At 32.1% G+C, this 144179-nt stretch overlaps 6 protein-coding genes across 9 annotated transcripts in view; 4 read left to right on the top strand and 2 right to left on the bottom strand.

Moving 5' to 3' along the window:
- LOC134708655 (uncharacterized) overlaps positions 1–275 on the top strand; it is a 4994-nt gene extending 4719 nt beyond the window's left edge. The window contains exon 2 of the mRNA XM_063569302.1: positions 1–275. This exon is cut by the window's left edge and continues 769 nt beyond it. Within this exon, the coding sequence (XP_063425372.1) occupies positions 1–275 (275 nt within the window).
- A 6968-nt stretch (positions 276–7243) lies between these two features.
- LOC134706273 (uncharacterized) lies at positions 7244–13011 on the top strand. Its single transcript, XM_063565047.1, has 5 exons — positions 7244–7333; positions 8244–8408; positions 9126–9204; positions 9828–10055; positions 12728–13011. The coding sequence occupies exons 2-5, from the start codon at positions 8286–8288 to the stop codon at positions 12994–12996; spliced, it is 699 nt and encodes a 232-aa protein (XP_063421117.1). The 5' UTR covers positions 7244–7333; positions 8244–8285; the 3' UTR covers positions 12997–13011.
- A 15454-nt stretch (positions 13012–28465) lies between these two features.
- LOC134708654 (uncharacterized) lies at positions 28466–53043 on the top strand. The gene is made up of 11 exons (XM_063569300.1): positions 28466–28623; positions 30223–30293; positions 32484–35308; positions 35932–36005; positions 37246–38787; positions 40610–40733; positions 41108–41231; positions 42490–42608; positions 47706–47901; positions 49906–50070; positions 50596–53043. Exons 1-11 carry the CDS (start codon positions 28466–28468, stop codon positions 50838–50840), a joined length of 5643 nt encoding a protein of 1880 aa, XP_063425370.1. The 3' UTR covers positions 50841–53043.
- A 5109-nt stretch (positions 53044–58152) lies between these two features.
- Positions 58153–63298, bottom strand: LOC134706272 (synaptosomal-associated protein 47-like). Of its 2 annotated transcripts, none has more exons than XM_063565046.1 (3): positions 63238–63261; positions 61073–62078; positions 58153–59672 (listed from the first exon to the last, which is right to left on the bottom strand). In XM_063565046.1, the coding sequence occupies exons 2-3, from the start codon at positions 62070–62072 to the stop codon at positions 59371–59373; spliced, it is 1302 nt and encodes a 433-aa protein (XP_063421116.1). In that variant the 5' UTR covers positions 62073–62078; positions 63238–63261; the 3' UTR covers positions 58153–59370. The 2 variants fall into 2 exon arrangements, with proteins under 2 accessions (XP_063421116.1, XP_063421115.1); XM_063565045.1 differs by having other exon boundaries at positions 58154–59672; positions 63194–63298.
- A 37-nt stretch (positions 63299–63335) lies between these two features.
- Positions 63336–115410, top strand: LOC134706271 (tubulin monoglutamylase TTLL4-like). Of its 2 annotated transcripts, none has more exons than XM_063565044.1 (17): positions 63336–63429; positions 70669–72118; positions 95173–95276; positions 98520–98777; positions 99485–99595; positions 100160–100431; positions 101310–101392; positions 102023–102151; positions 103258–103380; positions 104279–104377; positions 105175–105309; positions 105794–105934; positions 106755–106866; positions 107314–107524; positions 107999–108072; positions 108595–108698; positions 109694–115410. In XM_063565044.1, the coding sequence occupies exons 2-17, from the start codon at positions 70734–70736 to the stop codon at positions 109869–109871; spliced, it is 3519 nt and encodes a 1172-aa protein (XP_063421114.1). In that variant the 5' UTR covers positions 63336–63429; positions 70669–70733; the 3' UTR covers positions 109872–115410. The 2 variants fall into 2 exon arrangements, with proteins under 2 accessions (XP_063421114.1, XP_063421113.1); XM_063565043.1 differs by lacking the exon at positions 63336–63429 and adding an exon at positions 69805–69824.
- A 5642-nt stretch (positions 115411–121052) lies between these two features.
- On the bottom strand, positions 121053–136181 carry LOC134706269 (coiled-coil domain-containing protein 148-like). 2 transcript variants are annotated; one of them, XM_063565041.1, is made up of 13 exons: positions 136141–136181; positions 134229–134323; positions 133197–133584; positions 132395–132573; positions 130518–130713; positions 130100–130247; positions 128650–128856; positions 127607–127747; positions 127300–127418; positions 125274–125391; positions 124197–124247; positions 123617–123703; positions 121053–121887 (listed from the first exon to the last, which is right to left on the bottom strand). In XM_063565041.1, exons 2-13 carry the CDS (start codon positions 134281–134283, stop codon positions 121726–121728), a joined length of 1851 nt encoding a protein of 616 aa, XP_063421111.1. In that variant the 5' UTR covers positions 134284–134323; positions 136141–136181; the 3' UTR covers positions 121053–121725. The 2 variants fall into 2 exon arrangements, with proteins under 2 accessions (XP_063421111.1, XP_063421112.1); XM_063565042.1 differs by having other exon boundaries at positions 136080–136176.
- Positions 136182–144179: the final 7998 nt, after the last annotated feature.

The following is a 144179-nucleotide window of genomic DNA, read 5'->3' as shown; positions in this document are numbered from 1 at the left end:
TTTTGAATAATATGTATTGCCTCGACGATGGAGTTATCAGTTCTCAAAGAATTGTAAGCGAAGCATTACGTGGTTCATTGCCTTGTGACCATAAAAATAAAGAGACTCTAACCAAATGTAGGACACAAAAAGTTATGAAAATGCCAACGCTGGTATGTCCGTCATACAGTCACGGAGGAGTGTACCAATCTACTGAAAACAAGAACGGTAACTCTGCCAGTAGTTTATCAAGCTCTGTTACTGTCCTGATCTTGACAATCTGTGTTTTACTTTAACATTACATAATCATCTGCGACATACAGTGCATTACCTACCTAATCATTTGCGCCATACAGTACAATCTGGAATTCTTTTCTCACTCATGGTTTTGTATAATGAATATACGTCATTATTGATTTTCGTTACTAGTTTATTTAACCCTTTCCTCCATTGAAATTTTTTATTTGCATACTTGATTCACATAGGATTTTTTTTAGTAAAATGCTGAAAATATGCTTTAAAGTATTAATGCATTGCGAAAAACAAATAGTTCATCAAATAAATTAAAGTCAGACATTCCTATGATATTCCTTTTCATATTGGATACAAATTTGATTGAGTCTACTACAGACACTTCGTAGTCGAAGCGTTTCAACTGAGTTACTACCTAGGCCTCAAAAGGCGTCATTATGGAGTAAAGGGGGTGGCGTCAAAAAGCGTCATTATGGAGGAAATTTAGTAAGTATAAGTTATCTTAACGTATATGCACGGACATTTCGTTAAGCGGGTACTCGATGAACCGAATCTAAAAAGTATTATATACATGTAAACAGATAAAAAACAAAAGATTTAGTGACGAACTTTTGGGGAAATTACAACCTGAGTCCTCTGAGATTGTAATTTTATTTCAGATTCCAATTATATTTCCAGAAAGCGAGAATTGTTTTGGTGCTTATAATAACAAATAATGATACAAGCATATACCAACGGAGCAAACATTCTGTAATATTAGACTCAATAGTGAATCAGTATTTTTTCATCCCCTATGTACCAAATGCTTTTCGCAAAAAAAACTACTAGTGAACCATTAAAACGGGAAATCCAACGGTCTAATCTATAATACTAAAATTACGAGGTCCAATTTGTCAGCCGTCATCACGTAAAAACGACGAATCAAAGAATTCAACTATATATATAACTAATATAGTACAAAAGTGTAGATTAAAAATTACACCACTCCAGGCCCTTTTGTTTTCCACGTAATTAATATTGCCAATAATTAAGAAGTTCTGGGTCGAGTCCGATACCGATACCAATAGTATATTCACCTGTTACCTATTACCTTATATGTACGTTCCGCATCTGACAGGCGCACCACCAAACGGTGTATTCAGGATTAATATGCTATATACACGGGTCATAATCACAGGGTTGACACTACTAAATTGTCAAATTGTAACCTATTGTAGTATTTTAATCAGTAAGACTTTCTAAGATAACAATACGAATACTAAAAATCTGGACTAAAAATAAGCAGTATACTGGGTGCAGTTTTCAATTTGTTAGCGGGCATGATGTAAAACAGAGAATCAAAGAATTCAACTTTATCTATAACCAATATAGGACAATGCTTTTGATTAAAAACTATACTCTATTCCAGGACCTTTTGTTTTCCAAATAATTAATATTTTTAATTTACCAATAATTGATAAGTTCCAGTTCGACGGGTTCAAACAGAAAGATTTGAAAGCAGAGAAAACTGTGTATCTTATAACTTTATCAGATGACGCTACTAATAATAAAATAAGGCTTGCACATAGTTATATACTTTAATTCAATCACGGGTGTGTTCTAGTATGTATATATAGATTTGAGTTGTTTGGCGTTTGTAACGTCACATTTACCATAGATTATGAATCTGCCATAGATTTGGAACCCGCCATAGATTTGAGTCCTACATATATAAAAAACGTTTGATTTTCGTTTGTTGTTTAATCGGCTAGTAGTTAGATATAGGAAGATGTGGTGTGAGTGCCAATGAGACAACTCTCCATTCAAATAACAATTTAAAAAAGTAAACCATTATAGGTCAATGTACGGCCTTCAACACGGAGCCTTGGTAATAGTAAAATTGTTCTCGTTTGGATTACTTTGGACACGTTGTGGCTCACACAGTTCTTTTATACGTTATGGGATTTACTCCTTTTGAAGGTCGTTATACGATGACATATAGCTGCTTACATCCACGTTCTGTGGTCTCATGGTTGGTAATTGTGTCATTAGAAATTACACCACGTCTGCTTTTTTCTAATAGCCTTAACAGATTTCCTCAATGATGTCATTAGCTGTGGATGTGCGATGTGGCGCTTCCATTGGAATCCCTTATTATTTTTCACTTACAATGGATTCTTTTGATTGAATTTCACAATTTTCTATAAGACAATCAGACAGACTCTATCCGACATAAAAATACATATACATTACATAGATAAAACTTTTCAGGAGAACTTATATTTGAATAAAAAGCCTATCATGATGTGACAGGTTTGTTTCCATGACAACAGGGTTATATAACCAATGGGTATCCGCCTTCATAAAGCAATTATTTTCGACACACACGATTGAAAGGGATCTTAAAAATAAGGAGATGTGTTATGATTAACTGGAATCCGCTTGTATAACGCTACACTCAAGCAAAGTGTAGTAGTCAGTCGAGAACCAGCTTAGTAATATGATTGACATTGAGGCAATTATGGTCCGTGTAACACTTATCAAATCAAAGTTTTAAAAAGTTTTGAAATTTTAGATTTTTGGAATTTTGATCCAAGTTTTAAAATATCAAAATTTCAAATTGTGTTAAAGTTTTGAAATTTTGAAATTTTAACCAAATTATTAAAATATCAAAATTCTAAATATCGTTTATAAATTTGATAGTTAAGAAACTTGATCAAACTTTTAAAATACTAAACATAACGTGCAATTTTGATAATTTCACTTTTTGAAAGTTTGATTTTTTAAATGTTTGCTTAAAATATCAAAAATATAAAGGGGCGACAAGAGGGGTACCTGTAAACACTGATGTAAACACGGCTCTGATAAGAACTATTCTTAGTTATAAATAAATAGCATGAAATATATCAAAACATTCTTAATAACAAAATAAATAATGAAAAGATGAAGTCGTTTTTTTCTTTTATGAAACATATTAGACATCACATGGGATAACAGTATCCTGAAATTTTAAGGTTGTGCATCTATCAAAAAAAAATATAATTAAACCTATTTAATCCGGAATCAACTACGTTGATTTAAATCTCTTATACATGTATAAGGTTAGTGTTTGAGATAAATAATTCAAAGCTATCTTGTGTTCCCAGTGCCCAACATTTAGAAGTACCAGTGAAAAATTACCAACTCGCATGCAGTTAACCAAATAGCATTATTCGCCTTTTTGACGTTCCTGATGAAGGTAGATTCAGAAAAAGCGCTTCGGTCGCATATACAACTTAAAACGTTTTCCTTCATGTTTATCGATTGCCTGATGAACATATATTGCCTTTTAAGATTTATTTCAGTTCCCAGAAATGATACGGAAGGAATACTTAATATTAAGCGTCGCAATGAAAGTTGTGCTATGCGTGTTTCAGCTGGCCCCTAGACAAAAAGTGTACTGGTTCAGTGATTATAGACGTAATACTAAACTCCGAAATATAACAATGAACTAAAATCAAAATCATACAAGACTTAGAAGGACAGAGGCTCCTGGATTGGGACAGGCGCACAAATGCAGCGGGGTTTAATATGTTTCGTGAGGTCACAACCCTCCCCCTATACCTCTAGCCAATAAAGAATGAAAAACACACAGTAATACGAACAGTAAAACGCACTTTAATGTGTCAGAATATGAAACAAAAGAAACTAATCAATATGACAATGATAATAAACTAACAAAGGACTTCTATATATAAGTCTAGCAGTTACTGTCATACGCCAGCTCGATACCTCAATTAAACTACTAGTAGATATGTTTTAACTTCACTTTGGTCAAAAACCTCTTTAATTGTTTCGTTCTTATTTTTCTTGAATTTCAAATTTCAGTTTCAGCGTTCCGTAGGTGAATTCTTTACTTAAAATTCAGCGTTTTACATTGGACTGGTTTTTCGAGAGCAACATTGGTGTACGGCCAAAAATGGAAAAAAAATCATCATGCAGCTGACAGTGCGGCTTCTCTTTGCACACTCCATTATGACTGGGTGTACATGTGAACTTTTAGTTTGCTCAAAGTCGATTGTCGTACGATAACTTAAAAATACCCAAATAACAAAATTCAAATACGGGACAACAATATCCTTTAATACAAAAAAATCTATTGCTTTTGTTTACTATTATAAAACAGTGGTTGATTTAGAACCTATAATGGAGCTACGTGTGTGATAACCAGTCCAAACGTTGTCTTTAAGGGAGCAACCATTTAAATTTAAAAGTGGGGTGAGGTTGTTTTGTCGAAGCGCTAACTTTTTTTTAAGTTTTTCATCGCTATTAATCAACTTATCTGGTTCATATCTAACATTAAAGGCATGGAGAATTTTTCTTATGTCCTCTGCTGGCACAGAATATTATATCATCAAATTGAGGATCATAATAATTTTAATGTACCATTATCGAAGCCCCTAGTGGTAGTATCAAGTAAAAAAATAGTGACTATCTAAATATTGGTTTCCCAGAAGATTACTATTTATCGCTGATAAAAACTTTTGAAAACAATTTTCAACTTTCAAAATGCCAACACCTACAACTGGATAGATGGGTGCTTAATGTAGTACAGCGGCAAATATTACATAAACATGAATGAAAGTTGGGTGCTAAATGTAGTACAGCGGTAACTATTACATAAATATAAATGCTCGTGAAAATAATGTTTATGGTATACATTTATATATGATATGAAAGGTTTCAACTTTTACAAACCAGAGCTATACGTTGGATTTAAAAGTTTACTTTATTTGGCCTTTTCAATTTCATTTGACTTTATTTGCCTTTTTAACTTAATTTGGTTCGAGTGTCAATGATAAGTCTTTTGTAGACGAAACGCGCGTCTGGCGCAAAAAGCGGCAAAATTTATAACCTGGTATCAATCTATGATGAGTTGTTGTAGATACCTTGTAACAATATCTTGGCTCCAATTTTGTGATATTGGATCTTAGTACCGTCTTAATTTCAGCGTAAATAAGATTATATTAAAAACCTCCCACGTTGTGGACTAGCACAACCTTAATTAGGACACCGTGCATTCAGTATCATGAAGCGCTTTTCTTGACCAACCTTCTTACGGAACGCTTAAAGCTGAATATTTAGGGCAAACAACTTACAAAGAATAGATAAAAACGTTTAAGATGATCGTTCATTCTGTACATGAAATAACATATTCTTTAGCCAACATGATTGCAGAAAGTAAGAAGTCGTAAAGCAAAACAGAAAAAAAAATGAAATCAAAAGAAGTAATACATCGTGTATTGGGCTTTTTTATTGCTTAAGAGTTTAGTAGAAAATGTATATATACATGCTCAACATAACCATACTATATGAACTACTGCGAGTTGTTCAGTTTTTACTGTTACTCCTGTTTCTCCAAAAATATGGGTGCTAGAAAAACCAGCAGGTAAAATGGTCAATATCAGAGCCGTACGTCTGGTATCTTCTTTGAAGAAATATTAATTTTGTCATTATTTTTCACCGCTTACAACTGTCCGTTTTATTTCATACATAAACTTTTAAGTATCAGTATGTTTTTAATTCATATTGTTTCTTATCGTTCCGCTTTTATTTCCTTTCGCGTTTTACAGGTATCCCTCTTATTGCCCCTTTTCTATTTTGATATTTTAAGCAAACATTTGAAAAATCAAACTTTCAAAAAGTGAAATAATTAAAACTGCGCGTTAGATTTAGTATTTTAGAAGTTTGATCAAATTTCTAAACTATCAAATTTATAAACGATATTAAGAATTTTGATATTTTAATAATTTGGTTAAAATTTCAAAATTTCAAAACTTTAACACAATTTGAAATTTTGATATTTTAAAACTTGGATCAAAATTCCAAAAATCTAAAATTTCAAAACTTTTTAAAACTTTGATTTGATAAGTGTTACACGGACCAATTATCCAACAGAGTTCAAATGAAGTAAATTTGTGAAATAATTCAGACGGGAATACAAACGAATTGATGCATTGTAAAATTTTTACACGATGATGACTGCTGTATCTATTTTTGACTTTTTTTTTATTGTGTCTGTTTAGTCAACACATCATTGTAAATATAACGGATTTGACGAGGCTGTCATCAAAGTGAGAGGGTTATCGCTATAAAACCAGGTTTAACCCACAATTTTCTACATTTGAAAATGCCTGTACCAAGTCAGGAATATGACAGTTCTTGTCCCTTCGTTTTTGATGTGTTTTGTTATTTGATTTTGCCATGTGATTATGGACTTTCCAAATTGATTTTCCCCTTAGTTAAGAATTTTTGTGATTATACTTTTTTGTAAAACAATAAACGAAGAAACGAGTATAACAGACAGCAACGAACGACAACCACGGATTGGTGGGTTTACATGTCTGCGATAGCCCTAGTCGCTGCACTAACTTTGGACAGTGATATAACAAAAAACCTTCAGAAAAAAATTTGAAAAGCAGTTGACATTTGTTTTAGGTGAACAAACAGATCTGCTCAAAGCACAAAACACAACTATTATAATAATAAAAGACACACACAAACTTTCGACCTTTCAATACTCGCAGATACTGAGGGCTATACCTCAAATCTAATAACAACTAATGAATAAGTCATGTTCCCTCAGACATCAAACATCAAACATCAAACAATACTCATTAATAATGCACCGTCTCGTACAACCTTATCGTGTCTCAGTGGCGGATCTAGAAATTTTCATAAGTGGGGGCCCACTGACTGACCTAAGAGGGGGCCCGCTCCAGTCACGCTTCAGTGATTCCCTATATAAGCAACCAAATTTTTTCCCAAAAAAGGGGCCCCCCCCCTAAATCCGCCTTTGTGTCTGCATTAGAACTATGGCATTCTGTTTTTGTTCTTTTGATAGATAAAGCAGTTTGTTTGTGTATCGACTTCTGACTTACTATGGGACATTCACTTTATTTATTTTAAATCTTCGTCTCAAAAAAAGCTTATTTTAAACGGTCACTTCCGAGGAGACTCGATATGATTTGTATAGAGCTAAAGTCACAACGTCACAATCTTTATTGTAATACGTTGTAAGTACTCCATGGTTACTAGCAAGATCTAACAATGCAGGAATCATCAAGTGTAAGACTGTCTTGTGGTAAGTACAGCTATTTTCGCTAAACAACTTATTTGAATAAATAACGCCAACACAGTTTTGAGATTGTTTATCGTCAAACATTGTTGAAAGACAACCTCGCATAAAAAGAAAATAGTCAAAATCCAGCATTCACCAACTGACAAATATGTGACTCGTTCTTGCCCAAAATTTTTGTCGACTGGAACAAACGTAAAACAGCTGAGTGATAGAAAATTAAGGAAATGTTTATCCTACCTCTGTACTAAGAAAATTTATCGTTTGGTTTAAGCAATGTGAAAAATTTAGCCTTCGATTATATTGAAATTTAAGGAGCCTTGATCAGCTGGACACGGTTTGTACTCGGAAATTATGAATACATTTCATTACATACAAATTATGACTGCATTATACCAGTTCAGGATGTAAGCTTCAGCAAAGCTGCATAAACATGTCTTATCCATATAATCTTACTACAAGAAAAGTCAGTCCATACATTTACTTATAATATCCTAATAGTAAGAGCAAGATTACATGATATAAGTTGAAATGGTCAGAAAATGTAATGAACATTTTTAAAAAGAAATTTGCCTTATTTTAGGTTTGAAGTCCGTGATTATTAACAAAGACGACACAGTGACTGACAATTTAACCTATAAAACAATTGAAAAAGATAAATGAAAAGGTTTCGTGCAAAGGACACTTTAATATTCTGTCAAAATAACTGAAAACGAATAGAATGTAATAAAAAAACTTATCAAGTCCAATGTAAACATATAGCAATCTTTAGTTCAATGTTAACATATAGCCATCTCTAGTTCAATGTTAACATATAGCAATCTTTAGTCCAATGTTACCATATAGCAATCTTTGTCCAATGATAACATATAGCAATCTTTAGCATCTAAAGCGTCTTCGTTGTATCTTTTCACAGATGTTACCAGTTTGAATACGTAAAGATTTTCATCCATGTGATATGTACACGCTAGCATGTTTTATATACTGGTTCCTGGCTGGTTTTCTGTATATTGTGATTGGCATACCGTATGCCATCCTGAAGCTGTCAATTTACTGTCTACAAATAGGATTCAGTAACGAGGTTTGTCAGTTATTCAATAATTTTGAATATGTCCCTATTATAAAAATGCGAACAATTCACTGTTTACTGCATCATGCAGTGCAGTCCATATGAGCACACAATTTCAAGTTTTAACCGATATATAAGTGAAAATATTCATCTGTTTGTACGAAAATAACTTAAATTCTGTACACTTACCCAAACAACATCAAATATGCTTTATATTGAAAAATATAAAATACATTTCTATCATTTTTCGATATTGGTATGGTATGCAGTCCTGTTTTTTTTCTTAAATTTCACTACATGCAAAATTGCGATTTTGTAAAATTACATCCGAGATCTGTACAGTGTTGTCCCCAACCCACAAACATGTAATTGATAGATAAATGACTGTTCCTTTGGGAAATAGTATTGTTTTTTGACACATGGCTGTTCATTGCTTCATATTCATTTCATAAACACAGACATATACATGTCATCTACTTAAAAAATTTAGAATTACAGGCACTTTTTTGTTCATAGATATAGGAAGATGTGGTGTGAGTGCCAATGAGACAACTCTCCATCCAAACAACAATTTAAAAATTAAACCATTATAGGTTAAAGTACGGCCTTCAACACGGAGCCTTGGCTCACACCGAACAACAAGCTATAAAGGGCCCCAAAATTACTAGTGTAAAACCATTCAAACGGGAAAACCAACGGTCTAATGTATATTTTGTTTATTTTATGCAGTGCAGTGTATGGTGTCGACTAGTATCCTTCATATTGATTGAACTTTCCATTAATTTGTCGCTAGAACTGGTGAAAGCAGGTAAATAAATTGAGGCATACCGGTATATTATACATTTCTATCGTTATTTTTGCCAACATTTTATTTATCCCCTTGTGACTACACCCTACCCTAAAAAATCAGATTGCAGGGTTTTTGTCGCATAAGGTAACTACCATTTGATTTGTATGACGGGGTGGGGTGGGGCCTAGGATGAAAATTGAAAAAACTAGACAGGCCAGAAGTTTTGAGTATACAAAAAAGGCAGGGTGAGCAATTTGGCAAAAAAAAGACAGTATGTAAATTTATGTAAAAAAAAGCCAGAACAGAATTAAGTGAAAAATAAAAATTCAGGACAATATTTTTAATCCTAGTCCCCCCTCCCCCTCAAATTACAAAACCAAATGGTAGCTCCTTAATAAATATACTGTTGAACCTTAATTCTTCAGTTTACACTTTTTGAGTTAACCATCCAGGATAAAATGTAAGGTTATTTTTGGTATATCGAATAATAATTTTGACTGATTTTTCTACTTCAACCCTATTTCTCTGGTGGAAAGTTGTGTTCAAGTTGCAAATCAAGTGTGTCAGCATCATTTTAACTGGGGACAGGTGTTAAATGTCAGAAAATTATATGAATTGATATATTAGTAAATTGCTTTCAGTGTTAAGGGCATGTGAAGAAGGCCACAAGATAACCAAAGGTCATACGTTTGAAGAAGAACAGAACAGACTAATGGAAAACAGCAAAATAAGTCAGACATCGTCAGAATGGAAACTGAAATATGAGTTGGAAGATAAAGAGTACGGCGATTTGAAAAAGCAGTTGAAGGTCATTTTTACACGCCAACAAAAGAGACGACATGATATAATATCAAAATTCAAAAGAAAACGTAAGAAATCCTTTTCTAGGGCCATTGTAAGCTATATGGATCGTTTGGCGTCCGTCGTCCGTCCACATGCATTTTATATTTTAGTTTTCTCTTTTGACCGGCAAAATGCTTACGAAATCCATTTTTTTAAAAGGATAACATTTTAACGACTACCAGAGCGATTGATTTTAATCCATCAAATTTTGCCAATTCTCATCAGAACTCTCGATTACAAACATTCTTCATTCCCGTACTAATCTGGCGACAAATACGACGGTATGTGGAGTGGTTGTATCCGCTACATGACAACGGTAAAGCCACATACTAGGTTTTAATTGACGTAGTTTACCCATAAAGACATTTTGTAGAAACTGCTAGTGTATACTGGACTTGGTGCGATTGGGTGGTGTTAAATCGTACTAAGTCTAACCGAATTATGTTTTGCAAAGAATTCCTCTTCAACCAGTGCTACGGGCCATTTCAATTTTGCATTGATGTTTTTTTTTTTTGTGCTCCGTATTGAAGGTCACGCTGTGACTTTGAGATGCAATTTAGAAAAGCAATAAAAGCTGTTCCTTTTTTCTTCTTTTTTTTTTTGTGTTTTACTTTGCATGTACTTTTTATGGAATCATGGAAAGATACCTCTTATCCTCTTTTTTTTATTGGTAGAAATAATGCCATTTAAAAAAAATATATATTCCATTCAGAAGGGGAAAAAAAGATACTATTGCAATAGTTAGAGATTATTTTGACGAAGTTGAATGACTACTAAATTATATAGATTTTGGGAGTGATCATTGTTGGCATAGCGCACAGATAAACGTGAATGGACTGGATCAGTTTTAAAAAGTCTCTAACTGTTTTGTCTGTCAAAAGATGTCCAGACAACAAACTTTCTTTACTGTTAGACTTAGATACTCACGTTTCGGTTGTATTCGCAAATATCATTTAAGGAGCAAATTTTCAACGGTTGAAGCATTAAAATTACAGAGGCCCCCAACACGAGTTTCAAACTTTATCATTATGTAGACTAAGAGAACATTTTTACATCAACTTCAATTATGGCTGTATTGTCTGCCGACAAGTTATGTCAAAAAATTGGAAACAAAGCATTTATGAAAATAACTGTATATTATTTTGCTGACCTTAAATTTAACATTTAACTCAATAAAGACTTTTCGCCCGATAAGGCATTTTTCATTAAGATAGAACATGTTCACAATGGCGGATTCAGGGGGAGGTTTCCGGGGGTTGGAACCTCCAATGATTTTGAACGATCAATGCATTTGAATGGCAATGACATATGGTTAGACACCCATTTTTTTATCCTGGGTTGGGACCTTTCAAACTGGCTGGATCCGCCCCTGGATCATATTTATAGCTCAATAGATATCGGTTGGACAGATGGTAGGAAACAATAACACCAAAATACAAAATGTTGGCCCAATTTAAGTTATCAACTGCTGAAACAATTACCTTTTAAGTTTTAACGTAAAAATCAAAAGAGGTGATTGTCACCTCATGGATCTTTACAAATCAAATGTTGGTAAAATTCTGAACATATGTTCAAAAGGCATGTAAAGGAGTAGGTCCGGTAAGACCCTTTTTTGGCCCCAAAATATGGCAGTTTTACAAAATTGTTAAAATGTAAACTTTAAGTTATTTATTGAATAGTAAAATGGTTCTGCTACATAAATATGGGCTGTTTTTGACAATACAATGCACATATATTGGGTACTAGCACCATAAAGTCATGCTAAATTACCGAAATCTTAATAATTCCGGCATTTAACTTAAATTTTAGACGGTTTCCGTGTAAAACGAAAGTGGCCGCATTCGTGTTCATCCAAAATATTGAAATGGAAGTTGTATTTGATGATAATACATAACATATATAAAGGTTGAGAATGAACACGGATGCGGCCAATTTCGTTTTTGACAAAAACCATCTGAAAAGTGACATTTTTTCGCATATTTGGTAGATTTTTCATATTTGAGCTTGAATTGGATCGTTTTTAATGACGAAATAAGTTAAAAACTTTCACATAAATTAATCGAAACATATAAAATAGACACTTAAGTGTTTAAAAAGTGGTCAAAATCTATCGTCAGATGAAACTGAAATTTGAGGCCAAAATCGGTCCTTACCGGACCTACTCCTTTGCCCAAATGGTTGAATAATTCTATCAAAAGCTAAAGTGAACAGGAGTTTTGACCATTTTCCTCAATAAAAGTTTCGAGTAAAAGTATTTCCCATCAGGTTGGGAATTATTGAAAAAAGTCTGGTAACAGTTGGACATGTGGTTCAAAAGTTAGCATCCCAAAACCAATTGTAAAAATTTCAATCGATCTAAGATCATCTAACCTTTAATAATCGAATGACCTTAAAAGAAGTGGGGTCCTTTATAATCAAACCTACTTTTGTAAATATATTTTAATTGTCCTTAAAGATTTTGTCTAGAAATAGAAATGCTGACGTCCTGACTATCAGGACGACATTCATCATAGTGTTCGTCGAAACTCCGCTATTGGATAGAGTCTATTATAGACTTCTTGCTGCATTGAAGACCCATTGGTGGCCTTCGGCGGTTATCTGCCCTTTGGTCGAGTTGTTCTCCTATTCCCCATATTCTATGCTCAATTTTATTGTTCAATTGCCATTAAAATGCCTTTTGGTTATCAATGTTTTGCAGGTGATAGTTTGAAAACTGAACTGGAAAACAAAACCAAACTGTTCTCTGGTGTTAAATGTAAAACAACAGCCTTGGCTCTGGACACAGAAAATATGATTTTACAGATACGTATTGGTCATGCCAAACTACAACGATTAAAAGAAGAAAACACAAAACGTATGGAGCGATATGCTGAACTAGCAGAGAAAATACAATGGGATTATCGACAATCGAGTCTTGCAGATCAAGAAAGACCTTTCTTTGAATTTTCTAATGACACTTACGATTAAACTCAAAGTTACTTATTTCTTAGTGATCATTTGCCTTCTGTCAAAAATCCTTCCCTATATGAATTCACCATAAAAAAAAGCCCATGATTTCAAGATGTCAATGCCTCATATAGAGAGAGTGTCCGCTTTATGTACGTCAAGAACCGTTGCAACAAATCTTTGAGGGGTCCGTACATATTAGGGGAGGCATATAGGTGACAGGTCCGTTGCAATGCCAAATTTCTGTCCCTACTTATCCAATGTAACCTCGTTTTCAGTGGCAGTCGAAATTCACCGACTTTACCCCATAGTCCTCAATATCAAACATAATACTGTATTCTTTGTTAATTTGTTCTCGTCCTGAAAATGCATGAAATATTAGCCACTGGATTTAAACAATCAATTAATATAACACTTCTGTAAAGAGATTGTTTGAAACCTATCTTGTACTAAACACGTATTTTTTTCCTGTTCCAAGTCAGGATCCTCTGGCATTTATTAGTTTTGTATGTTTTTAATTTAATCAGTTCATGTATATGTTTTGTAGTTTTGAGAGTGATGTCCATTCCTTGACTAGTGCACATTTTGTTTGGGGCAAGCTGAATACCACCACCGGGTGCAGGATTTTCTCACACGCTTTGTTGAAGACACATTGATGACCTTCGGCTGTTTTTTGCTCTTTGATCGGTTTGTTGTCTCTTTGACACATTTTCAATTTTATGTAATGCACTTTGGTAGATATCATAGTAGTTCTAGGTTATTGGCAAGATTATCATATCAAATCTCCGGTGACATCCCATTAGTCCGACAGCCCATTACTCCGACAGCCCACTATTCCGACAGCCCACTATTCCGACAGCCCATTACTCCGACAGCCCATTATTCCGACAGCCCATTATTCCGACAATGCATTTTTCTTATGTATATTGGTAAATTTTCTTTAAAAAGACCAACTCCGTTCTTTATGATATGTGTGTTTGTCCGTCTTGATTACAATTACTTTTTCCATGCGGGATATTTGTCTCAGTATATTGGAGTTAATACACATGCTAATGGCAACTGCTCAGTCTTTACCCACGTCCCATATTCGTTTGAAGTGTAAAGGTACTTTATATACTTAATATTGTTGTTTGTGTGTCCACTATCAGTCTGTGCTGTTCTAGTTCGCTATTTTTTCGCATGTGTGTCTCGATCTACCTTCTTTATAAAAAAGAAGATGAGGTATGATTGCAAATAACACAACCATCCACAAGAGACCAACATGACACAGACATTAACAACTATAGGTCACCGTACGCCTTCAAAAATGAGCAAAGCCCATACCGCATAGTCCACTAAAAAAGGCCCCGATATGACAATGTAAAACAATTCAAACGAGAAAACTAAAGGCCTTATTTGTATAAAAAAATGAACGAAAAACAAATATGTAACACATAAACAAACGACAACCACTGAATAACAGGCTCCTGACTTGGGACAGGCAGATACATAAATAATGTGGCGGTATTAAACATGATAGCGGGATCCCAACCCTCCCCTAACCTGGGACAGTGGTATAACAGTTCAACAAAAGAACGAACTATAAAAATCAGTTGAAAAGGCTTAACTCATCAGATGGACAATAAAACAAGTGAATGTGGCTGGGAACATGTACATCCCGACAACAAAAAGACACTAGGAACATATCTGAGAGTATTCGGAGTTATCTGAAAGCACTGTAGTTCATAGCCACTAACAACTAATAAAAAAAATCATGCATCTAAGACTTTTAAACTAGATCTTCGGCTCCCCCTTTTCGCGTATCAGGGGAGTGATGTTTTCCCCACTATAAACTGCATATAAAATAAATATATCGGAGTTTGATGACACTACCCGCCGTTTTTGTTCGCAACACTTTCTCTCCTTGTATCACTCATCTGAGTTTTATTTAAATTAATTTTGTTGCAGAAATATACAGTCAACGCATTTTAATGCTCAAATAGAATGAGTGCAGTATGAAAGTCAATAACAAACTAGTAAAAAATCTAAGACAATGTGTGACATTCTTGTCCTGCTTGTGTCTTTTTCAAATTGTCTACTTTTAAAAACTTAGTACATTATGTGTTTTGTTGGAAACTTGACATTTGTTTTTCATTTAAAGCATTTTTCAAGAAGAAAGGTAGGTCATATGTTAATTCACAATCGGTGCTCTTCCATTACATTAAGAATTGGAAATGCTCGATACTAAAAAAATCGTTTTGTACAGCTGATAAAGTTGAGGATGGGAGTTATTTTTCAATCGAATGCTCACTTCATAATAATTTGAGGGTGGAACTCTTTCACCATATTTCTAGCACATGTAAGAACTTTAAAAAGTAAGATAAATAAGATAAATTTTGTTAACACAAGAAAACTTTACTATTATGGGGGAAATGATGATTACATTCAATTTGTTAGTTCTTTTGAATTATGGATTACATGTCTTGATACTGACTGTTATTTGATATCCATGTGTTAGTTGTTTTTTTTTCTATTTTGTCTTGGCTCCGATTGTGACCGAGGCTTATAGGGCTATAAAGATAATTATATCATATTAGTATTGTAATGTTTTAATGTCATGAATGTTGACCCAATCATTAGACCGCCGCTTCGAAAAAGTGGGGGGTAGACTGTTTTACCTCTGTCTGTCGTATCGTCTAACCGTTTTTAGGAGAAGGGTGTTATGGGGTTATTTGTATGTAGAACATGGAGTTGTGGGGTTTATCTGTATAGTGAGGTTAACCCCACAATATATCGTCTGAAATTCATTTTTTAATCCTTCTAAGGTTATTGTCCATAAATTTTATTTTGACCCCACAATGTGTTGTCCAATGATAGACGTCCACGTATAAGTATTGTAATGGACTAAACACAGTAAGTGGAGTTGTCTTTACCGCGCGAAGTTAATTAGCAGTTCAGTTTCTTGTATATTCCTCCATTAAATGTGGAGCACTACCCAGAGGGTATAGTTTGAGCAACTATTTACACCTTAAAACATAGGGAAACAATAAATTAAATTATATACAGATGACTGAATTAGGTTATAATGATCACTAAATAATAGATATCATAATTAATTCATAGGATTGTCATCATAAAGTTTTTAAAAAATATATAATAATTTATATGTGCTAGGGTGTAGGAAAGTGTTAAAAGAAACAACAACTGCATATACATGTATTTACAAGAAACACGCATGCGCGTAAAACTGGTTCCCTTAAATCTGCTCTGTTCAGACGAAATATAAAGGAACCAGTTCAAATATAAAATGGCCGGATACATGAGTCTGAGAGAAGTCGTCATCATCATCATGGCATGGTAACAGATAAAAGACAAGACGAAAGGTGAGATCCATTTAAAATTCTTTTGTTTATGTTTCGTTAGGCCTGTAGATAATATATTAGATAACAACTTGAGATTTTGTAGACTTTGCCTTTGGCAGTTTCTTTTTGCGAATTACCACTTTTTGCCGGGTTTCCTTAATATCATGGATCCAAGAAGATAATTTACAATACAATACAATGCAATATACTTAAATTAAATCCCTGCACTCGCTAACCTTTTATCTTGGTCACTGCGCGCTACGTTCCCGTTACGTGTGTTTCACTAAGGCATCGTAAAGGACTACCATTAGTACCAAGTTGATCGCAAGTTACGAATAGTATCATCTTAAGGTTCATCTTTACACTTTGTCAAAAATGGCTGTGTTAACATCATAAAATTACCTCTGAGTACAGAGAAAACTGTCCATTTTAAAAAGTTTTAAAGCCTGGCAGCACCTAGATATATATTTCATACATCCATTTTGTGATTTAAAATGTTTAAAACTTTTATGAATTTTGCTGAACATTTTCTTTCCTTGCCACAGAAGATGGAAAAATAAAAAATCACCTGAGATTTAAATGATACAGTCCACTAACTTTGTTGGGGTCCTACTAAAAAGCGCCCGGGGAAAAGAAAAAGCGTCAGGGGAAGAAAAATAAGCGCCTGGGGAAGAAAAAATACCGCCCACAGTAAAGAAAAGGGGCACAGGGAAATATATATAGATATTGTATTGGCATGAGGCCCGGGGGGGCCACTTCAAATTTATTTTGGATGGGGTGAGCAGCTGAGACATCAAGTACCCCACCCTTTTCATATATTTTGTTAATCAAAAATATATACCTTTTCATATATTAATTAACAAAAAACAGACCTATAGATATATTTCAATATTTTTCCCGCTCATCATCACGTTCTTTTTACGAAGCAAAATAGTCGCAATAATATCACCTTCTTTTCCAATAAATTCCTCAATTTAAACACTTTTCTTACTGCCTTATCTTTCATTATGAAGATATTTCGATTCCAAAATACAATTTTCATTTAAAAGATGTTTGGTCAGATCAAAGATGGTATTACATCTTATGGTCAGATAAATGTAATATCACCCCAGAGTGTAACACCTTCACTAATTTTAACATATTTGAAAATTAATTAAAAACTGATAAAAAGTTTCATTGCCGTTCCCTCTTAAAGGACGCTGTCACAATGGAATTTCTTTAAATAATTGTTATCATGTTTTATGTGTACAAACCCTTGAATGTTAATTAGGTGCAAATGTCAAAATAGTTGGATTTATTGCATCTATCACTGGCATCAGTGGAAATACCACATCAGAATAAATAGAGTTTAATTGGTTTGACAAATAACTGCTGCATTTACGACTGTGGTTTAACAGCATCAAGAATAAATACAGATACTTATGATATAATCAAGCAAGTGATATATTTAATCTGAATTTCTCACCCTTTTCATATATCATAGAGCATGAAAAAGTGACCTATTCCAGCGGCTCATCCCTACCACTAATTATATAGCAAGTGGCCCCCCCCCCCCCCCCCCCCCATGAGGCAACTTTGTGTCAATGAAATAAGTTATGCACATTTCTTCATTTTTAATTTATACAAGTATTTTGCAAATTCAGATAATAGACACTTGTAATAAAGCACAAAAACAAGTATGAATGTTTTAATTTTAACAATAATTTATGAATACTATTTCGAAAGACAGATAATAATTTAAAACAGTTTATGGCAGATTTTACAGTATTGTGTTCTGTCTCCTACTTTCATGTTGCTAACGTGACGGAGACAAAAATAAGTAACGTTAGCGACATTTGGACATGTAACATGAGCAACAACATCTTTAAAAGTTCAAATGTATGCACACAGTGATGTTTAATATATGCCTGAAGTAATAAAATTGTACAGTCTGGTTTAGAATTTCTAAATATACAGAATGTCATTTGCAGGTGTACTTTATATCAAATGAATACACATGAAACCAATTCGTAATAGTAACATTAGCAACATCTACTATCATGACATTACGTTTTGTTGCGAACGTCTTTTTGATGGACGGAATACATTTAAGGTCCTCTTGTAACGATATTACATACAACTAACCTTCTTTGCTACCCCATCATGTGAAGGAACTGACTCCGAATCTAATCCTGCAAAGGGCGATATCGTAACTCCTATACAGGAGAGTTACAGATCTAAATATATGTTGCTCACGTGACACTGATTTGGACGGAAACCTCAAGTAGTAACGTTCGCAAAAAATAAAACAGCCAATGATATTGATTCCTCAAGTCCTTTGACCCCCTTACGTCATCCAAATTTAATATGATTGCTATTTTCAATTATTTATAAAACCGGGATAAAAATAACTACAATTGCCTGTCTGAGAACCAACAAGAAAATTGCGATCGTGACATACCACAATGGACGGAAAAGACGTGACGTTAGCAACAATATTATTAAATTACCTTTTTTAGCCTTTACCAATAAAAATCTGCCTTAAAGTTATGATTAAAACACAAAAGAAGACTTTTTATTAAAATATAAGTCCATGTGATAAGGCTCAACTTATAAATAATACTTCAAAATTCCACTCCAAATAAGCTGGATGTCAGTAAAGTAGGTCATGATGTCTATTCCATGTCCAATATTTTGAAATTGAAAACCCTCTAATTCTAACAAAAAACACAAGCACAGAGTAATTTTAATTTTTATTTACTCAGAAAGACACATTTTATTCAATAACATAATGCATTACTCCATTACACAGTCTGTTTCACAGTTTCAGCAATTGCTTTTTTGATGGATACAAAAAAACAATAATTCCTTCTTATTGTAAAATCTGCCTTATGCTAAAGATTTATAAAATGTTCGACATCAAAAGACATATATATGTTTTTTAAAAACGATATCAAAATGAAAAATGCAAAAACAACTTTAATTTCACAGATAATGATTAATTTAAAAAAGATAAAAAGAGTTACACATGATTTAAGAACGATAAAAGTTACACACACATGTATATCAGCATCAGCATTTTTTTTTTTTTTTTTTTAATAAAAACGAAAATAATACGTTTTAATCGGGGACCATATCGTTCATGATTCATGATTCTTCTATATACTCTTATTTATATTTACTTATATATATATAATCATTTACAATTTTGAAACCTAAAATGTAAAATTGCATCAACATATCTACACACTTTAGATGTAGAATCGTACATATCCCCATTTATATTAAGGACAAAATAAGCAATATTTTTTTTTTTTTATTATTCAGGAAAACATTTACTGTTATAAAATAATATTATTTTCTTTTCCCGGGCGCTTTTTCTGTTTCCCAGGCTCTTTTAGTAGGACCGTTTTACCAATGTACAATCGTTACCTGAGGAGACAATCTCAAAGTTTTAACATTAAATTGTAATCATTTAGGATACCTGTGGTAAGGAAAGAAAATGTTTAGCAAAATCCACAATAGTTTCAGTTTTTCTAAAACAAAAAATTAATGTAACTTTTGTATATCTAGGTGCTGCCAGGCTTTAAAACTTTAAATTATACAGTTTTGTCTGTACTCAGATGTAATTTCATGGTGAAAACACAGCCATTTTTGACAAAGTGTAAAGATGAACCTTAAAACAAACAGAGTGCTTTCGAAGCGACCAGTCTTTAAAAAAATGAGGGAGCGCAGAGATTTGATTTTTTATGTTTATGAACTTCAACTTGGACCCTTGAAGACAAGTGTGTGTGGGGGGTGGGGGGTTGGTCTCAACGTGGGATTTTGGGTGGTAACGGGTTTGTTCGCTCTAGTAACATGTTGGCCCTAGGTCCGTTCGCGGTGGGTTCGTTCGCCCATGGCTTCTGTTGGCCCTAGGTTCGTTTGCATTTTGGAATACTGATTAGGTATATTTTTAATGTCTTTGATCTCAGTGATTGCCAGCTGGTGATTGCTTTTGATGGATTATTAATAAAAATAAAATAAAAGAAGTCGGCTTGATATGAGTTTAAACAATGAATGTAAGATTGTAAAACAATAAAGGGAACTGTATTTTCACAGCTTGGCTGCTTTTATCTCAGGCTGAGAAAAAAAATCTGTGTTTCAGGTAACCAGACCGACCCTGTTTTTTAGCCCATACCCTAATTTTTTTATTGGATTTTCAAAAAAAAAAAAATTGGTATCAACCGACCCTGTTTTTTCTAGGTGACCATTTTTACTTTCTGCAGTCAAGATTCCATTTCTTTTGTTTGATTTCAACTGGGTGTCTGACTGTATAATATCAATAGGCCACTTGCCAATCAGCACAGAATTCCCAATTTTGACTTTGAATTTTACACTTCATGCAAAGGGGAGCAACTCTAGCCCTGGACGAATTCTGCAATTTCTAACGTTAACTAACCAAATGTAAAAATCATTTTCTCTTGACCTGTACGGTTTCAAAACTTCATCTTTGGTGTAACTTGTTGAAATGATAGGGACATTTTATCTGTAAATTTGTTTTGTTTAAAATATATAATTAGATTTCAACAAAGATGCCGTTTTTATAAAGGTTTGTTCAGTAAATCAGGCATCATGTCCGGTGCCGCGTGATCTACTTTTTGATTGAATTACTTCCCTTAAAGTTGAAATTTGAAAGAACGGAATCGAAGTCAGTAATTGGCAAATAGACTATTCATTATAAGGTTAGTTGTCTTTCCTTGTGAAACAGGCAATGTGCTCTTGTCAATCATTAAATGGAGGCATGGAAAAATTTCAAGTGTTTCATATGAAGTACATTTGTACCTAAAATGTATCTTATAATCTTCTCCTCACAAGTATCTAAATTTGACTTCAAATTTACTATGTCATACATTCTTTATAATGACATACCTTGTAAGTTGCATTTAGGACGAGGTTTCATGGAGGAATTTGGGTTTGAAGTAAAAAATAATTGTGTGCTTGATGACATCATCAAGTTCTGTGATTTTCATGGGATTCCTGTGACCATTTACGCTTGCTTATGAATATGTAAGTATTATATTTATATCAACAGTGTCTCATTGGTGTATTTGTAAGTAAAATGGTCAATACCGAGGATGAAAAACAAAATGAAAGTAAAAATTCTTTTTTAAGCTATTACAAATAATGTACTTCCTGAGAAATTGTAGTTTTTTTAAATATATTTCATTTATATTTACATCAGAATGTTGTTATGTAATTGGATACCTAAGTGCACATGCTTTTCCATACAATATAAGGGAACGTCATGGTACCCAAATCGCCCAGTGTACCCAGATCGCCCACCCCATTTTATTTTGTCATTGTAAATGCTGATGAAATTTTTTCTTGTGCAAATGAGAGAATCATTTTGAAGCTTTAAAGTCATATGAAACGAGTTGTAGAAAAAAAAGTTGAACATGTTTTTTTTTCACTAAATTGTAAGTTTATAGTATAAAACTTTTATTCATATACTTGTTTTTGTGAAAACTCTTATGTTTCAATGTAAAACTTCATGAAATGTACAGCTTCTGAATTATTTACTTCCAGTGAGTAATTGTTCCGAGATTCACTGAATGCTTTTCCGTATGCATGATTTCTCTCCTAAACAATGTGAAAGCCGTAGCTGCGCAAGTAAAATTGAAAGTGAAAGTAGATAAATCAACACAGCTCAATTGTCACACTAATAAAGCATGTGATTTTTGAGCACGCTTTTGTCAATTGTTTGTCAATATTAACGTGTCTGAGAACATCGGAAGGTTTTCTCGGACTTTAATAAGCAAAGATGGTTTCCATATAAAATCAACGAACGCATTATTTTGTTTGTAAATTACACGTTACCGGTTCAATATAAAAAGTTAAAATATGTTACAAATGTCTTAGTTTAGTGCATGTTCATGTATTGGACAAATAATTTAGTGAACATAATTTTGTGCACTGATGTCTCGTTGGGACTTTTCACTAACTAGGAAATTTGGGTTCCCCTCCAAAATCACATGAAGTCTTCTTGTTAGAACATAAAAATCAACTATGTTGTTGCAACAGTTTCTCAGCAAATGTCAGAAACCACCCTCAGAACAGTGCGATTGGGTACCCCGACATTAAACTCGCTGAACGACCATCCTCATGAATTATAGATAATAATATCTTGGGGTGCAAATTAGATACATCTTCTCGGGCTAATGCCCTTGTGGTGTACACTACATTGTACATTGTACAGGAGCGTTACTTCTCAAGATTTTTATGTTCGTGGACAGTATAAAAGTCCTGATATTATGGGGTTAAAAGGTGACTAATTCGCTAAGAGGTTCTCAACCATGTGGTCAGTTGGCAGACCTCACTTTGACCTGCAGACAAAAAATGGATGTTTTACATCTACTTCTCTTTTTGATATGTATCCTTTTGTGTATTATATTACTTATATTGTTGCATATAGGTATCATAGCAGCTGTGTTTATAAGAAGGACCAGCAATTTGATGACAAGATGGGATGGCTATTTTCATTAAATGTACATGATGTTTATTTGTTTCTAAAATATGATGATAGTCCTTGCTTTGATACTAATTTATACCTGTTGTATAAATTTGCTCTTTCGTCACTTATTTTCATCAGTAGATAGATACCTTCAAGTATATATAGTGGAAATAGGACAAAAGCCTTTCATTTGCCCTTCGCATCACAATTTTGAAAATTACTCTTCCACCAAAGACCAAAGGACATAGAAGGTTAGCAACTATAGGTCTCTGTAGTACTACCTTCAACAATGAACAAAACCCATCCCACATACATGTCATGTAGCAAGCAGCAAGTTATGTAGGGAGTGTCAAATTAAAACATTTAAAATGAGAAAATTAATTTTCTTTAACAATTAAGATATACCGTTTGATTTCTCACAGAACTCTATACAATTTTTTATGATAAAAAGTTTCCAGGATAAGATTTGGAATTAGGTCTCCAGGATAAGATTTTGTAATTAGATATTAACCTCACAATCTTAGACAAGTAACCCCAGAAATATAGGTTATTATTTAATATGATGAATTAGATATAAACCTCACAATCATAGACAAGTAACCCCAGAAATAATTAGATTGTTATTTAATATGACGAATTAGATATAAACTTCACAATCATAGACAAGAAACCCTAGAAATATAGATTATTATTTAGTATGATGAATTAGATATAAACCTCACAATCACTGTGAGACAAATAACCCCAAAAATATAGATTATTATTTAATATGATGAATTAGATATAAACCTCACAATCATAGACAAGTAACCCCAGAAATAATTAGATTGTTATTTAATACATGTATGATGAATTAGATATTAACTTCACAATCATAGACAAGTAACCCCAGAAATATAGATTGTTATTTAATATGATGAATTAGATATAAACCTCACAATCATAGACAAGTAACCCCAGAAATAATTAGATTGTTATTTAATACATGTATGATGAATAAGATATAAACCTCACAATCACAGACAAGTAACCCCAGAAATATAGATTGTTATTTAATATGACACAGTGTTCTCCCCAGGATTTTTGGATATCACCATGGTAGCGTGTGACAAGTTGGATAAACGTGTGGACTTTTGTGACGCGCTGCGTCGATTTTTTATGGTGTTTTTTTTATACTATGGTTATACCCATATTAAAGGTTTGTTTTTGCATCCTTTTTATTGTTTTCTTTTTAGGCTGTGTCTGTTTTTTTATAACAAACAAACAAAATAACACAAGAGTCTGCTTAAGTTCTGGACTGATTAACAGTGACTTTAGATCAATACTGTCATATCTAAGTGAAAGAGCAAACATGACAAACAGGAAATTTAGCAATGTACAAACTTGATATGACTCTATTCTGAGAAATGGCCTTGGTATTTCAAACATTTCCCATTTATACTGAAGCCTTTGAGAAGAGACATGTTTTGATCTGAGATGTGTCATGTTGTGTTAAAACCTATGTATAATCAATAATTCCCTGTATCAAATCAATAATGCTTTAAGCATGAATTATCTCCCATTTGCAGAGTTATCTTCCTATAATTGGAATACTTTATGTAAACTTTTTGGCAATATATTAATATTTTGTTCTGCATACTCGTCTACCTTTGTAAATTGTGTTTTATTTAGATTAAGGAATGTTATTGTTATTCTTGATAATCCAGTCTAATTTTGTAATCATTGATGTTCAATTTTTATTTATTAAATTTTTTATAAGATAATTATTGTTAACTTAATTACTATATATATAGTAATTTAATTAGCTTTTAATTGCTGCAATGCTGGTCATACATAACCAATTATGGGATCTAACGGCCATTACACACAACCGCCTAAGCGTAAAATGTGTACATGTTTAATTTTATAGATCTATATTTAACCGAGCGAGTACTGGAGTATGACTTGGTAAAACCAACGAGTTCTCGAGTATTAATTCTTCACCGAATTGACATCCTAAAATGTCAAATGACAGATTTTTTTATGCATTTTTCTTAGGAATCTTGCTGTTTGAAAGTCAGGGTGTATAACAAGTAACCGATGGTTGTTGAAATTAGTAACAACCATGTGTCCTTCATTATTAAAGCATACACCTCTTTGAGAATCAAGGTGCTTCCATAGAGATGGAAGGGGAGACATGTTATAGTGTGCTAAATCAATTCTTATTAATTCAATTTTGAAATTGAGCCTATTGAAATGTTTCTCTGCAATGGAGGCTCTGTCTTGTTTTATAACGGAGTCTAAATTAAATATTGTTGGTTTACTCTTTCCAAAATCCCAATAAATCTCGACCAATCATCTAGTGAGAACTCAATATTCTCTAGAGTCTAGAAATATTTTTTTCGTCAAGAGGTGTGAAATTTTAGCAATAATTTGAGACACTTGAGATTGTCAATATTTAGGCTTTTAGCTGTAAAAAGTTTTGCACAGAAATGTAGCTGATTAGAGTATCCATGTTTTATGGGGTTGGGTGTCCATCAATTGTGAGCTTTCATGTTCATACTTAAGACATCTTTATTAATTTATTCCAGGATAGCTACTTTGGAAAATTTGGGTCAGAGGAGGTTAGGAAAAAATATAACTTTTCAAGAAAGTATTTTTTTAAAGCTAAAATTCAGATCTTTAAAGGTTTTTGTCCTAAGTTTGTGGGGTTATTTTGCCATGACGACCATGTAGCCTCTTTTTGGAATTAACATACATGTGGAATACAGTGCTTTCCTTTTAATTTTGCTTCTGAAATGGACAGCTTTATTCATGAAGAAAATTTGCCATTTGGAATTATAATTTTTTTTGATGACTATGAATATTCTCAAGCAATAAGTTTTTGCTCTGATTTTGACATTGATGTCCATGAGATGTATAATTTTTTGGGGTTTCCTATATTAATTTTCTACACAAGTGAAGAGTTGAGAGTTTGTTTATTCTTTTGTCGCTTATATGGATTACAATTTGAATGCCTCAGAAGAATTTAAGGTACAGTTGTTGCAGTGGAAGGAAAAGAATTCTTACATAAGCCAGAACCCAGTAAAAATTTATGCCCCATAAAGTTTGGACAAAGACCACATGTATTTTATCCAGTGTCCCATATTTCAACAGTCAAAATGGAGAAAGGATTCTTAATCAGATGAAAATGGCACAGCTTTGCTGGGAATTTCCTTCTGGAATTTTAGTTTTAATTTTTGATGATGAATTTTTCAAATTGTACAATTATTGTGTCTCATGTGGATTTGACTTTTATAACATGTACTGTCAAGGCAAATATTTCATGATTTTTGGAAGTGAAATGCAACTTTGTGCTGCTAGAAGGATTTGTTCAGATTTGGGCATTCTTGCCTACTACTATCATCTAACCTTAAGTAACATTTAAGAAAGGAAGGTAATTAAATGACTATCAGTTCTATCTAGGTATACATACTTGTTCGTAATGCATATTCCAGATGCTTGTTTTGTTAATTTTATTAATAGCTCATTTGTTGTCATTGTCATGGGCAGAGACAAAATGTATGGTGAATGTTAGTGTAGGGGAGGGGAACACCATATTGTTTGCTTTTAAATTTCTCTTCTTCATAGAAGCACTTTTTTATAAAATGCTTCAGTAAAAAACACTTAATAATTGAGCGGGCTGGTGGCAAAAATGGGTACATAGTTTGTGTAATCAACTCCTCTTAAAGTTTTCAGCCCGGATCCCTGAAACTTTTGACCCATCTGACATCATAATATTTAAACCCAAAATGGCAAAAGTTTGAAAATTTTAACAAAGTTGTACAAATTCCTTACACTGAACGATGTCCATTCCAATTGTTTTTGCACATAAAACCGCATTTTATTATTTTTAGGTTTTTCTCAAAAATTTATTTTGCTATTTCTTTGTATATAGTCTACAAATAGATTCACTTTATCGGTCGTCCCACTCACTGTCTATATCACTTAATATTATTCCGTATCATGTCTTTGTGACGTCAAATACGTTGACCCGGACATATCAGCGACGTCATAATATTTTAACCGACGTTAATAACTTTGACCCGAACTTATCAAGTCATCTTTTGTGTGCTGGTGAAACAAAGAAAACACTTCTGAAACGCACAAATATAGCCCGATAAATCGATTATCAGATTATCTGCATATTGATATTGTAAAATATCAGCTGCTTGACATTATATGAAGGCTTTTTGATCTCGTTCGCTACGCTCACTCGACAAAAAGCTTCATATTATGTCTCGCAGCTGATATTTTACGATATCAACATGCAGATAACCTGATAATCGGTACAAGTATTGCACAACAGAACGAAATCTGCAATTGAAAATAAATTCAAATTATTTAACCAATTTCACGTTCTTTGACTACATTTATTCTGTGACAGAAACCTATAATGTGTCAAATATTTAATTAAAATCCAAATTCAGACCTGTATCAAGCTTGAATGTTGTGTCCATTTTTGCCCAAACTGTTCAGGATTGGACCTCTGCGGTCATATCATGCTGCGCTCTGTGAAGCACATTTTCTCTAACAGTTAAAATATAATGCCATTTGATTTCTCACAGAACCCATTACAATTTTTTTATGATAAAAAGTCTCCAGGATAAGATTTTGAAATTAGATACATGTATTAACCTCACAATCTTAGACAAGTGTCCCAAGAAATATAGATTATTATTTAATATGATGAATTAGATATAAACCTCACAATCACAGACAAGTAACCCCAGAAATATAGATTATTATTTAATATGATGAATTAGATATAAACCTCACAATCACAGACAAGTAACCCCAGAAATATAGATTATTATTTAATATGATGAATTAGATATAAACCTCACAATCACAGACAAGTAACCCCAGAAATATAGATTGTTGTTTAATATGATGAATTAGATATAAACCTCACAATCACAGACAAGTAACCCCAGAAATATAGATTATTATTTAATATGATGAATTAGATATAAACCTCACAATCACAGACAAGTAACCCCAGAAATATAGATTGTTGTTTAATATGATGAATTAGATATAAACCTCACAATCACAGACAAGTAACCCCAGAAATATAGATTATTATTTAATATGATGAATTAGATAAAAACCTCACAATCACAGACAAGTAACCCCAGAAATATAGATTGTTGTTTAATATGATGAATTAGATATAAACCTCACAATCACAGACAAGTAACCCCAGAAATATAGATTATTATTTAATATGATGAATTAGATAAAAACCTCACAATCACAGACAAGTAACCCCAGAATTATAAATTGTTTTTTATACGACCTCAAAAATTTTAATTTTTTGGTCGTATATTGGTATCACGTTCAAGGGAATATTTTTTTTTTACCTATTTTTGTATGCAACCAGATGTGATGACATGTACTATGATTTGTTGGTATGACACCTAAAAACTGTCAAAACTTGGAACATTGTCTGTCTTTGAAAACTGTTGTCAGAAGTCTTCCTATCTGAATCAACTGAATGCAAAAGGTGCAAAGAAGGCCACAATAATACTTAGCTACATGTACATATATATATATATGCTATATCTTTAAATATATGGTATGGATTATTCGGTTCAACAACAAAAAAATGTCTGACTCTCCTTTATTTCTTATGTATTAACAGATTAAAACCAAAATGGGAAGAAAGAAAAAGAATAAGAAGGACATCTTCATGCCTGGTTGCCTTGTCTGGACATCATTGGCAGGAATACCTAAGAAAATGAAGTGGCCCGGCGAGATTATTAGATCTAGCGACGGGAAAGTGGAGGTGTTTTGTCACTCAGACAATTCATGGTAAGCACCAATATCATGAATATGGTACAACATCTTTGTTAAAACATCCACTATGCCAGTCTGCACCAAAAACTTTTTCAACTACTAGTCTGAAGACCAATATTCTGACATTTTTCTTATTGGTCCTAACAAAGTTTTGCAAAAACTTACTAGTCAGAATAAAATTTTACTAGTCGGGGGCATTGGACTAGTGGCTAACTGTGCAGACTGCTAGGTGTGTTATTCAAGTTAGTCACCTGCTAAAACAAAAATCTTGTTGATCAATGGTACAGTCACTGGTGAAATGAGGTATTTTAAATGACAACAATAGCATGAATAGACATGATAGATGATCAGGATGTAAAAGGCATGGTGCTGTTGTTATCAATGGCAGACCCTCATGGATTTCATTTTAATATTTAAATCTTTTTAAAAAATATGTTGATCCAATGTAATCATCAGTTATAAAAATTTAAGCAGATTTTTTGGTCTAAAGGATGTACTAGCATGAAATTAAAAAAAAATCTATAATTCTAAATTGATATAAGTAAAAAGAGCATTTATAAAGGAACAAAACAAGTTAAAATATTGATTGGTTATGGAAGTCCTTTATGAAGTATTTGATTTAAAAAAAAAAAAAAACAGAACAGGCTGACTCAGACTTTTACCTTATATTTGCATTGGTATTATTTAGGTCTCAAATCATAAGAAAAGAAATCTAGATTCTGCTTAAATATTGGAAATGATCTGTTACAGAGCAAAATATTTTACACTGTATCGTAGGGGTAAAAAACAAGGAGTCCGAACATTTGACTAGCAGTATATATATAGACTATTTTAGTTTTCTCACCTTAAGTTGTGCTCCTTGGAAAAAGAAAATATACAGGATACTAATTAGTGATCTCTTGCCTATATTTCATGTAAGACTAAGATATTTATAAGAAGTTTAAAACAAAAAGAACCCAAAATGAAATTTAGTTTCTAGTCTTTGCACTTTTATATGCTGGGAATATTGGAACTCTGTTCTTTCATTTCATTAATATTAATACAATCATTATAGTGAAATTCATCTTGAAATGTTCAATTGACCAGTCATGGAGTATTGAGGGCCCAACCTTGATTGAGAGGAATATTCATAAAACTCTTGGTTTTAAGTGCCATACATATTTTAAGAATTGAATGCCTCTTTTTGTAAGTTCATTGGGGTATAAAAGCGTTGACCAAAGTACATTTTGTATGAAGCGTGAAAGCGCTTCATTCTAAAAATGTGTGCACGATCAAAGCTTTTACACCCCAATGAAGTTAGGATCATGAAAACATGATTGCATGGAATAATGGAATAGGACCTCGGTTCTATTTGCTGGTTTTTGGAGCTGGAGGTAATGATTAAGAGGGACAATTTTTATTTAATTTACCTATGCACTTAATTGTGGGACCTCATGTTATAATGAATGATGAATTTTATTGTGTAATGAAGGTGATTAAGAAATAACGCGAGATTGCAGTTTGCCAATCAGAATAACGTATTATAATAAAACATACATCTAATGGAATTATATATATATAGTGAGAGATTTTAAATTTATATACAAATTTGACAGAATATATTCATATTTACAGTTTTATAGTAAACTTAGAGGATGTCTGTCCATTCCCTGGGGACATGAGTCAGTGGAAAAACACAGGAATTAGTAATTATTATTGTTCAAAAGAAGTTGATATTTTGTTTCTATTGAATTTGCATGTTACAGGGATAGAAATAAGACTTGCAATTATTGTAAAAACACTAAAGCAAAATTGTGGAAAACATTTCCAAAACAATATCATAATATTTGGAACATTCAAAAGAATTCCAGGAAAAAAATTCAAATATTTGTCAATGGCCTCCATAGCCTCAGTGCTTATAAGTGCTTATTTCTGTCCTTGTGTGATAATTTTTGTCTTACTTTACAAGACATAAGAATCTTATCCAGTTGTACAGTGTTAACTTTTTGTATTATGCATTATATTTTAGAAGGAAGAAGACTTAGTAGTGGATATTAGATATTTTGATACAGATGCTGGTTTCCTTCTTGCATGGCACATTTTTCTGTTGTCCTTAACCTCAAATGTTCAATGAAAATTATATATATGTTTTCAATTAAGACTTCTTTATAAGAAAAAATTATTATGAAGCGAACCCTTTTAAAAATTTTGTCCATCAATAAATTAAAAAAAAAAATTAAATTCTTGATATACTTGGAAATACTAAATCTCACCACTCACCAAGTATTTAGAAATTAAATTTTGGATATTACTTTAGACCGTAATAGGTAAAAGTCATATTTCAAAATTTTCAGTTCTTTGACAATATTCATTCTGTGTCAGAAACCGATTCTGTGTCAAATATTTAATCACAATCCAAATTCAGAGCTGTATCAAGTTTAAAAGTAGTTTTCACACTTGCCTCAACTAATAAGGTAGCAATAAACAGTTAGCACAGTTAGTTTCGCATTATGGCCACGGTGGATTTTTTTTATAAAATAAAATACTGGGGTAAAAGAACTTAAAAATTAAGAAGGCTGTTATATATTGCTATGAAAGTGGTTTTAATGGAAAGGTATGGTTCCAGGGAAGAGATTGAGCCATATTTTGTTCAGTAGAAGTGTAAATTTCGGGTTCATATTCATGTACACACATGTCTAGTCCAGCAATGACTGAAATTATATCCGCATTTGTTGACAGTTTTTGAGGGGTGAGAATTTGACACGAACTTGAAAGTTCAATTGCGGGAAAAAGAGGTGATTGACCCCCAATTTTTATTTCATTTTCTTAAAGGTCTAAACTTTTTGCTTGAAAACATGTATGTCTGAGGTTCATTGAAATTCTAGTATATATATTTTTTTACGCCCAAACGAGTTGTTGTGACAGCAAATTTTGAAGAAGAAAAAACAAAACAAACACCAAATGTTTCCAAGGGTACTGAACTTATGTAATTTATTTTTAACCTTTTATTGCATGATTTGAAATCTGTTGGGAAATAGCATTCTGAATATATATACATGTTGGGGCATTGATGTAAGATTGCATATATCCATTTCAAAATACATGTACATGGTTCAGCACTTAGAGGCTCAATTTTATCATCAAGTGCTAACTGTTTATTGCTACCTAAGGGTTCAACACCCCAGTGTTGTATCAAGCTGTGTCCAGCTGAGCATTTTATTTGTTAAAAATGATTATAATACAGCAACTGTTTCCATACTTTGCTTACAAGGATCGAACGGGCGAAAAATGTTTTTCGAAATATAACTAAAGCCCCAATTAGAGAATGTTTAATTATTCAATATAAACTGGGACTATAGTACCAAATATAAATCAAACAACAAGGTTTATTCCTGTACTAGTTTTCGAATTATAATCAACTATTTGATTTAGGCGTTAAAACCTTTGGCGACCCCCAGTTAAAAGTCTACAACGTGATAAGTGGGCGTTACAGACAACCGCTCACCTAATCTGACCAAGTCAATTGATGAAATGGGCGTGCCAAGATATGGCCTAGTCCAAGCTGTTTTGAATTTGATTCTATTATGAACACAAGAACAGCGACACATTTCAGTGTCTCCACTCTTGTAAAAGAGAGTATACAAAATAGTTTCAATACTATAATACTTATTATTGTGAAAAAATTTCATGGGAAGAGTAGATATTTTCAATGTTTTTCAGGTTTGAATTGTTAAAACTAGTCATTTAGGGGCTGTTTGGTTTGAGCCTAGACTCCGTATTGAAGGCTGTACTTTAACCTATAATTGTTAACTTTTCATACATAGAGTTTTCTCATTGGCACTCATACCACAACTTCGTATTTATAAACATGTCATATACATTGCTTTCTTTTGCAGGTGCATTGAAAAAAAGACCAAAAAGCACTTTTGATTTTATCACAGATATAAATTGGGCCTGCAATAAAAAGCATGAAATTAGCACTGAGCTTCCTATAACAGTTGGAGAAGATACACATGTTAGGGATATTCAAGAACAGAGATCTGTACACAACACTGAGCTTCCTATAACAAGTGGAGAAGATACACATGTTAGGGATATTCAAGAACAGAGATCTGTACACAACACTGAGCTTCCTATAACAGTTGGAGAAGATACACATGTTAGGGATATTCAAGAACAGAGATCTGTACACAACACTGAGCTTCCTATAACAAGTGGAGAAGATACACATGTTAGGGATATTCAAGAACAGAGATCTGTACACAACACTGAGCTTCCTATAACAGTTGGAGAAGATACACATGTTAGGGATATTCAAGAACAGAGATCTGTACACAACACTGAGCTTCCTATAACAAGTGGAGAAGATACACATGTTAGGGATATTCAAGAACAGAGATCTGTACACAACACTGAGCTTCCTATAACAGTTGGAGAAGATACACATGTTAGGGATATTCAAGAACAGAGATCTGTACACAACACTGAGCTTCCTATAACAAGTGGAGAAGATACAAGGGATATTCAAGAACAGAGATCTGTACACAACACTGAGCTTCCTATAACAGTTGGAGAAGATACACATGTTAGGGATATTCAAGAACAGAGATCTGTACACAACACTGAGCTTCCTATAACAAGTGGAGAAGATACACATGTTAGGGATATTCAAGAACAGAGATCTGTACACAACACTGAGCTTCCTATAACAAGTGGAGAAGATACACATGTTAGGGATATTCAAGAACAGAGATCTGTACACAACACTGAGCTTCCTATAACAAGTGGAGAAGATACACATGTTAGGGATATTCAAGAACAGAGATCTGTACACAACACTGAGCTTCCTATAACAGTTGGAGAAGATACACATGTTAGGGATATTCAAGAACAGAGATCTGTACACAACACTGTGCTTCCTATAACAAGTGGAGAAGATACACATGTTAGGGATATTCAAGAACAGAGATCTGTACACAACACTGAGCTTCCTATAACAAGTGGAGAAGATACACATGTTAGGGATATTCAAGAACAGAGATCTGTACACAACACTGAGCTTCCTATAACAGTTGGAGAAGATACACATGTTAGGGATATTCAAGAACAGAGATCTGTACACAACACTGAGCTTCCTATAACAAGTGGAGAAGATACACATGTTAGGGATATTCAAGAACAGAGATCTGTACACAACACTGAGCTTCCTATAACAGTTGGAGAAGATACACATGTTAGGGATATTCAAGAACAGAGATCTGTACACAACACTGAGCTTCCTATAACAAGTGGAGAAGATACACATGTTAGGGATATTCAAGAACAGAGATCTGTACACAACACTGAGCTTCCTATAACAGTTGGAGAAGATACACATGTTAGGGATATTCAAGAACAGAGATCTGTACACAACACTGAGCTTCCTATAACAAGTGGAGAAGATACACATGTTAGGGATATTCAAGAACAGAGATCTGTACACAACACTGAGCTTCCTATAACAAGTGGAGAAGATACACATGTTAGGGATATTCAAGAACAGAGATCTGTACACAACACTGAGCTTCCTATAACAAGTGGAGAAGATACACATGTTAGGGATATTCAAGAACAGATATCTGTACACAACACTGAGCTTCCTATAACAAGTGGAGAAGATACACATGTTAGGGATATTCAAGAACAGAGATCTGTACACAACACTGAGCTTCCTATAACAAGTGGAGAAGATACAAGGGATATTCAAGAACAGAGATCTGTACACAACACTGAGCTTCCTATAACAGTTGGAGAAGATACACATGTTAGGGATATTCAAGAACAGAGATCTGTACACAACACTGAGCTTCCTATAACAGTTGGAGAAGATACACATGTTAGGGATATTCAAGAACAGAGATCTGTACACAACACTGAGCTTCCTATAACAGTTGGAGAAGATACACATGTTAGGGATATTCAAGAACAGAGATCTGTACACAACACTGAGCTTCCTATAACAGTTGGAGAAGATACACATGTTAGGGATATTCAAGAACAGAGATCTGTACACAACACTGAGCTTCCTATAACAGTTGGAGAAGATACACATGTTAGGGATATTCAAGAACAGAGATCTGTACACAACACTGAGCTTCCTATAACAAGTGGAGAAGATACACATGTTAGGGATATTCAAGAACAGAGATCTGTACACAACACTGAGCTTCCTATAACAAGTGGAGAAGATACACATGTTAGGGATATTCAAGAACAGATATCTGTACACAACACTGAGCTTCCTATAACAGTTGGAGAAGATACACATGTTAGGGATATTCAAGAACAGAGATCTGTACACAACACTGTGCTTCCTATAACAGTTGGAGAAGATACACATGTTAGGGATATTCAAGAACAGAGATCTGAACACAACACTGAGCTTCCTAAAGGGGGAAATGTATATACCTTTTCTCTTGGAGAAATGCAAAATTTAGCCCAGCAGTGGACAAAGCAGACAGAAGATGAAGAATCTGATACTCCTTCTTCTACTGTTGTTTTTATTGAGGAACAAGAACATGGTATTTTTAAGTTTACAGAAATCAAACAAATATCAATGTTTAAAGGTGAAACCAAAGGACCAACAGATGATAATCATGAAGTGGTTTATGAGGCAGAAGCTGTGATAGAAACAGAAACTTTGGCAGATGATACTTTGAATTTTCCAAAGGATGAGATACAGGTAAAATATAAGATCAAAAATGTTTATGCAGTTATGGTTCCTCTAATGAAACTTAATGACTACAAGTATGAAATTAAACAAACTTGAGTTATAAGCCATACAGTAAACTTCCCCATCATTAGTTTTCCATCTTTATCCTTATATTTCAAAAATATTGTACATATATTGGAATTGTGCACCTGTCATTATCATGCTTTTGGAACTATAACAGGATCCCTCCCCTCCTTTTTTCAAGACTGTAAACATAGACATTCAAGATTTTGTGTAAACTAAGTTTTTTCAACTTAAATCCCTTAAAATTTATACAAAATTATACACATATTGTAATGGTGCTCCCTTCTATTACCATCGTGTATTGACGTGATTGACTTGTTTGTGGACTTTTCTCATTCATCCAGACATAGAAACTTCGTCATTCTTTCAAATTTTGATATTTCCTAGAACTTGCAGGAAAGCACAAGTTTTAATCTGTAATGTCTTTGATTAAAATTTCAAGTCGGTTTAATATGAACTTTTTGTGATAGATCAATGATGTTTTCTATCAAGTTGCATTACTATCAGTACATATCAGTTTGATGACTATTTTTTTTTGGACATATTATTTACAGACTCTGCTTTTGTAGGAAATCATTGGACATGATGTCATGGATGTAGATGATGGGAAAAAATGTAAAAAGAGAAGATGGAAGAGAATTAGGTACATTATGCATAAATATATACACATGTGTGAACGAATTTAAATGTCAAACGATTTTTTTTGTGGATCTAAACAACAAGGCAGTGAAACACTTTAAATTATCTTTATTTTTCGAATCAGTTAACCCCTTTAGCGATCTGGAAACTAAGGCATTGAAAAATTACCACAATGTTTTTAGGCCTTTTTGTGAATTATTTCTAATTCAGATCAATGCAAAGAAATCTAAAAGATAAATGGTGTAAATAAGAATTTGATTCTAAACTTTATTTTATCATAAATTATTAATTTTTACGCAAAAAATCTACTTTTTTCATATAAATAAGAAGATGTGGTATGAGTGCCAATGAGACAACTTTCCATCCAAGTAACAGTATATTTTAAGTTAACAATTATAGGTCAAAGTACAACCTTCAACATGGATCCTTGGCTCGCACCGAAGAGCAAGCTATGAAGGCTCCCAAAATGACCAGTGTAAAACAATTCAAACAGGAAAACCAATGGTCTCATCTATATAAAAAAAGAGAAATGAAAAAACATGTATGAACCACCTCCAACAAGCTTAAATTAAAATATAATAATTTTGTTGTTTGGAGTACAGATTTAGAGGTGAAAATGTATTGTCTATATATCTGTGGAAGTCATATAATGATTTTGTTGTTCAGAGTAAGATGGCGGAAGTGAAAATTTATCGCAATACTAAATACTTATCAAAAGTGGTACACATTAAAAGTTTTTAGTTAGTTTTCTACAGGTACAACCAAATTTACTAATCAAATTTTTGTATCTATGACAGAATTTAGTAAAAGTTTTAGTAATTTATGGTATAAACGAAATCCCTGACTTGATAATATTTGTATATATCTCAATATAATCAAATTTACTATTACAGTTTAAAAAAAAGCATTTACCGCATGAAAGAATTGTACATTCATTAACTGGTGACAGATCACGCGACGAAACTTAACATTGATATTTTTCTGATTACGACATTTTACACCATAAGCCTGGAAATTTCACATATATATATATATGACCATGATGGCACACAGGATAGATAAGGGATTTAAACATGTTTGATTTGAGTAAATTATTATTAAAAGGCCATTCAACCAGTCATATGAAAAATTCTTGCGAAATAGTATATTCCAGTCTGTATTTTGAGTGACAAAATTTTAAAAGTCCAGTATTGTATGAAATTTATATTCACATTTTTTTTTATAACACTTAATTTGTTTTGAAGGTACACAGATTCTGATATGGAAGTTGATCCTCCAGCTGAAGGTACATGTAGTATCAAAAGAACGAAAGTCAGTAATGAGACATGTGAGTTGGTTTATGATATTGATAACAACAGTGATAACAACAGTGATAACAACAGTGATAACAACAGTGATAACAACAGTGATAACAACAGTGATAACAACAGTGATAACAACAGTGAGACAAGTGAACAATATCCTGTACTCCCAAAGCTGCAGTGCTCAGTTGGCAAAATTGAGTTGAGTTCTGAGGATTCTGAAGATGACGACTTAATAGATGAAGATATCATTATAAGAGATGTTAAACACAAGGAACTATACATTACGGGTGTGAAAAAAAATGAATTTACTAAAACGGGTAAAATGAAGAAAACAGAGAGGGTATATAATTCCCACCACCCCTGTCCATTTTGTGGCATAATGCAGACTAATTTTTCCCACCATATATTGTCTACTAAACATATGGAAGAACAAGAAGTTAAAGAAATTATAAAACTAGATCTTTCAAACAGTAGTTCTGAGGAAAAAAAGAAAATTATGAAAGATAGAAAAAGAATGATTGATCTGTTAAGATTAAAAGGATGTCATCAACATAACATGAAAGTCAATCAAAGTAAAACCGGAGAAATCATATTGGCCCGTAGAATTTTAACGTCCGGATCTTTTGACATTGAAAAGTATGGAGCGTGTCCATCATGTCTTGGGTGGTTTTTAATATCAAATTTTCAAAGGCATCAATCAAATTGTCCTGGTAATTATAGTAGAACGAAACAAAGTAAGGCTAGTTTGATAACCCAGTCTCAGATAATATCTAGAAGAATTTCAGATGAGGCTAGTCCTGCTTTAGTCAGAGAGGTTTTTAGTATAATGACCATAGATGAAGTCTCAAAGGTTGCAAAAAATGACAAACTAATTATATCATTAGGAAATCAATGGATGCTGTCTAACATGGGCAATCGTATAATGAGGAAATACTATACATCTTCTGTGATGAGATTGGCAGCCAAGCTTCTGACTTCTTTAAGAAGCATCACAGGTTTGAAGGAACATTCAATGGAGCAGTTCATAGAAGCAAAATATTATGAATATTTTGCCAAAGCTGCATTGATTTGTAGTAAACAAGTTGTAAATGATGAAGAAGATTTGAATAGCCCAAGCAATGCAATAAAACTTGGATATGACATAAAACGTATGGCTTCTGCAAAACTTGGTGAAGCTTTAGTGGAAGGTGATGATCTAAAGAAATCCCAAGCAGAAAACTTTTTAACACTAGTGAATATGAGTTGGAGCTTGAAAGTGACAAAACTAGCAAGAATGGTTCTAGCAGAAAGAAATTTTAATATTATTAAGCAACTTCCTCTACCTGAAGACATTCAAAAAATGGTTTCTTTTATGGTGGAAGAGCTTAATAAATTGGACTTGCAGGATGTTGCATACAAGATATTTAGAAAGGCTGCTGTTCTTGCTTTAGCTAGGATTACATTGTATAATAGAAGAAGATGTCATGAAGTTCAAGCTTTAAAGTGAGTATATAATATAGTTCAGACTATTCCAAAATTGGTTGTAAAATGGGAAGGGGTCTGTTCAAAGGCTTTTCTTATAAAATTTGATCAGTCCAATTATTTTAGAAAGATAGCCTGGTAAAATAGGAATAGGACAGTTATAGGAAATAATGAAATAAAAATTTAATGCATTACAGGGTTAAATAATAAAAAGTGCCATCTAGCTCCCTCCTCTCCGTAAAATCTATCACTTGAACAGCTGTAACCATAGAAATAAATAAGATAAGGAGATGTGGTTTATTGCCAATGTGAGACGACTATCCAATAAAGACCAAATGGCATATGGATGAAAACAACAGATTATATTTATAACCATATGACCTTCAACAATGAGTTAAACTAACCTATGCACATGTACCTTGTAGTCTGCCAAAAATCCATATGAAAACAAAATGTTGATCCATTCTAAAAAGAAAATGGCCTGATTTATTTAAAAAAAAAAGTTATTAAAGTAAAACTATTCAACAGACAGTTACCTATGACACATGTATGACAAGCACTTTAAACATCAGAAATAATACAACAAAACCTAGGGTGCTCCTAGAAGGTAGGCATAACTTTTTTGATTAGACAATCTAAATAGAAATAATTCATCATTTTTGTCTTGCCCCCGACGCAGTATGCAAGACAGGTATAACTATCCAGTGGTGTCATAAACTACATGTATTTATATAAAGCATATTACAGAAGGTAGAAGACCTGGATGCTTCATATCTTGTCTGCAGATACCTTATGTTACAAAGTTTTGGCCTGTAATATTTACAAAGTCCTTGACCTCATTTTCATGGTTCAGCAACTGCTTGAACAAAATTTTTTTTTGTAATGGGAATTTCTCACTTTTTATGAGTAATATTTGGTGTATGAGTTCTTTGCAACGCCTCCACCTAATTTCATGGATCAGTGATCAAGGTTAAAGTTACATAATTAGGTCCATTTCTCAAATACTATAAACAGTAGGATAACTTATTCTATATGCGGTGTTTGGAATGACTGTAATCTAATAACATGTCTGTTGGGCAGGTTTCATCAGACCTTGACCTCATTTTCATGGTTCATTGGCTAATGTTAAGTTTTTGTATTTTGATCTGTTTTTCAGCAGTAGGTCAACTATATTTGGCATATGGAATGATTGTAAGGTATACATGTCTGTCTGGCAGGTATTATCTGACCTTGACCTCATTTTCATTGTACATTGGTCAACATGGTCAATGTTAAGTTTTTGTGTTTCGTTCAGTTTTTTCAAGTACTATAAGTTAAAGGTCAACTATATTTAGTTAATGATAATGTTATGTTTATGTGATACTTATTGTAAAACCTTCATGTTACAGACTTTCAATATAAATTCAATGATAAGTTAAAAAGGCGAGACATTTTAGCCTGTGCATTCCTGTTCTATTGTAAATGTATGGATTTTCTTAATACTCTACCATTGTCTACTGGGACTTCATTTAGTAAAATTATTTTATGATTTCATTATCAAATTTCTGTCACTACCATTCAGAGTAGAAAAAATAGCTGGAGTTTAAATGTTTCAATCCCTGATGTTTGGGCTTGTCCCCTTAATTTTTGGTAGATACATGTAGGTAGAACTGATATAAATATTTTAAGGTTTTCATAGCCTGGACTATCTATGAAATATATAACTTTCTTCCAAATATTTCCTGCTTACAACATGTACAATGTAATAGCCTAATATAATATAGGTCTTAAAACTTACAAATGCCTAGTTGGTAACTTTATACAACTGAATATCCAGCTAATAGAAATTGTTCTTAAATTTCAGTTTATCGGATTACAGGAGGAGAAAAAGTACCCCAGATGAAGTGGCTTTGCAAATGAGCCATGAGCTCACAGAGTTTGAAAAGGAGCTTCTTAACACGCAGGAGGTGGTAATGATTCGAGGGAAGGTATGCTGTTAAAACAAAATTAATCATATATAAAAATAAGAAGATACATTGGTATGATTGCTAATGAGACACTATACAGCAAAGTAAGCTATGAACAAAATCACAAATGTAAAATAATTTAAAAAAACTAATATTTTACTAACAACTTGATTTATGTACAAAACAATAAACGAAAAACAAATATGTTATACAGCAACAAATAACAACCACTGAGTTACAGACTCCCAACTTGGGACAGTGGTGTAACAGTAAGATATCAGAACAAACTATTAAAATCAGTTGAAAAGGGCTTAACTCATCAGATCAATTCCATTTGATTAAATAGGAAAAAAAAATATTATTTTGTGGTGAAGTCTTGTCTTCTTATTTTAAAGGGTGGCAAGGCGGTTCCGGTTATTATCCCAAAGGATGCTGTAAATGTGTTGGAATACCTGTCAAATGACTCTATTAGACTCAAAGTTGGAATACCTCCTTCGAAATATTTGTTTGCTAATTCCAGTAAGTATACTATTTATGTTGCACCAAGTAGCATATTTTGTTTATTTCATAATAAACAATACCTGCTTAATAATTGTTTGTTTCTAATTTGTGTATATACATATGTACAGTCCTGTCAAGCAAATTTACGCAAAGTAGTGTAATGAAATGGACAATCCCGAGGATGGCATAACAACTGAGCAATAATGTTTGGGACTTATATTAAACATTATGGAAATATTTTTAGTAAGCCGAAATGTATATTTATTTTTCATGTCTTGTAAGATATTTTTTTTCTTTACTGTTTTTCAACATTTGCGTCTGGAAAGGAGAAAGGATTAACTGAATGGTTAAATTTAAATCCATTATGAAAAGTCTTTAAATTAAATCGATAAAGGAAATTATTGCCTAGTTACAAACACTACCAGGGATAATCCACAATGTGCATCTGTATTACTCCTGTTGTTATTGCTATTCAAATTTGGGCAAAGTCTGATTGATAAGGGGCGGTCTATCATTTATCATGTACTATCAAATACACAAAAGTCATCCTAGAAGCCAATGAGCATGTGATTCGGTCATAATTGTGATGTTAACATAATTGAAAATCATTTTTCACCCATAAAATCATCAATGTTACTAGTAACTAATTATTTATAATGAAAATAGTTCAACTGACAGATTTTATAAATATCAACATAATTCATAAAATTCTGAGTGGGTACACAGAGGTGTTAAAGTTAACAATTATCAAGCCATTAAACCTTGTTATACAATGTACCAACAATTGGACATTATACTGCCCAAATGAATACATGTACACAAACAGATCATGTACATGTATATTAAAAATACATGTATGTTGCTATTAAATACCTGAAAATGTCAAGTTGAGGTCACAGTAAACCATTAAAAAAAGAATTTCACAGTTGTAAGAAATATTCACATTATTGAAAAAATAATATTTTATTGCATTATCAATATCAAAACCATCCTTTCAAAATATGTATAGATTAACGAAATTGAAAAATTGTTGTCTATTCCACCCACAATATAATATCTTGAAATTTTTTTAATAAAAAAAAGTTTTTGGTATTTTGTCCTGTTTTTTAGACTCTTCCAGCAAAATTTGGACAACTCCTAAACTGAATAGCTTGAAGCAATTCAGGGATCTCCATGGATGATAATTTAAACCATTTTGGTTGATATTGAATAATGAAACAAAAATTGTTACCATTAATATTGGAATTATTTGCTATTGAATACAGCTTTTTTGCAGATGCAGGTGTTTTTAGGGGCTATGATGCCATTGGTGCTGTAAAAAAGGAAGCAGGATTAAAGTTGCCAAACCTTGTTAAAACGTCTAACATGAGGAAGTATATGGCAACAATGATGCAGGTATTAAAACATGATTATAAAAAAATTGATTATTTAGTTTCTTTTTGTCGAGCCTTCGACTTTAGTCGAAAAAGCGAGACTAAGCGATCCTACATTCCGTCGGCGTCGGCGGCGGCGTCAACAAATATTCACTCTGTGGTTAAAGTTTTTGAAAATTTAATAACTTTCTTAAACAATACTGGATTTCTACCAAACTTGGACAGAAGCTTGTTTGTGATCATAAGATAGTATCCAGAAGTAAATTTTGTAAAAATAAAATTCCATTTTTTCTGCATTTTATTTATAAATGGACTTAGTTTTTCTGCGGGGAAACATTACATTCACTCTGTGGTTAAAGTTTTTAAAATATGAATATGTTTCTTTAAACTATACTGGATTTCTACCAAACTTGGACAGAAGCTTGTTTATGATCATAAGATAGTATCCAGAAGTAAATTTTGTAAAAATAAAATTCCATTTTTTCTGTTTTTTATTTATAAATGGACTTCGTTTGTCTGCGGGGAAACATTACATTCACTCTGTGGTTAAAGTTTTTAAAATTTGAATATCTTTCTTAAACTATACTGGATTTCTACCAAACTTGGACAGAAGCTTGTTTATGATCATAAGATAGTATCCAGAAGTAAAGATCGCAAAAAATAAAATTCCATTTTTTCTGTTTTTTACTTATAAATGGACTTAGTTTTTCTGCGGGGAAACATTACATTCACTCTGTGGTTAAAGTTTTTAAAATTTTAATAACTTTCTTTAACTATCCTGGGTTTGTACCAAACTTGGACAGAAGCTTGTTTATGATCATAAAATAGTATCCAGTAGTAAATTTTTTTTTTTCCGTATTATACTTTTAAATGAACTTAGTTTTTCTGCCAGGAAACAACACATTCACTCTGTGGTTAAATTTTAAAAAAATTTAATGACTTTCTTATACTATTTTAAATTTGTACCAAATTTGAACAGAAGCTTGTTTATGATCAAAAGCTAGTATCTAGAAAGGAAATTTTGTTAACAGTTGGTACCTGTGTATCTGTATTTTACTTATAAATGGACTTAGTTTTTCTTCCAGTTAACATTACATACAGTCTGCATTTTTTAAAACATTTATTCGATTCATAAACTATCCTGAAATTTTTACCAAACTTGGACAGAAGCTTCTTACAATCAAAAGATACTATCAAGAGGAATATTTTTATTGATTGTTTTCCTCATTTTTTTTAGCCTGGGAGTTACAGCAAATGTAGGCGAGACACTGGGTTCCGCGGAACCCTTACGAATTTTTTAAAATTTAATCCTATCAATCTGACAAATGTGCTTCGGGCAGTTGTAACCCATTTATAGATTTTTTTTATTTTGAATTAAGTATAGACCCAAACAATAGGACAATCCCTTTCTTAGAACACGAATAACATTCATGCTTCACAACTCAAATCAAATCCTACCATTTCATTGGGCGAGTGTGCTTTGCTATATTCTAAGGTGACAAGTGACACCATTTTACCACACAATTTCATTATAGAATACAACAGCTTATTTATTAGTCAATTGTTGCTGATAGCTAAATAATGAGGTGTTTTGCTTTTGCGCCAATTGACATTTCATTTGCGCCAAAATAAAATCTCTCATTTGCACCAATTTTACAGGTAAATAGTAATATATTAAATATATGAAACATAGACTAAGTAGAATCGAATAAGATTTGTATTGCATTAATTCATCACAATTCAGTTTCATTAATATTTTTAAACGTATTTGCAAAATATTAAAACATCTTCATAAAAAGCAAGGCAATAAACACTGGTTTAAATTATGATAAAAGGGGTTTGCAAAATGTTAAATATTATTCATATTAATCAAAGCACTATAAAAAATGGTCCGTTCCTTTAAAGCTTAAAACCACAATAAAAACTCAATTTTCAAAGTAAAAATAACAGGTCTGATCTAGCTCAAAATTTATAGGCTTGCAACTGTCCTTATATAATCTAGACGGGGAAAATTCGCATCCAAGGTACATTCCATATTTTTCTAAAAGATAGCATTTTATTTCTTTCTCCAATCTCCAAACGACAGCTATGTGTGGTCATCAAATATAATAGTAACTATTTTTTTCCTCTATTCCTTTTCGACTGTATGATATCCATTTTTCAAATAAAACATATGAACATCCCACAAATATTTAACAAACTGACTTAGTTTTGTATAAGAATGAAAATACACTCACATAATAATTAACCAGGGGATATTATTTTTAAAAAAAATATACCAGCCTCACATTCAAAATTCAATTTATATTTCAATTTTCATTTTATAATTTACCTGTCATGCCTGTAATTTTAACTTTTCAAATAATTTCCCTGTAAATTGGCGCAAAAGAAATATTTATATTTTGGCGCAAATGAAATACAACATTGTGGCGCAAATGAAATACTACGAATCTTAAGAATTGGCGCAAAAGCAATACGCCCAAATAATGCTATCAGCTAATTATTGATTTTCTGTCAGAATCATAACATGTGACTAGATCAAGATAAAATCTGAGCTGTCTGATCAGGGACAAAGGAAACTTTAAAAAAAATAATAAACAAGGCCACACTTAAAAATATTTTGGTTTGCCCAAACCCTACCCAAAGGTTGAGACAGTGGGTAGGTAGGTAGGCATTTTCTTTTTTCTTTTTCAAAAAAAGAAATTGAAGTATCAGATGTTTATTAGTCTTCATGCCTATTTGATTAAAAAAAAACTTATTCAAATCAGGACAATAAAAGAGTTTGAGTAGGCAGCTTTTTTCTGGGTAGGTAGCGTTTGGGCAAACAAACCTATTATTTATTATGGCCCAAGATGGTAGTAGTCAAACTCATATGTTTCCATCCACACAATTAAGCTTTTTTCCAAATTGGGACAGCCAATTAAAACCCTGGATGAATGCAGGGTTTGGTTTGACATTAAGGGCTGTCCAATTGCTCGGGACTAGCAAATATCATCATCTGGCGAGTAAAAGCTTCAGTGTACTTGTCTGATGGGCATGAAAAAATAAAAGTTAAAATATAAAGATCTGATTTCAGTAAATTCTCTTTTTATAAATAAATCATGTCAATCAGCCCTGACATTATTAACAAATTTACACACTTTAAGTATTTTCCCTTTCTAACTATAGACATTTAAAAAATATTTGCCAATCAGATTATTTATTCAGTTGAATCAGTCGGATACGACCTTAGTAGCAGTTGTAAGAAAACTATCCAGGACACAATATATATTTTAGTTTACCTTAATCTCATCAATTTTAAAACATTGAACAAAAATGAAATTAGGGAAAATAAAAAATACAGTATGTGGTCAAAAGTATTCGTCACTTTTCTTTTTTGCTATATATTTCATATATATATAAACGCATTTTTTCAAAAAAATATTTTGAAGGCATTCATTGTTAGATTTTAATGAACTTGGCACAAAAAGTTATTTGGTAATGATATTGCTGTTAATTGCATTTCTTTTCTCTTGATATGAACATGTGTTATATTTTTTAATAATTTTATTTAGGTAATATATAGCAAGTTTGTTAACAAAATTATAACTAAATAAACAAATATGCATGTGCAGTTCCGCTTCTTTTGGTGCCAAGTTTATTAAATTCCAACCGCAAATGACCCAACAATATTTTTTTGAAAAATTGTAGTTTTGTATGAATATATAGTGCAAAATAACAAGTGACGAAACTTTTGGCCACATACTGTAACTGTATAAATAAACTTTAAACCTAATATATTTATTTATCATCCTTTTCCATGTTTTTTTAAGTTTTTGTGGGTAAAAAAATAAAAGAGCACAGTCCATGGAGCAACACTTTCAGAAATCAGCTACATTTCATTATATTTGGAATTGTATTTGAATGATTGTATGTTTAAGGGCCCTCTTTGGCCATAAATAAAAAGTTTATTATTCTAAAATGGAAAGTTTTTCATTTTGATGGATATATCGATGCAAAACTGAACTAGTTTGATTTTTTCCCCCGGTTTTTCTTACTGATTTGAAAATAACAAATTTTAAAATTTGCATGTTTTTCTTGGAATTTGATGGAAACTTCAGAAATAGGGGTCATAGTGTGACCTTTTCGACCATGCTCCTTTCTTAAGCAAGAACAAATTTTTGACATGTGGTTTTAAGTTTCGGACAAGTAGTATATCATGGTTACTTGCCTAGTTTCATAAAATTTGCACACATCATAAAAATTTTAACAATGATCACCAATTTGACTAAAATTCTCATATTTGATTTATAACATGCTAGAAATATATCCAAATTACGTAAAGTCCAAAAAGAAAAAATAGCAATGCATGACTGCCAACAATCTTACGACCTGATATAAATGTAAATACAAATAAACAGACAAGCACATACTAATGTGTAATACCGATTTTCTAGGTGTGATAGATTAAAAGTTGTAAATCAATGTTTTACATGTATACAAATACATTTTTATGGGTCAAATCAGTTGATGAAATGGTTTTTAATGGCAGCACCCTTGTTTCACTTTTTAAATGTTGACAATTCTTTTTTTTTTAATAACTGAACACGTTAAGCACATGTGTAAACAGGGGTTAATTTTAAGGTTGCACAAATATGATTTAAATGAGTTGAATTAGCAACTTGCCAACTAATAATACATTTTAAGCTTATATTGACAAAACCATGAAAACAGAACAAAATCTTATTTTAAAAATTTTCTTTAAAATGTTTGAATCCTATTTTAATTTAAGTTGTAATCTTAGCTTATTTATGATAATATTTTGGATACCTTTTATACTATATTTGGCCAATTCTTTGAAAGATTAAAGTTTAAGTTTCAATTCTCTCCATCAATACCTAATCAAAAACAAAATGTAAATGTGGCAAAATACTGCCACAAGATCTTAAATGTATAAAGAAAACTTGCTAAGTGGAAAAATTGTGCTTGGACACTAATAATGCAAACAATATTAGTTTAAAATAGACAATATTAAGTTGAGGGCCACTGGCAAATTTCGGCCAAATTCTGATGTCTGCATTGTCATGATTGTAGAGAAATGTAAAGGTGTGTGTTAAAATATATTTCTGTTTTGTTTCAGTCATTGGACATAACAGAAAACCAACGTCAATGGATCCTAGATCACCTAGGACATACTATGGATGTCCATAGGGTCCATTATAGGCAAACAAGTGATTTAATAGAAAGGGTTCATGTATCAAAACTTTTGTTAATCCAAGACTTTGGTATGGTGAAAGATTTTGTTGGCAAAAAATTGGAGGATATTCAACTAGAAGGTAATTTTCAGATAAACTCTATGCAATTTTAGTAGACCAAAGGGAGTAAGTTCCCTCACTACTGTCAAAATGACTGTCAATATATCTGTATTTAGTAAATTTCCATAAGAATATCAACATTCATGTATCGCTGTAAATCATTTGAAATAAAATAATGAAAAGTCTGACACAAGGCCTTTTTAATGCATCAAAGAAACCCATCTCCTGATTCTTACTATAATTAGATACAAGTGCTAGAAATTAAGATTGTATATGTAGACACTTGGTTTTGTCTGGTCTTTAAGATTAAAGATGGACGTTATATGTATATGGGCAAGATTTCAGTAATGCAGCAAATAGTGTGACGTTGAAATTGATAACTTTTATTCATTTTAAGAATGAGAGTGAACCAACTTTATTCATTTTGTAAAATAGAGGGCAAAAGACACCAATGGGTCATTCAAAACTCACAAGTTGAATAAAAACTGACCTAGCAATTGCAAAAAATGTAAAACAACGAAAAGGCCAAAAGTTCCACAAAACACTGATAAAAAAATAAAGATTGAGGAACAGAAATCTCACCCAGAAACAGGGGTTATCCGTTAATCTTGGGTGCTCCTGTAAAATAAGTTTCTAAATTTAGCCGTCTATTTTGATATTCTAAACAAGAGTTAGTGTTAAAGAAAATTAAGATAATATTATTTTGATTATTCACCTCTCATTTACTGTATTTGTACTTATTTTCACGGTGTATTTATTTTCACAGATTTTGCGGTAGGTATATTTTCCCGAAAATAGATACATGGGAACATGAATTTATACAGTTACCAAGTTTGTGATAATAAGTACACAATTTATACAGTTACCATATAAATCACTTTTGGAAATTCTGTGAAATAAAGTAATCGCAAATTCATCAGCAATACCAAGTTTGTGATAATAAGTACACACGAAAAAAAGTACATGTACGGTTATTACAAAGGTTTCAAATTTTGCAGTGGCTTGAAGTGATATTTAGAAGTATATTCTAAAAACTATGTTTGAAAAAGTAATAATGTTTTGTTGCTGAAATTTTTTAAATATATCATCTCCTCTAATTCTTACTTGATTTATATCGATCCTGGCCTGTTGATTATTTTTATTTAATCAACGTGTGCTTCGTTTGATCTCAGTTCTTCATTGGTTAAATTTGTTTTATGACGTCAAATTTTCTTGCTTTTCTCTGAAATTCCTATTGTGACGTTATGAAAAAAGGTGACCATGCCTCATGACTTCACGTAGAAAGAAAACATCTGTTTGCAAGTCGTTCGAAAAGAAGAATTAAGATTGTCTGCAAAAATCATTAGAGAAACAGATTCCACCACCAAATCTCGTGTAATATAATATTTATCCACTCTCGACAGAAAATTTAAATGTCTTGAATGGATAAATATCAAATCAGTGGTAGAATCTATATGTATATGGTCTGATCTTTTAAGATTGAAAAGTGCCAATCTAAAAAAACTTATGACATTTATGATCTCAGTTCTTCATTGGTTAAATTTGTTTATGACGTCAAATTTTCTTGCTTTTCTCTAAAATTCTTATTGTGACGTTATGAAAAAAGGTGACCATGCCTCATGACTTCATGTAGAAAGAAAACATCTTTTTGCAAGTCGTTCGAAAAGAAGAATTAAGATTGTCTGCAAAAATCATTAGAGAAACAGATTCCACCACCAAATCTCGTGTAATATAATATTTATCCACTCTCGACAGAAAATTTAAATGTCTTGAATGGATAAATATCGAATCAGTGGTAGAATCTATATGTATATGGTCTGATCTTTTAAGATTGAAAAGTGCCAATCTCAAAAAACTTGTGACATTTATGTAATAGGTAAAATGGTCAGTACATCAATTCTGTCAAAATGTGAGCAAGTATGTGTTCATTACACCCAATATTTTGGCCATCAATTTTGAAAAGCTGTAATGTCATATCAATGCTGTACCAATGGAAATGATAATAATGAAACTTTTTTTCTGCAGATATTGTACCGCAAAAAAAAGACATATCAGCAGTAAGTGAAGATGATGCAGATATAGATACACCAAACACAGGAATTGATAATATAGCAGAGGACTTTATTCCAGAATTGCATGACGATGAAGTTGATGCTGATTTCAGCATTCCAATTCAAGAACATAGACCTGGTATGAATGTAAAAGTTTTCATATGAACTGATTGATAATTTTATGTAAAACCCTTATTTGTTATCTGATTTCAAAGGATGTTATTCATTGTGTTTGTCAGAAAATTCTGTATTATACGCTTTATGGTTAAACCTATAGTTTAATAATTTTGTGTAACTGTTTTAGAAAGGTGAATTGAGTAGATCTTCTTTCCCTTGAATGTATCAATATTGAAAAACAAATGGCCTTTTTGGGGGGTTAGAAAATTAAGCAATCAAAAGCTCACAATATGTTTAAACCAAAAGTTAAATTATATAATAACTCTCCAAATTAAAATTTCCTATTAACTTAATAAGCCTATTGATTTTTGTTTGTCTTTTCAAATATAAGGAAAATTTTGTAGCCCAGTTTTTATAGATGCTTATATAACTTGTGAACGTATTTGGTTCTCTTAACCGTATCATGCTCTACATAGAAAACAAATCAGGTGATAGTCAATTGAATGTTAAAGTAATACTTTTATGGAATTCATATTCATACTTTCAGATAAAAAGAAATCTAGAAAAGACAAAGTTCAACGCCAAAAATGGTCAGAGGATGATGTCCAGGAACTAGAGGACCTGTTTTCAGTTAATCTTAAAAAACTGAAATGTCCAAAACAAGCCAAAATTGAAAAAAAAATTTCAATTAGCAAAAAAAATGGTGGTCTTATCCACAAAAGAAAGCGTGATAACATCAAGAAGAAAGTCAGCAATATGATTCAAAAACTCAAAACCGTTGATAATGGTTAATATTGAAAATTATTTTACAGGACAAATATAAATAAAAATAAATATTGGCTCACCTGAGGTTAATAAACTTGTCTTTTTTATCGCTGACATAGGGTAGGTAAGGCTGTTTTTTTTTATTATTTGTTGGTTGCATATTTTAATATGAAATTTTGTAATTTTGTCTGAGAAGGAAATAAAATTCCTAAGATATAATTATGAATACATTTACTGTTTATTTAAACAATATTGTAAACCTGGAAGCAACAAGAAAATCTCTTTGAATAAAGCTTCATATTTTAGAAGGTTTTTCGAGCTGGATAATCCATATTTGGTACATGTGAACTTGACCTCATTTTCATGGTTTAATGACAATTTAAAAATTCTGAGTTAAAATTGGTAATAGGACAGCTATTTGGTAATAAATTAATTGCTTAATATATGTGTCTGTCAGACTAGGTTAACCTGACCTTTACCACATTTCAGGAATCAGTGATTAAGTGAGTTAATATGACTAGAGAGGAATAAAACTTAGCAGGGGCCCAGTCGCCCATGGCCCTAGATTTTGTGCTGGGCTACTTAAATTTTGATAAAATTTGGTTAAAAATACAAACGTCAATTAGGAACAATTTTGTCTGTGCTACCAGCTTGAATTTCCCAAGTTTTATCCCTGCTAGATCCATTTCTCATGTATTTTAAGCAATAGGTCAACTGTAGTAGGTGTATAGAATGATTGTTAAGAATACATCTCTTATCTGACAGGGTTGATCTTGACATTAACCTTATTTTCATGGATAATTGATAATATTAAATTTTCTGTTTTACTTGAAGCAAAACTTTATATATATAATTCAGTTAAAGATCTTCGCTACACTTGTTTTGACTTTTTGTCTGATATTTGAATCCTCTAGTTTTATCCATATAGTGCCACTTCTTGATTTATTTTATTACATTTGGTTTTAAAAGCCATTTTTGAAAATCTTATACAATCCTTGTTATTTTTTATTTGTTTTTAAGAAAAGGTTCACAATGTTAAATGCATGAAAAATCTTAAATTTCCCTACAAATGTCCTTTTGGTTATTTCTCTAAACAAGGACAAAGACATTTCATTTTTTATGCTTTTCAAGATCCGTTATTTATATTCTATCAGTTTATAGTCTTTTAATAAAATCTTGTTATTTTGAGACATAGGAGCTAATTCTGATCATCCTTAAATCAGTTTAGCAGACCAAACATTTCAGCATGTGCACTCTTAGTTATTTTTGTGTTTATGTATAGATTTATTTTTATTTGATGATGGGCTTTCTGGGATTAAATTTGTACAGGCATTTTTTTTTGTGAGACTTGGCAACAGTTAAAATTATTGTTTATTTTACTACTCTGAGAAAAAACTCAAAAGAATTTGTCATAAAGTGAAGATTTATTATACATGTATTTTTTTTGTCTTGTCTACTGAGATTGACATTATATGTATATTTTGTTTTATAATATCTGCTACACGTAATTGCTGAAGACAGGGCATTAGTGTGTACAGTTATGGTAGTAGAAATGTTTTTCAAACTTGTTTATGTGTGAAATTTATTCATCCATTTGGGACAGATGCCACATGATGTAAAATTACTGCATCTTTTATCAAGGACCTTATGCCAAAGTAACTTTATGGAAACTACTGTTACTAATTTGAGAAACTAATATTTGCAATTTGGACATTCATGGTACCGACATATTTTTGATTTTTTTTAATTGAAAAACAAAACTATAGAATGGATATGTGTACTCATTTTCAATATTACCCTGTAAACAAGAAAGTATTCAATTATGAAAAATAATGGTTCCCTTTGAACAACTGGGCCTAGTGTGAGAAGTTACCACAATTAATTTTCAGATCCATAGATCAAATAGACAGGAGGTACAGTTATTGTTTTTGGTAAACTTGTCAAAATTAGATTTATACCACAACTAAAAAAAATCTTTGAAAATTTGACTGAAATAATTGAGGTTATTTGAAATTCTAAGGTGACTTGTTCAAGCTTATAATGTTACAAATAAGTTACTCCTGTTGTCCTAATGGTGTTAAATGTCTAAAATACTGTATGGGATTATTTTTATTTCCCAGTTTACTTGTCTCAAACTATAATATCTGAGTATTTTGGTATGAAAATAATAAATATGTTTGCCTGTAATATGTTTATTCACTGTGACATTGCCAATTTTCATCACAGTAACAATCCCACATAATATCTTGTCTCAAAATAAAAAATGATCTAATGATTTCTATAGCAAGTAGGGACCAGTTGTTTAAAATTTGCACTAATTATTTCTGTGTAATTTGTTTTCATTGCAACACCAAATTATAGAATGCACTGTCATTAATTGTTTAAAGAAATTGTGTACACATTTTCAGTCTTGTTCTGTGTACAAGACAGTATTTAATTTAAAAAAAATAGATCACTTTGAACAACTGGTCCCAGTGTGAGAAGTTTTACTTAAACACAATATATGTTCAGATCCATAAGAAGTTTATGCAGTTGGTACAGTGAACTTAGAAAATATTGCATTTTTGTATTGTTATTAAAAGTTAAAATTCATTGAAAATTTGATAGAATGAATATTGTGTTTTTAGCTCACCTTTCCTAAAAGGAAATGTGAGCTTTTGCCATCACTTGGCGTCCGTCGTCGTCGTAAACTATTTCAAAGATCTTCTCTGAAACTACTGAACCAATTCCAACCAAACTTTAGCTGAATGATCCTTAGGGTATCTAGATTAAAGTTTGTGTTTTATTTTCCATTTCGTCAAAAAACATGGCCGCCATGGCTAAAAATAGAACATAGGGGTAAAATGCAGGTTTTGGCTTATATCTCAAAAACTAAAGCATTTAGAGCAAATCTGACAAGGGGTAAAATTGTTCATTAGGTCAAGATCTATCAGCCTGAAAATTTTCAGATAAATCGAACAACCCATTGTTGGGTTGCTGCCACTTAATTTGTAATTTTAAGGAAATTTTGCAGTTTTTGGTCATTATCTTGAATATGATTATAGATAAAGATAAACTGTAAACAGCAAAAATGATCAGCAAAGTAAGATCTACAAATAAGTTAATATGACCAAAATTGTCAATTGACCCCTTAAGGAGTTATTGTCCTTTAATGACAAATTTACACAATTTGTTCATCATATTTGCTAACTTTAAAAAATCTTCTCCTCTGAAACTACTGAACCAAATTCAATCAAACTTACACTTAATGATCATTAAGGTGTCTAGAATAAAGTTTGTGTTTTATTTTTTATTTGGTAAAAAAACATGGCTGTCATGGCTAAAAATAGAACACAGGGTAAAATGCAGTTTTTGGCTTGTATCTCAAAAACACCAGCATTTAGAGCAAATCAGACAAGAAGTTAAAGTTATAATTAGGTCAAGGTCTACATGCCCTGAAATTTTCAGCCGAATGGGGTAACTGGTTTTTCAGTTATTGCCCCTGATTTGATGATTTTAATGAAATTTTGCAGTTTTTGGTTATTATCTTGAATATTTTTATAAATAACGATAAACTGTAGACAGCAAAGTAAGATCTACAAATAAGTCCAATTGAACAAAATTGTCAATTGACCCCTGAAGGAGTTATTGCCCTTTAAAGACATTTTTCACAATTTATTAATCATGGTGGCTTACTTCAAAAATCTTCTCCTTTGAAACTGCTTAATCCATTTCAGCCAAACTTAGGCATAATGAGTTTCAGAGTACATATCTAGCATACATTTTATATTTTATTTCCTTGTATGACAAGAAACATGGCCCCTATGGCTAAAATAGAGCATAGGGGAAAATGCATTTTTTTTTGTTAAAGAAGATATGACAGATTCGAAGAACATTTATTTAAATTTTAACGCCAAATAATCATTGATGAAAGATTTAAGTAAAAAATTTAAGGTGAGCGATTCAGGCTCTTGAGAGCCTCTTGTTCTTAAATTCCAAGGTTATTACATCTAATCTTATTAGGTTACAGGTTAGGTTCCCCTATTGTCTTTATTGGTATAAGTATTTAGATTTTGTTTCCATCAGAAATTCAAAATGGTTGCAAGTTAACATAGAAGCTCTTAAGGAAAATGATTTGAAATGTTAATTTTTGATAAATTAGTGATGAAGGCAGGGTGAGCAATTTCGGGCTCCTAGGAGACTCTTGTTTGTGTATTGTATAATGTGTATCATGTGATAATGTCTGTTGTTAATAAAGTTGAGAAAGTTTATGCATGATTTATTAAGTAATTTCTGCAATTTTTTCTTATATGCATACTTAATGGGTATACATACATGTCTAAATACTGTCCCTGTACTGGCCCAATAGGGGAACAAAGAAACCTGACCATATCAGAAAGAAGACCTTTGAATTAGGTTCAAAATACATAACATTAGGTATAACAACAAATGATTAAAATGAGGGTGACCTGACAAGACAGATTTTCGGTTAATAAAGTTGTCCTATTCACAAATTTGATGGAATAAAAAGCTGTAGAGCCAGACAAATTTCAGTGAACATTTTAATTTGATATTTTCAGCCAATTTCAGACCTAAAGGGTTCTTATTGTCCTAGTAGAAACATAGTGTTTCTTTTCTTTCGTAATCAACAATTTTTCTGCTAAGCTCAATTTAACAGGAACCATGTATGTATGATAAGTCATAGATATTTGGTATGCAGTTGCATTACGATTACATGGATGTCATTTACATTGTAGCTCCTTCCACTCAGTCGTGGTTCATTGATATGTGGTATATAATCGCATTAACACCAGTTTGTTTTATTTCTATGGAGATTGAATTATCCCACAGATCATTTTGCATCTTTGTTCCTGATGAGGTTAATTTTTATGGAACAATACAATAGTCAATGATATTAGATGGGCAGATGCCATAGCAATAGTTTTGAAGGTCTTGAATTGATTTTTTTTGTTATTTTTTTTCAGTTTTGCAGATATTAGTAACATGAATTTATTATTAATCTTTCTTGGATTTTTATAAATTTTGCCATTACATAGTGAGACAGTTATTTTGTCTTGCATGGAACAAAATTGTGGAAGGGAAACAATGCTTTTTATACTTTCAACATAAATTATATTATCAACACTAGAACAGGCGAGACATTTCAGTGTGTCCACTCTTGTTTTTTGTTTGAATCGTCTTGCATTGCTCATGTTGAGGCCTTTTATAGCTTATATGGTATTGGTTTTTCTCATTGTTGAAGGTCGTACAGTGACCACTAATTTCTAATATGCATCTCATTTCAACTGATGGATATTTGTTTCATTGGCAATCATACCTCTTCTTTATTATCAAATTAAATTATGATTTCAGGAAATGGTGAATTGAAATTTTAACATGCGAGTCACAAAAATAAAACAATTGCTATAATGTTTGCTCTTATAGTACTTGACATGCCAAAGTTTTCGATTACACCAGCTTAAGTGGGACAACTTATCTGACGACTATAATAATAATATATAAAATACTGTATTTAAAGAGGGTAGAATCATTTTGTACAATAGAAATCTTTCCGGATGCCCTCTGATACTCAAACGTTATTTGGCTTGCAGTTGTATAGACATGATTCTTTTCTATGGAGCTAAGTTGGTTCTGTCTGTACTTTGTTTATTGAAACTTAATTAGTTCTCGATTAGATCAATTGAGGGAGAACCACTTTAGTAACTAAATATTTGGTATGCAGTTGTGTTAGCATAACATCAATATCTTTCATGATAGTTATTTGGCCAATCTTCTTCCATTGGATATCTATCTTATTTGCAGGGTCACAATATTAAAAATATATGCGCTTATTTTGAAAATTATTTACCTTGTTAATAAGTGTTAATAAAATAAAGGTAAAAATCGGTTATTGTCCATTGATTTAGAACGGTTTACACATTAAAAGCTTTGCCATTATCAGTCAACACCAAACCCCATATGGTTGCATGGCAACAACCCCATATGGTTGCCTGGCAACAACCCCATATGGTATGGCAACAACCCCATAATGACCTTTCATAAGAAAAAATATGCAAACCCCAGTATGTCTGATTTTTCATTCCATAACCCCACAACTTATTTTTTTGCACACTGTAGCTGTCCTCTGTATAACCGTCCATCCGTCAGTTTGTCCATCCGTCCCATAAATATTTTCGTTCTATCTTTTTTCATGAACTACATTACAAGGATTTCTGAAAGGTTAATTGAAGTCGGCTGTGGCGTGTGATACTTTTTCAAATTCATTACGCATAACATGTGACAGCCAAGTTGAAAACTGTCGTCACATTTTACTCAGGAACTACAAGAAATTATTTCTGAAATTTGATTACAATATTTATATAAGTCAGTTATACTGTGTGATGCTTTTTCAGATTCACAACTCAAACACTTCCTGTCTACCGAAATGTTTGGGCGGGGTTGTCATCCTCGGGTTGTCTTCAGTAGCTCGTATCACCAATGGTTGTTCTTGATTTATAAATGTATGCTCTTTAAGATCCTTTAATTTGGAAAATGACATATTCTTTTCTGTTTTATTCTATATATATACAGATTTCGAATTGAGTATATATAGAAAGTATTCGAACTACCTTAGACTCATGTTATAGACAATATAATATTTTATTCGCACAAACACATTTACATTAAATGGTTATGGCATACAAAATTAAGACAATAAACTTACAATAGTTAAATTGATTACAATTATATTAGAGTGACAGTGGTATTCACAGCAAAGAAGAAAAAAGGCTATAAATATCAACAGTTAACACATATATACGGGATTATTTCTTAAAATATGTTATTACATATCTAAACGTAATAATACAGACAGACCCATTTTATTTCCCCCTGATACCATCAGTGTCGGACTTATGGGTTGTCGGAGTTTTGGGCTGTCGGAGCAATGGGTTGTCGGACTAATGGGTTGTCGGACCACTTGGGCTGTCGGACTAATGAGCTGTCGGAATAATGGCGTGTAACCAAATCTCCTATTTTTTATATGTCATGGTGATCTTTATATTTCATTCATACGATTACCTAGATTAACTTCAATATTATCAAACACGACTAAGGAAAGACAGGAAGCTCAACCTGTTTATGATATTGTTAGGTTTAACATATTTCGACAATAATGCAGTGCAAAATATTTGGAAATGATATAAAACTACCATCTTGAATAGGTTTCTTAAGATATGAACTTAAATGAAGGGTTCAACAAAGAAACTTACTATATCCTAGTAAAAACGTATAGATTTTTATTATATATGCTTTATACACATTTCTGGAATTGTGCAGCATAAAATATAAGTCATGATAACCAAAAATTACACTGATATGCATTAAAGAAAATAATCACAAAAACTTTAACATTGACCAATAAACCGTGAGAATGATGCCATTGTCAGCTGAATCCTATCTGACAGATGTGTATATCTAAATTCTTGCAAAAATTTTAAAGCAATTATAAATGTCCTATTATGATGTTACTCATAATATATGTACAAATATGATGACCAATGAGAACTCTCCACTAGTGACTAGAGACAAAGTGAGACAAATGTATTGTTAGCAACTTTTAAAAGTTATCAACTACGTTTTTTACAATAATTATCTACCATCATTGTCAAGACAATAAAGTGAGATATTCAACATCAGTCCTAACCTTCCTTCAATTATAACTGCAAAGTTAATTTCAGATTTGACACAGAACACTCAACAGGATATATATGTTGTGGTTAAAAGAGATGAATTCAGCTTCCTAATTGTAATTTATCCATTTCCACAAAAAAATGTATATGTAGCAACATTCCAGCAGTGCCTGCATACAGAATATCTCAGTTAAAACGTTATTCTGGGGCTTGTTTTACCTATAATTATGCCATCACATGTTGATTGACCATTATGGTATACCCATTTCACAGATGATGGTGGATATGTTCCAAATGTTGTAACTTCAATACAACCCCCCTTTCCCTTTTCCCCAAGTATGATCATGATCTACAAATAAGACTTAATTTACCAGGTTTGTACTAAAATGAACAACAAGAAGGGTGCCACATGTGGAGCAGGATCTGCTGACCCTTCAAGAGCACCTGACTTAACCCCAGTTTTTGCTGGTCTTTTTGTGTTGCTCAGTCTATGGTTTTCTCTGTTGTGTTTTGTTTGGTGTTCTTAATTGTTTTTTAACCCTGGCTTCATCAGGGTTTTTACTTACGAGTTTGAATGTCCCTTTAGTATATTTTGCCTCCAGAGAATTGTATAGCTGATCAAGATCGTTAAAAACTTCCATTTATTCCAGAGAGTTTATTTTTGCTTTTCTTAATATTATTTATGTCAATTCGGATTCAGTTTTCAGTTTTAATTGAAGAAGATCAGTTTAAATTAAGGTTGTCGTTAAAAGAACCATCCTTTCAATAGTTTAAAAGATACCCAGTAAATTGTCATTTCATGTAAGTTTATTGATATGTCTAACAGTTTCCTTTACTCTTTGGTTAGCTTTGTCTACATTATCTGATAACTTCTCAATGTTGTCATTTCATGTAAGTTTATTGATATGTCTAACAGTTTCCTTTACTCTTTGGTTAGCTTTGTCAACATTATCTGATAACTTCTCAATGTTGTCCATTTGGATGTCTAATTCTTGTTGTGTAGACAAAGCCACTGATTTAATATTCTGTAGAGTCTGACTTATTTCTGCTACTTCTTCATCTGTAACAATCTGTTTCTGACAGAGAACTTCAGCACCTTCCTGGTAAACAGATGATGGTTGAGCTAGGTATGCAGGGACTGTGTTATAACAAATTGTTTTCTCATCGTCTACTTTAGAAAACAATTCACCTATGAAAAAAAAATTATAGGTTAAGCAACTCATTCAGCAGATTGTGTTTTGATGATGGTGATGTGTTTGTAGATCTTACTTTACTGAACATTCTTGCTACTTACAATTTTTTCTATCATAATAAAGTTGGCCCTTCAGTTACACAGAGGAAAATATTTTGTAAAAATTTACCAAATAAATGAAAATTGTTAAAAATTGTCTATAAAGGGCAATAACTCCTTGAGGGGTCAACTGACCATTTTGGTCATGTTGACTTATTTGTAGTTCTTATTTTGCTGAACATTATTGCTGTTTACAATTTATCTCTTATTCTCTTTCTTTAACAGTATTCAAGATAATAACCAAAAACGGAAATAATTCTTTAAAACTACCAATTCATGGGCAGCAACCCAACAATCTGATTTATCTAAAAAATTTCAGGGCAGATACATCATTATCTCATAAACAATTCTACACCACGTCAGATTTGCTCTAAATGCTTTGGTTTTTGAGTTATAAGCCAAAATCTACATTTTACCCCTATGTTCTATTTTTAGCCATGGTGGCCATTTTGGTTGGTTGGCCGGGTCACCGTACAGATTTTATAAACTAGATACTCCAATGATGATTGTGGCCAAGTTTGGTTAAATTTGGCCTGGTAGTTTCAGAGGAGAAGATTTTGGTAAAGTTAACAACGACGCCAAGAAATCTAAGAAATCCCCTGATGGTGTTGGTTTTTTATATGTAAAAGTGTGAGTTGCTCTTTTGTGACTAATGGAAAAGTATACAGCTATTTTTTTTTCATTTAGTATACTACTGTACATTGTACATGTATGTCTACTGGCTATTTTTAAGATCATTCTTGACGAAAGTTAGTTTTTATTTAACAAAATTTGAGCAGGAGCAACTTCCCCTTTTTTCATGTCAGAAGTGTGCGAATTCATTCATAATCCTGACAAAGTCAACTTGTTATACTGACTGCTAGACTTTATAAAGAGGGTTTTCTGAATATTTTTTTAATTCTTTTCGCTTTACTTAATTTATCACTACCACGAAGAAAGGATCTCTTATCAGATTAAAGTCACTTGTATGCATTGCATATTGGTAGAATGAATACAAGTAGAAATGTATCCATCATTTTATCCCTCAAACATGGACACCAAGGGAAATAACTCAATCAAGCTTAAATTACATGTACTTCATTTGAAACCTATCTATACGTGTATAGGTTGTCATATTTATTTCCAAAATTTCCTAATTTTTCTTTAATTATTCAAATATGATTTTTTTCTCTTTGATGTAACGGAAGTTGAAATGTTTAATTCTAGTCATTAAAGCTGATAATTAGTCTTAGATTCTCAAATTATAAAATTTATAATGTATTACACCAATCAAGTTAGATAACCCAAAATTGTTTCACCTTTTGCCATGTCTGTAGAATCAATAAGTGGCTTCTGTTTTCTCATTTTCTTCATTTTTTCTTCTTTGAAGACATCTTCCATAAACTCTACTTTACTTTTCAGTTTTGCATCAAGAAGTCTAAGCACAGGTAGAAAATTTGTACACACAAAGTCATAAGTCAAATCTTGTTGACCTATCCGATATTGTGTTACTGTGATTTCACAAAGTGACAAAACTTTCACCAAAGATATAGCTCTCCAATCAAAATTATGCACAACCTTCTGTTTTTCAGTCATAATGAACAGACCTTGGATACAGACTCTTAAAATTCCCAAGTGTTGATAATTCATCTTTCCCATTTCAAGTTTTGTATATAAAATCTCATAGTCTAACTCAGTAGGCAAATCTTTGCTTTGAATTATTTCTAAGCTTTCTCTTTTGTACTGTTGTGGTATTTTCCACTTCCCTAGCCAGCTATCTAGACCAGAAACTATACTGTCTGCAATGTCAAGATCATTGTTAATATCATGCATGGTTGCAAAAGATGATTCAATTTGTGTGCCTTGTTCATGCAATACAGTAACAGCATTATTTAATACCTTCTCTGAATCATGCACACTATGCAGAAGTTTCCTACCCATTTCTGTTTGGACAAATGATTTTTGAGTGTCAGTTTGTGATTTTTTCTTTGCTTCTGAGAAGAGATTTTGATGTTGGAAATACTGGAGAACATTATAAAGAGATGTTTGATCTGCTAATGAAGAGACCCAGTATTTTGTTTTGTCTACCAAAGTTATCACTAAGGCTCTATAGACCAATCCTGTGAGAGACTTCTTTATGTCTGTAACAGCATAGTGATGTAGTAATTTGATGTATGGGTGTGCTGTTTCTGTCACCTCTTCCAGGAACTCTATATACTCCGGGGTCAGTTTCAGCACACCATACTTCCATTTTCTACTCTCATTGTCATAGAAAGAAACAGACCATGATCTGATTGTAACTTCACCAGGATTAAACATTTTTACCTAAAAAAAATAAACAATATTTACATCAAGGATTTGTAAAGTCTAACTATACAAATCCTTGTTTACATGAAACAAGACATAAATTCAATGAAATGAAATGAGGAATATTCAGACCTAAGACCTGTATACCTTATAAATCTTTTTATATCACAGATAATAGAAACAAGGGGGTATATAGTGATGGAGGATTACGTCTGTATGTTTGTTCATTCTTATGCATGTACACCACTTTTATATCTGCAACTGCTTCTAAAAGATATGGTCTAGACAAAAATGAAAAATAACATAGCACTATTGCTGGCAATTGCATTTATACCTGCAGGTCTTTAGAAGGATAAGCACGTTTTTGGTAGATAAAATGAGCTTTATGTGAATCAATGATAGTGAGTCCCTTAAATTGCACAACTATTTGTTTAAATATCAGTTTTATATCCCATCCTTATAATATTTCCTGTTGCCAAGGAAACTAGAATTTGTTTTGGTTAGGTGTATAGTCCTATAATATAAGACTCTGAAGGTTCATATCATTTACATTCAACGTTTTTTGGATAGTTGAACAACATTGGTAGTAAAAAAAAAATATCTGATAAAAAACGTTGAATGTAAATGATATGAACTTTCAGAGTTTTATATTATAGGACTAGTTAAGTGTATTGCTAACTTTTATTTCATTGTTTACAAATAAAGTGAGACTGAAAACATTTTTTTTTTGTGTTGATTAAATTTTAGTCATGTTTTGGTTAGTGCATTGCTATGATTTTTTGTTTCATTGTTTCAGATCAAAGGGGCCAAGCTGTTAATTTTTTTTGTGTTTTTCTTTTAAAATCTTCAATGTTTTAACTCATACCAAGCTAAATACATGCAGTATTTACATCAAATCAATTAAAAACACCTATCTTGATGTTCTAATTATTCAACTGGAATTTTATTTATTAAATTTGGGTACGAACGTGTATTGGGCGCGAACGGACCTGATACCACAGATACAGAATTTAATGATTTTTTATCTAGGAGTTTGACATTTATATGAACAATGAAATAAAAGTAAACTTATTTAAAACTATATCATTAGACGGTTTTATCGAACTTTTCTATTTCTAATAAAGTGGAGTTGCCTTCGAAAATGTTATCACTGCTGGTACAATCTGAAAATCAACACATTTCGTCAATCTGTCCCTTGTTTACATTCTACTTTCATTTTCAAAAATAGAGTTGCTTCCCTTGCCGGAAACGATTTTTCGTTCTTAGCCTGTTAATGATTGGTTGAAATTACCATTAACGAAGGAAATTGATTGGACACTTACAGCGGCATGTTGCCTAGTATCATCAAGCGGTAACACGTTTGTGATGGGTATGTTTTCATCAATGTTTACATTTTCATTAATGAAACTTGTTTATCTTTAATAATTAGCATATTCTTAGGACACTTAGACAAATCCTGATGTATTCAGTTTCAACGTATAATTTTCGATATAAAAATATTTTTCTTCTTATTTTCACTTCAATCTTGCATTCTTGGGGAAAGTTAATTGTTTTTATTTCAGTACGTTTGTACCCGTTTGAATGGATGAAGTTTGGATATAATTACTTCTGTGCAATAATTTTAATACCAAATCTTATTCTGTTTCCACCTTATTTAAATATTTGCAGGGTCAAATATGCATACGTATATAAATTTTATTTTTAGATAGAAACTATCTTGTTAAAGTTTAATCAAGTTTGAACTCTTCACTTAGACAAAAACTATGAAATCTTTGAATAAATATTTCAATACAGAATGGCATGTCCTATTTTGTTTATTGTCTCTTGTAAAACCATTGGGTAAAATGATGGCCTTGTTACAAGACATAGCCACAGAATGTACTGGCTGTACATTTCACTATAAACTATGGCAAAATTAATTAACATTTTGCACCTGCTCCATATATTCTTCTCTATAAATTCATGCAGTACCTATTTTAATGTCTTTATAAGTTAATATAAAGTAAGATCATTAGGATGATATATCAAAATATGTGAAAATTAAATTAATTAATCTATTCTAATTATTTTTTATTATTATTACTAGACTTTGCTACATATGATCATGACTTTATGGTAATTATTTTCAACTGACCCCTTATCTCCAGATGTGTGCATGTTTTGTTCAATCTGTTTTTATCTTGTTAATATAAAAAAATAGGATCCTGGTCTGTCCGTGATGTCTAAATTGTTTGATAAACATTCAAGTTTTAAGGGAAATGGGAGCACTTGCCTATAATGGATTTAATAAGCATGTCTGTTTGTTACTGTCAAGTTCAAATGTAAGACAAGTTTGACATCCATGGGAATGAATATATGGACAAACATTTACAATCATTGAATGTAGACCCTTTGGTGGCTTTCAGCTGTTTTCTGCTCTTTGGTCGGGTTGTTGTCTCTTTGACTCATTCACCATTTATTTCTCAATTTTATGTACATGTACATGTAGTGATGACAAAAATATCAATTGAACAGAATGAATTGATATTTGATAAAATAGCGTTGTAGTGTCAGATGTGTTGTAATGTGTGAGGACTTTGTCACTCTGACATCAACTTTCTGTTTACAAATTCTTTGAATTTTTCAGTACATGTATGTTGATTGCAATTACATGTAGTACTGAACAGAATGATTTATTATGATGATTGGTCAGTAGCAGTGATATCTATGAGTTGTAATGTGTGAAGAGTGCTTTATGGATCTTTTTGATAGAAACATTGCTTTTCAAGTGACACAAGATAAGGATACTAATGTACATTTAGCATGATAGTTGGTGCTTTCTTGTCTCTGGGATTGTGCTTGGATGATCAATTGTAGCTGAAAGCAATTTTATAATCTTACCTGGGTCTTATGAATGCATTTCACTAATTTACTTTTTTTATATGCTGATTCTGAAAACATGTACAATGGGATCCCACTTACATGTTTAACCCCACCACATTTATGTGCCTGTCCCAAGTCAGGAGCCTGTAATTCAGTGTTTGTCGTTTGTTTATGTGTTACATACCGGTATTTGTTTTTCATTCATTTTTGTCGAGCCTTCGACTTTAGTCGAAAAAGCGAGACTAAGCGATCCTATATTCCGTCGGCGGCGGCGGCGTCCACAAATATTCACTCTGTGGTTTAAGTTTTTGAAATTTTAATAACTTTCTTAAACTATTTGACTATACTGGATTTCTGCCAAACCTGGACAGAAGCTTGTTTATGATCATAAGATAGTATCCAGAAGTAAATTTTGTAAAAATAAAATTCCATTTTTTTCCGTATTTTACTTATAAATGAACTTAGTTTTTCTGTGGGGAAACATAACATTCACTCTGTGGTTAAAGTTTTTAGTATTTTAATAACTTTCTTAAACTATCCAGAAGTAAATTTTGTAAAAAAATTAATTGATTTTTTCCGTATTTTACTTTTAAATGGACTTAGTTTTTCTGCTGGGAAACATTACATTCACTCTGTGGTTAAAGCTTTTAAAATTTTAATAACTTTCTTAAACTATCCTGGGTTTGCACCAAACTTGGACAGAAGCTTATTTATGATCATAAGATAGTATACAGAAGTAAATTTTGTAAAAAGATAACTCCATTTTTTCTGTATTTTACTTTTAAATGGACTTAGATTTTCTTCCAGTTAACATTACATACAGGGCCTAAAATAAAATATTGTTTGTTTCCCCAATCGCGACCGACCCGGAAAAATCGCCGCGACCGGAATAATTTTATTGCCGATTTTGGGTAGAATTTTTTTTTATCGAAATTCATGTGGTGGTGCGGTGCTCCTATGAAATGGAAAAATCAAAACATAAGACATAAGAAGGAGACGCTGTTTTTCAAAGCGCCTTTGAAATCGGCATTGTTGAAAACGCCTTGATGACGCGACTTGGCTTTCTTCTTCCACGTGGTCTCGGGTCTTTACGATATTCAGAACAATATTCTCTAGACTGTTCATATATTTACATGGACGCCGTTCTGTCAGTTTTTGTTGCCGTTTATTCGTCTGGAAACTTTAAGAAAGACTTGGTAACAAATGTATTACGAAAATGTTCGAAGACATATGCGAGGACGTGATAGCCGATTTAAAATTGACTGAAGAGGAGGAGAATGCTCGTGACAAAAAACACATCCGTGTATCTAAAAAAGTGGTTCTACAGAAATATTTAGTCCACACTACGATGATGACATGAAACAGGCACTAGACTTTAATAAAGACTTTTTGTTTATGTAATTTATACATGTTTCTCGTTTCTCGTTTTTTTATATAGATTAGACCGTTGGTTTTCCCCTTTGAATAGTTTTACACTTGTAATTTTGGGGCCCTTTATTCAACAATTCAACATTCGTTTGATGTGTTTGGACTTTTGATTTTGCCGTTATTTTTGGATTTTCCTTTATGAATTTTCCTCGGAGTTCAGTATTTTTGTGTTTTTACTTTTTATACAAGCCTTTATATATATAGCTTGCTAGGTGTGAACCAAGGCTCCGTGTTGAAGACCGTACCTCGACCTATAATTGTTTACCTTTATAAATTGTTATTTGGATAGAGAGTTGCCTCATTGGCACTCATACCACATCTTCCTATACATATTTAAGTTTTTGAAATTTTGCATTGACATTAATATTGATGGGACCTCTAAAGAAAAAGAAGCCTCGATCCTCCTCAAATGTTGTCAACACCTTTGGCAAAATGATGGGAGCCAGTCAAGCTCAGTGTCAACAAACTTTCTAAGGGAAAAGAAGAAGCTATTAACAAGTTAACAGGTATGCATAATAAGTGACCGTCCCTACATCTATTTCTTGCAAGCAAAGGTAGACTTTTTTAGGATAAGGAGAGTCTCCCCACCTTTGTTTGCATTCTTTTTCTTGCAAATTTTCAAACCCTTTACCTAAATTCCCTAATGATTTCCTTATGCCCTTACTAATTTAACCTGAGGCCTGAAAGCAATTGATTTAAATTCATCATTTGGTCCCTAATAAAAGCAGCTCACTCCACACTAGTCTTGTTAAAGCAGACAGCCCATGCATACTTCTCTAACTAGAAGGCTGCCACAATGGTAACTGTTCGAGAATCCAGAGCATTTGACAGACTGCTAACCAAGTATGACTACTGTTGTTGATATGTTATCACACCTGAAGGAATGCTTTTATAGTATTCCCAAAAGATTTTCTTATCATTTTTAATATATAATAACATGGTCTTGCATAGCATGATTTTGTTACCCAACATTGAATGAAATTTCAACATCTAACATACACTCTCAGTTGATTATATGTTATATGCATGTTCCATTGAGTTATTCAGTGTTTGATATGGGTTCAATGTTCAAATCCTTTTTCAGTGGAAAACTGCATACTTCAATGAACGGTATAAACTTCATTCTACTAGTACACTCTGACGTTGAACTTGGACAGATTTCTGACAGATTATACTGCTTAATATAATAAACAGAAGGCTCAATATTTTGGACATTTTCTTCATTGAAAATTCCCAATATATATATATATACAAAGTACTCTAGGATATTTTTTTTTTATTTATTAAAGATCTCTGTTGTTCTTTATTTCAGGTGATGCTGTTGAAGGCGTGTTGAATGTTCACCTACAGATAGACTGTGACGAACACATGTTGAATTCACGTATTATTACTCTACTGTGGCACAGCCCGATATATGTGCCTTCCGTGCAGCTGTGGGGGCAACAAAGACTCTGTCATTTTTGGAAAATTACCACCCAAAAGAAACCCAATTAAATAAACTATTTCAAATTATACATAGAGTTTTATTTAATAAATCTGACATGAGGAAACTGATAGCTTAATCAACCCTAGAATTTAAAATACAGCCCTATAATGAAGGTTTGCAATTTCCTGTTTAAAAGTACAAAAAAAAAATTACCAAAAAAATAAAATAATTTACCTACCTACCTACCCTCTCCTGACTTGATAGGGTCGGGTTTGGGGAAACAAACAATTATTTATTTTTGGCCCAGTCTGCAGTTAAAGTTTTCAAAACATTTATTAGATTCATCAACTATCCTAGATTTTTACCAAACTTGGACTGAAGCTTCTTACAATCATCAAGAGGAATATTTTCATTGATTTTTTTCCTCATTTTTGTTGAGCCTGCAATTTACAGCAAAAGTAGGTGAGACACTGGGTTCCGCGGAACCCTTACACATTTATTTTTACATAAATAAGGCCATTAGTTTTCTCGTTTGAATTGTTTTGCATTGTCTTATCAGGGCCTTTTATAGAGCTCTGACTATGCAGTATGGGCTTTGCTCATTGTTGAAGGCTGTATGATGACCTACAGTTGTTAATGTCTGTGTCATTTTGGTCTTTTGTGGATAGTTGTCTCATTAGCAATCATACCACATCTTTTTTATACAATGTACAAAAAATGTATATTATAAGATTTTTTACTTTGAGCCCAGTTTTCAAGTTTACCTTGGAGTCCAAACTTACATGTAGTTCTCTGCATAAGGCATCTAGAAGTACATATAAGATAAAAATAAAACATGGTTAGCTAAGAGTTAGAATTATTTTTCAAGGTACATTTTGTAAGGTGATGTGTTTTCCTGTGAATAAGCACGTTGAAAATCCAGCTCAGTGTGTCTGTCCATTAAAACCATTCGTTATCATAAGGTCTTATCATGTTCTTGTCATTCTTGAAAATCAATAAGACATGCATACAATGTAGTTCAAAATGTATGATTTAAACTAACCCAATGAAGAGTTAGTCGTGCCCTAGCTAGATTTAGTGACATTTCACTTTAGTATGGCTAACCTTCCTTAGTTGGGATAGTTTTAAAAAAAAATCTTGTACATGTATATATTGTTTTGTATTTTGAATCTTTTATTTAAAAAAGGAAGGTTTCAAATGAGTTTAAAAAATATCCATTAAGGATGTTCAAATTAGAACTCTGTATCATTTATTGAATCAGGCAATAATTGGACATGCTAATCATGCTAATGCTGATTCTGTCTCCACATTTTTAGTTTGAAACTAAAGATTAAATCTCAACTTTCAACAACATGACATAGTTACATGAATTGCTTATTTTTTCGTACAACATACTAATTTGAACTGTAGTCTGCATAAAAAGTATGGTGTTTAGTTTTCCCACTTTCAGTTTTGTCAAGTTTACAAAATTATTTTGAGTTGAATTAGTATGTTGTCAACTCAAAAATCTTAATAGGTAAAACTAAATGTTCTTTTGAACGTTCATGTTACATGTTGAAACATGCTGAGAAAATTGAAAAAAATAATTTGATGTTACCTTAGGAATAAATGAATTAATATGTATGTCTTAAAAATATACTTAAATCTATTGGACTGAGACTGTATACAGAACTCAGTGTTGGAATTGACATAAGCAATTTTCCATTATTAAATGGTTACCCATATATATATGTCAGGTTTAAATGGACTTTCATTTTAGTAATAAGTAAACACATTTAAACAAGTTTTTATATAAAAGAACCAAATTCTTAAATTGTTGTCAATGGTACATGTATTCAACTAAGAAGAAGTTATATCTATATATATGTAATATGTATATGGAAATTTGATATTTAAAGACCCATTTACCTAATAGGAGATAAATTTTGTATGAGATATTTACATTTAAAATGAAATCGATTTGAATTAGAAATAAATTGAATTTTCACATACAAAGAAACAGTTTTATTGGAATTACTTGACAATGTTGACTTTCTTTTCAATAGCAGGTAAGGTTGAAATTTTGACTCGTATATCATCAAATAACTTTTGCACTGTAAACAGCATACATATTTTACTATAAAATTTGAAATATTAGGTAAAAACCTGCCCAAACACTTTCAATATTTGTTGCTTTAACAGAATTCCATTCTGTTTAACGATTTCAATTTGTCAAAAGTAAGATTTATAAACTGATTGTTAACACATCTATATGGTACTATGTAACATCAGTTCATGTCCAAACTTATATATAAACCTAGATTTCTTATTTGCACTAGTCAACAGTCTTGTGACTTCATGTCAACACTTAATAAAAAAATATATATATATGTCAGATAAGGCAATGAAATTAAAAGCTTGCATACATTAAACCTTAAGGTTTGTATATATATGCAGCTCTATCTAAACAAGTATAAATTGAAAACAACGTTCAAACTTATGAGCTTGATCTATATAAATATGCATGTGGAAGATGATTCCCGTTACAAGAAATTATAACTTGTAAAAAAAGCGGGTAATATTGTCAAATGGACTATTGAGATAAATTTGAGGAATAATTATGAATTATTTTGTTGAATTAACATCTTTGCATGGCAAAACATTGGGATTTAAAACTTTCACATTTAAGATTATTCTGTTAGTTTTATGGTACATATTTGTATAATTTCTAATGGAAATGAGTGTGTATAGTGAGGTACATCAGTAGTTGGTTCTTAACTTACTGTTGACTCTTGATTGTGGATTTGTTGTAACAATAAACAAAAACAATAAACATTTCATTAAAATTGCATTAAATTGAAAAACATTAGAGTATGAAAATATTCTTATTAGCCAACCTCTTTTTCTTTTCAGGTGTTCCTTAAAGAAAACTGATGATGAAAATGGAAATAAGATAGCAAAAATCCCCACACGTTAACATGGGGGACCCAAGGTTATATGCTGGTATGGAGGATGTTTCCTTGAAGAAACAGTTGCCTTTAAGACAAACTGCACAGAAACCTATGCTTAAGTACCAGCCAGTTGCTAAACAGTTACATGCCTTCCATCAGTCAGATAGTGTATATTCACCTAATGATGTCCACCATTCCTACAGCAATCTTAGTCAGGCATCAGACATTGAACCAATGGTACCAGCACCCTTTAGGATCAGTCGGACCAATCACTCTGTTTCTAGTTACAGACAGGGAGGTCAGACTTACGTTTCACCAAATAACATTGGAAAGCCAGTGCCACCTGCTAAAAGTAATACTAATCCTTATGCTCGCCCATTGAGTGCCAAAGATATTGTAAATGATCTTCAGAATCAGCATTCACAGAAAATTAAAAAAAATAAAAGTGCCCTTCAAGTTAATCCTGGCCAAAGTCAAGTGCCTTTTCCAGTTAATTCTTTTATGCGACCACAAAGTGCAATTAAGAAAGAGGCACCTATAACAAAAGAAATAGTATCAAGACTAAATGAGAACAGACTAAATGAGAACAACAACCGTGAGCAATCATCATCATCTAGTGGATCTAGAACTAGTCAAACGTCAACTCCAGTCTCGGAAACTTCCAAATCATCATCTGTACTTAAAACTGTCACTTCAAATTTAAACTTAATGAATGGACAGGTCACAACTATTGAGACTAATGGTACAACTGTTATTCAGAAAGTTACACCACCTGCAAACTTCAGTGCTCAAATTAACAACATTATCACTAAAGTGACGGAGAATCCAAAAATAATTCAAAATGGACAAACGAAACCTGTTGTCAGACAAGTGTCTTCTATACCCAAGCCTGGAAGTGCTAGCAATTCAAACTCAAGTAAATCCTCTACCCCAGAATTGCCTTCAAAAGTTCGTAATCTGAATTACACACCAACAAAGCCTTATTATGAAGTGATGAACCCACCCTTTGATGAAGAAGTTGTGCAAAATAAAACACAGGGCAATAAGCCACTACAGACAACTGCTACAACTGTCACACCTCCAGCTGAACCAAAACCCAAAAGCATAACAAACAGTGTCTCTGCTACTTATGTCAAGACTTCTACCATTGAAACTAAATCTAATGGTGGCAGTAATACCATTGCAAATAAATCTACTAGTGGCAGCAATACCATTGAAAATAAATCTAATAATGGAAGCAATACAATGTTTTATAGAAAGGGATCAAAATCTGAAGAATTGTTGCACGAACAGCGACCTCCAGCTGTAGGGAGTCCAACAAAAGCAAAACAGAGAGAAAAATTGGAGAAAGTTGATAGGACAGAAGAAGGTGCTGAGGATGATGGAGAAGAAGATGAAGATTCAGTGCCTGGGTATGTATATATGATAATAAGATTTTAAAAGACATATAGATTCCACCAATGCAACAAGGGTGTTAAGATACTTCTCCACTCTCAACAGTCATATTTAATATATATTTGAAATGCTTGTCTTGCCTAGCTTTTTAAATACTCAAGTTTCAAAATGTAACTGGTGAGAGTGGAGAATATCGTAATACGTTAGTAATTGTGGGAGAATCTATTTCTTCAATGATTTTTATTCTTCCTTTTCAAAGATTTGCAGAAAGCAATCTTTATACACTGTATGTGACGTTAACAGACATGGTTGCCTTTGTTCATGACGTCAGTCACTATGGGAAAATTCAGAAGAAACCAAGAAAATATGACTTCATAATTTAATTTCGACAGCTACATCATTTGCCGAGACCAGATATTATCAGTGAGGAACATTATTTTTCTTACACTGATCAAGAAATGTGAAAATAGCACAAAAATTAGAAAAATTTAATTATTCATTCTTTGGTGATTGAAATATATATATTTTTATATTTGTTTTATTAAATGTTTATAACTTTATACATGTACATGTACATGTACATATATAGTGCAGGAATTTATCTCAGTTAATATTGCAATATATGCCTTTTTGAAGTTGTTGAAGTTTAACTACATGATTAACCAAGTTGTTAGATGTTCCATGATAATCTTACGTTTCCCACACATATTAATCAGACAAGAATAATGTGACAATGAATATTGTGTTCCTGTCAAATCCTCTTAGGCTTAATAATTAATCTGCTGATTCTTTTAAATCTTTTGTCTTATATAAATATATACATAAATTATCTTTAAAATAAACTATGTGTTTAAACTTCAATACATACTTAGTGCATGTAAGACAAATAAAAATATTTTAAATGAACATTTTATTTACGACTTTCATTGGTGCAGGATGTATCTCCTGCATATGAAGTTGAGTTACATGTATTAATTTTAGTTAAAAATATGATCCGGTATCTATTTTACATGTCCATCATACTCATATACTGGGCTAGCATTAGGCCTAAAATGATAGTTAAAAATTGCTTTTCCACTCTCCTGTCACGCCTGTGAAATGATTTTTACCATGTTTACAGTTGAATGTTCACTTTTTTCTCCAATGAAAAATTAGACAACAAAATGTCCAATTGATTTCCAAGAAGAAAAGAGATCAAGAAAAAGAAAAAAAACAAAATATCATCTTAAGTTACACTTTCTTATACATGCACACAATGTAGCCATCTTATTATTTTTTATAAATAGATGACATACACAAAACTATAACATGAACATGTACAATGTATAAAGGTTTACCCTGAATCTCACATGTACATGTACAATGTATAAAGGTTTACCCTGAATCTCACATGTACATGTACAATGTATAAAGGTTTACCCTGAATCTCACATGTACATTGTACAATGTATAAAGGTTTACCCTCAATCTCACACGTACATGTACAATGTATAAAGGTTTACCCTCAATCTCACATGTACATGTACATTGTACAATGTATAAAGGTTTACCCTGAATCTCACATGTACATGTACAATGTATAAAGGTTTACCCTGAATCTCACACGTACATGTACAATGTATAAAGGTTGACCCTGATTCTCACACGTACATGTACATTGTACAATGTATAAAGGTTGACCCTGATTCTCACATGTACATGTACAATGTATAAAGGTTTACCCTGAATCTCACACGTACATGTACAATGTATAAAGGTTGACCCTGATTCTCACATGAACATGTACAATGTATAAAGGTTTACCCTGAATCTCACATGTGCATGTACAATGTATAAAGGTTTATCCTGAATCTCACACGTACATGTACAATGTATAAAGGTTTACCCTGAATCTCACATGTACATGTACAATGTATAAAGGTTGACCCTGAATCTCACATGTACATGTACAATGTATAAAGGTTGACCCTGAATCTCACACGTACATAGACAATGTATAAAGGTTTACCCTGAATCTCACACGTACATAGACAATGTATAAAGGTTTACCCTGAATCTCACAGGTACATGTACAATGTATAAAGGTTGACCCTGAATCTCACAGGTACATGTACAATGTATAAAGGTTGACCCTGAATCTCACACGTACATGTACAATGTATAAAGGTTTACCCTGAATCTCACACGTACATGTACAATGTATAAAGGTTGACCCTGATTCTCACACGTACATGTACATTGTGCAATGTATAAAGGTTGACCCTGAATCTCACACGTACATGTACAATGTATAAAGGTTGACCCTGAATCTCACACGTACATGTACAATGTATAACTATAAAGGTTTACCCTGAATCTCACATGTGCATGTACAATGTATAAAGGTTTACCCTGAATCTCACACGTGCATGTACAATGTATAAAGGTTTACCCTGAATCTCACATATACATGTACAATGTATAAAGGTTTACCCTGAATCTCACATGTACATGTACAATGTATAAAGGTTTACCCTGAATCTCACATGTACTTATACAATGTATAAAGGTTTACCCTGAATCTCACAAGTACAATGTATAAAGGTTTACCCTGAATCTCACACGTACATGTACAATGTATAAAGGTTTACCGTGAATCTCACAGGTACATGTACAATGTATAAAGGTTTACCGTGAATCTCACAGGTACATGTACAATGTATAAAGGTTTACCCTGAATCTCACATGTACATGTACAATGTATAAAGGTTTACCCTGAATCTCACATGTACATGTACAATGTATAAAGGTTTACCCTGAATCTCACAGGTACATGTACAATGTATAAAGGTTTACCCTGAATCTCACATGTACATGTACAATGTATAAAGGTTTACCCTGAATCTCACATGTACATGTACAATGTATAAAGGTTTACCCTGAATCTCAAGAAAATAAAAGTAAAACAATTCATGTTTAAACAGTCTTACTAAGTTTATTTGTAATGTTTTTTAACATCCGATCAAATGTTTTGTTACTTGTCTATGATGTTCAATGATTTACTATGTTATGCATCTCCTGTTCAGATTTTATGTCATGTAAATGAAGCATGTGCAGAGTGTCAGTGTACCTAGATTTAGCAAGTAAATACATGTGTCTATGTTTGGTTTTGAGTAGTGATAATTGTCATAAATTTCAATGAATTGATAGGTATATAGATATAAACCTGGTATTCAAATCACATCTGAAGATTTATAATGTTTAGAATAAGTTAAATTGTTACAAGTTTTCCATGTTTAAATATATATACAAACATGTGTATTGATCTTAGTTTATTCTAAAGTCTTTCATGTTCTCACTGAAGTGCACTTTGTGCAATGAATTACAATAAGTTGCACTCTTTAAAATGAAAAAGATTTGACAGAATTCAAAGGGAATTTTACTTTAATAAATTTCAAATGTCTATATAAAGAAACATTGTACATAGCATGTTGTCTTCAATCGACAATTCTACCCAACAACAGCCTAGTATTACTGTGTATTCATTTATTTTCATGGATACCAATTTTCCTGGATAGAGGAAAACTTTCATATTCGTGGGTATTTAAATTTGTGGTTTTGACAAAGTTCACATGCCTTTCTTTAGAAAATTTGCATTTCGTTGAACATTTAAATTTGCTATTTCCCTGTACCCATGTAATCCACGAAAATTGGTATCCAACGAATATTAATGAATCCACAGTAGGTTAGGTTATTATGGCACCAGCCTCCATATGGGGCTATTTAGTTTGGTATAATCCTCCTCGTCACTTTTTTTTATGCCATTTTACCTTGAAAACAACGACATAATTTGCATGTAATAATATTTTTCTACAAGACATGAAGTTCTGTACCTTCTTTTTTATTAGCTGTACCTGTATTTTTTCAGGCGTGGGCATCTGTAAGGCAACACTTAAAAATATTTTGGTTTGCCCTAACCCTACCCTAAGGTTGAGACAATGGGTAGATAGGTAGGTAGGCATTTTCTTCTTTTTTTTCAAAAAAAGAAATTGAAGTATCAGATGTTTATTAGTCTTCATGCCTATTTGATTAAAAAAACCTTCTTCAAATCAGGACAATAAAAGAATTTGAGTAGGCAGGTTTTTTCTGGGTAGGTAGCGTTTGGGCAAACAAACCTATTATTTATTATGGCCTAACCCACAGATTTTTATCACACATTTTGTGACTGAAACTAATTGTTTACAAACTACAAGGATCTAATAGTAAAAGGGAATAATAATACAGTGAGTGGCTTTTTCAATAAATGATGTATGTATAGAGTTTTATTGATGATTTACCCTAAGGAATTCTTGTTACTGCAAAATTATCTGTACAAAATAGAAGAAAAGAAACTGCCATTGTCATTCCAATCAAATAACTACATTTGATACATTTACTTATTGAGATGAGACTGTTGTCACAACAGAACTGTTAGTCAGTTTAATAAAACCTAGTTACCTCCCATTGTTTTGTTCTCAGCTATTCAGAATAAAGTGATTTTCTGAATATTAAAATATGCCATATGAAATGAAGATAACTTATTCAAACGTTATTTGAATATTTAATGAGAAATCAGAATAAACTATCATGGAACATAAATTTTTATGATTGTAATAATTAAATCTCAGCTTAATTCTATCGACATTATAGAAGTAAAAGCTAATGAACTGTAAGACAGAAAAGTTCATTACGTAACAAATTGTGCATGCTATAGTTACAAGTAAATGCCATTTTGAAAATCAATTCTGCCATTGATAACAACTCGAAAATTAAATTGATTCCTTTAGAAGACCTTTTCTATTGCTTAGGAGAAAAATCAATGCTTTCTATAGAGTTCTTCTGTTACAAAATAATTTGTTATACTGAGATAGTGATATGAAAGTGTCTATTGGAACCTTTTACAAAGGCTACTGGCACCATGTCCTGTCATTGATGACAATTATTCAATAGCTATTTGTTACATGGTAGTTTAAATTCAATTGGCCTGTTGTATAGACTCAAAAATGTTGCTTTAATTTACATTGAGAATGAGTGTGATGAATAATTGATGTCAAGGGTTGCAAAGCATGTTTGAAGATTGAATCAATTCATTTAGAAGAGATTGCATAATATTGAAATTTTATATATCTTTTAATGAGTGTTTAAATAGAAAGAACCTTGAATATATACCTGTCCCAAATTATGAGCCTGTAATTCAGTAGTCATATTTGTTTTTTGCATATTACTCAAGTTGTTAGTTTTCTCTTTTGAACTGTTCTACATTTTTTCGTTTAATGGTCCGTTTTAGCTTGCTATTGGTTATCAGTCATTGACCAATAGTTTTTTACTTCTACCACATTTTGTCTTTGGTGGAGATTTGTCTCATTGGCAACCATACCACATCTTATTTTTTTATTCATATTGAGATCTTAAACATCTTGTTGATTAACCACCCATGGCTTTGTCATGATCAGCAGCTACACCAACAAACATATGATGTCTCTGATGTTATTGTGTCATTTGTTTGCTGTCTTATTGACCTCATCTTTTATTGAATAAGGAAGAAATGATATGAGTTATTATTGATTTAGTAATTTTATTTATTTGAAAAAAATCAAAGACGACCCCTCATTGCTTTGTAATTAGGCTGTTTTTATTCTGTATTGACTTTTTTTCACATTTTGTCATCCTGTGATAATTATGATGATGGGTATTGGTCATTTTTTGAAGACCTTATGATGACCTGATGTTGTTTACCTATGTTCATCCTTATCATTGTGTCTTTAATTGGTAGTTGTCTCATTAATAACTTGATATATAATGTAACATTTCGTTTTATGTGAAACATTACCATTTATCCATAGCAACTTCTTGATATATGTTCAAATGAATTCGGTGCAAAATTGAAATTTTAAATTTTATATTTGTGAAATTTGCAATAAACTAATACATGTAATAGTAATGTATAAATCAAACATTTATCAGTTTTTATTCACACCTGTATATATAGGTTTGTTACAAAAGTAGTTAAGGTAAATATTTTTTTCTTCATTAAAGATAAAATTAACCAAACATTTAAACATGTGAAATGAAAGCCAATATTGACATTAGATATGAAAAGTACTTTGGGTGACATAAAAGGCCTTGATTTATAAACTGACTTATCTATCTTACATAAATCATTTCAAGTTGATCTGTACACTACTTAAGATTATGTCATGCAATTTACAACTTCTCATGGTCTTCCTTTAAAGAATGTGCTGCTTCATGCATACAGTGTAAGGCTTTAAAGAATGTGCTGCTTCATGCATACAGTGTAAGGCTTTAAAGAATGTGCTGCTTCATGCATACAGTGTAAGGCTTTAAAGAATGTGCTGCTTCATGCATACAGTGTAAGGCTTTAAAGAATGTGCTGCTTCATGCATACAGTGTAAGGCTTTAAAGAATGTGCTGCTTCATGCATACAGTGTAAGGCTTTAAAGAATGTGCTGCTTCCTGCATACAGTGTAAGGCTTTAAAGAATGTGCTGCTTCCTGCATACAGTGTAAGGCTTTAAAGAATGTGCTGCTTCCTGCATACAGTGTAAGGCTTTAAAGAATGTGCTGCTTCCTGCATACAGTGTAAGGCTTTAAAGAATGTGCTGCTTCCTGCATACAGTGTAAGGCTTTAAAGAATGTGCTGCTTCATGCATACAGTGTAAGGCTTTAAAGAATGTGCTGCTTCATGCATACAGTGTAAGGCTTTAAAGAATGTGCTGCTTCATGCATACAGTGTAAGGCTTTAAAGAATGTGCTGCTTCATGCATACAGTGTAAGGCTTTAAAGAATGTGCTGCTTCATGCATACAGTGTAAGGCTTAATAAAATAGCACTCATGTTTCCCCTAACATGCTTAAAAAATAGGGTAGAAAGAGATCGGTAGGCAAATCATTTTATTTATCAAAATGTGTTTGATTAGTACAAAAAGAAGAAACAGTCTGAATTAATCAATCCTTGTATTAAATTGACAAAAAAATCTATAGGGTAGTTACTCAAAATCAGAGTACATGTACATGTAGGTAGGGTAACCAGAAACATTGATACTTTTTATTTCCTAATCAAAGTAAATATTTGCCAATCTGTAACACTGGTTTGATTCCCCCAGTTTACTTTATCCAGATCTGTGAGTGCTAGTGTAAAATGCTGCTTTGAGAGTCATAAAGGGGGTACCTACATGACGAATAACAGTACAAAATTTTGCCAAATGACGTTAACATTAATTTTTGGTGTATGACAATAAATCATGTACTTTCTTCTAGACCATAACAGATTTCATAAAAGACTGTAACAATAATTTTTGAGACATTTGACAAATTACAATAAATATACTTTGACAAAGTACAGAATTTTTTTAACCAATTTGATGCCAAGGGTAGCCGAAAAATTATGTTTGATGATAAAGGGCATACTTACCCTCTGACAACCCTTGGCTTCTATTAATTAATTATTAATCATTAGTTGTTGGCTTCAAATTTACATTTGTATGTCAGAAGATCCATAGTGCAAACTGACAGTGTCACCATAAATTGGGTAAAATTAAAACGAGGAAGGAAATGCAAGTTATCATCTACTATCTTGAAAATGTTATAGATTGAGAAAATCTGTTGGTAGCCAAAATATGATGAACAAGAATGTGTCCACAGTACACGGATGCATGTATACTAAGTTTCAAGTTGATTTGACTTCTACTTCATCAAAAACTACCTTGACCAAAAACTTTAACCTGAACTTCGCACTATCATTTTCTATGTTTAGTGGACCATGAAGTTGGGGTCAAAACTATGATTTGGCATTAAAATTAGAAAGATCATATCATGTATACCAAGTTTCAAGTCGATTGAACTTCAACTTCAACTTCATCAAAAACTACCTTGACCAAAAACTTTAACCTGAAGCGGGACAGACAGACGAACAGATGGACGAACGGACGCACAGACCAGAAAACACAATGCTCCTCTTCTATTGTAGGTGGGGCATAAAAATCTGACTGTTTTGGCTGAAAACTATAAACGATAAAAAAAATTGGAAAGTTGATCTGCAAGAAGATATCTACAAATAAGCTAAGACAGCCCAAACGTTCTCTACTCCAAATCTATAAGATAGCAACTTAGCTTTTACACTGCACCCATCATGTTTATCAAGTTCTATTTATTTAATTTTCTTACTGGTCATACTTCCTTTTTATTTTTTTTTCTTCTCATTAACAACTGGATATTTAGAGTGTAACTTTTGAACTTTTCCCCATATACAAAATACTATTTAGCCTATTAATAAAGTTCTGTAATATTATTTCTAAAATAAATATATATATAATATATGCATGAATAATAAAAAATCTGATTTAATCTCTTCTAATTTCATTTTAACATATCGAAACCATAATTAATAAAAAAAACAATTTAATCATTATGATATAAGAATTAATTCAACTGGCCATTTCTTTATGCCTGTTGTAGTGTTAAAATCAGATTAGCTGGCATGCAGTGAAACAGAACATTAGTTGTATTGTTGCTAAGTTGTTGTTACTTTTTAAAGACCTTCCTATGGTTTATTTTTACTTAAGTTTACACTTATAAATTTATATCCTAATCAAATGAAAAGATGAATTTTAATTAAGTTTGATAGATATTATTAACTTCTCAGGGTTTTGTAGAGGTGAAGAGATTTTATATCTTCAATGTGAATGTATGACAGGTTAGATTTAGGAGTAAATGAATGGATTAATGAGTAATACAGTTTATTCAACCATAATCAAAGATATTTCTATCTTAACATTATTTTGAACAACCAATGTTGAAGCCTATATTGGGATTTATTATTTAAGTGGCATGGGTACATGTATATATATTCATTCGAACCAAGGAATTAATTAGTGTAAAAATGTATTGGACCAGAAATGGGAGCCAAACTTTCCACACATCCTCATGCAGTTGTACCACTGTTTGTCAAATCCAAGACTCGTCTCAAACTTCCTGTTATCCCAGAAGGCAATGTTGTTCCAGCTAAAACCAAGTCAGATAATCTGCGTTATACATGTAGTATCACAACAGTGTTTGACATCTGTGAGGCCCATGGAGATTGTCTTCAGATAGAATCGTTGGACGACGATGACCAATCAGAATTTGTTCAAGCTACTAATTCTACCTCTTCTCAATTGTAAGTAACAAAGTTACTCTTGAAGATGCTTCTACTAAAAGTAATTGTTTTCTGTCTCTACCTCCTGTGTGGTGTTCATATGACCTAAGAACAAATGTATACATGTCCATTCCTTGCCTCCTGACCAACTAAAATTTAGTTGCTGACTCTATTCAAGTTGATTTTTATCCTCTTTCTAAAAAAAATTCATGAAGTATTGTTTGTGTTGTTTTTTCTACATAAATTTACTAAAATTGCTGGATTATTTGGACAAATTGACCATAAACAGGTGAAAAAGTCAGTAGTTTGATGATTAAAATCAACTAAACTATCTTTCATGGTGGAATTACTGGATGTGTAATTATGATTTTTGACTCAACATGGGGAAAAAGTGTAAATTTCAGGATTTTGGAGTTACATGTAAATAAAAAGCTGAATTCCCTCTCTATGAAATTTTAAATTCAATACATTTTAAGAAATGTAACCAGAAGTATTAAATTGTTGAAAAAATTGTGTTGGTGTGGAGCTGTTCTGTAATAGATCAAATAGAAAGAATATCAATTTCAAAAGAGAAAAAAATGTTCTTTTCAAATATTCTTCTGGAATTGTATGGTTTACATGTTTCTTTCCATTTACATTAATTGTACTTTCAAATCTCTTTGTTGTCATATAAAACTTTTTTCTTGTAACAATCAGTACTGAAGATGGAAGAATTTCAGACTTATTTTGTTTCAGTATTACAGCTACGTTAAATGAAACAAGCTAAAGCACAAGGCAGTTGAGACCTCATTTCCTCATGCTCACCCAATTTTGGTCACTGTTGTCTAGTTTCTGACATTGCCTCAACTGTTGAGCTGTAAGAAGGATTTTATGTCTTGCTGTCTGTGGTAGTGGCACGCTATTTTTGGTGTTACCATTCAAACCTTTAATCCTGTTCCTAGAGTCATTTTTGTGTTAGTTGCACAGGGATTCAGTGAACTTAGTATTTACCATGGTACTTTATTTGAAATTGGTTTGACTAATTGGACACATCTCTGTAAGGCAACACTTAAAAATATTTTGGTTTGCCCAAACCCTACCCATCATTGAGACAGTGTGTAGGTAGGTAGGCATTTTCTTTTCTTTTTTGGTATAGAGAAATGTAAATATCAGAGGCCTTTCACAAAAAATCTTACTACTAAGATTGATCATAACTATACTGATTTATTTATGACTTAAGACCAATTTTACTCGTAAGTTGATTTGTGAAATCGACTCCAAATGTGTATTAGTCTTCATGCCTATCTGAATAAAAAAAACCACATTATTTTCACATTAGGACAATAAAAGATTTTGAGTAGGCAGCTATGTCAGAAAACAATTTATCAAATAACCGCTCACTGAATAAATTTATTAACCACATCCAAAAAACGACAGTAATGAAAAAAGTTCATGCTGTGATAAACCAACTTATAAACCTCTTGGAAATATATATGGATAATGAAGGAATAATGAAGAATTGATCGGTACCCTCTGACAAAATTAATTAAATACCAATCATTTTACCACCATATGTATAGACATTTACATAATAGTTTGTGAAAACTCAGAATTGCTATATTTGTAGATCAATCATATCATGATGTCACTTAATTATTTTATGATGTTATTATGGTTTGTGTTGGCTTTTTATTGATTCTTTGTGACCCCCATTTCAGCTTTGGTCATTAAGGAAACACTAGTGCTTAATATACCAATAGATCCTTAACTTCAGAAATTTACATGCAAATTGTGCAAGTATTGAATAAGTTACTAACCTCTGAACCTGGCCGTAATTGATTTGTGTCTATTGAATTAGCAGTAGATGTATTGTGTAAGAGTTTACAATTATTTCCTTCCCAAGAGTTTGGCTAGTATATCTAGAGTTGGCATTGGTTTTCATATTAAGATTGTCATTAAATCTTAAAGAAGACAGCTGCTTTCAGTGATCCATACATCAATGGAAGGCACATGTTGCTTAGCTCTGTCATGAGAGAAGACGACATGTAAAATGAGTTGCAAAGGATTCCTACTGTTCTTTAAGTCTTGTGTAAGGTAAGAACACTGAACTTAGATTTATTTTGAAATAACGATACAAGTGAAATATGATGTTTCAATATCATCCTAGGAGCGATTGACATGTATCTTGAATAGTGTCAATTTATGTTTAGAATTAATAGTGCAAAATATGTCTTTGTTCAGTTCATTAGTATTAATTATTTTTAACAAATGTACAGATTTAAAAAAAAAAAAAAAAAATTAAAAAAAAAAAGAATTTTTAAAGATATGTAGTGAAATGTGATTCACAGTTCAATTTTAAATTGAAATGAATAATTTGATGATAGGACTCAGCTTGTTTTTAATTCATTGAAAGAGCTGTTTTTTGGATTGTACAAATGTCTAGAGTATTTCCTAGCATTCATTGATACGTTTTGTATTATTTCAGCTTGTACTGTGAATTCATTTTTATTAGTTGAATACAAATATTTGTGGGTATACCGTTGAACCATGAATTCAAATGTTCAACGAATTACAAATTATCTATAGGTTTTGCATGCAAAGACTGGCAAAACCATGAAATCAAATATCCATGAAAAATAAATGAATCCACAATATCAGTTGAGAAACATTTAAGGTTTTGAAAGAACATAGCATTTTTTGGCATGACAATCTTTAGCACAATGATTTTGTCAATGATATTATTGGTCAAAAGTAAATTTGAAAATTCAATTTTATAAGTTGTATTTATGAGAAATATTAATATATGATTCTTTAAATTCAAGTGACAGTTGAGTCACAAAAGCACTTTTAATGCTCCCCTAAAACTTTTGGGAACATGTATAATTATTGCTCTGTCCCTAATTATATATAAATGAGTGTTAAGAACCAATGGTTTGGGGTTTGGGGATTTCAACCTGAAGAGTGTCCCTTGTTTGATTGTAATAAAACTAAAATAGATTAAAGATAAATTAAGAAAGCCTTATGATTTTGGATTCAAAAAGGAAAAATCAATGTCATTTATACTTTACATAGAAAACAAGTGTATTTCATGTGCATTTTTAGAATCTGTTATCTTTGTAAAGGCTCATTAATGCTTTGTCAGTATTATAAACAAGGCAATATATAGTGACAGTATATCACAAAACAAAATACAGCCAAGGAAATTTGACTGCATTTTGCACAGTTGTAGTAGTATTTATATATGTGGATATGCCATTCTCGAAGGTGCCACCATATGAATTATTTGTGTTTTGAATTGTTAGTATTGTGTAAAAATCCAGATCTATTTATTATTTAACTATAGCCATATATAGTATAGGTCCATACAACAAGTGAGTTACTTTTCCAATATTTGTTATGTCCCATCTTAGATGGGCCATCTACATGGGTTGGGGAATTTTGTTTTCTGGTTTGTCATTTGTTCAATATTCTGTCCTGTTTCAGGGTTATATTTTTTGGCTGAGGTTATTACACTTGACCCTAAAGCTGTGCTTACATCAACTGCAAACTAAGTAAGATTTAAACTTTAATTGCCGAATTATGGTTATGACCTCAATATCATGGTTCACTGAACATGGAAATGTGATAATGTTAAACCAGTACATTATCAGATTAAAGTTTCTAGTTAGGGAAGTTAACCATCAAATCATAGAACTAATTTTATATGTCAATGTTGAAGTTGACATATATTTCAAATTATAGAATGAGGAAATGATTATCTTCAAAACATTTTGATTGTTCTTGAGCTATTTTAGCCATACATCACAAAGTGACAAGAAAAAATTGTTGCTAACTCTAACAGTTTAAGTAACCGTTTTACAATTAAAAAGTTGCATTAATTATTCAAGCAGCTGATTGGAAAGTAAGCACCCCTAATCCTCTTGTGAGCTGTAAGCCTCCGCTTGGTAATCTTTCATTTATGTACTTCCTTATATGGAACTGCTCTGAGTGGAATTTTATGGACTGTTGTTTATATAAACAGTGTCTTTGTAATGGCAATACAACAGGTTAGGATTGATAAACTCCCACTGCATTGATCAAACAATTTCCCATGTTCCATTTTTGCCTTTAGTCTTTGATGTGTTTTTGGTGAGACAAAGATAGAATACATCAATAAACCACTCAATTATAATGTTGTATAAAGACATAGCCAATTAACTTTTCATTTAATTTGTTCCCAATTATTAACAGACAGGGCAATGAAGTGTATGCTGTTATTTATTCTGTCTGGTAAAGGATGGATTCAGGACCTGGTTGACAGATAAGATATTTTTATTGACCAATCATGGTGCCCAAAATTTAAGCATTACAATCAAATGAATTATTATACTACAAATTGTAGAAAACAAGTCTGTTAACATACCTTTACAGTAGTCCAAACAATTATGACATCTTGGACATCACAGTAAGGGTCAAAGCAATAAAACAAAATAGCCTGTCAAGACAACATATAATTGGATTAACCTCATAGATACCAGATGTATATTTAGTTTTACATTAATTTTGAATCATTTGGTAATAAGCGACCATCTGACTTAGGAATTGATATTTTGATGGGGTAAGGTGGGTAAGGTGCTCCTATAAGAGGGTCTCATTTGGGGTCTAAGCATGACACAGGATTGTTGATTTTTTATAAGCGTGAAAGTCAAATTATTGTGACGTGAAAATGGGAAATGAAGTCTAGCATGACACTGGAAATTACAAATAAAATGAGAATTGCTTAGTACATAGTGTAAGCGGGATACAGGAATCTGACAAAAACAGTAAGCATGATCCAGCATCAGCTCCCGCAATGAGACTCCCCTATAACAATCCCAGAAGAGTCAAACAATTTGATTTTTTCATGGAAACCATTTTGGATTGAATTCTTAAATCACTAGCTCACCTTAATAGTATATAGCTAGCAGTTCTAAATGTTGAGGAATTAAGCCTTTCATTATATTATGACAGATAGTAGATAGTAGATATAGATGTTATACGATAAGATCTCTTATCACTGACTAGCTGAGACTGTGCTTACTCAATAGTTTGCTTGTAGAAATCAGATCATGTTAAGTCTAAATCTAATTGCTTTTCCAACAGAAGAAAGCTAACAGAAAAGTTACTGTAATATTTTTATTATTTATGAAATATAGGAAGCCCTGGTATCATCTAGATCCTTTTATATGTCTGTCTATAGCAACCAAATATCACCTTTCAAGTCTAATTACCATTTATTGCAACAAGAGTCACACGCTTTTCTTTGGTCTGTCTCTTAAATTTTTTGTTATGATTTATATGTATATAGTTTACATTTACGCTGTAGCTATACAAGGCTTCACTATAGATAATGATGGCTTTGGGTCTTTTATCTCTTTGAAACCAATCTTGATTCAATCTTTTGTGAAATTGCACAAAAATATTTTATTATGGTAAGTATGTCACTCAAAAGATATAGAATTTATTGAAAGACCTGTCTTTGTGATTTGTATAGTAGGTTAGATTGAATATTGATCGTTTGTTTGTTCCATTCATGATCGATTGTACAGATTCTTTATCAATGCCCAGTCATTGTGATGTGCTTATTTAGTCAAAATTCCTGAGTTGTGGGATCAAAAGGCCAATTTATATGTTTACCTACTCACACAGAAGTCAGACTAGATGTTTTATAGCTCTTTTTTAGTCATATTTACCCTTTGTACACTAGGTGATCGTGAAGCAGTGTTATCTTAAATGGGTTTCTGGTTTATCATCAAGTGTAGAGAAAATGTATCAATAACTTATACAGATTGAGATATTTCATTCACTTTCCCATCATTAAATATTGTTCAGAAATTATTGTTTAATTGTGCTCTTACTTCATTTCTGTTGAATTTATTGAATTTATCCATAACATTAATTAAGCAGTAAGTAGCTGAAAATTCTTATCAATCTGAAAAACTTAGAGAGGACATTTTAACTATGACATGGAGAATTATTCTCCTTATATATACCGGTAATTTCATGAACATAAGGAAAACTTATGTATAATACAACAAAGAAAGAGAGGAACATTTGAAACGGAGGGCCATACATTTTAACATCTTGAAATGAATTATCCGTGTTTCTCTTTTATTAGCTCACCTGTCCCTTGGACAAGTGAGCTTATGCCATCACTTGGCGTCCGTCGTCGTCCGTCGTCTGTCGTCGTAAACTATTTCAAGAATCTTCTCCTCTGAAACTACTGGGCCAAATACTTTCAAACTTTAACTGAATGTTCCTTAGGGTATCTTATTTATAAATTGTATCCAAAGTTTTGATCTATCAACAAACATGGTCGCCATTGCTAAAAATAGAACATAGGGGTCAAATGCAGTTTTTGGCTTATAACTCAAAAACCAAAGCATTTAGAGCAAATCTGACATGGGGTATTATTGTTTATCAGGTCAAGATCTATCTGCCCTGAAATTTTCAGATGAATCAGACAACCCGTTGTTGGGTTGCTGGCAGGGTTGGCAAAAACCCGGGTTTTATGAGTATTGCCCAGCCCAGTGGGAAATACTGGGAAAACCCGGGTTTTACTGGGTTTTAGTGGGTAATACTGGGCAATACTGGGTAATATAAAATACTTGTCTGAAATTTAAAGAGGATTCAGTGATAAATACAAATGTTAAACATATAAGATATGTATACCCTATTTTGTTTGTCTAGCAATTGTCTAGATTGGCAAACTGTAAACATGGTAAATATAGAGCAAAAATTATTTTTTTCTCCAAATAAATATAACTCCTAATTTAACATTGTTTAAGAATTACATTTAAATAATTTCACTAATTGATTAGTAATTATTCAGATTAGAACACATTTGTTTATGTAACAATAATCAGCCCTTATAATTCTATAAGTTTTATTGGCATGACCCCTTAGGGTGTTTATTTAGCAAAATGAATGTATAACAAATAAAATTAACAAGTCACTGAAACACTACAATAAAATGCATGTTTCAAAGTTTGGATTATTAAAACAATGCTAGGTAATTAAAAAGGTATCTTTAAATGTACAAATCTTCTGTTTTGCCTACATATATAGAATTAATAGAGAAGAGAATGAAATTTACATTTCAATCTTCTAGAAATGACTGTCAATGGTTATCTGTATAAAAAGTATATATTTAGCTGTTATACTATGAAACTGTACCAAGTCTTTAATATTTAGTGTTAAAATAAGCATAGAAAATCATATTGCCCAGTATTGCCCACTATTACCAATTTCTGGGAGTATTGCCCAGCCTGGGAAAACCCGGGTTTTCCCACCCGGGAATTCCCGGGCGGGTAATACTTTGCCAACCCTGGTTGCTGCCCCTGAATTGGTAATTTTTTAGGAAATTTTGCTGTTTTTGGTTATTATCTTGAATATTATTATAGATAGAGATAAACTGTAAACAGGAATAATGTTCAGCAAAGTAAGATTTACAAATAAGTCAACATGACGGAAATGGTCAGTTGACCCCTTTAGGAGTTATTGCCCTTTATAGTCAATTTTTAACCATTTTTCATAAATCTTAAAAATCTTTTACAAAATTCTTCTCCTCTGAAACTACTGGGCAAAATACTTCCAAACTTTAACTGAATGTTCCTTAGGGTATCTAGTTTGTAAATTGTATCTGAAGTTATGATCTATCAACAAACATGGTCGCCATTGCTAAAAATAGAACATAGGGGGCAAATGCAGTTTTTGGCTTATAACTCAAAAACCAAAGCATTTAGAGCAAATCTGACCTGGGGTCATATTGTTTATCAGGTCAAGATCTACAATGTATCTGCCCTGAAATTTTCAGATGAATCAGACAACCTGTTGTTGGGTTGCTGCCCCTGAATTGATAATTTTAAGGAAATTTTGCTGTTTTTGTTTATTATCTTGAATATAATTATAGATAGAAATAAATTGTAAACAGCAATGATGTTCAGCAAAGTAAGATCTTCAATTAAGTCAATTTGACCAAAATTGTCAATTGACCCCTTAAGGAGTTATTGCCCTTTAAGGACTTTTTTCCTTTGAAACTGCTGTATCAATTTCAGCCAAACTTAGGCTAAATGAATTTCAGAGTATTTAGTATAAATTTTATATTTTATTTCCTTGTATGTCAAGAAACATAGCCACTACATGGCTAAAATAGAACATAGGAGAAAATGATTATTTTTTTTGGCTTTTGAAGAAAATAGGACAATCCAAAAAACATTTAAATAAATTGAAAAGCCAAAATAATCATTGATGAGAGATTTAACCAAAAGAATTAAGGTGAGCGATTCAGGCTCTTGAGAGCCTCTTGTTTATATAGATAAAGACCATTGGTTTCCCCCTTTGAATGGTTTTACACTAGTAATTTTGGGGCCCTTTTAAGCTTGTTGTTCAGTGTGAGCCAAGGCTCTGTGATCACTGTTAAAGGCCGTACATTGATCTATAATGGTTTACTTTTATAAATTGTTATTTGGATGCAGGCCCGTAGCCAGGAATTTCCAAAGGGGGGTTCGTTTGACTCACAAACTCGACTTTAACGGTCACAATTCGAACAGAACATCGACTTTAACAGTGCTTGTTAGTTTTCATTTCTGGCTACGGGTATGGGATGGAGAGTTGTCTCATTGGAACTCACGCCACATCTTCCTATATCTATGACTGAATACAAGAAGGTGTTTGGATGATACATTATTAATATAAATTCTATTTTTTTTTTATAAATGACCCCACCCCACCCCTGCAAACCCCAAATTATAAAAGAGGATTTGATGCATAATAAGCTGAAGGTGAAATCAAAGGACACATCTAACAAATGACATTTTTTTCTTGTCCTCAAAATAAGCCAACACAGTAAATCATGATTCAGCATTGTACAGTTCATTAGCCAACAATAATAAGACAATAACTAGTTATCTTGACATAATCAAGGTCAAAACACAACATGAATCAAGGATGTGATGATACTCCTCATAAAACGTCCCACTGACCTACAGTTTGTCTTTTACAGATAAACATTTGACATATATATTCATACATACACATGTAATAACAAAGCATGTATTTGTACTATTTTGTTTATAATAAAAAAAAATTAATAATACAATTGATAGGTTTGAAATTAAATAAAGAGAAAGAATTAAACTGTTATGTTTTTATACATGTTTATATTCATTGATCCCTATAGATTGTTTTGTATTGATTAAACTAGCTACTTAAAATAGTATAATAAGATTTAATTACCTTTGTCCACTATTTAAACTAATAACTAATAAACTAAACAAAAGATTTGTTGGAAATATAGTTCTCTTTTCTTCCTGTTTTATTATCTGTGAATAACAAAGCTGTCATCATTGTTCATTAAGTATACCAGTACTTCAAAAGTATTGATAGTAAGAATATGAAATATTTCCCAATATTTATTCAAATAGCATAAAATGAGGCTTTAAACCCCTGATTTGGATCATCAGTACTTTGATAATGTCAACAGTAGTAACTATATCAAATTAACTGCTTAATCAGCTTATTTATGTTAGGCTAAATTAATTATGTAAATATATGCAAAAAGTCAAAAACAATAGTAACTGTAAATGGTTCAATAATTAGTACTATTTACAACCTTGTGCTACTGTCAAATGATAATGTAGAATATTACTAATCATTGGACAAAGTTAATAATTAGTACTATTTACAACCTTGTGCTACTGTCAAATGATAATGTAGAATATTACTAATCATTGGACAAAGTTAATAATTAGTACTAACTACAACCTTGTGCTACTGTCAAATGATAATGTAGAATATTACTAATCATTAGACAAAGTTAATAATTAGTACTAACTACAACCTTGTGCTACTGTCAAATGATAATGTAGAATATTACTAATCATTGGACAAAGTTAATAATTAGTACTATTTACAACCTTGTGCTACTGTCAAATGATAATGTAGAATATTACTAATCATTGGACAAAGTTAATAATTAGTACTATTTACAACCTTGTGCTACTGTCAAATGATAATGTAGAATATTACTAATCATTGGACAAAGTTAATAATTAGTACTATTTACAACCTTGTGCTACTGTCAAATGATAATGTAGAATATTACTAATCATTGGACAAAGTTAATAATTAGTACTAACTACAACCTTGTGCTACTGTCAAATGATAATGTAGAATATTACTAATCATTGGACAAAGTTAATAATTAGTACTATTTACAACCTTGTGCTACTGTCAAATGATAATGTAGAATATTACTAATCATTGGACAAAGTTAATAATTAGTACTAACTACAACCTTGTGCTACTGTCAAATGATAATGTAGAATATTACTAATCATTGGACAAAGTTAATAATTAGTACTATTTACAACCTTGTGCTACTGTCAAATGATAATGTAGAATATTACTAATCATTGGACAAAGTTAATAATTAGTACTATTTACAACCTTGTGCTACTGTCAAATGATAATGTAGAATATTACTAATCTTTGGACAAAGTTAATAATTAGTACTATTTACAACCTTGTGCTACTGTCAAATGATAATGTAGAATATTACTAATCATTGGACAAAGTTAATAATTAGTACTATTTACAACCTTGTGCTACTGTCAAATGATAATGTAGAATATTACTAATCATTGGACAAAGTTAATAATTAGTACTATTTACAACCTTGTGCTACTGTCAAATGATAATGTAGAATATTACTAATCATTGGACAAAGTTAATAATTAGTACTATTTACAACCTTGTGCTACTGTCAAATGATAATGTAGAATATTACTAATCATTGGACAAAGTTAATAATTAGTACTAACTACAACCTTGTGCTACTGTCAAATGATAATGTAGAATATTACTAATCATTGGATAAAGTTAATAATTAGTACTATTTACAACCTTGTGCTAATGTCAAATGATAATGTAGAATATTACTAATCTTTGGACAAAGTTAATAATTAGTACTATTTACAACCTTGTGCTACTGTCAAATGATAATGTAGAATATTACTAATCATTGGACAAAGTTAATAATTAGTACTAACTACAACCTTGTGCTACTGTCAAATGATAATGTAGAATATTACTAATCATTGGATAAAGTTAATAATTAGTACTATTTACAACCTTGTGCTAATGTCAAATGATAATGTAGAATATTACTAATCTTTGGACAAAGTTAATAATTAGTACTATTTACAACCTTGTGCTACTGTCAAATGATAATGTAGAATATTACTAATCATTGGACAAAGTTAATAATTAGTACTAACTACAACCTTGTGCTACTGTCAAATGATAATGTAGAATATTACTAATCATTGGACAAAGTTAATAATTAGTACTATTTACAACCTTGTGCTAATGTCAAATGATAATGTAGAATATTACTAATCATTGGACAAAGTTAATAATTAGTACTAACTACAACCTTGTGCTACTGTCAAATGATAATGTAGAATATTACTAATCATTGGACAAAGTTAATAATTAGTACTAACTACTACCTTGTGCTAATGTCAAATGATAATGTAGAATATTACTAATCATTGGACAAAGTAGGTCTGCACCCCCAGCTAACATTTTTGTAGAGTAGTACATTAGTGGTATCTACAAAAAACAGAACTTTGTTTTACGGGGAAAAAAATATACATATGTTCAAATAAAAAAAAGTAAAATGTACAGCTGCTAATATAAATGTATTATCAGGCACAATGACTCTATTTACCAGTAGTTTTATAAAATGTTTTAATACATGAACCCCATGATTACTGAAAAGCTCTAAAAACCATATACTGTAATTGGTAATCTGGTTAACAAGTCTGTCATTCTAGTATGTTCTTTTTGTGAACCTTTTGATATTCTGATGACTGAATTTAAAAAAAAAAAGGGGGGGGAGAGAGATTGGGTTGTTGAGTAATAAAACACTTGTTTACCAATTACCATGCCTGACATATGTGTGAAAATTCAAATACATATTTAGAAATATCATCACTGTTTGTTGTCAATGATTAAACTTTTGTATTTTTTTCCCCTTGAAATAATTTGGTCTTCTTGAAAAATCATTTGTACTGGGTAGTCACATATTGTTTGATTTATTTACAACTTGTCTGAATTCAAGATGACATCTATAGACTAAACAATCGTGAATGGTATAGACAGCACATTGCCTTAAGCTTTGAGCTGCCTATTCTGAATGTTTTCGGTTTCTGTTTCATTAACATACTCTTTGGAGCCTCTAGTTTAATTGATGATTAACTTGGACATTTTGATAAGTCAAACATGAAGGTTTTTAGAATGGATTATTGGAAACTTGTTAAAGTGATGTCAACATAAAAACTTTTGATCAAAATATGAATTCAATTCAATTGTGATAAATATGTTTGAATTAAATGTTGTGAGGAATTTGCTCATTTCATGAATTAAACAATTTCTAACTAAATATCTTATTCTATGACCCTCATATAATATGTTCTTTATTTTTAGTTCATTGACAGTAATTTAATTATGGAAATTTTAGAAATGACAATCTGATTTACCGATTGTGTAGATATGACTGCAATTAGAGCATATATTGTCAGACACATAGGGGTATATTTCATTTTAAAATTTAAGTAAAAGAATCTGTCCTTGAAATGTATCATATTCCCTTGCTTGAATAGTTGGATGACACAATTTTTTTACATGACCATGACATGAAATATCCTGTCTATTGATTGAAGATCTTGGGGGTTATTTAAATGCATTACATTGATCATTTAAAGCATGATACATGTTTCCAAAGAATTATGAATAAAATGATCATTGTTTTCCTAAATGATAAATGGCAATAACCTTGAAATCCTTGTGTCCACTTTAAGAACAATATCTTAGTATTTGTCAAGTATTATCAGAGAGCATTGAAGACAAATGAAATTGTTGTTGATTTCTGAGTAAGTAGTCATTGATCTAATAATTGTACACATGAGAATTGTCATTCTGTATATTTATGTAAATCTTTACATGTAATCAAAGTGTTTCATTTTGTTATTGTAGTTAAGCTTTGTGTTGACATGGGTTATACAATGCATTGCTATTTACATTGATGTTTCTCCGTGTTAGTGTGGAACATAATCCATATTTTAATGTCTTTTTATGGAGAAAACAATGAGTTTCCTATAGCAATGTAAATGACAAGTGTGTATCTAGGGAAAGAGGATTGTCGCTATGTAATTTAGTTGAATGGTTGTTATCTGAGAAAACATAGTGGTAATGATCGTACTATAGGGATTCAGAAACAATATGTTATAATGACTAAAACCTACATAGAAATCGTAATTATTAGTAGTAAATGAATTTTTATTAGAATAACATAATTGTGTTTTTTTTTCGAGTTGGTAAAAAGTGTAACTTAAATTAGGAGAATGGGCATATAAAGGGTAACAATTCAATTGATCAAACCTTTATTTCAGTATTCAAGCATCATTTCAGAATGTGTTAGTCTACAGAATTTGGTGTTGTTTGAAGGTTTTTTAGTGTAAAGTTAACTCACAACTTGTCAGGTCACTATATAGTCAAAGAGCTTAAAATTCCATAAATTGACCCCTTTGATCATTTTCTTTGTTGTGGGGAGACTTTCCTATTAGCATATCCCACATCTTTTATAATTCGTATAAAATTAGATTTAAAATTTTAGATTCTAAATGAATAATTTTGATTTATTACAGTATTTGTGTCCTGCATGTAAAAGACACCCTTGTAGATTTCAAAAAGAGCAGGCTAATGCCGCTACAAGACAGCACTTGCACCAACAAAGTGGAAAGGAATTGATATAAGTTGTAATAACTTGTTTCCCAATCCACTATAAATAAATATGTTTAAACTATATGTGTCATAACTTATTTTTTTCTTTGATTACAGAGAGAGATTTCCTGGTGATGGAGAAGCCAGCGATGATTTGGACGATGATGATGACGATGATGTAATTGACTGTTTAGAAGATGATAATGCAGGAGGATCGGAGGGTAGGTTATCTAAGCTGGCAAATGTTTAAAGCAAAATATGAATTTGGTTCTAACAAAAGTTGCCAATTTCTTGGCTTTTTTGTCATGGAAAATGGTTTAATATTTAGTCTGCAGCTTCATAATGTTGAGCTGTAGTGAATAAGGAATTATTACATCCAACATCCATCCACTTCCTGTTTGACAATAGTTTGAAATTTTACAACACTACTCGCACTTTTACGTCATATTTTTTTCTTCATTAATAAAGGGAATAAGCAGTTATGCTTCACTATAACTGTAACCTTAATCAATTGCATGCAGCAATACTGGTATAAACCTGGTATTAGTCAAGCAGCAACGCTGGTATAAACCTGGTATTAGTCAAGCAGCAACGCTGGTATAAACCTGGTATTAGTCATGCAGCAAGGCTGGTATAAACCTGGTATTAGTCAAGCAGCAACGCTGGTATAAACCTGGTATTAGTCAAGCAGCAACGCTGGTATAAACCTGGTATTAGTCAAGCAGCAACGCTGGTATAAACCTGGTATTAGTCAAGCAGCAACGCTGGTATAAACCTGGTATTAGTCAAGCAGCAACGCTGGTATAAACCTGGTATTAGTCATGCAGCAAGGCTGGTATAAACCTGGTATTGGTCAAGCAGCAAGGCTGGTATAAACCTGGTATTGGTCAAGCAGCAACGCTGGTATAAACCTGGTATTAGTCAAGCAGCAAGGCTGGTATAAACCTGGTATTAGTCAAGCAGCAACGCTGGTATAAACCTGGTATTAGTCAAGCAGCAACGCTGGTATAAACCTGGTATTAGTCAAGCAGCAACGCTGGTATAAACCTGGTATTAGTCAAGCAGCAACGCTGGTATAAACCTGGTATTAGTCAAGCAGCAACGCTGGTATAAACCTGGTATTAGTCATGCAGCAACGCTGGTATAAACCTGGTATTAGTCAAGCAGCAACGCTGGTATAAACCTGGTATTAGTCAAGCAGCAACGCTGGTATAAACCTGGTATTAGTCAAGCAGCAACGCTGGTATAAACCTGGTATTAGTCAAGCAGCAACGCTGGTATAAACCTGGTATTAGTCATGCAGCAAGGCTGGTATAAACCTGGTATTAGTCAAGCAGCAACGCTGGTATAAACCTGGTATTAGTCAAGCAGCAACGCTGGTATAAACCTGGTATTAGTCAAGCAGCAACGCTGGTATAAACCTGGTATTAGTCAAGCAGCAACGCTGGTATAAACCTGGTATTAGTCAAGCAGCAACGCTGGTATAAACCTGGTATTAGTCATGCAGCAAGGCTGGTATAAACCTGGTATTAGTCAAGCAGCAACGCTGGTATAAACCTGGTATTAGTCAAGCAGCAACGCTGGTATAAACCTGGTATTAGTCAAGCAGCAACGCTGGTATAAACCTGGTATTAGTCAAGCAGCAACGCTGGTATAAACCTGGTATTAGTCAAGCAGCAACGCTGGTATAAACCTGGTATTAGTCATGCAGCAAGGCTGGTATAAACCTGGTATTAGTCAAGCAGCAACGCTGGTATAAACCTGGTATTAGTCAAGCAGCAACGCTGGTATAAACCTGGTATTAGTCAAGCAGCAACGCTGGTATAAACCTGGTATTAGTCAAGCAGCAAGGCTGGTATAAACCTGGTATTAGTCATGCAGCAAGGCTGGTATAAACCTGGTATTAGTCAAGCAGCAAGGCTGGTATAAACCTGGTATTAGTCAAGCAGCAACGCTGGTATAAACCTGGTATTAGTCAAGCAGCAACGCTGGTATAAACCTGGTATTAGTCAAGCAGCAACGCTGGTATTAGTCATGCAGCAAGGCTGGTATAAACCTGGTATTAGTCAAGCAGCAAGGCTGGTATAAACCTGGTATTAGTCAAGCAGCAACGCTGGTATAAACCTGGTTTTAGTCAAGCAGCAACGCTGGTATAAACCTGGTATTAGTCAAGCAGCAACGCTGGTATAAACCTGGTATTAGTCAAGCAGCAACGCTGGTATAAACCTGGTATTAGTCAAGCAGCAACGCTGGTATAAACCTGGTATTAGTCAAGCAGCAACGCTGGTATAAACCTGGTATTAGTCAAGCAGCAACGCTGGTATAAACCTGGTATTAGTCAAGCAGCAACGCTGGTATAAACCTGGTATTAGTCAAGCAGCAACGCTGGTATAAACCTGGTATTAGTCAAGCAGCAACGCTGGTATAAACCTGGTATTAGTCAAGCAGCAACGCTGGTATAAACCTGGTATTAGTCATGCAGCAAGGCTGGTATAAACCTGGTATTAGTCAAGCAGCAACGCTGGTATAAACCTGGTATTAGTCAAGATTCTTTTAGCAATAATATCAATTTGCTAGATTACTGTACTTTACTGTTGCAAAAATATCAAAATTCCAGATTTTGTTTTGGAAGGACAAATGAATGAGAGTTTGACAGATCTTATTATTTGCAGTGATTTTGATCAAGAATCGATCAGATTGGAACAAGTGTTTGCTATTAATGTTAATTATAGAAAAGTTGTTGTGGATCTTTGATTTATATTGGAATATCATGCAACATAATCAGAATGAAATTGTCACATATCATGCCTTGTTTTATGTCATTTATTTCTGTTAAATCAAAACAAACATTTGTTTATGTCCTGATTATCAATTCAAAAGTAATGAATGAACATGATAAATGAAAATATGAGTACCATCTTAGAATAATAAATGAAATAGATAACTTCATTGAAACTGACTGGAATAGATAGATGACTAAATATTTTAAGGTTAAAATCAATATTACTCCTTTTATAATAAATTAAACTGCAATCAGACATCGTTAGATTTATAAGCCTAAGAACCCTTTACATTTTGATATCTAAGCATCAAAATTTGTTTTCTCCATCTATTTGGTCAAATTGTAAGTTTCATATCCTGTCTTGATCTGTAAGTTCCACTATAATAAAATCATGAGGTTTATTTTGTATTATATTAAACATGTTAAACCCGTATTTCTTTGGAAGTTTACAACTAAAGAGTTACATATTTGTCTACAAATATTGTGGATATTGACTCTACTCTGGTAAAATCTCCAACAACCCGCTAGCTGTTACTATTTCTTGAATCTCCAATAACCCGCTAGCTGTTTCTTGATATGATGAATACCTTGATCTACATAACAAATAAGATCCTATTTTAGATTCAAAAGTCTCACACTATATTTATCTTGTGGTAATCAAAGAAATATCTTATATCCTTAGGTGAATCTGATGGTTACTCCATTACAAGTAGTTTATCTAGAAGGTCATCATCAGGATTGTCAAGGTCAAAGTCAGCAAGACAAATAGGAACAGTAAGATCTGTCAGTTCTACCAGTGCAGATGAAGTGTCCGTCCGACCAGTGTCCACCACCCGTCCACAAACAGCTGTTGTTAAAACTGTGATAAAGCAACCTCTGACTAAAAGTTTGTTTCCAGGGGTACCACCAACTATTAACTTTGTTGTGGAAGGGGAAAAAGGTAATGAAATGTACCACCAACTATTAACTTTGTTGTGGAAGGGGAAAAAGGTAATGAAATGTACCACCAACTATTAACTTTGTTGTGGAAGGGGAAAAAGGTAATTAAATGTACCACCAACTATTAACTTTGTTGTGGAAGGGGAAAAAGGTAATGAAATGTACCACCAACTATTAACTTTGTTGTGGAAGGGGAAAAAGGTAATTAAATGTACCACCAACTAGCTTTTAATAAAACAAGTAATGAAACTTTACTGACCTTATCAAATTTCTGATAGGGGCCTTGGTGGCCGAGTAGTCTAAGTAGTTTCTACTGTAATTACTAACCAGTCAACACTGAGGTTGTGAGATTGCAGGTGCACTCGACTCTAATCTTAATTGACTAGGATTTTCAGTTTTCGTATTGAAGGTTGGTGGTTTTCTCCGGGCACTCTGGCTTCCTCCACCATTAAAAACTGGCCGCCACGAAATAGCCTAAGTGCGGTGCTTAAAAGTGGCCTTAAAACAACAAAAATCAATCATATTTCTGATAGTTTTCATTATCTAGTCAATTATACTGTAGGCAACCATACTTCAACAATTTAAACAAATCATGCCATATTCTGAAGTTGGCTCTAAAAGGCTCTGACATGATAAATATGAAACAACTTAGTTTAAGTCGTTTACTTAGTTTAATGTAAGAAACTAAAGAAGTCTTTTCTTTTTCAGTTGAACAACTACCATGGGAATATCGAAGACTTATGAAATGGAGAATGAGTCCCATAACACCTAATATAGTTAAACACAGTCTAGCTAGGATTGGTTTTAGAATTACTAAACGTAAGTTGATTATCAAACATATTGAAGCTAGTCTTATTTTGGTGTGTTAGATTTTTTACTGTAAAAGTATTTTATATACAATGTAACAGTAAAATTGTAAAGATTGTATTCCAAACTATTTAACCAATTTTAACATATAAATCATTAAATACTGCCTAAGTAGAATTGCTTCTTGCTTAAACAAGCTTAGTCTGATAGCAATTTTACTAAATTTACCTTTAATCTTACTGACTGATTATTTCTTTTCCCAGCACAGTAGAGTAATCTGAAACTTTATTGCTAAAATCTAAGGGGGCACATACTGTTGTCAAAGAAATTAACAACATGGTGATAGGTAAAATAGCTATAAACAGATTATCTATCATTGGTCATCTCAACGTTAGCAGACCAAGATGTGTACCCATTCCTATTGTAATGTTCTGACAAACATTATGAAACTGTAATGAAATACCTTTGTAAAATATACAATTGAAAATAAGAACTTTTTGAGAAATCTATAAAATTACAATATTGTTTAAACGTTTGATCTCTTAACAAACTTACAGTAGAGATGTTTTGTTTCAGGTAATCATGACTGGTTAGGATGTTGGGGAAAACACATGAAATCTCAGGGATTTAAAGGAATAAAAGAATGGCAGAAGCTTAACCATTTTCCAGGAACATTCCAAATTGGTCGTAAAGACAAACTATGGAGGAATCTATCGAAAATGCAGTTGCATTTTGGAAAGAAAGAGTTTGGGTTTTTCCCTCAAACTTACTGTTTACCTTATGATAACAAATTACTGAAACGTGCCTGGGAAGATGGAGGAAACAAACAGAAATGGATTATTAAACCTGTAAGTTGGTCTACTACGTGTTTGTATACAGTGGCGGATCCAGCAATTTTTATAAGTAGGGGCCCACTGGCTGCCTAAGAGGGGGCCCACTCCTGTCACGCTTCAGTGATTCTCTATGTAATCAACCCCCTGGCCCCTTCCCGCCTAAAACCGCCTCTGGTATATTTATTTGTTGCTAAAAGTATAAAACTGTACGTGCATTAGACATGTATAACGTGTAATACTGCCTTGTACTCATTTCATTTTAATTCTTGATAAGGTCTTAATATGTAAAGTAGAATGTGAATTCATTGTTCATCTGAAAACTTTTATTTATTTTTTTGATTGATGATGTTTTACAGTTGCACAACCTGAAGAAGTTACAATGACCATAGACATACTTTAATGTCAACAATAAAAGGAAAACAGTTAAGGAACTGATTTTCAAGTATGAAATAAACTAAATGTTTTTTGTTGTTGCTTTTTTTAAAGTATACATTTTAATGCATGTTTAAATACTATTTTAACTCTAGGAAAATGAACCAACCATATGGTCACACAACTCTTTTGTTGAATTAACCATTTAATTATACATATAAAACCCTGTGGGAGAGTTATCTTCTTTAACTGGACAAAATGCTGGACATAATTTGATAGTGAAATTAACAGAAAGTAACTAAGAGTTTCATCAGTCAAAAGCTCTTTTTAGAGATTATTATGTTGTAGTTATACTAAATCAAATCAAAATTGAATTATCTTATCTCTGAAGAAAACATTGGATGTTTTTCCTGTGTTGCAGTTCACATGGGTAAACATGTCAGATTATATGATAAATAACAATAAAATACAAAGAAATGAAATTACAAACTGATATAGAAAAATATATTGTTTTATTACAGCCTGCCTCTGCTAGAGGGATAGGAATTAAAGTTATACACAAATGGAACCAAATTCCCAGGAAGAAATCAGTGATTGTCCAGAAGTGAGTAAACGATAGTGCTATGTTGTAGTTTTACTTATTCAACATTGTATCTCTTTCTTCTCTTTTGTGTTGGGATAGTGTTCTATGCTTAACTATTTAAGATTTTAGGAAATGTATATATAATATATGTCTGACAGGGTTGATATGATGTAAGAACTCATTTCTATGGTTCATTTATTATTATAACAATTGAAATTATATGCATGTTTCCTATCAAATACCTGTAACTATATTAAAATTTGTGATTATTTGACACTTTACTTAATATATGAACAGAAAAAGTCTGACAAACTTGCAACAGAACTACTGAACTACAAAAACAATGAGACAAATATCTACCAGCATGACCAGAGACCAAATGAGATCGAAATGTACAATTATAGGTCACAGTACAGCCTTCAACAGCGAGCCAAACCCATATTTGTTAGTTTACATGATTTCTCATTGTACCAAAATACTTTAAAGTTTGATGGAAAAAATAGTTTTTTCCGTTTAACCCAAATTAAGTCCTCTTTTTGTTTGAAAATAATTATTCCCTTTCCCTCATCCAATTAACAAAAATTTTTATGCAAATTTGCTATTTTTATATATTAATGCAATCTTCAAAAAGAATTATAATTATTATTTTAGGTATTTAGGCCGACCCTACCTCATCAACGAAAGTAAATTTGACATGAGAGTGTATGTTTACGTCAGCAGCTATGATCCACTCAGGATCTACGTGTTTGAAGATGGTCTAGCTAGGTTTGCTTCATGCAAGTAAGTATGTTTCTTAGACCCAGTGCTTTATTACTGATTTTGCTTAAGTTGTTAACAGTCTAATCAGAACTGTTTTATAAGTAGTCTTTCATTGATTTTATTGTCAGCTGGAGTTAAGGAAGTTAAAATCTGCTAATATATAATGAAACAAGCAAACATGCACTTATGAAGGAAATCTAATTATAACAATTCTTTGTACGGTGTTTAAAAAGAAGAAAATGGTGTGGTAATTCATAATTGACATGAGAAACAGTATTCTTACAAGAAATTGAAAAATCTTTAAAAAGCTATCATAAATAAAAATCTAATCAAAGTTAAAAGTAAAGGAAAACATGAAAATACAACCGGCTATATTTAAGTTTAAGTGTATTGATCTATTAGATGTCTATTTTCATTGGAATAGTTAATTATAGTACAGCATGGTACATATACTGTACTTAGGCATACTTTAAAGGAGTAGGTCCGGTAAGGACCGATTTTGGCCTCAAATTTCAGTTTCATCTGACGAAAGATTTTGACCACTTTTTAAACACTTAAGTGTCTATTTCATATGATTCAATTAATTTATGTGAAAGATTTTTACTTATTCAGTCATTAAAAACGATACGATTCAAGCTAAAATATGGAAAATCTACGAAATATGCGAAAAAATGACACTTTTCAGATGGTTTTTGTCAAAAACGAAAGTAGCCGCATCCGTGTTCATCCTCAATCTTTATATATGTTATGTATTATTATCAAATACAACTTCCATTTCAATATTTTGGATGAACACGAATGCGGCCACTTTCGTTTTACACCAAAACCGGCTAAAATTTAAGTAAAATGCTGGAATTGTTAAGATTTCAGTAATTTAGCATGACTTAATGGTGCTAGTACACAATATATGTGCACTGTATTGTCAAAAACAGCCCATATTTATGTAGCAGAACCTTTCTACTATCCAATAAATAACTAAAAGTTTACATTTTAACAATTTTGTAAAACTGCTATATTTTGGGGCCAAAAAGCGGTCTTACTGGACCTACTCCTTTGCCATAGAAGTTAGTTCAAAATTATTTTAAAAACAATTTTAATGAAATTTAATTAGTCATACCTTATTTTAGGTACTCCAATTCCATGAAGAATTTGAACAACAAGTTCATGCATTTAACGAACTACAGTGTAAATAAGAAGAATGCTGATTACCAGGCTAATGGGGATGAAGGAGTTTGTCAGGGACATAAATGGTATTCCACATTATTTATATAGATATTATTTTATATTGTTAGTTCATTTAAACATAATTATTATTCTGGAAGACAAACAAAAAGGGGTAGAAGCTTAAAAAAACTGTTTTCACCCAGGCAGTACACATTTATTGACTACTCAACTTAAGGAATTTCGGTTTCATGGACATAACATTTATAAGAAATTGAAAAAAAATAGTTATGAAGTTGGTAAAGATTCAAATTTAATTAATTTCTTAACTAGTGCATACATTTTAACAATAATCTCTTGTTAACCTTTTGAACCTTGGAGAAGACTGTAAGAAGATCACAAAAAGATAACAAAATTCCATAAAAGGTCATTCTCCCTATTGACTTAAAAATATGTAGGAAGATGTGATATGAGTGCCAATGAGACAACTCTCCATCCAAGTCACAATTTATAAAAGTAAACCATTATAGTTCAAGGTATGGTCTTCAAAACATAGCCATGGCTCACACTAAACATGAAGCTATTAAGGGCCCCCAAAAAATACTAGTGTAAAACCATTCAAACAGGAAAACCAATGGTCTAATCTATATATAAGAAAAATGAGAAAAGAGACACACTGAGGAACCACATGATTAAACGACAGCTACTGAAAAAATCAGATTTCAGAACCATTGAAAGAAGAACCAATGTGTATGTGATGTGCTAGTAGACTATTTCTAATTTGTTGTAGCAAGTGGTAGCTTTGTTAGAAGAAGCACCATTGCTGTCCATTCATAGGACATTTCACTTGAAAGATAGAAACACACACGAGAGACAAATTCTTCTTCTGTTTTCTTAATTGTCAATGTTTAAATGATATATTTGAGAAAAATACTATCTCTACATAGCGGAAGAAGAACTTAAAATTTTTTTAATTTAATTTTTCAGGGGATTAAAAGCTTTGTGGAATTACATGAAGAGACAAGGGATCAACACAAATGCCATATGGGATAGTATTAAGGATTTAGTAGTGAAAACTATTATATGGTATGTATTAAACATTTCTGTTAAATGTATTTTACATTTCTGTTTACTGTATAAACATTTCTGTTAAATGTATTTTTAAGTTCTATTATATGGTATGTATTTTATATTTCTGTTAAATGTATTTGAAGTTCTTTTTACTGTATAGTTCAGGGTAATGTGTTGCAACCATCATTTAGAGAATACAAGATCTTTCAGATACTTTTATTTCTTAGTATTTTATGAAATAGATGTTTCATTCATATCTTTTTTATATCCTCTCTTTTTTCTCCAATTTATGAATGGAGGGTTGTTGACTAAGTGTTTGTAATATAGTTTACAAATATACTATAATTCTTTGTTATCTAGTAACACTTTGTTATCCAGTAACACTTTGTTATCCAGTAACACTTTGTTATCCAGTAACACTTTGTTATCCAGTAACACTTTGTTATCCAGAAACTCTTTGTTATCCAGAAACTCTTTGTTATCTAGTAACACTTTGTTATCTCTTTGTTATCCAGAAACTCTTTGTTATCCAGTAACACTTTGTTATCTAGTAACACTTTGTTATCAAGTAACACTTTGTTATCAAGTAACACTTTGTTATCCAGTAACACTTTGTTATCCAGTAACACTTTGTTATCAAGTAACACTTTGTTATCCAGTAACACTTTGTTATCGGTCCATTTGAATCTATAGCTGTATTTGAAATTAACTTAAAGTATTGACTGAATATGAGTTATATCCCTTACTGATGTTGCAATGAAAATGTCTTAATTTTTATATCTTAATCTTTTGTATATTGTATCTGTTTACAGTGCTGAATCTCCTATCAACAGTTTAATTAAGTCTAATAGTAAGAGTAAATACTGCTGCCATGAACTGTTTGGTTTTGATGTCATGTTGGATGAAAGTTTGAAACCATGGATTCTAGAAGTGAATATTTCACCTAGGTAATACTTTATTCATTGTTAATTTTAAGAATTCATAGTATTAGAATTCAAGCTTTTTCATTGGCTTAGATCATATTTTTTTTTATGTAGACATTTCCAGCAAGATCTAGATGAGCAACATGATTGATGAATACAGAAATATTTCATTCCACTTGTATTACGCCATTCCTACAAAAGTAGGGGGCATTATGTTTTCCAGTCTGTGTATCTGTCCTGTAAGGTTTTAATAGTTTATCAAGAAGTTGTCGCATCAACCTGAAATTTGTTGCATATGTTTATTATGATGTGAAGTTCTAAAAAATATGTGTAAAATAGGGTTTAAGTCCAGTTTGTGTTGTTAACTGAACATTGAAAAGTGAAATTTCAAACATTGATAAAATTTCCAGTATTAGTTATCTCCCCTGTATTGACTCTCATCAAGAAGAATGAATAAAATGACTTTTAACTAAAGAAAATTAAAAAATTGTGCTTTTTTGATTTTCAGTCTTCATTCAAATTCTCAGCTTGACATTAATATCAAGGGACACATGATCCGAGATCTATTTAACATTGCTGGATTCCGAATACCAGACAAGACAGATGTCTCACACAGCAGTGCTCCAGGAACAAGTGCTACAGAATTTAGGTATACACACAACTCAATGATATTTACACATGTTTTTTTTTTTATTTACATCTATATTTGTGGGATTATTACATATCATGAAAAAAGAATGTTTTGTATTATAATGAAGACTTTAAATTAGCATTTGCTGATAATCCCTTTAGAACTAAACATTCAAAGAAAAAAAAACCAGGCTTGTCGACTTGAAGTTTGAAGGACATAATTGTTTGCTTGATTGTGAAGACTTCTACCAAAAGTCCAGTGTTTTATTATTCCCCCATCAGGACATATTTGGCATTACTAAACTTCATTAATCTGGATATGTGTGGTATCCTTTTAAATGTTCTAGAGTTATGTCCCTTTATATCTGTTTGTCCCATGGACATATTCTTAGTTTATTATACAACATTTGCCCTGAAACTCAAAGAAATGAAATACATACTCAAAGCACACCCTTTTAGAAGACATTTACCATCACTGCTATAAAATAACACTTTATATTCTGGAGAATGATGTAACATCATCTTTTTTATTGAATCCACATTAGAATTGATTTCATGTTTCTCTTAAAACCTAGAATACAATTTAATAGGTGGTAAAAATAAATATTCCATTAGTATTTAAGTCATGTGGGCACATACTTGTTTCTTGCCTGTCCCTGTGTGTTGTATAGAAGATTTACACTGTTTTTAAGGAGTGTAATGACTTGAATTTCCAAGTGGGGAACCATTTTGTATGGGGTTGAATTTCTTTCATTCCACTGGTGTTGTGTATTTGAGGATGTCAGCTTAGGTTCTTTCATTATATACCGTATTATAATAAAATATTGATTTTATTCCAGTTCTTACCATCCCCCAAATGATTACTGTATGGACAAACGACTATTTACACAACAGATGGCGCCAGATGAGAGAGCCAAGCATGCCTTCTACTGCCAAAGACACCAAGATGATGTAAGTTGTTAGATAAGAATATGTAACCATATATAGGACACCATGTCTCCACACTATCATTCTTTCATAAACAAGAGAACTGTGAAATCTGGGTCAAAACCCTATAAAATTGGAAGATATTTTTTAAACAGGCCACTTCATGATTAAAAAGTTTCTAGTTGATGTAACCATAAACTTCCTTAAATCTAAACTTCAACCTACCTTAACTCAAAGCTTTAATCTATCTTAAACCAAAACTAAAACCCAAGCATAGAACTGAAACATAATGCCCATCTACTTTTGTAGGCAGTCAAAATGATGGGTTTTTAAGGTCCAATGTTGAATTGTAATGACTAGACTGAAATAGAGATATGTTATTTCTTGCATATTTGAAATATCAAGTACATAGCCTAGTTAAAGATAGAAAACAAGTAAAAATAACCGTGGGGAAATCTATTTTCATTTCAGCAAACTCTACAAACAATGTTAGATGTTTTAACACCAGACGACATGAGAGTTTTGATTGAGAGTATAGACGAAGACAGTCGGAAAGGGGGTTTCCAGAGGGTATTCCCCACACCTAGTACTCACAAATACCTACGATTCTTTGAATCAGCGAGGTATTATAATTTACTGTTGGATCAGTGGGTGCAGAGATTTAACAGAATGGAACAGAAAGGTATTATTACGGCCAAGTTACATTTCACGATCAGACAAAAAAGTAATGTGGTGAGATTGACAATATGACAACAAGACCAAAGTGAAATAAATAGTCAACAGGCTAAAAGTCATGTAGCATATCCAAAGAACTAAACCTACAAGTGTATATTGATATAGGAAGATGTGGTATGAGTGCCAATGAAACAACTCTCCATATAGGTCACATTTATAAAAGTAAATCATTATATGTCTATTTATTTTGTTTTTCAGACACACAATTTATTTCAAATCAGTTCTTACGTTATATTGTCATGAGTAAATAAAGTATCTTATTTTTAAATGTGAAGAAAAGAAGAAACAAAATTTTATCTCCTTCATACAGTGCTGTTTTATATAATTTTCATTGGTGCAGATGTGATACAATGCAACCTGTTTGAACACATGCCTTTTAAACTTTTGATTTCACCTAAAATATTGTCAATAATTATTTCAGGTATACTAATTCTGGAATCATTTTGTGAAGAAGGTGTTCATTTAGAAAATCCATCATCTAGCCCTCATCATCAGGTAAATATGGGCAGTTAAACATTGTTAACTGATAAGGGTAACATTTTTGAGTTTGTTATTAGTATTCAGTAAAATGTATATTCTGAAATTATTGTGTAGAATTATTATTGTGATTTTGTCATTTTGGACTAAAGTGAAATTTTCATTTTTGCAATATTGAGAAAAATTCTGTTTAATTCATATACAAAGGACAAGGTACAATAAGGCCTGTTTTTGGCCCCCAATTTTTCTCATTTTTCAAATTCTGTTTTTGAAAGCTACTTATTATTTTAAAATATTCCCTAATGTTTGAAGTTTGTTTAGATGAACAAATAGTTCTACTGGCCAAATAAGTGAAATAACTTGTTTAAAATTATAATTTAGATTATGATTCATGATTCCAGAAATTAGTTCATATATACTGGGCTATATAGTAAATGCATTTGCTTCCTAATAAATTAATGATAGCACCAAATTATATTTAAGTGTAGACTTATCTGTTGCAAAATCGAAATGTTATACTATAGAAACCTGTTATTGTAGTGGAGTTCTCCCAATAGTCTAAACAGTCACAGAGATTTGAGAATGCAGAGTGCTCCATTGTCCAAACACGCAGAGAGTAAGGACCCAAAGTCAGTAAAACACAGGTACGGAGTTCTTAGGTCTCTATCCTGGCCATTGATATTTGATACCGATGAGGAGGATTATTTATTAGACACGGATGAGGAGGAGGAGATTTTATGATGTCTTTATAGGACAATTTTAGTGAATTATGATTATATAACATAATTTGATATTCAATGATGCTTTGATACAGCTGTTACATATAATAAAACAAAGACTGCTGATCTGGTACACAAACATTTTACAAAACTTTCCAGAAAAAAAATCTTAGAAGTTGTTTTGAGGCGGCACTACTGATTTACATTAATAATAGTATTGTAGGGTTGGGGTATCTTTTAGAGAGTTCACAGTTTTATTTTCTTTCGCCTCGTCTGGACATGTGTGCTTGAATTTATAACAGGTACTTATCATGTTTGAAGATCAAGTAGAAAACAAAGAGATAAAAGTATTGTAGCAAAAGAAACATATCACCTTTATTTATGTAAATAGTGAACAAATACTCCAGAAAAAATTATTCAACTCTTCCAAAAACAAAACCAAAATGGCCAAAATTGAACACAAAATCAAAAGAATATTTGTCAAAAGTTTGTTCAGCTTACTGTGGATTCATTTTAATTGTTGGATACCAACCTTTGTGGCTTTCGTGGGATCAGGTGTACCATGAAAATTAAATGTTCAACAAATGACAAAGGTTTGTATGCAGACTTCGTCAAAACCACAAAATCAAATATCCACAAACATGCAAGTAATCCCCGAAAATTGGTTCCCAGGATAATAAATGAATCCACAGTACATTTTGTTGTATACCTGTTCTATGTTCTGATTCACACTAACAAGCTGTTGTAAAACCTTGTCCACTTATTATTGTCTTTATACCATAACTATATGTTTATTATTATCCACTTGATATTGTTTTTATACTATGTTTATTCCACTTGTTATTGTCTTTTTATGTTTATTATTATTTCATTGTCCACTTGTTATTGTATTTATACTAAATGTATATTATTATTTTCAGTGCTTCATCCTCACAGCTGCCAAAAGTTTCTAAAAAGCCTCCCAAGGCACCAGTGCATGCATCCAGTCACACATCACAAAATGGTTCTGTGTCACTCAGCACAACCCCGTCTCCCTCATATGCCCAGTCACCTGCGCCTAGTTACGCAAACGCTAAAGTGACCGTCAATCCAAGATGACTGGCGGTCCGCCTGCCCCCGCTTAAAGATATATTTAATGGAAGCTTGCCCATGTTCACCTCACGTCGTTATCAGCGCCAAGTCAAGTCAACTACAGTCTCTCGCAGTACTGAATCTGGTGCTCGCAGTGTAGACCCAAGCGAGACTAGAAAAGAAGGAAGGAAATTTCAAGCTAAGAAATTTGAAGATTATTTCTATTGACTATCAGAGACAACAGTTGGCTTGTTCACACCTCATGTTGACCTTGTCATTGACCTTGTCATTGTTCACATTTTAGTTTGTCCTTTTTATGTGTATTTATTTATTCCACTATCTCCCACCAGTTACTGTTGTAGAGTTATGAGAGAAGACTTTACAGATCAAAACATTGTAATAAATACTATATTAAATAAAATAATATTGGATAAACAGCTTATCTTCAATATAACCGTAAAACACAACTATAGTGAAGCTGACATGAATATTGTCTTTAAAGAAGATGCTATTTTTATAAAAATTGGCCAACATGTAAGTACTAAATCACTTTTAAGGTGTCATTTATATAACAATGTTATTACATCTAGTACGATGTTATTGAAAATGAGACTAAATTATGTCCTAATCACTGGCTGTAATCATGAAAAATGTGATTTATTTTAACCTCAGTCAGAAAAAGCAATTTTCATTTGTTCAAATAAGTTATTTCTTTGAAAAAAAAATCAGATTATTCAATTAATATTGCTGGTCAAGGTAAGAAGATAGCTTGTCAAGGGAGATAATTGATCAAACTTCATTTCTTGACAGACTAAATTGCAAAACAAAGATAAGATCATATCTCAGAAAAAAAATAAAATCATTTAACTGAAGACTACTTACATTTGGTTATTATATAATTTCAACAGCAAAACTATTGATTCCTAAGAATAATTTGACAGTGTTTTGACTAAGTGAAGTCTTTTCCCATTAAGTACAGTATTATGTCGGTGTTAAATGTATATAATGTATTGTGATGCTCAGCACACAATAATACAACTATCTGGTGCAGTATGAATGAGAGATGAAAGTTTAGTGTCCTGTATTAAACATATTTTATAGGTATGGCCTTAGAATGACACTGATTATGTTTATATATATTCTCAGGGTTTACTAAAAAGCTATCATTCCAAATTGTATTTCAATTTTACGATATAACATAGATTTAATAAGAGAAGTTTGCTCAACTTATGGCACAGAGAGTAATTTAGTTTCGTTCTTTTAAAGTTGGATAAAAACTGCATTCCAGGAAATAGTGAAGTTTCTCAGCAGAAAGTTTAAATCATGAGCAGTCAAAAATTTCTCCTTAAATTTTTTGAATAATAGCCTACAAAAGGTTGTTTTATGACACACCTACAATAGTAATAAGTTTGAATCTCATGGGTGTGTAGCTCCGAGATGTCACCTGATTTAGGAATATGATCTTTCTCTCGTATTAAATGTCTCTGATATAAAAGTTTTTAGAAGTGTTTTATTGAAATGGGAAATGTAAAAATGTTTAGATGATAATTTATTTGTAAATAAATCCTGTTCATGAATGCTATGGAGACTGAATGATTGAATGTTTGAAATATATGAAGAATACATGTATTATATGAATAAAAGAAGGATTGTAGATTGTAGAGAGTAGGAAGAGTAATGACTAAGGTCATGTTAAAGTTGATGTATATTGTGTACATATATTTTACTGTTTTAATATGGATTGTACACCAGAAATGGGACCAAGTGCTTTTCAAAAGAATTTTACTGCAAACATGCTGTTACTAATTGATTGTTTATAAAGTATCACTTAATGCATAACTTTTGTAATATAAAAACTTCTGAACCTCAGTTTTGTTTCAATACATTTACTTTATGAAATTGGCAAATTAAAACAATATTATTGCAAGGACTGCTGTTTAACGTAATGTGACATCCTTACAACTTTACGCAGAATTTAGCTATAGTTTAGAGATTAGTTACAACGTTTAATGGTCAAATGAGAGCAATCTGCTTTAGTTTGGAGGAAAAGTATTCATCTCATATTTTATTGAAGAAAGAAATGTATTGGAATAAACACACTATGTCATCACTAGCTGTTATAACCTTTGTCATCTGATCTTGTTATGACCTTTGTCCTCTGACCTTGTTATGACCTTTGTCATCTGACCTTGTTATGACCTTTGTCATGTTTATTGTGTTTTTTTAATTTGGGAATCAAAATTGTTCAATAATTTAGTGAAATTTGGATTATGAAGAATAACATTAAAAAACTGGTACAAAATTACGGTTCAGTGATACTTAAAGCTTGTCAAGCATAAATCAAACATTCCTACCAGAATTCAAAGTTATGTCAAACATTCCTCTCTTAAACTGCAGCACACTGATATTTTTATGTTTGTTGATGTTATTTTATTTACATATTTTTAATGGTATATGTATTCATGTTTACATCATTTTAATCTGTTACTTTTAAGGTGCTATATCTAGAATAGTTATCCATTTGTTTTATATGTATCATTACTACACACAACACATTCACATAAAGTTGGGCACACAATTCCATCAAATATGTTTGGGGACAGGCGGGTATGAAACTAGCTAAACAGTTTAGCCATTTGACTTTTTCTGTTGTATATTTTTGTTTATTTGTAATACCTTTGATATGTAGAATTAGGGAATTAATCAAACTTCAGGGTTTTTAAGAACAGGGTTCAAATTGTACTGCTGTTATTTGTTACTAATTATTGTTTGAGATATCAGGTAGCTAGTTGGACGATTCAGGTTAAAATGATAAAAGAATAATTTCATGTTTCAAAATACTGTTATTAGAGATTTGTTTCTAGGTTACTTTTATCCAAGAAACAGTAATGACATTGTAAAATTTAAAAAAAGTTCAAAAAATTAATGTTAATTATTAGCTGATGAGATTTTTAAATGTTTTATTTTATTATGTAACTGAGTTGGTAGATAGATATTATTTATTACATCACTCTCTATTTATTTGCAATGGCCAAGTAATTTTAATTTGTAGATTTTTTTGTCATCTATATGTAAACAATAGTTTTAGTATGAAGATACTATTGAGATTTATTTGACCACAATATTTACAATTATTTGCTTTTAGATGATCATCTTCGCTAGCCAAGGGTTAAGTTCCACTCCCGTTTCTCTCCACCTGGTGGTTTAAGCCAACATTTGTGATTACAATATTGAGCCATCTATCAGAATATTAAAGTCACGCCCATTCTGAATACATTGTTCATGACCATTGGTAGCACTTGAACTCTTCAATTGGAAGATAAAAACACGGTAGAGCCTAGATTCTACACACTTGGTAATGCAGGAAACAAAAATATACATCAAAATTCATGCATTTGTGCAAGAAATATACAAAGGAACTTCTATTAGTCGATTAAAAATATTAAAATTTTCACTGTATGTGGTCATATGTTTAGGGATGTGAAGACTTGTTGCACAATAAACATGTGGCAATTGTTTACAAACACTTTCTACATTTACAAGTGATCATGTTATAGGCGCTTTTTGATTGGATGCAGCGAGTTTCGACTGCAACCAATAAAAATCTTTACCTTGTGTCTCCAAAATTTTAACTCAATCCGCCAAGGGTGGATAGAGCGGGAGTGGATCATAACCCTTGGCTAGGGAAGATGTAAGATGATAGACCAAAGATGAGAATTAAGTTGTGATAAGTCTGTTAGTACTAACTGAATTATACAGTATGTTAGTACAACTCGTATACAGTGTACTTAGAGAATTTCTGTGATAACATTGTGTTCTTACCAATCATGCAAAATATTATTGAGTATAGATAGTAATCTTTCTGATGTAAGCCTAGAAATGATTGGATAGAACTGTTCTTATGAAAGCCTAGAAATGATTGGATAGAACTGTTTTTATGAAAGCCTAGAAATGATTGGATAGAACTGTGAAAGCCTTCTCACTTATAGACATCAAAATCTTTTTAAAAGTGTGTTATCCTTTCATTTTTCTAGAAGCTTCTGTGATATAATGTGCAACCTGATCACTAGGAGTCTTTTAGTTTGAGAAAGGAGGATTGATAAGAGCAATTATCTTTCCCTGATATTGACAAAAAAATCAAAAATTCTGTCTTAATATTTTTTTAATTTCAATGATGTTACTGATAAACAGATGTAGTGTTTCAGATGTTGTTTGGTTACTTTGGTGCAGAAATATTAGCTGTGTGCATATACAAATTTCTGGCAAAATTCAAAATGAACAGCTGCCTCCCCTAAAAGAGATTAAACCCACTTATATCTACTTCAATGTTTTAGATCACTTTTGGCAAACTATTGCTTTTTAAAGGACCAGATTAAAATAAGGTAATTTTCATAGTTTTTCCTTTTCAAATTTGATGCAAATATGTTATTTTAAATTAAAAACATATTAAAGAAAAATAAATAAATTGGGCTGTAACTTTCCAAAAGAATAAGGTTCCATGACTATACATGCAATCCATGACTACAATGTCAGGAATATTAAAAGACCAAAATCAAAAGAAAAGCTTTATATACATCATAAAATACTGTTGTTTCAAATGTTTCTAAAGGAAATATTAAAATAATAATTGGTTCTTGATACAAATCTTACTAGTTCAAAACATGGTTTGGAAATATTTTAAAAGAGGAAAAATCTTAGTCTCATATGCAAATTTGCATTTAAGATCTCAAGTACAATATATTTTACATTCCATAATTGAAGGCATGCACTCAGTGAACAATTTTGTACCTCCTGAAACCAAACTTCCTTTGTAAGCATTTGGATTCTTAAATTTAACGTAATTCTATGTCACTTTCGTTTGTTCTGAGTGAATAACAGAGGTAATTGAGGAAGTATTCAAGTCTATGAAAGATCATTGGTAGATAAAGATTTTCAATAATTAGCATCACAGAAAACGATATATGGTGGATAGCTCATTGAATGGATAAATACTAAGTCTCATTATCTGCTCTGGTTTTGTGCTATAAAAATGTTAATATGTTTGAATGATTTATTGAAAAATCTATATAAAGTTTTTACTGTTACTAAGATAGAAAGGAGTTTTGATTAATTTGCAAGTCATTAAAAATACACATGTTTTTGAGATTCTGTCAGGAATTATTGCTGGAAGAAGAGCTTGCCAGTTTATAAGCTAATGATGATATAGTTTATACCTTGAACTATGACCCTGGCATGAACTATGACCCTGGTATATTGTGATAAGCTAGTCATGACATATAATAGATTGTTTTGCAGAACAGCTGTTATAAATTTAAGAATCAATCTTTAAGTCAATTTCAAAAAAAAAAAAAAAAAGTTATTTTTTAATGTAGAATTTTGCATTTTAGGATATATTTCAATAATTTATTTTTTTCATTGCGACTTTTAAATGTCCTGAATTAAAGCAGTATAAAGGTTATCATACTTTGAAATCGTTGATCTTAGAAATTAAATGATAACTCGGTGTTAGTGCCAATATATACATGAATTATCAATCTAGTTATTAAATAAAATATTCAGTACACAATGACTTTGTTATTTCTGCTTGACCTAGACAAAGCTTTGCAATTATGAGTTGTGGTTAGAAAATATAAAAATAAGAAGATGTGGTATGACTGCAAACAAGACAAATCTCCACCACCAACTTATAATGTATTGCTTTCAACAATTAGCTAAAAACCATACTGTACAGCAAGCTGTTAATGGTTACTTATTGATCACTGAGGCATATTGGTCCATTCCTGTTTCCTCCAACACTTCATATAAATAACAAGAGTGCACACACTGAAATGTCGCCTTCTTTACTAATCATAGATATTATATTGATAGACCAAATATAAAGCTTTATTACAACTGTCACATAAACTCAACATTAACCAAGAAAACAAAACATTGATTAATGAACCATGAAAATGAGGTCAAGATCAGATGAACCATGCCAGCCTGACATGTACAGCTAACAATTCTTCAATACAACAAATTTAGTTGACTTATTGCTTATAAATTCAGAAAAACAGACCAAAACACCAGAACTTAGCACTGAGCAATAAGCTGTGAAAATGAGGTCAAGGTAAAATAAAACCTGCATAACAGACATATAAATCATAAAATATTTCCATACACCAAATATAGTTGACCTAATGCATAAAGTATTAGAAAAATAGACCAAAACTCAAAAACTTAACTTTGACCACTGAACCCTGAAAAATGAGGTCAAGGTCAGATGACACCTGTCAATTAGACATGAACATCTTACAATCATTCCATACACCAAATATAGAAGACCTATTACATATAGAATAAGAAAAACAGACCAAAACACAAAAACTTAACTATAACCACTGAACCATGAAAATGAGGTCAAGGTCAGATGACACCTGTCTGCTAGACATGTACACCTTACAATCATTCCATACACCAAATATAGTAGACCTATTACATATAGAATAAGAAAAACAGACCAAAACACAAAAACTTAACTATAACCACTGAACCATGAAAATGAGGTCAAGGTCAGATGACACCTGCAAGTTCGACATGTACACCTTACAGTCCTTTCATACACTGAATAAACTAGACCTATTGCTTATAGTATCTGAGATATGGACTTGACCACCAAAACTTAACCTTGTTCACTGATCCATGAATTGAGGTTGAGGTCAAGTGAAAACTGTCTGACGGGCATGAGGACCTTGCAAGGTACACACATACCAAATATGGTTATCCAATTACTTATAATAAGAGAGAATTTAACATTACAAAAAATCTTAACTTTTTTTTCATGTAGTCACTGAACCATAAAAAAATGAGGTCAAGGACATTGGACATGTGACTGACGAAAGTTTGTAACATGAGGCATCCATATTCAAAGTATGAAGCATCCAGGTCTTCTACCTTCTAAAATATAAAGCTTTTAAGAAGTTAGCTAACGCCGCCACCGGATCACTATCCCTATGTCGAGCCTTCTGCAACAAAAGTTGCAGGCTCGACAAAAATGGGCGCACATGCTTGTTATCATTGAAATGAACAAAGTGATCATAGGTAAAATAGGGATAAAAAGATTATAATTGGTCACCTCAACTCTATTTCGTATACAATAGGCAGTAGGTAACTTTGTTTCGTGTAGAGAATGTATGTGTCAGTTTGGCAAGTTTTATCTGACCTTGACATGTGTCCTCATTTTCTCAGTTAGTTGTATCAATGTTAAGTTTTCATGGTAAGGTTAGCTTCTCAGGTTATGTGAGCAATAGGGAAAATAAATATGGTGTATAAGGTACATGTCTGTCTGGCATGTTCCTTTTCATTTTCACAATTCATGCCAGGTCAACTACATTTGGTTTCTGAAATGTTGTATAAATGCATGTAACTTGTCTGTCTGGCATTTTCATCTGACATTAACCTTATTTCCATGAATCAAAGGTCATTGTTATGTCTTTCTCAGATACTATAATCAATATGTAAATTCCCTTGTCACCATCTTACGGTGTTAATACATCTCAACTTGTACGATTCGCTCGTGTATGTAACAATGTTTTAGATTTTAACGAGAGAAATTTATGTATTACTGAAAAATTATTACACCAGGGTTTTCGATATCACAAACTAGTCAAAACATTTACTAAATTTTATCATCGGTATAAAGACATCATTCGTAAATATAGCTCAACATGCAGACTTCTTATACGTTCAGGTATTTCACATCCAATTTTTTAAGGAAATATTCTTTATAAAGCACAAAGGTGTCAGTATTCACCTCATAAACTTACAAAACCTTTGAAAAGACTTATTAAGAAGGTATATAATTACGATACTGTTGTCAAGTCATTAAAGATTGCATTTTTGGCGTTAATATTGAGTCACTGATAAGGTCTTTGCGTCGGAACTAAACACATTTGTTCTAAAAACAGTTGTTGGCATGACACGGGTTATGTTCTTCTCATATATGTTATGATGGTATGATACTAAACCCCTAACGGGAAGGATTGTGCCTGATGTTCATATGATGAAATCATAATCTTTTAGTCAGTTTAATTGAAGTCTGGAGCTGGCATGTCAGTTAAGGGAGCTACCATTTGATTTTTATGGGAGGGCTGGGATGAAAAATGTTGTCCTGCCTTTTTTTTTAGCTGTAATCTCTGTCCTGTCTTTTTATTTTTCACTCTGTTCGGTCCTGCATTTTTTTTTTAGTTTATCCTGATTTTTTTTACCTAAATTGTCATCCTGACTTTTTTTTTTTTTGCAAGTGTCTCATCCTGCCTTTTTTTTTACTCATAACTCCTGTCCTGCCTATTTTTTTCAAATTTCATCCTAGCCCCCCCATAAAAATCAAATGGTAGCTCCCTAACTGCTAGTAGTCTGTTGTTATTTATGTATTATTGTCATTTTGTTTATTTTCTTTGGTTACATCTTCTGACATCAGACTCGGACTTCTCTTGAACTGAATTTTAATGTGTGTATTGTTATGCATTTACTTTTCTACATTGGTTAGAGGTATAGGGGGAGGGTTGAGATCTCACAAACATGTTTAACCCCACCGCATTTTTGCGCCTGTCCCAAGTCAGGAGCCTCTGGCCTTTGTTAGTCTTGTATTATTTTAATTTTAGTTTCTTGTGTACAATTTGGAAATTAGTATGGCGTTCATTATCACTGAACTAGTATATATTTGTTTAGGGGCCAGCTGAAGGACGCCTCCGGGTGCAGGAATTTCTCGCTACATTGAAGACCTGTTGGTGACCTTCTGCTGTTGATTTTTTTTTTATTTGGTCGGGTTGTTGTCTCTTTGACACATTCCCCATTTCCATTCTCAATTTTATATTTGGTGTATGTAATGATTGTAAGGCATATATGTTTGTTTCATAGAGTAATCTAACCTTGACGGCCTTTACATTGATCATTGATAATATCAATTGCATATGAAGCTTTTTAAGAATTTCAACATAAATTCATTCATGATCAGTATATAGCAGGTGAGATATTTCAACATGTTCATTTGTCCTAAGTATTGTTGCACATTTGACCTTTTCTTGACCTTTTATAGCAGACTTTGTGGTTTGGTTTTGCTCATTGGTGAAAGCCATATATATATGGTATGTGTTTTGCTCATTGTTGAAAGCCATATATATATGGTATGTGTTTTGCTCATTGTTGAAAGCCATAGTTATCTACAGTCTATAATCCATATCATTTGGACTGGTTAATTATTGCCTCAGCTAAAATCATCCCACATATGCTTATTTAAATCATCCCACATATGCTTATTTTTAAATAACAATCATCATCACAAGTTACTAATACTGGTAAGTCACAGACCAAGACTTGCTGTTTCTGAGGTCATTGACTGTGGCAGCAATCTGAAAGATTTAGGGAACCACTAATGGTATTATATGTCAATAATGTTTAGTATGTAGTTGTAGCAGCATTCACACATCTCTGTTCAGAAGATAGAATTTGATCCTGCAGTCCTGCTGCATTGACATTGAATGTTTTGCATAATTTTGCCCTATTTTCTACATTTAAAAATGCCTGTACCAAGTCAGGAATATGACAGTTCTTGTCCATTCATTTTTGATGTGTTTTGTTATTTGATTTTGCCATGTGATTATGGACTTTCCAAATTGATTTTCCTCTAAGTTCAGTATTTTTGTGATTTTACTTTTTACATGTTGAAGCATTGTCATTTTAATATCAATATTTGTATTTAAATATCAAAATCATATATAGGTAAGACATATCTCTGTGTTTATTATCATTATTTTGTCATTTATCTTTAAACCTTTAATGGATAGACAGAAACTAAGGATGACATTTTTTTCCCTTGTTTTCAAAATTCCAATAGGGGAAATTTTTTTTGGCGCACATAATTTAAATTCAAAAAAATATTCTAATAACATTGTATTCAATATGAAAAAATGACAAATAAGTGATGCAGGCTCTTTGAAGTCTTTAAAATAAAAAAAATTAAGTCCACTGAATTTATATGCTTTCTTTTCTGAAAAGTGCACAAATGTTGATTGACTTTATTGCAAACCCTATTGAACCTTTCCATAGATTCACCTGCAAGTTACCTGTCCATTTAAACTTTTGGCAGTTCTATTGTCCCATCTAACAAATACAACAGGTATTGTTCTCTGTATAGTTTATTCACTCAGACCTTTAAATTTCTTCTAAGAGAAATATATCACTCATTGATTAATCTACCAGAGTAAAAAATTATCTGCTAAATTGATAGAAATTACATGTTTCACATAAAAAGAAATGCCTGTAATTTCGTGTTTATTAAACATTCATAATATTTTTTTCAATCTGTTCACAATAAATAATAATTTAATCATAAACAGTTTGTTTTTAAAATAAAAAGTATTGTTCGTATAAAAATTTGCATCTTTTAGTTTTTGTTTAGTTATAGAATACTTTTAAGAAGGCCTTAATATATAAACATCAACATTTTTAAGGTTTTTTTATCAATTTTTTTTTGGAAATAGGATTAATGTTAAAATTTTTTAGGAATCAACTTTTATTAATGTTTGAATCAGTGTTTACATTCAACAGATTGAAAATATAAAACATTCAAACTCATATACAGTTTTTTATAAATAGTACACATGTTATTTCCGTTTAATTTAGCAGATAATTTTTTTACTCAGGTAGATTAATCAATGAGTGATAGATTTCTCTTAGAAGAAATTTAAAGGTCCTGGTGAATAAACTATACAGGGAACAATACCTGTTGTACAATGTATTTGTTAAATGGGACAATAGAACTGCCAAAAGTTTAAATGGACAGGTAACTTGCAGGTGAATCTATGGAAAGGTTCAATAGGGTTCGCTATAAGAGTACTGATGAACATCTACTGTCAAGAAAAATTGACATCCTAATATTCTACTTATATGAAACATGCAAAGGATGTAGTATTTAGTCTATTTCCAAATAGAATTTAGAATGGAAATGGGGAATGCATCAAAGAAACATCAATCGACCAAAGAGCAGAAAACAGCTGAAGACCACCAATGGGTCATCAATAAAAACTCAATGTAGTGGTCAACAGTTATTAACTGCTGGGCAGGTCTTAAAGTAACTAATACTGTAGTGTATAACACATTACAATACAATTCTTAACCAAATATCAATTCGTTCCTCAAAAGAGGCTGAGAAACAAGTGACAAAACTCATAATATTACTTAAATTTAATGTATAATTTAACAGCAATACCGTTGAAACAGATCTGAAAATTACTTTCACATTACAATTCATCAAGTATGAAATCGTTCCTAGCACAGAGTAATAAGTAACAAATATGGACGGATGAAAATGCAGCATACCACTCATTCTGTTTAAAATAAAATAGTTTTTATATCAAATAATTGTCAATGTAAATTTTCAACACTATGTTTAGATTAAAAACAACATATATAATGAAATTCAAGTTGGCTCACACTCAAATTTTGTTTAATAATCATAACCATATATTGGTTATCCCAGATCAGAGTTCCTTCTCCAGAGTTCTACAATGCACCAATTCATTGATAAAATGTCATTAATGGTTCTATGAATAATGGCAAGACATTAACATACAATTCTTCTTACAACAATTATAAGGTATAAATCACAAAATGTCAGTATCATGAAAAAGTATTCTTGAAAGTTGTATTTCAACAAAACTTCAAAGCAATATGTCTGAAAAGCTTTAAAGAATTGCATAGCTTTATAAATACATATTTAGTTTGATCCTTTACAATGTAATTGTTTGTAACTGTTTTGTGACATCACTGTCACCTCAAAGAAAGAAAATTGACAGCTAAACAATTTCATCAATTTCAATTTTCATGCTATTATTTCCCAATTTCATGTGTTGTTCAAGTTTTTTTTAAACACTGTAGATTCCATATCTCTCCTTGGTGGTTGGGGAGGTGGAACTTTAGACATTATCTGCCGAGCATAATCTGTGTTGTGTAATCCAGCATCCCTTAATCTGGCTTCTAACTTCATACGTGGATCTGATGTTATCTGTTAATATACAATAAAGACTTTTTTATTAGATCTAAAATTTTGACAAAGTTTAAACTTTGACCCTTTAAAAAAAATATAAAAATTTCAAAAAATTTGAACCAACCGTTTTATCAGAAAAATTACACTGGTTATATGGAATAGGATCCCAGTTAGGGCAACCAGTCCGGTACCCACGAATGTAGTTCTTAAAAAAAATATATAACTTTTGTTATAAATTGTGTTGTGTTATTATTTCACTAGTTCTGTAACTGAATGTAGATTTATTTGAAAGGGTAGGCTTTCTAGTTTCAATTTCTGTAAAAATTTTGATTGATTTAAATGTAATCTGGCGTCAGTACATAAAGTAAATTGCCTTTATTCTTCCCCAGAAGTAGACAGACTGACCCTGTTGTCAATAAAAACAAAATTTTGCAACGGAATGCCGGTCATGAGGCACTGAGATTGTACTTAGACACTTCAAAATGAATGCCTAACATGAACCAGAAGTCCCAAGGTGGCTATCAAAATTATTTATTGAACAGGATCCTATGTATTTACTATTATTTTCAATGCGTTCCAATGGGGCAAATAATTAGGTCCCGTTCCATATAGCAGTTTGACCTAATCACAAACTAATACATATAATGTAAGCAAACCAATCAAAGTTAATAGACCATGACTGAGGGGGCAGAGCCAAATAATCTCCATGGCAATGAGATGTGACAATGCTAATACATCTGCATACCAATTATCATTGATGTACCACAAGTGGACATAGATGAACCTAATCACAAAGTAATACATGTAAAGTAAGCAAACCATTCAAAGTCAATAGACCATGACTGAGGGGGCAGAGCCAAACAATCTCCATGGCAATGAGATGTGGCAATGGTAATACATCTGCATACCAATTATCCTTGATGTACCACAAGTGAATCTCCATAAACTGACCTAATCACAAACTAATACATGTAAAGTAAGCAAACCATTCAAAGTCAATAGACCATGACTGAGGGGGCGGAGCCAAATAATCTCCATGGCAATGAGAAGTTGCAATGGTAATACATCTGCATACCAATTATCATTGACATACCACTAGTGGTTCCCCATAAAACTGAGCTAATCACAAACTAATACATTGTTGATGCTGTCACCGTCGCCAGAAACAGCAAACCTATGTCTCGCTTTTTGACTCTGTCAAGGCGAGTCAATAAGAGGAGAAAAAATTGAAGAGGTTAAGAATGAGCAGACGACAGACAAGATTGGTGCTGACAGATGCCAAGTGATAAGAAAAGCTCACATTAATATAAATATCTAAATAAGCCTAATATTTATATCTAATACATTGGTTGAATAACATAGTTTTCCCAGTTGAATAAAAAATGATAATTTCACATGTTATTCCACTCCTCTGATGTCATACACCAATAGGCATTGTCAAGACGGGGATGACATTGGATAAAAGCAAATTGTGAAGCTGTAGAAAAAGATAAAGTTCCTAATATTTTCTACTTTAATTAAATAAATAAAAAAGAAACCATTTGTTAATGAAATAAAGTGAATAAATGATTAAAGAATTAAGATATAGAAAAATATTCAACTTGTGAACAAACCAAACTGATTATTAACTCTTTCCCTATGTGCATTTGTGAATTAATGTATTGTTCAGTCACTCGTTGAATATTTTCTTTATTTAAATTCTTCGATTAGTTATTCTATAAATAATCATTAAAAACTAATTGTTTACCTGTTTAGATGTAAACCCTATGACATTGAACAACGGCTTCTGTATGTCAATGTCGTCTTCATTTTCAGCATACCTATTCTGCCATGCCTGCAATAGTTTATTATATATGTGTTAAAATAAAAGAGACAGATAAAATGGATAGATATAGGAAGATGTGGTGTGAGTGCCAATAAGACAACTCTCCATCCAAATGACAATTTAAAAAGGTAAACCATTCTAGGTCAATGTACGGCCTTCAACACGGAGCCTTGGCTCACACCAAACAGCAAGCTATAAAGGGCCCCAAAATTACTAGTGTAAAAGAGGGATCTTGGTCTGAGATTGTTTTCATCAAAGTTATATGTTTGTTGCATATGCACTGTTTATATTTTGTGGAGAATGACGTTCACTTACTCTCATGCAATAAATAGTTTATATGTACAGCAATAATTTTAAAATAACAAGAACATGTATTACTACAGTTAATGTCACCTTTGGAAACAAAAAGGTACTATTTTTAGTACTACTTGAGTGTATTGTAAGCTATCGTTGGGAACATTTAACATAGAAAATCATCATGCTGTACAACAAAACAACTTACCTCAGTTTGTTGTAATATTCTGTGTGGATCACTTTCAGCTACAACTCGTACCTGTGAATAAATAAAAGTTCACTACATGGTATAGATATCTTTATTTTAAACTATGTTGTATATGACAGATTTTAATATACCTGTTAATATGAGGCAGGCATTACCTGTGAATGGGGATGATTTATTTAATCAAACATGTTAAAAAGAGAAATGGAAATATCGAAATGTTTCTGATTTAGGTTCTGTTGTTCTGAATTTTAGTTGTGACATTATTTAAGTTATGACGTCATATTCAATGTAAATAAAGAAACGCTGTCATCAGGTAACGTTTTTTTTATAACAAACAATTTTTAAAAATGAATTAGTATAAAGTTGTTTTTTTTTAGACTGATATATATATATTTTATTCAAAGTCTCATGCAAACAAGACCTGAAACAAAAGTTGATTTCTGCACAGATCCGGAAATTCAAAAACGTGAAAAAAAATAATGAACAATTTTGAGTTCATTAGTACATTTTTTGTACATTGAAAAATTCCAGAAATTTTCCCAATTTTTTTTTTTTTTTAATTTTGAATTTTCTACTGTAATAGGGGACTTTGTCCGCATCATATTCTTATCATTTCATTTTTGTTGCAGGAATTTTATTCTCTGGAAATCATCCAATTCATATAATCTAGAATTTGAATTGCGTCTATAAGAATCATAGGAAGATATCCTAGACATCACTTCAAATTAGTCATGCAGTAAAATGAAGAAACTTTCAAAACTACAGAAGTTTATATGTTTAAATACAAAATAAATTGCCACCTTTTAATAAGAATAGGAAAACAATTGTAACTAGTACTAGATTTTCCTTCAATGTTTTGCAATGATGAATTTGATTGTTGAAGGCCGTACAGTGACCTATAGTTGTTAATGTCTGTGTCATTTTGGTCTTTTGTGGATAGTTGTCTCATTGGCAATCATACCACATCTTCTTTTTTATATAGTAGATTTCTGATCATTCTTTGACTTCAAGATTATAATGATCTGTGGAGTTTCTAACTTGTTTGTCTTTCAAGTGGAATAACTGAGTAAAACACACCTGCTCTCTTAATGCCTCAAGTCTTTCTTCTTTTTCTATTTCTGCTTGCTTTTTTTCTTCTTCTAAATATTTTCTCTCCTCAATTTTTGCATCTAGTTGTTCGGCTCTATATTTAATCCTAAATGGAATACATTTTTTGTAATTTAACTATTGAGACAACTAGGCATTTGAAACATTTTTATTTCATTTTGATGTTACATGAACAGTATTTTTTGTATAAACCTGGGAATGATTTTGAAAATTTTGTCAGTTCTGCTAAATTACTTTTATATCATGAGTACCAATTTTCGTGGATTGAGGAAATTGTTCATTTTCGATGATATTTGATTTTGTGATTTTTCAAAAGTCTGCATACATTTCTATATAAAATTTGTAATTTGATGGACATTGAAATTTCTGGCTCCCAGGTTACCACAAAATCCATGAAATTGGTATCCAACAAATAATGAATCAACAGTGTGAACTATGTACAAAACTGTAGTCAAGGTATGATTATTGCAGGAAAAAATGCAGTGTTGGTGAGATTAGAGGTAAGGTTTTTTCACAATCATTATCCAAGTAAAGCATAGGGTTGTATATAAGGTACAGGTCTATTATTCAGTCTTCTTTTTCACAAAAGTTTGTGAAATTTCATTATAGACTTCCATTTTTTCTTTTCCACATATAAGGTAACACAAAATAAAAAATCAGGTAGTGTCAGGTACAGAAGCGTACAATCCATGAGGTCATCATCAATTTTGTCCCAACGTCATGGAAAAAGCCCTTCTACACTAATGGGTTGAAAAAGTTATTTATCTGAGGAATTACCAGAACAATCATAATGCTGTTATGCCACCATGTAAAGTGGAAACTAATAAATTTATTTGATTGATATATTCTATGAACAAGAGTGCACAGGCTGAAATGTCTCGCCTTCTTAACTAATAATTGATATTATGTTGATAGTACTAAACATAAAGCTTTATTACAACTGTCACATAATCTTAACATTAACCAAGAAAACTAAACATTGACCAATGAACCATGAAAATGAGGCCAAGGTCATATGAGCCATGCCAGGCAGTCATGTTCAGCTAACAATTCTTCCATACAACAAATATAGTTGTCTTATTGCTTAAGTTTAAGAAAAACAGACCAAAACAAAAAAAAACTTAACACTGAGCAATGAACCGTGAAAATGAGGTCAAGGTCAAATAAAACCAGCACAACTGACAAATAGATCATAGAATATTTCCTTACACCAAATATAGTTGACCTATTGCATAAAGTATTAGAAAAAAAGACTAAAACTCAAAAAATTAAGTTGACCACTGAACCATGAAAATGAGGTCAAGGTCAGATGACACCTACAAGCTAGACATGTAAACCTTACAATAATTCTATACACAAAATACTATAGACCTATTGCATACAGTGTAGGAAAAACAGACCAACACACAAAAACTTAACTATAATCAATGAACCATGAAAATGAGGTCAATGTCAGATGACACCTGCCAGTTGGACATGTACACCTTACAGTCCTTCCATTTACCGAATATACAAGACCTATTGCTTATAGTATCTGAGATATGGACTTGACCACTAAAACTTAACCTTGTTCACTGATCCATGATATGAGGTCAAGGTCAAGTGAAAACTGTCTGATGAGGACTTTGCAAGGTACGCACATACCACATATATTTATACTATTACTTATATTAAGATAGAATTTAAGATTACAAAAAATCATTACTTTTTTTTTTAAGTAGTAACCGAACCATGTCAATTATGTCAAGGACATTGGACATGTGACTGACGGCATCCATATACAAAGTATGAAACCTCCTGGTTTTCCACCTTCTAAAATATAAAGTTTTTAATAAGTTAGCTAACACGACACCGCCACCCCTACCACCACTGCCACAGCCGCCACCGGATCACTATCCCTATGTCACAGGCTCAACAAAAATGAACATTAAAAAATTACATGTACTTATACAATAAAAAAATTACTTTGAATCAGCCAAAATATACAAATGATTACCTTTCTTGATCAAATATGGCTTGTTCAGCAAGTTGTGCCTGCAACTCGTCATATCTCTTTTGATCTTTCTCTGCTTGTTTTTGTTGTTTCTTTTCAATTTCTTCATGGAATTTGGCTACCTATAAAAATATGAACATTATATAAAACTTTATAACTGAATAGATTGTACTTTTAATTAAAACAAAATCTACATACATAAAACTATAAGTGAGACTACCAAATGAAGTTCATATAAATATAAATTTGTAGTGCTTGTTATGATGTAAAACATGATTGCATGGAACAAATTAAATATTTTTTTTCATACTTGTTCTTTCTCATGAGCTCTTTTCTTTGTCTCTAATTCTGCCTCCATTTTAAGTCTTTCTCTAACAGCTTGAAGTTTTTCAGATTCCATTTTATGTTGAATTATCAAAGCTTCCATTTGCTGTTCTCTGAAATTGCGAATCTGAAAAGAGTAAAAAATTAAAATTTATAATCTTAATACTTTTGATATTTTTGAGTAGCTGGAACTTTAAAGAAAATAAAAAAAGAATCTATCTGAGGACAATAATTCCCTATCTCAAGCTTAGTATTTTTCCAAGTTAAAAAAGGGAATTCTCTGTGAATAACTTCCACAATAATGTGTTCAAACATCTGTGTTTTATGATAAAAATGATAAATTACTTTCAAAGGCCATGTCACTTACACTTTGTCAATACACTATCATTATAGACTCCTTATGGGTATAATAAAAGAACTGAGTACCAATATCCCTCTATTGGCATAGATTTTATTTATCCAAGGGCAATTAGTAAAATAAAATAATTTTGTGGGTTCTAAAAAACTTTTCTTTTAAGGGGCATAATTCTGGTAAAAATAGTTGATTTGTAAGTCACATTGCTAAAATAAACCTCAAATATAAGTTTCATAAATTTCTGACACAAATTGTACAAGTGAGAGGGATAACAATGTATTTTTCCATGTAACAAACATCTCCAAGGGGCATTACTTTAAAAATATTGTTGATCCACATTTGATTTTTAACTTGTCAGAGAAATTGCTGATATAATCTTTTGATAGAAGTTTGATAAATATCTATCAAAAATGTGAGTGTGTACAAGACCAGAACGTATGCACCCAAAGTATTTCTCCCTCCTTATGCATGGTTTGATAGACCATAAATAATCTGTTTAACACTATTTCCAAGGCAATATCAACAACCTTAAATTATGATACTCTCATCTTTCTCAACAGAAAAAAAATCATCTCAGTTACGTAGCTTGAGACCCAAATTATCAAGTAAAAAAATCAATGGATTTCCTATGTTATGAGCAATGACATAAAACTTTGTAGCATTGTGTGAATTACCTTTTGATGCAGGACTTCTCTGACTTGTCTCTGTTTACAGTTATACTCAGCTTTAACTTCATCTAACTCAGCAGCCATCTCAGACTCAGTGAAAATTGACTCCGCTTTGTGATACAAGGCTGATCTTCCTTTCTGCCAAGCCACCATTAAAGCTTTCTTTCTTTCACGAAAATATTTGTTAGAATCACACCATTCTTCATGTGACACCTGCATATAAATATTGTGTCAATAAAAGTTTTCACATATTTTTTGAGCCCCATATAACAAGACTTGAACATGCTATAGGGTGCTGTAAACAGTTTGTTTCGTATAAAAAACTAGGGTTTTTTCCCCAGTGAGATTTACATATTGATGGAATACCCTGCTATTTATATACCACTGAATGGAAAATTTGATTGTTTTTTATGTTCAATGTGAAAAACATATATTGAAGTTCAATTAAAATGCCACTTTTGTAAAGATTTTCAAAAAAAATATGTTTTTGTGACTTCCTACTATATGGGAGACAACTCCACAAACAGCCGATTTTCACCTGTTGCAAAAAACTCTTTTATTTGTCAGGTAAGATAGCGTCTCTCGGAGCAGGAAAGCGTACCCTGAAACTTCATTATCTAAAATCAGCCCGACAAGCTCTTCGAAATGCACCTTATTAGAAAACTCAAATATGTGCCAATGTTATTGATCCATGGGCCCAAAGGTGGTATGTTTTTAAGTTATTTTATGGGAAAAATGCCTCATTTGCAGCTTATAACTTGTACCAATATGCATTTTCAACCCAAAAATGTTGGATATATTTTTATTTATTCAAAAAATTCATGAAATTATCTTTCCGTTGATGTATAGATATCCTATATAACTATAAATACTTGACTTCTATATGATCGGTCCAAAATATCATGCCCTGTTACGTAGTGACGTCATGAAAAAAACTATTGAATGTACCCATAAGCTAGGTTTCAAAAGAATAATTCAATTGAACAAATCTATTTTAATACAAAAACAATTTCTTGCTTCCGTCATTCTTACTTTACATATAATTAATGTTGTATTCAATAATGAATTCTTCAATACTTATTTGTGAATCCTAAAAAATAACTTGACATTCCTCTAAATTCCTGTTAGTGATGAAATCCCATTATCTTCATACTGTTCAATCAGTTATTTTAGTTTTATTAATCACCATGCTTCTTCATGTAAAATATCTTAACTTACCATTCTATTTGTCATTTCATGGTCTATAATAACTTACCATTCAATTTGTCATTTTATGGTATTTAATAACACACTTTTAGGTATTGGTTTTGTTCATTGCTGAAGGACTTATGGTGACCTATAGTTGTTAACTTTTGCATCATTTGTTATCTGGTAGAGAGTTGTCTCATTGGCAATCATAACAAATCATGTTTTTATATTAACTGCTAGATGATATCAACACTAAGTATGTCATTACCAAATCAGCTCTAAGTTTCTTTGGTAGATGTCGCTGTAATCTGTCCATGATCATTTTACGTCTATTTTTCATCTCATGTGGATACTGCTCATAAATCACAGTGAATACATAGTGGTCATCATCTAACCAGCCCCCATTCCTTCCTAACCTAAAACATAATCATCAAATATTACAGTAAATATATAGTGTCCATCATCTGACCATGTTGTCCAAATTCCTTCCTAATCTAAAACGTAAATTCCTCTTAAAAGGTTCCTGTGAAGAAAATTCACTGTTTGACATTATCTTGAAATATAAAACACATCAAGGGTTTTCTATTACGACGAGGTGAAATTTTGTTATAGTTGATAATTTGAAAATTCAATTTTTTTTTAAATCAAATCTAACGACAGAAGATTTCATTAATGGAAGTACTTACTTTAAAATTTTAGAATGTTCATCTTCAAGATATTTTAACCTTTCTCTGAACTTTTCATCCATAAGAATAAACTCTTGTAAGACTGAGACTTTGAGATCAAAGTCTGAACACTCAAGATCATAAGCTTCCTCTGGAATACCACCTTCTACATGAACCTTCTGACTGTCTTCATTTGGAGTTATTGTAGCAAGAAATCCTGTAAATATATTTCTATTATACATAATTGGTAAGCAAGAACAAACATTACATCTGTTAACATTCAAATCTTAATTCTATACACCTTTGTAATTTGCATTGCAAAAAATCTATATCCCCCAAGGGTGACTGGGGTATAGAAATATGGTCACTTGGTCTTCCCCCGACCATCAGTAAAACGCTTGCCGTAGTGGGGCGTCTGTTTGGCTGTGCGGGGTGTATCAAGTTCACAGTCACGTCCAGTCAGAAGGGGGACGTTAAATTCCAATGCCTCGTGTAAAGAGAGTGCCACTCTCTTTGCACGTTAAGAACCCTTGCAACAACTCTTTGAGGGGTCCGTAGGTGGCCTGTTGCAAGGCAAAATTTCTGTCCCTATCCAAGATACCCTCATTTCCCAGTGGCAGTCCAAATTTACCTGACCATCATCCCAGATGGCCTCTATCGTATCAACCTACCTATTGTATTAATTTTGAACTTGTTCTCGTCCTAAATATGCATGAAATATTTGCCACTGGACGTTAAGCAACCAACAATCAATCAATCAATCAAAAAATCTACATTGTACAATCACCAATATAAGAGTTAATGACAGCATGATTTCACATCAAAAGGTTATGAACTTGCAATCTGTGTAAGAACATTTTACTTTCAATTGTACATAATTACTGGATTTCTTTTTTTCAGTAATCATTTTTTTGTTATCTATGTATTGTACAACTATTGAGTTAAGGTGGATTGGGACTATTCAACTGCACATAATTTCACACATGAATTATCATGCATACGAAAAGTTGGTGTCGTATTAAAATTCACTATTATTTTTTTTTTTAAATATTTTGATTGATTAAAATGTTAAATTATTTTGTCACTTAAACACTATTATTGTTATTATATGTATCAGTGAAGGACTCCAATTGACATTTCACCCAATTTCACCATTTTTCTGCCAAAATTTTGGGTTTTAAGGCAAAATATTTTTTTCCCTTATCAGTGACCTATGTTTTTAACTTGCTCATTCTTTGAAGCTATATTTCAGGTTTTTATATTACAGTTTTAACAAAGTGTCACAGAAGGTTTTTTGGTATTCCAATAAAAATAGGTCAACACCTCTATCATTTCATTGAAAAACTGCCCCTTTTATATACCACTTTAAAAGTAATATTTCAACCAATTTGATTCACTCTCTGTAAAAATTAAAATAACAAAAAAAAAAGGAACTTCTGACAGAAACTTCCGAAAGGCCAATTAGCTACCTTAAGTGCTTATCTTCTACTTATTTTTATCACATGTTTGGATTTCCTGGTATTGTCATTTTACAAACAAGTTTATAGAAATTTGTTTTTTGTTAAACATTTAAAATTGTGGTTTCACAAGTACTATTACCACAAAATCCAACAAATTGGCACCCCTGCAAGATAACTCAAGTAATCTGAAGAAACTACTAGGACGTTCACACCAGAACTTCATAATGAAAATAAGCAAGATTAAATTATAAAACGTCATCATGTATTTGAAATTTTTGAGAGACAGACAAAATGACAAAACAAAAATAGTACATTTTTGTTCTCTTGCAAAAAAGCAAAAAAATAAATTTTAAAGTCGTTATTTCGCACTCTGATTTGTTTTGTAATTTGACTTCCTTTAGCTAAAATTGGTATAGTCATTATCATAGTAAGCTTTACCCATTCCTAATTCCTGCTCTAGACAAATCTGTTGATGATGTAATTTTTCCAGCACCATTTTTTGTTGTCCCTTTACATTATCAATGGTACACTGAATTTCATTATGTTTTTGCACTGTGTCAGGTGAGCCCATTCGTAAATCTTCCATATTTTCTTGTAACCAATACTGCAGATCTTCTCTGTTAATTATATTTATCATAATAAGTAGTAAAAAAATATTAGTACATTTACAAGTATGATAATTAAACTTAAGCATGATAAGAATATCAATCTGAAATGAGTTTCTGTAACTCATACAGTATAACATCAGTAAAGGCTGACTAAACTTTTTTTTCTAAGAACATAAACTTGAAAACCCCAAAATATTTCTTTTATATTCCTTCTTAACCCTTGAACAACATGAGACCCTCAAGCTAATTAGTAAGGGTGATAAATGTAAGGATGTTTGTGTTGAAATAGCCTTTTATTCATTTTTTTATATAAATAAGGCCGTTTGTTTTTCTTGTTTGAATTGTTTTACATTGTCTTATCAGGGCCTTTTATAGCTGACTATACAGTATGGGCTTTGCTCACTGTTGAAGGCTGTACGATGACCTATAGTTGTTAATGTCTGTGTCATTTTGGTCTCTTGTGGACAGTTGTCTCATTGGCAATCATACCACATCTTCTTTTATATATTTTAATTGCCACTAAGTGAGGATAGGTAAAATTAAGTTTTAAACATTTTAATTTTTGTCTGAATCTTTTTCAAACTGCTACAGTATAACACAATATTTATTGCTACAAGAAAATGTCTCATTACCTTAGATTCCATACTGGTTGTGTGGTGCTTGCTTTAAACTTAGCAAACTCTATATCTAAAGATGCTTCAAAGTCTTCAAAATCTTCAAATAATGAACAACATTGGTTTCCTGGAGTCAGGTTAACTCCTCTATGAACATCTATGTCTGATTGTAGTCGTTTACGTAAATTGTTAAGTCGTATCAGTTCTTTATTCCACACAAGTTTATGTTGTTTAAGGAGAGTATTTTCCTTGGTTTGTTTAGACAATTGTTCTATTTTCTTCACCTTTAGAAGAGACTTATGAGCTGAAAACTTTTTCTCTGCAGCAAGTAGTCGTAACTTGTCATAATCAACAGCTTTATATTTATTACTTCTAACCCCATTCGTAGCTTTGTTTACAAGTGTGTCTAAAAAAAACCAATATAAAGTCATTTAGCATTTGAGATTTGCTTTTTTCTAAAAGGTTAATCAAACAATAATTATGCCCCATTTATTGGCATTATGTTTTCTGGTCTGTGTGTCCATCCGTCTGTTCGCCCCGCTTCAGGTTAAAGTTTGGTTAAAGTTTTTGGTCGAGGTCGTTTTTGATGAAGTTGAAGTCCAATCAACTTGAAACTTAGTACACATGTTGCCAATGCTATGATCATTCTATTTAATGCCAAATTAGAGATTTTTCACCATTTTCAAGGTCCACTGAACATAGAAAATGAAAGTACAGATGGGGCATCCATGTACTGGGGACACATTCTTGTTTTGGATATGATTTCAGGCAGAAACATGTTTTAAAATAGCAATTACATGGCCAAAACTATTTCTAACCTAAGTTGTATGGTGCTGTTTTGAATGATAATATTTAGTGTCAAAGATTGGCTATGGATTTTTTTGGAAAAAAAAGTTTGTTTCTAGTTTTTGGAGAAAAAAATAGTTTGTTTTTGACCCTGAGAAAAAAAATTGTTTGTTTCACCCTCAGCTGCTACTATATGTAAAGCTAATTTTGAAAGAAACAAATTGTTTTTGACATAGATTGAATTGTTATATGATCTAGATGTACCTGTGTCATGAGAAGTGTACTGCATGACAAAAGGATCCACTTGCTTGGATGTCATTTTGTATGACCAGGTCTGTAATCAATTATATATTAACCAGCTGAAAAAAGAAAACATTGTAATATCAATTTCTAAAGAAATGTATCTATCTTTAAATAATTTTCAATTGAGAAGTGCCATATGTAAAATTAGAATCAGTGCATATGATCTCAAAATAGAAAGATATAGGTATAAAACATTATATATAAAAAGAGACCAAAGGCTCTGTAAGAAATGTACTCTAAATCTGGTTGAAGATGAACAGTATTTTATAACTAGTTGTCCAGCATACAAAATTGATAGGGAGATATTTTTCAAGGAGATAAACTGTATCTATCCTAATTTTATATATCTTTCAAATGAGGCAAAATGTAGTCGTGCTTCCCATGTATTTAAATAACACAAACACGTTGATAGGTCTTAGGTTCTTTATTTCATCAGAATTGATGGTAATATTCTAACAAAAATGACCCTGAAATAATAACAATATAATTCTTATACAATTCAATAAGTAGTAATTATCAATTTACTAATGAAAATACATGTCTAAATGTTAGACGAAATGTTAATTAATGTATGTAATAACAATATGATAATTGCAATGATTTTATTTTTCTGATCCTACAATGTACCTGGAATTAAATATATGATATTTTTATAGAATGAAGATAATAACATCTGTCTGAACTTTTTTTAATGTTTCATTTTAGTATATAAAATGTTTTTCTGTTACAAATCATGATGTATTGTTTCATGTGTACATGTTATGCTGCCCATCAAGGGCCCTTAATTGGAATAATTAATATTCTTATTCTTATCAATTAGATATATCTTTACAATAATGTTATATAAATACATATACATTATATTATCAATATTATGTGAATGTTTCCACTACAAAAAAATCTCTAATATACATGTAAGATACATGTACAAGTTGTACAGTTATTTCTAGAATGCTGTAAGTAAGCTTATGGGCATTGAACTAAGATAGCCAAATTAAAGATGTAGCAAAGCAAGCCCCTATCTCTTTTATGATCAATTCTATATCAAATCAAAATATCGTAAGTTCAGTCCAAATGTCAATGGAACTTTATTCTAATCTGGCAATCTATTCAGCTCGGCTAAACATGCAGCATTTGATGCTTTACAATGTATTTCTAGAATTTCTTTAAATAAATTTATACTACAAGTGTTCAAAGGGATCTGAATCAAAGAGATTGAACAATTCCCAAAATCAAATAAGATAATCTTTCTGGCGAGTCTCTGCCATATTTTGATTTGTGTGAAAAACAATCTACCAACAAATTCTTATTAAATTGTCCAAAATACCAACATCATACCTGCCAACTTCTTCTTCTTTATGATTCAGCACTCCATCAACATACTGATGATAACATGTCGGGCACTGATTTTACTATGGCGCACATGTGTGCGTGGGATCTAATTTTTTATTTGCAGGGGATTTACCACATGGAGGCTCCCAAATGGAAATTTTGAAAGGGCAATTCTTCTTCTTTCTTCTTCAAGAAGCCAAAAACAACATTTAAATATAGTTGTAGGCCCCCTTACAGGTTTTGTAGGACTGTGAGAGTCATATTGCACCCAAAACCCCAATGGGCATTTTAAAAAATTGGCAGGTATGCAACATACAAGAGTAAACAAATGATTGCTGAGACAAATAGACTGAACTTGCATCTGATTTTTAAAAAAAAATGGGGTATAAAAATAAATAATTTTAATATTCAGAGCAAACAAAAAATCTAATATCGAAATCCTGTACCCAAACGCATGTGGAATTTTCAACAAAAACTCACTGCAGTTGAAACTCAATCAGTACATTCCACGAAGAAGTTTATACACCTAAAAATTGTTTACCTTCCCAACAATGACACCATTTTTGTGTTGTATGAAATTTACAACTCTATCAGGAAAGGACACGTTATAAATCCGGATATCATCAACACGAATGTACCCGTGTTAAAATGCCAACTCTTCTTCTTCTTCTTTAGTTTCAGAAAACCATCAACATACTGATGTTTACTTTCCGGCGCATGCCTGGTATAATTTTTCAAATTTATGTATTTATAAATATAGTTTAACATATATGTATTCCATATTTTTGTATATATTTGTTATATTTTTATTATCAATTTTTACAATTTTTTCTTTGTTTTCTTCTTCTTCTTTAAGGCCTTTAAGTAACCAGGCGAATAATCTTTCATAATGAAGGATCTTATCTTATCTTATCTTATCTTATTCGCCTGGCGTCGACTATAAAGTTTATAATTTACATTGTTGCAAGAAAAATAAAAAGTAACAAAATAAAAAAAATAAAAAATAAATAATCAGTGTATGTGACATTTGGAAAATAAATTTAGATAAAACTATATACATTTGATAATAGCTATATAGTTAGGGATATACTATGGGGATGAATTCCCTCTGGACTGTACCTTTACCTTTACCTAACCTGTATTTGCTACCTCTGTCTGTCAAATGAACCACAGTGGCACTGGCACTGTTGTGTACTGTATGACACTATTTGTTGACTCATTTGTCACAACAAAAAGATTCCAATTTATAACTGTTCGTGGATAACTCGAATGAGTATTTATAACTGTCTTTAGATGTTTGTTGTAGGAATTTTAACAGGATAATTGTCGAGGATTCAAATTCATTAAAGACACATCTGTATTCGCAGCAACGGTTTCTGAGCTTCAACTACCGCTACGTAAAGCAGTAAAAAGCCGGGTTTCAAACACTGGTGGTCAAATATTTATTTCATTTAAATGTCAAAGGGGGGATTTTTTACAATTCCCGATGCCATAATTAATTCAACAACATGTTCAAACAATGATACAGAACTATTCTTGTATTTTGTAAATAAGGGTTATTGTGTGGTAATTGAATACAAATTCTTTAATAGAGTGTGTTTCAAAGCTTTTTACAACAACATTCATACTGTGAATAATAATTATTGTACAAATTATAAATGATTTGTGACGAGTGAACCAACACCTTCTAACGGAAAAGCTGGTAGAGTAACCAAGATGGATACCGAAGTATGCTGCGGTTGTCTTAAAACCTCATGGAAATATAATATGTAGAGACAACAACATCTGGGTTACCGCAAGGTGATAGTTTTATTGAGTCGAAATGTTTCGCCGCTAATGCGGCATCATCAGGACAATATTACATAGTTTACATGTTCATAAAGTGTATATAATGCGGTTGTATTAATTATGACGTAAAAGAATAAAAGTGAAAGTGAAAATGTAAAATAGTGTTCATAGTGTAGCAAGAATAAAAGTTAAAAATAGAAATAAAAACAAATGTTTATCTTGACTGGTATGTTCCGTAGTCACTGTGATTGAGGTTCATATATAAATAGAAAGTGAAAGTGAAATTAAAAATCTAGTATAGTTAAAAGTGAAAGTTAGTCAATAAAGTTATTAACGATGTGGTTAGCTGCTATTCTTGCACGTCTGTGTAGAGGTCCTCATAGTGGTGAATAAAATGTCAGTTCATTTCCAAATAGGACAACACCCCATCGGCCATCCCGTACCAATTCAACTGGCTTCGCTCCGAGGGAGGTACTGCTTCCATTGAGGTAGTAAAGGGTGAAGTGTATGATTGCCGCAATTTTGGGAATTGTAAATCTTGATAAAAAAAGTGACATTTTACCAGTAACCCAGATGTTGTTGTCTCTACATATTATAAATTATAAATGAATTTAAGTAACATTTTTGTACAAATTGTAATTTTTACAAGCATGTACAAGCACTTTTTGCACAAATTAAATTTTGTACAAAGTCAAAATACAAACTATAACGTGTACAATTTTTTCGTTCACATTATAATTTGTCTAAAAAAGCCTTAAACATAAATAAGGCCGTTAGTTTTCTCGCTTGAATTGTTTTACATTGTCTTATCGGGGCCTTTTATAGCTGACTATATGCGGTATGGGCTTTGCTCATTGTTGAAGGCCGTACGGTGACCTATAATTGTTAATGTTTGTGTCATTTTGGTCTTTTGTGGATAGTTGTCTCATTGGCAATCATACCACATATTCTTTTTTATATTAAAAACTAAAAAATATTGTGATATCAATAAATACAAAAAGCAGAGGAACAAAGTAAATAATATGAAAAAAGCTGTAAAAGAAAAAATTGAAAGAAGTTAGGATTATCTTATCTTAAATAACGTGGCTACCCCTATAACTTATTGGAAAATAATGAAAATGCTTATAAAATCAAATAAAGGTGCTGGTGATTTACTCCCACTTAATAATATTATTCACGATGAAAGCATGGAAATAAACTCATCACAGATACCAGGAATAAAATTTAATATTTACGCCAGACGCGCGTTTCGTCTACAAAAGACTCATCAGTGACGCTCGAATCAAAAAGGTTATAAAAGGCCAAATAAAGTACGAAGTTGAAGAGCATTGAGAATCAAAAATTCCTAAAAGTTTGGCCAAATACAGTTAAGGTTATCTATTCCTGAGGTAGAAAAGCCGTAGTTTTTCGAAAATTCAAAGTTTTTTTTACAGTTAATTTATAATGTTGAACATATCAATGATAACTCAAGTCAACACAGAAGTGCTGACTACTGAGCCGGTGGCTGGTTGGTAATTGAAATAGATGAAATAGTCGATATAATTAAACCTTAAGATCCCAATAAGGCATCTGGTCCAGATGTCATAAGCCATAAAATGCTGAAATGTGTCCTGAAAAAATAGCAATTCCCTAAAAAATGATATTTAACAAATCCCTATAACAACTGCAAAATTCCCACCAGCTGGAAGATTGCTAATGTAATAGTTTTTTTTTAAAAAAAGAAGAGATAGTTCGTTACCATCTAATTATAGGCCAATATCGCTTATAAGTTTTGTAGGAAAAAATAATGGAGCGAGTTGGTTTTAAGCATGTCTTCAATCACCTACATAGAAATAAGTTAATATATGAATACCAGTCTGGTTTTCTGCCAAAAAATTCGACAGTTCATCAGCTTTTAGAAATTTATAACTCTATATTAAATTCGTTAGAAAATAAAGAAATTAGCTGTTTGGGTTTTTTTGTGACTTTTCTAGAGCATTCGATAAAGTTTGGCATAAAGGATTGCTACAAAATATGAAGTCATACGGTGTGGACGGGAATTTATTAAATTGGTTTCAAAGTTACCTAAACCACAGACAACAACAAGTAGTTATTAAACAATCTTCCTCTGAACTTTGCAGTATTTCAGCTGGTGTCCCACAGGGTTCTGTTTTGGGACCGCTGTTATTTATTATCTATATTAATGATATTGCTGAACACTTGGTTTCTTTATGTAGATTATTTGCAGATGATACGTCTCTTGGCTACTCTAGTCGTGACACGACACAAATACAATCAGTGATCAGTCACGACCTAAGTGAGCTCAGCGATTGGTCTAAGAAATGGCTGATGTCCTTTAACCCATCAAAAACAGAAATAATGTTGTTTTCATACATTGAAACTTCAGAAACGAACTTCACTTTCAATGGTAAGAGGATTATTTAGATTATTTATCTAATTTAGCAGTTTTTTTACTCAGGTAGATTAATCAATGAGGGATAGATTTCTCTTAGAAGAAATTTAAACCGGTCGAGAACTCTAGATTTTCTGACGTCAGAATATATTTGCATAATACTAATTTCCAAAACACAAGGCCAACATGGCCTTGAAAAACTGACCAATCGACTAAATGAACTACAATGCATTGTGGGCTACTACGAGTAAAATACTACTTAAAACACGTGGAATAAGTGGGTAAACAGTCAACTAATATATTGTCTGGGACTCTCATTACCAAAGTTTTTATTCTGCAAATTGATATAATGTAAAATATATAACGTAATCTTTAATTTGCATGCTCAGATTAAAATAATATTGTTTATTGGCTTCACTATTCGACTTTCTTTCTCGCCTTGCAAAAGTAGTTGAACCGGTTTTGTGCATTGTAATGAATTGAACCTGCGTTAATTTCACGACATGACACAGTGAAATATCCAATGAAGTGACCACTGTCCAGTAAGAAAATCATTTGAGCTCTTTTAAACCTGTATAATGTCATTTCAAAATCATTTCTGCCTAGAAAAACACGAAAACTTTCATTGAAACACTTCTTTCTGTACTGAATGTGTATTTTTTTATCAGGACCTGAACTAATAATAAGAACATCATACTATTCAGTATGCTAAAAATAAGTGTTATGAAAGCGGCAGGGGCGGATCCAGCCATTTTAAAAAGGGGGGTCCTAACCCTGGACAAAAGGAGAGCAGACCCCCTCTAGATCCGCCACTGAGCGGGTACGGTATATAGCTCAATACATTTTTTTATTGTTTCATCCATCGATAATCCCGTTTGTTGCTAATTTTATCACAAAATATACCTCATAGGTTTTTTATCGTTCGGCTGCTGTCCTGTTGACATATGTAAAATATCTCCAATATTAAAAGTCTCTGGATCATAGTGGGCGCCATATTGCCTATTATTTTTTTTCTAAAACGTGCTTAGTATATAGAAATAAGAACATGAGGTATTAGTGCCAAATGAGACATCTTTCCAACAAAGACATACTTTAAGAAAGTGAGCAGTCATAGGTTCAAAGCTGAAAAGTAAGCTATTAATGACCCAACATATTACTTGTGCAAAACAATCCAAACAAAAAAAACCCAAAAAACCCCGGCCCAACTATAAATGTATAAAAGGACAAGAGATATATCCCATAAAAAAAGTATATTGTATAGGAGCCCGTCTTTCAGTTGTTGTCGTTTGTTTATGTGTTACATGTTTATTTTTTTCATTCATTTTTTTTTATATAATTAAGGCCGTTTGTTTTCACGTTTGAATTGTTTTACATTGTCATATCGGGGCATTTTATAGCTGACTATGCGGTTTGGGCTTTGCTCATTGTTGAAGGCCGTACGGTGGTCTATACAAGTTAATTTCTGTGTCATTTTGGTCTCTTGTGGACAGCTGTCTCATTGGAAATCATACCACATCTTCTTTTTTATTATAGATCCAACGCTGCAATTTTTATAAAACATATTAAATTTTCCACCTTGTCGCACATACATATATGGATAAAATCATTACAGCTTATGTCCTAATGCAAATAGAGCAAAACTGTGGTTAGCTTGCTTACTTTGTTTATAAATTGTACAAAATATAAAATATACACGTTAAACTATGACTATATATATATTGTTTAAAGATGTCAATCTTATTTTCAAAGCTTGTATAAACAACTATACAAACAAAGCAAGCAAGCCAACCAAAGTTTTACTTTGCAGGTATAAGAAATCAGCTGTAATGATTTTATTCAGTTTGGCAAATTCCGAGCCCGTTAAAAAACGAACAAACTGAAACTACAGTTGCTGACTTCACTGCCTTCAAAACAAAGGGAACAGTTTGGAAGTCCCATATACTGAAATGTGACAAAAACAAATACTTATAGATTTTGTTAACACTGCCATGTATGTAAATACTTCTTCGCCTTTTTTACGACCACAAAATTCAAGGATCCCACATTTGCCTTTAATTATCTATACGAACATTGCTGTACTCGTGAATATCAACACCGGCTGTTATCGACGGTTAACTTTACACTAGTAAGTTTGTCTCATGGGTAATTGTGTTTTTTCGCTGTTGTTTCGTTGCTGTCTGGTGGACAAATACATGAAATCTTGTGCCATCATCAAACATGTTAATAGCTATAAATCGGGTAATTGACGAACGCAGAAAACAACGTCGTTATAGAGAAAAGAGAGACAGTGACCCCAACAGAAGAGCAGAATTCCTTGCAAGATGTAAATCAAAATATCAAAGTGACATAGGTGTTGGAAAGCGCAAACGCATCATTGAAATGACACCACGAGAACAAAGGAAGCAGAGAAAAGAATGGAGGAAAATAAAATCAAAACAAAGAAAAAGAAAGAAAAGTAATCACACCATTCTTACACCGCCTTCTTCACCACAACCAGCTCCAGAACAAATCCCTCCAGAACATCACAGTACACGCAGGAAGAAAAGATTGATGGCAAAGTGCTACAGGGACAATGACCAGCTAAGGTTGGAAATTGCAAAGCAAAAACGACTTGCACATAGGCTTCAGATGCGCCTGTTAAGATTGAAATGAATACACCAACAGGTCAAGACACTCCAAGGTCAAAAGCCAGAAAACTTCTAAGACATTAATCTACTGAAAAAGGTGAAGGATCCAGAGCTAAAAGGAGATTAATGAAAAATCAAGCAAAGAAAGCACTACAGTTCCAATACACATTAAATGTAGAACTAATGAATAAGTACAGATCAAAGAACAAAGGAAAGCAGGCACTATCACAGATTATACGGGGCAAGCTAATGAGAAAATACAAAATCATTACAGGAGCAGTGAATGAATTTAGATTTACAGCAGGCAGACAACGTCAAAAGAAAGGCTCACTAAGTAAAAGGTTGACAGACAGAGTCTGCTCATTCTATGAAAGAGATGACATAAGTAGAATCACACCAGGAATCAAGGATACGGCAACAAAGAATGGAACAAAGAAGCAAAGACGAGTTATGACCGAAAGTATTGAGATTATTCACGAAAGATTTATCCTTGAAAATACAGATATAAAGATCAGTTATCCAACGTTCTGCAGAATGCGCCCATTTTGGGTTCAACCACCGAAGGATTCAGATAGAGAAACATGCGCATGCAAATACCACGAAAACATGCAATTTCTTGTCAATTCTCTTCACGGTTTAAACTGTCTCCCATCGAAAAGACTACAAGAAATCGTTAAGATGTTTGCCTGTGACATTAACAAAATGGATTGCATTTACGGAAGATGTATGGAATGCAAAGATGTCATTCTTCAATCAGAAACTGATAGTACTATAAATACTGAATGGTTCCAGTGGAAAACAAAGAAGGAAACAAGACTTATAAATAATCAAGAGAAAGAAGTCACACTAACAGTTAAGGAAAAGGTAACTGACAGTATAGATTGTTTGATAGACACATTTTCGAGTGAAATGCAAAGATTCAAAGTCCACACCTTCAATATCACCAACCAATTCAATCACTACAGGAAAATGAAAGAAAACTTAAAAGAAAATGAAGTTTTAATACACATTGATTTTGCTGAGAACTTCCTTTGCAAGCTTTCAACAGAAATTCAAAGTATGCATTTCGGTGCATCCAAGCAACAGATCACTTTGCACACAGGTGTGTATTACACTAAAGGAAGAACCCAAACGTTTTGCGGAGTTTTGGATTGCCTAGACCACAATCCAAGTGCTATCTGGGCATTTCTTGATCCGATTTTAGATAGAATTATAAATGAGAACAAAAATGTAGACACACTACATTTCTTCAGTAATGGCCCATGCAGCCAGTACCGTCAGAAAGGTAACTTTTTTCTGTTTTCAAAGGAAATGTCAAAACGAGGATTACAGGCTACTTGGAATTTTCATGAGAGTGGACATGGGAAAGGGGTCCCTGATGGTGTTGGTGGCACACTAAAAAGAACAGCAAACGATTTAGTTTTACGTGGAAAGGACATCACAAGTGCAAAGTCTTTTGTGGAGAGTATTCAAGAGCAAGAATCCTTGGTGATGCTGTATGAAGTTGCAAAAGAACATCTTGCAGAAAAAACACATCTACTAGCATCTCAGAATCTAAAAGCTGTACCTGGAACATTCAAATTACATCAGATAAGAACGTCAATATGTGGGGAAATTTGGTACAGAGATGTCAGCTGCACATGTGTTGAGAGTTGTTCGGAATATGGACATAATTGGAAAAAAGTAGTATTAATAGTAAATATAGCAAACATGTCCAAGAAAAAGATAAAGAAGACAGCAATTTGAAAGGGCTAATTCCAGAAGAAAGTGGTT

Source organism: Mytilus trossulus, chromosome 2, assembly GCF_036588685.1.
Source record: "Mytilus trossulus isolate FHL-02 chromosome 2, PNRI_Mtr1.1.1.hap1, whole genome shotgun sequence".
Classification (NCBI taxonomy): Eukaryota; Metazoa; Mollusca; class Bivalvia; order Mytilida; family Mytilidae; genus Mytilus; species Mytilus trossulus.
This window is presented reverse-complemented; position numbering and strand designations above follow the sequence as displayed.

What these genes read in the sequence shown, in the direction of transcription:
- LOC134706271 (XM_063565044.1), top strand. Translation starts at nt 70,734, where the DNA reads ATGGGGGACCCAAGGTTATATGCTGGTATGGAGGATGTTTCCTTGAAG. An exon ending in GAAGTGAATATTTCACCTAG is followed by an intron (nt 105,310 to 105,793) that starts GTAATACTTTAT and finishes TTTGATTTTCAG; the next exon opens with TCTTCATTCAAATTCTCAGC. An exon ending in CCAAAGTCAGTAAAACACAG is followed by an intron (nt 108,699 to 109,693) that starts GTACGGAGTTCT and finishes TATTATTTTCAG; the next exon opens with TGCTTCATCCTCACAGCTGC.
- LOC134706273 (XM_063565047.1), top strand. Translation starts at nt 8,286, where the DNA reads ATGTACACGCTAGCATGTTTTATATACTGGTTCCTGGCTGGTTTTCTG. An exon ending in GCTAGAACTGGTGAAAGCAG is followed by an intron (nt 9,205 to 9,827) that starts GTAAATAAATTG and finishes AATTGCTTTCAG; the next exon opens with TGTTAAGGGCATGTGAAGAA. An exon ending in ATCAAAATTCAAAAGAAAAC is followed by an intron (nt 10,056 to 12,727) that starts GTAAGAAATCCT and finishes AATGTTTTGCAG; the next exon opens with GTGATAGTTTGAAAACTGAA.
- LOC134708654 (XM_063569300.1), top strand. Translation starts at nt 28,466, where the DNA reads ATGGGAAGAAAGAAAAAGAATAAGAAGGACATCTTCATGCCTGGTTGC. An exon ending in TTCCAAAGGATGAGATACAG is followed by an intron (nt 35,309 to 35,931) that starts GTAAAATATAAG and finishes CTGCTTTTGTAG; the next exon opens with GAAATCATTGGACATGATGT. An exon ending in GGAGGATATTCAACTAGAAG is followed by an intron (nt 47,902 to 49,905) that starts GTAATTTTCAGA and finishes TTTTTTCTGCAG; the next exon opens with ATATTGTACCGCAAAAAAAA.
- LOC134706272 (XM_063565045.1), bottom strand. Translation starts at nt 62,072, where the DNA reads ATGTTTAATCCTGGTGAAGTTACAATCAGATCATGGTCTGTTTCTTTC. An exon ending in TTCTACAGACATGGCAAAAG is followed by an intron (nt 59,673 to 61,072) that starts GTGAAACAATTT and finishes TTTTTTTCATAG; the next exon opens with GTGAATTGTTTTCTAAAGTA.
- LOC134706269 (XM_063565041.1), bottom strand. Translation starts at nt 134,283, where the DNA reads ATGACATCCAAGCAAGTGGATCCTTTTGTCATGCAGTACACTTCTCAT. An exon ending in GTACACTTCTCATGACACAG is followed by an intron (nt 133,585 to 134,228) that starts GTACATCTAGAT and finishes GGTTTTTTTTAG; the next exon opens with ACACACTTGTAAACAAAGCT. An exon ending in GCCATATTTGATCAAGAAAG is followed by an intron (nt 125,392 to 127,299) that starts GTAATCATTTGT and finishes TATTCCATTTAG; the next exon opens with GATTAAATATAGAGCCGAAC.